At 38.8% G+C, this 144,179-nt stretch overlaps 1 protein-coding gene across 1 annotated transcript; it reads left to right on the plus strand.

Annotated features, from left to right (window-relative positions):
• The first annotated feature begins 14,994 nt into the window (after positions 1 to 14,994).
• On the plus strand, positions 14,995 to 78,275 carry SLC36A4 (solute carrier family 36 member 4). Its single transcript, XM_038568331.1, has 11 exons — positions 14,995 to 15,116; positions 31,150 to 31,273; positions 32,416 to 32,506; positions 33,965 to 34,053; positions 35,106 to 35,201; positions 37,528 to 37,612; positions 42,459 to 42,686; positions 44,856 to 44,954; positions 51,516 to 51,685; positions 61,219 to 61,388; positions 73,667 to 78,275. The coding sequence occupies exons 1-11, from the start codon at positions 15,065 to 15,067 to the stop codon at positions 73,972 to 73,974; spliced, it is 1,512 nt and encodes a 503-aa protein (XP_038424259.1). The 5' UTR covers positions 14,995 to 15,064; the 3' UTR covers positions 73,975 to 78,275.
• The last annotated feature ends 65,904 nt before the right edge of the window (positions 78,276 to 144,179 follow it).

Genomic DNA, 144,179 nt, shown 5'->3' on the forward strand with positions numbered 1-144,179 from the left:
TTCCATATCTTGGTGATTGTAAATAATGCTGCAATAAACATAAAGGTGTATATATATATATATATTTATATATGGTATGTATGGTATATATTTATATATGGTATATATATAAACACTAATTTGAAATATATATATATATACATATATATATTTCAAATTAGTGTTTTTGTTTTCTTTGGATAAATACCCAGAAATAGAATTACTGGATTATATGGTACTTTTATTTTCAGTTTTGTGAGCAACCTCCATACTGTTTTCCGGAGTGGCTGTACCAATTTACACTTCCACCAACAGTATACAAGGGTTTCTCTTTTTCCACATCCTTGTCAATTCTTGTCATTTCTTGTCTTTTTGATACAAGCCATTCTGACTGGTGTAAGGTGATATCTCATTATAGTTTTGATTTGCATTCTCTGATAATTAGTGATACTGAACATCTTTTCATGTGTCTGTTGGCCATCTATATGTCTTCTTTGGCAAAATATCTATTCAGGTCTTCTGTCCCTTTTTAAATCAGATTATTTGTTTTGTGTTTGTGCATGTGTTGAGTTGCATGAGTTCTTTATATATTTTGGATATTAACCCCCTATCAGATATATATCGCTTGTAAATATATTTTCCCATTAAGTAGGTTGACTTTTAGTTCTGTGGGTTGTTTCCTTTGCTGTTTGCAAAAGCTTTTTAATTTGTTGTAGTCCCAACTGTTTATTTTTTATATTGTTTCTCTTGCCTGGGGACATATCCAGAAAAATATTGCTAAGGCCATATTAGTGTGTGAGTTTACTATCTATGTTTTCTTTCAGGAGTTTGATAGTTTTGGGTCTCACATTTAGATCTTTAATCCATTTTGAGTTTTTTTGTGTGTGTAAGACAGCTGTCCAGTTTCATTCTTTCACATGTAGCTGTCTAGTTTCCCAGCACCCACTTGTTGAAGAGACTTTTTTTGCCCATTGCATATTCTTACCACCTTTGTCATAGATTAATTAACCATTTAAGCATGGGTTTATTTCTAGACTTTCAATATTGTTTCATTGATCTATGTGTCTATTTTTATGCCAATATTATGCTGTTTTGATTACTATAGCTCTGTAGTATAATTTGAAATCCGGTATTTCCAGCTTCGTTCTTTCTCAAGATTGCTTTGGCTATTTGAGGTCTTTGTAGTTCCATACAAATTTTAGGATCTTTTTTGTTTTAGTTATGTGAAAAATACTATTGGAATCTTAATACGGTTCGTATTGATTCTGTAGATTGCTTTGGGTAGTATAGACATTTTAACAATATTAATTCTTCTGATCCATGAGAACTGTATATCTTTCCATTTATTTGTGTCATCTTCTATTTCTTTCATCAGTGTCTTACCATTTTCAGAATACCTTCTTTCACTAAGTTCCACTTGGATAGATCTACTCTCAGGTAGTTTATTCTTTTTGATGCAATTGTAAATAAAATTGTTTTCTTTTTTTAAGATTTTATTTATTTATTAGAGAGAGAGTGAGCATGAGCAGGGGGAGAGGCAGAGGGAGAGAGAAAGGGAGAAGCAGACTGTCCACTGAGCAGGGAGCCTAATACAGGGCTTGATCCCAGGACCCTGAGCCAAAGGCAGATGCCTAGCCAGCTGAGCCACCCCAGCACCCCTAAAATTACTTTCTTAACTTCTTTCTCTGCTATTTCATTATTAGTGTGTAGAAGAAACACAACAGATTTCTCTATACTGATTTTGTATCCTGCAACTTTACTGAATTCATTTTTTAAAACCCAGTTTTATAGGTTTTTTTTTTGGTGGAGTCTTTAGGGTTTTCTATATATAGTATCATGTCTTCTTCAATAGTGACAGTTTTATTTCTTCCTCATCAAATTGGACACTATTATTTCTTTTTCTTGTCTGATTGCTATGGCTAGGACTTCCAGTACTACATTGAATAAAAGTGATAAGAACAGATATCCGGGATCCCTGGGTGGTGCAGCGGTTTAGCGCCTGCCTTTGGCCCAGGGCATGATCCTGGAGACCCGGGATCGAATCCCACGTCAGGCTCCCAGTGCATGGAGCCTGCTTCTCCCTCTGCCTGTGTCTCTGCCTCTCTCTCTCTCTGTGACTATCATAAATAAATAAAAAATTAAAAAAAAAAAAAAAGAACAGATATCCTTGTCTTGTTCCTGATACTAGAAGAAAATCTTTCAGCTTTTCACCATTGGCTATGACAAAATAGCTGGAGAAGAATTTGTATTTCTAACAAGTTTCCAACTAATGCTGCGGCTGGTGGTCTGAGGACCACACTTTGAGAACTACTGTTATAGAATATAGAAATTCCATCATGCTCTTTCATATTATCTTCTATAACAATGATTTTTGAACATTAATGTGCACACTAATTACCTGTGTTCTTTTTCTTAAAGATTTTATTTATTTATTTATTTATTTATTTATTTAGAGAGAATATGAGTAGGGGTGAGGGGGCAGAGGAGAGGGAGAGAATCTCCAGCAGACTCCATACTGAGCATGAAGCCCTGATATGGGGGTCAACCTCAAATAACCCCAAAATCATGATCTGAGGGCAGCCTGGGTGGCTCAGTGGTTTAGTGCCATCTTTGGCCCAGGGCCGGATCCTGGAGACCTGGGATCGAATCCCATGTTGGGCTCCCTGCATGGAGCCTGCTTCTCCCTCTGCCTGTGTCTCTGCCTCTCTCTCTCTCTCTCTCTCTCTGTGTGTGTGTGTGTATGTCTCTCATGAATAAATAAATAAAATCTTTAACAAAAAAAAATCATGATCTGAGCTGAAAACAAGAGTCAGACACTCAATGGACTGAGCCACCCAGGTGTCCTCCTGGTGTTCCTTTTAAAGTAAAATTCTGATTTATTAGATCTGGAGTCTGAGATCTGCAGTTTGAAAAGATAAGGATGCTCTTGGCCCATGGACCTGACTTTGAAAAGTCAATAGAAAGTGATACTGCCCAAGCTCTTTTACTGTCCAAGTAATGAGGCATCTGTCTAGGAAGAATTCTGGGAAGTGTTACTGTAAATTCAGAGTTTGCTAGCAAAGTAAACTGTTTTCCTTTGTAGGTCTGGATAAGCACATATAAAATTTCACACAGAATTCATGTGAAGGAAGGTTTCTGCTGACATTTTCTGTTAGGCTAACACAGACTTGAGTAAGAGTCTATAATCTTTTCTTCATATGATTTAGGCTAAACCTTGTAGTCATCCCAACAAAAGCTTATACTCATTAGCTGTGTGTGATAGAGATCCAAAATACAATGACTTAAGTAAGATTTCCTCTCTCATAAAAAGTCCAAGATGAAATAACCAGTTTTTTTTTTTTTAAAGATTTTATTTATTTATTCATGATAGTCACAGAGAGAGAGAGAGGCAGAGACACAGGCAGAGGGAGAAGCAGGCTCCATGCACTGGGAGCCCGATGTGGGATTCGATCCCGGGTCTCCAGGATCGCGCCCTGGGCCAAAGGCAGGCGCCAAACCGCTGCGCCACCCAGGGATCCCGAAATAACCAGTTTTAATCTAGGAAATGATCAAGGGCCCAGGTTCATTCTGTTCTGTTGACTCACCATCCCTAGAATGTCTCCAGGGCAAGACTTATATGTTGCACATATTCTTTGATCATATCTCATTGATCAGAGTCTAGTCATATAGCAGAGATGATGAGACTGTCATGTGTAGAGCTAAAAGTTGTATTTCAAGAAAAGAAGGAAAGAGACAATGAATAGTCTCTGTTATAGCAGAAATCCAAGCACTAGCCAGTAACACCAATTCCTGAAAGGCCAGGGAAAATTAGGGCAATTTGCTTGAGGAACTATCACTTAAGGCATAAAGATATGGTTATGCATTACTCTAGACATGGTGGAAAGATTCTGTTGCAAGGCACCCCATTTCCTGGTTTGTATTTCTTTCTCAACAGTAACAGAAAATAGCTACAAGGATGATAGATGTTTCAGCAACAAATTATTAAAAACACAGTTAAAGGGGTTTCAAGAGTCCTGCAAGGAAGGAGCCTATCCCTGTGAATAATAGCAGTTAACAATATGCTCTTCCATTGGTTTGGACCCAGTATATAGGAAAACAGCCTTTTTTTTTTTTTTTTAATTCTTTGATCACTTAGTTAAATAATCTGGAATTCAGCCCAATTTTGGCTAGAAGCTTCAGGGCACACCCAAAGAAATCAAGCTGTGAAACATGCATAGCAATTATATATTAATAGCAATTACTATTTAATGCAGCATGAGGCTGTTATTTATGGTCAACTCCAGGAAGTGCCCTCTTCTGTGTGGAAAACCTACACTCTTCCACCTCACCCCATGAATGGAAAGTCCACTCTGTCTTCATCTCTACTGTCCTCGTCCAAGTCCAGAAGGTATGAAGCCAGGTAAATTTTACCCAGAAAGCTCTGCATTGCAGAATCAAGTTTTGGCAATTCAGATTAAAAAAAATATAAATTAGAGCTTTATTTAAAATATCCTAAATATTATGATATAAATAACTTTGTTTTTTATTTCCTTAAAGAGCCACATTTGAATGATCTCTGGTGAAGATAAGGTCAAACTTGTTAGATGATAGGGATGCCTGAGTGGCTCAGCGTTGAGCATCTACCTTCTGCTCAGGTCGTGATCCTGGGGTCCTGGCGTCCAGTCCCGCATCGGGCTCCTTGCAGAGAGCCGCTTCTCCCTCTACCTGTGTCTCTGCCTCTTTCTGTGTCTCTCATGAATAGATAGATAAAATCTAAAAAACAAACTAACAAAAAAGCTTGTTAGATGATAGAGAGTCTCTTGACACAACTACTGGAGGAACAAAGGATAAATTAGGGACCATCTATATCTATCTATCTATATATATTTAAAGGATTTTTATTTATTCATGAGACACACACACACACACACACACACAGAGAGAGACAGAGAGAGAGAGAGGCAGAGACACAGGCAGAAGGAGAAGCAGGCTCCATGCAGGGAGCCTGATGGGGGACTCAATCCTGGGGCTCTAGGATCATGCCCTGAGCCGAAGGCAGACGCTTAACTGCTGAGCCACCCAGGCGTCCCAGGGACCATTTATATTATGCAAAGTGAATTCTTCCTTGGTCAATCTCTCACTTCTCTGACTTAATGTAATAGCCCATTTTTAAGTAGTCAACCAATGATCTAAATTATTATAAAAAGGATGCACTCTATTGACAAAATAAAGTCAACACGCTTAGATATTTTCTTGAAAGATCAATGAGCAATTATGTGTTATTATGACTGAAAAAACAAAATTGATAAGAACAGTACCATATAAACAGAGAATCATGTGACTGTCTCCCTGCCTGGCCTTAAATGAAACAGGTTGGTGACATTTTCTTTTTAAAATGGTACCTTTTTCCAAGAACTTGTTGTCTTAATAACTTCTGAGCACATGAGCTAGAGTGCAGTCCTCTAGCTGGAACTTCTGAGTAGAACATTCTAACTTCCACGTCACTCCTGTTTATTACCAGAGAGCAGGTTATATGGCTAGTGTTTATTTCCTCTAACAAAGCCCACTGGGGACTGACATCTCTTAGGCAAATTTCCTTAATGAGAAATGGTTCTATTCCTCCCCAACGTGGCTGGTATCACTCAACAGTGTCATTTAGTTGTGAGCAAGTTCCTCAAATCACCATGGAAAGTGTTCCAGGTAGTAGGAATTCTAAGATTTCTTATGTATGACATGTGTCTCAGGTGACCTACTAACCATAAGTAAGTCTTTCACACTCTCTTTCAACTGTGATGAAAAGTAGGCTATACAAAAGCTACCAGATACAGCCCGTCGGATTAAATCTCAAACCAACCTTGATGTTAAAAGCCTGAAACAAAGAGGACTTACCAAGTTAAACTTACATGTGAGGATCATGAATACTTAGTGTCCTGAGAAAACTAGGCTTTATACTCAGCGTGACAATAGTTTCATTAGAAGACAAATCAAGTTGAATAATTTCCATGTAGGTTAATGTATCACCAATACGTAGTACTTCAATGGAAAGAAGTGAATTTTTGGAAGGACTTTTTTCTTTTGAGATTGTAGAAGTACACTTGGGATTTATTTAAGCACAAGGTTTAAAACCTTTTCACCATTGAAGTTAAATAATAAGAGGAACAAATAACATGTGGGAAAATACTGTGTGCTTCTTAGCACTAGCCATAAGTCACTTTTTCTATCACCCTTCAAAGAGTAATATTTTCAAAGGACAGTGTTAAACTTGTTGGTAGTGACATTTATGTCAGAATTAAGGTCCAATAGAGAAGCTCAACTGCCTGATTTCATGATGATTTTCCTAATCTCTGATTAGCTATATAAGAATGGATAGGCAGACACGTGCAATGCTCTAATGACTAAATCACACCACCAACCAGTGGTCAGCAGTCTGCAATGGCACCCACAACCTGCTAGCTCAGGAGCTTAGGTCAAAAGATTGTGAGGTAGAGTGGTATAGAGCATATATCCAAGAGTCATAAGTGAAGTTAACTACCAGCTGTTGGATTTTGGGCAGGTTGCTTAGTCTATCTAAGTTTGTTTTCTCAACTAAAAATTGAAGTAGGTGCTCCTGGGTGGCTCAGTTGATTAAGCATCTGCCTTTGACTCAGGTCATGACCGTAGGCTCCCTGCTCAGCAAGGAGTAGGCTTCTCCCTCTCCCTCTTCCCCTCCCTACTGCTTGCTCTCTCTCTCTCAAATAAATAAATAAAATTTTAAAATCTTTTTTAAAAATAAAATAATATAACACCTACCTCACAGGGCTGTTGTGCAGGAGAAATAAGATAATTCTGAATCACACTTAGCATGGGGATTGACTCAATGAAAGTTGGCTTTCTTGCTATTATAGTCATTATACTCTTAGTACTTTTAACAAAATTAACTAGACCACTCTGATGTGAAAATTCTTATCTCCTTTCCTTTTCTGTATGACTAATAAGAAAAGGTGAAGAACAAGAATCTCATTAAGGGGACTAATCTGAACTAAACTAATTCTGCTCTTACCATTTTACTCTGTTTTTAACCCTCATCCCTGCCTCACTGCCAAATGGCAGAAAAATGGAGCCTCGATGGACAATTTTTCCCAGATAATTTATAGATATGATGGCACAGCCCTAGGACAGTATACCCTTAGTAGGGTTCTCCTGGGACTGGCCATGGAAGAGAAGATGAGGGGGAGAAGGATTATAGAAACTTCTGTTCCCAATTGGCCCTGAAGAAAGGGGAAGGGGCTGGAGATGATAGACGGCTATGGAAGGTGAGGTAACATATGACAGGGGCCTCTCTGTTGGCACCCTCATACCTCTTCATTTGGCATGCTTTATGTTTATGGTCAGAGGGCTTTGTGTTTGGCCAAAATCAGGGCAATAGCTGCTTCAGTAACTGCTGTTCTCCTATCAATTATTGGCCTGTATAAATAACCATCCATCACAAAAGTTATTGATGTGGTCATGAAAGCTCATAGGACTCTAAGATTGGAAAACTTTCTGGGATGGGAATGTGATTTCTCATTGCCTAAATAAATGTTTCTGGAGGCAGAGTAGTTGGATCTTTAGCAACCACTTAACTTCTCTCAATCTAGATTTCTTCATTTGTAAAATGAAAACACTACTTGAAATTGTTTTATTTTTTTAGAGAAATAAATGACATCACGTATGTGCATTTATAAGGGTCTATCTAGGAAATGGCACACACACTCACACAAATTGTTAATTGAGGGGGGCCAGGTGGGGGAACTATTTTCCAATGAGATGGGCAGGTTTTTAGGAAAATTAACAGGGATGAACGGGCAGTGGGGAGAAGTATTCCTGCCTCTAGGCATGTACAAGCAATTGGAAGGAGTGTTTGGAGGAACCCTAAGGAGGGCTGCCCCACGGAAACTGTGGCTTTCATAGAGGGATGAAGCCAACTTGTAGTGATGCAGTAAGGAGGGCACCACAGGAGTGAACTTCTCAGCAGCTTGACCTCTTCTGATCTCCTTCCACTACCTTCAACCAACACACCTACCTAGAGGCCAGAGCTCTAGAAGTCCATTGAAGCATTCTGTACAGAGTAGTTTTACAGAGCCCAGAGAAAAAAGGAAAAGAAAGGAAAGTAGATCTGGAGGGTAAAATGGGAGACAACTAGAAAACATTATCACGTAAATAGTATTTTGCCTGACAATAGATAGTAATTGTAATTACTGCAATAAAGGAATAAATATACAGAACACATTTTAAATTCTAGTTCCATCTTTGGGGGTTGGGTAGCAGATCATTCCAGAGCTTTTTAGAAATGTTCAAAGCTTTATAAGTATAAAATTTCTAAACATTTTATAAATATGTTTCAGTCTGCTTATCCTCTAGAGGATTTTTCCAATAATATTGTTTGTATGCTCAGTTGTACATGTTGCAAGTACAAGTTTAACAGTTGTGCTCCAAATTACTGAGGAAAAAGAAAACATTAAGTGTGTTAAGTCTGGGAATAAATGTAATTCTGTCAACCAGTTCTTCAATTTAACTTCCTTTTTCTCTGGAGTGTCACACTTCTCTAGAGAACCCTCCTCAGGTCAGTCAGTGAAACAAATTAGCATTTCAAGTCAATGCTTTTAATAAATGTCACATTGTGTGGAGAATTTAGCTTTTCCTAATTCAAATGAAAAAAAAAAGACAATTTATAATTGGTGATGAAATTTTGCACATAAATAATTTTAAAGAGGGATGGAGTAGTGTTTGGATAAATTAATATATTTTAAGCCTACTTCTTATAGGTCAGGAATCCATTAACAAGAAGGTTCCCTCTTATTTTGACTATAAAACTTCAAAGGACTTTTTAGAAAGTCTGCTTTATTCACAGTCTTTCTCAGTCATTAAAACTTTAAGTTCTGATACTGTTGTCTCTCTAGTCATAGGGCTGGTGGCATTAAAAACAACTACACAGAGGGGTGCCTGGGTGGCTCAGTTGGTTAAGCATCTGACTCTTGATTTCAGCTCAGGTCATGATCTTAGTGTCATGGGATCCAGCCCTGAGTTGGGCTCTGAGCTAAGCACAGAGTCTGCTTGTCTCTCTCCCTCTGCTTCTCCCCTTTGTTCTTTCTCTCTTTCTCAAATAAATGAATAAAATCTTAAAACAAAACAATCCAACTACACATGGGGAAAACATAGGCATATTGAATTAATAAACTTCACATTATATATGACTTTTGGGATACTTGACTTAATCAAAATTAGTAACTAGCAGGGACCATGGCTTTTTCTCTTTTCTTTCTTTCTTTCTTTCTTTCTTTCTTTCTTTCTTTCTTTCTTTCTTTCTTTCTTTCTTTCTTTCTTTCAAGATTTTATTTATTTCTTAATGAGACACACACACACACACACACACACACACACACACACACAGAGGCAGAGACACAGGCAGAAGGAGAAGCAGGCTCCATACTGGAAACCTGATGCAGGACTTGATCCCAGGTCTCCAGGATCAGGCCCTGGGCCAAAGGCAGACGCTAAACCGCTGAGCCACCCAGGGATCCTGGCTTTTTCTTTTTTTTTTAATTTAGTGTTTATTTTTATTGTGAACTTAAAGAATCAAATAAGACATAACAAAAAACAACTTCTGGCCCCTGTTTCAAGAGGCAATCAATCACTTTGAACCTTTTTTGGTAGTTTCATTTGGTACTTATCTCCATATTTTTAAATAATATACTTATAGAACTATTAATTTTTCAGTTTTAGAAACTATGTTCTCACAAATATGAAGGTGACAATTTAGTATTTTGCATCACTTCTTACAGAGCATTTCTCTCTGCTCCAACCACATCTTCAAACAGAACTGTAACACATTCTCTGTTATAGTTATATTTAATTTTTTTAGTATTATAGTTGCGTGTATTATTGATTGCCAAGGAAAATGGTGCATGGACTATACCTATATTTCTTTTAATAAATTTTTTCTTTTAATAATGTTCTGTTTATGGAGTATCCCTTCCTGGTACCTTCTGTCTTCCTGTTCCAATTTTAACTAATTGTTCTCCTTGGCCATCTGCACAAGTGTGATACTGGAACTTCTTTTTGGGATCCTCTTGGGACTTCTCTCTCCTATGTTAAATCCCTGGTTTTTGGATCCCAAGAATCCTTATTTCTAGGTTTACTCCTTAATTTTGATAGAGCATTTCTCTACTGCTTACTTTATTTTTTAAAAAGATATTATTTATTTGAGAGAGAGAGTGAGCAAGAGAGAGAGAACATGAGCACAAGTGGGGGGAGAGGGAAAAGCAGACTTTCTACTGAGCAGGGAACCCATTGAAGGACTTGATCCCAGGACCTTGGGATCATGACCTGAGCTGAAGGCAGATGCTTAACTGACTGAGCCACCTAGGTGCCACCTAGGTGCCCCAGCCTCTACCACTTTCTGAGAAAAGGAACATGAGAAGTAAACAAAACTTTTGTATAGAGCTTATATAAAGCTCTTTTGAGCTCCCATGTATCTTAAAATATGTTTATTTTACCCTTTTACTTGATTGACAATTTGGCTAGATACAGAATTCTAAGTTGGACATGTTTTCCTTCAGAAGTTGTAATGCAATGCTCCATTATCCTCTAGCCTCTGATGTTGCTACTGAATTTCAGTATCAAATTGAATGTGAGGGGATCCCTGGGTGGCGCAGCGGTTTGGCGCCTGCCTTTGGCCCAGGGCGCGATCCTGGAGACCCGGGATCGAATCCCACGTCGGGCTCCCGGTGCATGGAGCCTGCTTCTCCCTCTGCCTGTGTCTCTGCCTCTCTCTCTCTCTCTCTCTGTGACTATCATAAATAAATAAAAATTAAAAAAAAAAGAAATTTTATTAAAAAAAAAAAACAAATTGAATGTGAGCCCCCTCCCTTTTATTTTTTTTAATTTCAAGAAGATTTTAGGATATTCCTTTTATTCTCAGTGTTCTAAAATTTTATAATGGTATGTCCTGACACACAGAGAGACAGACACAGGTCTGTTTTCATGTTGTATTGGTCATTGGTCATTCAGTGGATCCTTCTATTCTGAAAACAAATGTCCTTCAACTCTGAGAATTTGTACTATTGTTGTACTATTGTTGTACTATTACTTTGTTTTACTATTACTTTGGTTTTTTCCCCTTCTCTCTCTTAGCCCTTAAATTTCTGAATTAAGATCTTAGATCTGCTGGATGGATCCTGTAATTTTCTTATTTCTTCTATTTTCCTTTCCTTTGCTTCTTTGTTCTGCTTTCTGTTCCCTAAACATTTTTCTATGGCATTCTATTCTTGTTTTATGTTTATTAATGTTTATGTCATGTTTCCTCAGTTCATTAACAGAATGGAGAAGTCACATTTAAGCAGATTTTTTAAAAAGATGGTGAGAGGCTTGTCTCCATATCCACTGAAAACATAACAAAGTAAAACAGCCTGAAGATACATGATGAGTAATAGTTTACATAAAGGGGAATCAAAGTAGGGTGGACACCTAGGGTTTGGTCTGCTCACCCTTCTCCTTTTGAAAACTATTCCCCTTTCTACAGTCATTCACATGGTTCCATCAGTACCTACCATGATATATGACTTTCTCCACCTCTTACTTTAAACTAGTCTGGGATAGGGACCTGAGCCAAGGTAATTCAATCACAGTTTTTCTCTGGGAAAGTTTTAAATTAAAACCAAGAAAAAGAGACCAGTATTTTTCTGGACACCTAAACCATAAGATATAGAAATTCACAGTTCTTAGGAACCATGCTTCCTGCCATGTGAACCTGAGAACCAGAGGGATTTTGTAGCAAAAACTAGCACAGATGCACAAGCAGATACACACAGAAAGGCAATTAGTGGAGAAGGAGTTAGAGTCTCAGAGGCATCAGGATCTGCTGTTCCTGAGCGAAGTCACATCTCTGTCCTGGGGATCTCAATATCCTCATTAAATTCTCCTTTGGCTTAAGCTAGTTTGAGTTGACCTCTCTTTCAATCATAGCAAAACCTTCCGAACTGATATGCCCTGTTTATTTGATGCTTTCTATGAACTAGACAATGTATTAATATTTCTATACTTTGTCTCATTGAATCTTCACAACAACCTGTGAAGTTGGTAAAGTTATTTTACACATGAAGAGGTTTACAAATCCAACTACTGTGTAAGAGACACCACTATCTAGATGTTCCCTGGTATAAATCAGCATGTCAAAAACATACCATTTCCCCATCTATAACATGGGGAAAACTGTTCTCACTGCCTGAACTGCTCTTCTCCCTACATACTCCCACCCAACTCCTTCTATCTTGAGGTGTCATCTTAAATATTCTCAGAGAAGACTGTCCTGCCTACCCAATCTAAAATAGATTCCTCAATAACACCTTATTTTCTTCACCAACAATGTAATTATGCCATTAGTATTTTGTTTAGTTCTTTTTGTTTACACTCTCCTGTGCTAGACTTTGAAGTCCATGATGGCAGAGACTATACTAACATTGTGTGCTACCATAGCCCCTGCATCTAGCATAGTCCCTGGCACATGGAAAGTGTTCCATAAATGTGTTTGGATACATTAAATATTTCTAAATATTTTCTTTTATGTACCTGTGAAGCAATAGTCAACAACTTTCAACATCTATTCTTGAGTGAGTAGAACATGCAGGGCACTCTGCCAGGGCCTACTGAAACAAAGATACAAACAGAGATATGGTTTCTGTCCTACAGGGGTTCACAGTATAGCGAGAGACTCAAGTAATTATAATACAAGGGGAGAAGATTTATAATAGAGATATGAACAGGAGGAAATAATTGGGATATAATCCAGGAAGTTAAAGTGAGGAAAAGAAAGAAAGGAATCTCCAGAGTTGCCATTCAAATGGTTACATTCTTTATGTTTCTATTCTGATACAGCTTTTCCCCATAACCCCTTCCAATTTATAATATCTGGAGCAGAAGTGACAGTAAGTATCTTCTCAAGTAGTGGTATATGAAAATCAATTTTTTTTTAAAAAAAGATTTTATTTATTTACTCATGAGAGACACACAGAGAGAGGCAGAGACATAGGCAGAGGGAGAAGCAGGCTCCCTGCGGGGAGCCTGATGCAGGACTTCCATCCCAGGGCCCTGGGATCACGACCTGAGCCAAAGGCAGCCGCTCAACCACTTAGGTGCCCCCAAAACCATAATTTTCTTGAATCTTATGATTATCCCTATCATTTGGCTTGTCTTCGTATCACTGTGCAAAGACACTGAGTCTAGCTGCCTGTGGTGGCTCAGGCTTCTCCAAAGAAGCCCGGGCCTGTATTATAGGTCAGGCTTTTTTTTTTCCCCTCCACACTACCAGATCCGCTTTCCTGATGCTGAGATTAGAGGACAATGGCTTTTGATCCCTTTTAGCACTCAAATAATAATGCTCTGTTACAACAGTGTCCCAAGTATTCTCATTACAATGTGTGGTTTCATGGACAATTACCTGTCTGATGCCTGTTTGCTTTCCCACTCATCTCTAACCCAGTATTCCAGAAATGCAGATTAGGGAATATCCCTTTAGCTATGATCTAGAATAGAATTCTTCTCTATCTCCCCTACATCTTTGTTACTTCTCAGGGACATTTCAAATCAAATCTTTCTTTGGGATTGGCATGTGTATGTGTGTGAGTGATCGGGGTTGATGTGAGGGAAAACAAATGGTTTTAGCAAATTATCATTATCACTAGTAAAAGCTACAAAAGATGCAACAGGAAGAAAAATGTAGATAATATGTAACTGTGACCTTTTTAATCTCAGAATTTTAAATATTTAATATCATCATCATGTAGTTTTATCACTGGTCCTAGAAATGAGACCCCCTCCTCAAAAAAAAAAAAAAAAAAAAAGACTTTCCTAAAAAGACCCCACTGCAATGGAACAGACCAATAGAAAAAGTGTTGTCTAGTGTCCCGACTTCAAAGCACTATGAAATGAAAAATAAATGAAAGCATTTTCAAAAATAAAATATTTTCCTTTCAACCCCAAAGCTTGCTTCATTTATTGATTCATCAAATCTTAATTGGTACACACTGAAGAGGTCAGCTTTGTATATTGGTTGAGAGCCCTAGCTCTGGCTGCAGATAGAATTCCATCTTTGCCATTTATTAGTTCAATGTCCTTGGGCAAGTTACTTAGCTTTGTGTGCCTTAGTTCCCTTACCTGTAAAATGGATATAAATATTAGAATTATCTCACAGGGGACGCCTGGGTGGCTGAGTGGTTGAGCATCTGCCTTCCGCTCAGGGCGTGATCCTAGGGCCCAGGGATTGAGTCCTACATCGGGGGGCCTGCTTTTCCCTCTGCCTGTATCTCTGCCTCTCTCTGTGTGTCTCTCATGAAAAAGTAAATAAAATCTTAAAAAAAAAAAAAAAGAATTATCTCACAGGATTTTCATCAGAATTATGTATAGTGCATAAGAATATTTGACACCACATCAGTATAATTATCCTTAACCTTAATTTTCTTTCAGCCCTGAGGTCAATATCCAGTATCTTTGGAGAGCACTGAAAAATCCTTGAAGTGAAGCTATTTGATTATATTAAATCCTGAACTCGAGTGCATCCTGTATCCCAGGAAGAGGCCGAGGAAGGTGGCCAGCGTAACCAAGGAGTCCGAACTCCAACACGGTCAGGGACGACCCTACTCCGCATTCTCCCGGAGCCCTGCCGAGGGCTGAGGTCTTGCAAGCAGACGCCGCCGCAAATTGCAGCTCGTGTGGCCTTTAAAGTCCTCCGGGGGAGCTGCGGGCCTGGGGCCCCGCCGGCTCTCAGCCCCTACCTACCCCGGGGATCTGCAACGCCCCTGGTCCGCGGTTATCCCGCCCTCTTCCGCTGGCCCGCGGGTCCTCCCGGGTCTCGTCCCGGCGCCGCCGCCCCCGCCCCAGCGCCCCGCGAGCCCCAGGGGAACGCCAGCCCCGGCGGCGAGGCGGCGCGGGCCGCGGCACTGCGCATGCTCCGGAGCGCGCGGGTGGGGTGCCCGGGGCGGGGGGCGGGCGCTGGGCGTGGGTCCCGCGCGGCCGGGAGGCCTCCGCCTGTCGCGGGCCACGCAGCGGCGGGGGAGCGCGCTCGGGGCGGCGGCGTCCTGGAGACCCCCGAGGGATGGAAGCGGCGGCGCCGGCGGCGGCCGAGGCGGCGGGGCGCGAGGAGCTCGGTGGGTGCGGCCGCCGCGCGGGGACTGGGCCGCGGGGTGCGGCGGGTCGGGGGCGGGCTCGGGCTCGGGCTCGGGCTCGGGCTCGGGCGCCGCGGCCGAGGCGGGGGAGGCGGGGGAGGCGGGCGCATCGGCTGCCGGGCCCGGGGGGGGGGTGGGCGCGGGGCTGTCGCGGTGCCCGCCGCGTCCCGGCCGGGGCCTCGGGGTGGCGGGGCGGGCACGGCTTTGAATGGAAGGCCCAGCGGAGCAGCCGTGCCGGGACGGGGCCGAGCCGGGCGGGGGCGGGGGCGCGGGCGCGGGGCCTACGGAGGGCGGCGGCGGGGGCGCGTGCGCGCGTGCCGGGCGGGGTGCGCGGGGTCCACGGCGGGAGGGAGGGAGCCGCGCCCCGCCCCGCCCCGCCCCGCCCCGCCCCGCCGCGTCCCGCCCCTCCCCGCCGCCCACCGCCCCTCCCCGCCGCCCACCGCGTCCTCCGCAGGGCTCGCCGCACGCCGCGGCCCCCGGGTCCCGTGCATCCCCGCCGGAGCCCGACCCCGGCCCCGACCCACCCGGGACTGCGGACCCGGCGAGACGGACCTGCGGCTGCCTCACGCGCGAACTTTGTCTTCCTGCTTCCTCCGCTTTCTGGTCTCCCGGGGACGGGGAACGCAAAACGTCGTCTAGGGCTTCGTGCTGTCGACAGGAAAACAAAAGCAAGGATGGGATCGGGGTAGTAATGTCATTGCGGGTCGCTCGCCCCGCCCGCTATACGCATTATATTCAGGAATATTTTTAATTCGATGCTGAAAGATTAAATGAAATTTTTTTTTTTAAGTTGAGCTTTAAAGCAGCACTTCATTATAGTGACTAATATGTTGGCGTTCCTCTAATGATGGGCAGGGCACCTTGCAGGTAGTTTCTCTCAAGTCGTAATAATGGTAGAAATAAACCTGGCATTTAATTATTTGTTTACTGTGTGTCAAGCAGCGCGCTAATTGCTTTACTTATGCATTGTTTCCTTTAATCCTTAAAACGATTGGGTAAGGTAGATTATTATTATTATCCTCATTTTATAGACTCAGTAATTCTAAGTTAATTAATGGCAGAACCCAGAAATGAAGTCAGGTGTATCTGACTGTTTCGAATTCCCTAATAACACATCTTAGGATGTGGGGAGCTGTGCATTCTTATGTGTTGCTGGTAAGAGCAATATAATGTACTTATTCTTAAAAATGCACATATCCTTTCACCCATCAATTTTACTTGTGGAAGATTTCCCAAGGAAATGAGTTATGTGACAAATACTTATCTCAAGAGGTGTTCACCATGTTATTTGTAGTTGAGAAAAATCTGGCAACTGAACATCCAGTTAAAAGAGATTGTTTAGGTGAATTGTGATATAGCCGTATAGTCTTGTACTTCATAGCCATTCAAAGTCGTATGGGAAGATGTTTGCCATATACATTTTTATTAACTGAAAAAAGATTCCAAATTATTTTTTAAAAGTTATGTCTGTTCATTCAACACATAAACATTAAGCTTCTCCTGTGTGCCAGACACTGTTTTAGGCACCTTGGAATACATCTGTGAACAACACAGATCAAGACTCCTGTTCTTGTGGGGCTTGTAAGAGGAGGCAGACAGTAAACAGGAAAGACAGCAATCTGTTATTTAGATAGCATGTTAAGCAAAAAATGCTATGGAAAAAAACCAGCAGAGTAAGAGAAATCAGAAGTCAGGGTGGGGGCTGGACAGTTATAGTATTTTATAAAATGGTCAGGATGGATCATATTGAAGAGATTTGTGTAAAGACTTGGAAGACACAAGAGATTTAGTGAAGTGGATATCTGGCGAAAGACCATTCCAGGTAGAAAGAACAGCCAGATTAAAGACAAATGGCAAGGAGGCTAAGGTGGCTGAAGCAGAATGATCAAGGTTGCAATGAGGCCAGGTCATAGAAGATCTTGGAGGTCATGTAAAGCTTTGGCTTTTATTCTGGGAGAATGGGGAGCCAGTTAGGGATTCAACACAGAAGTGACATGATCTGACTTACTTTCTAAAAGGATTACATGGGCTGCTGTGTGAAGAATAGACTGCAAGGGGCAGAAGTAGAAGCAGAAGGTATTTCTGAAATGCAGAAAAGAGACGTACATGTTCCTCACAGGAGTATGGTTGTAGCAATGTGAGTGGAGAGAAGTAGTTAGACTCTGGATATACTTGAAAGTTGAACCAGTATGATTTCCTAACAGAATGGATAAGGGTTGAGAGTAAACCAGGAAACAAAGATGTCTCCAAGGACCTGAGTATCTAGAAGGATGAAGTTGCCATCAATTTGGATGTTATGGTGGTTTTATAGAATGTCTACAGATGTTTTTGATGCTTGTCTCTTCAAGAAGAAGAGCTCGATTTTCTTCCTTTGGAGTGTGGATTGGATTTGATAACTTGCTTCTAATGGATAGAGTATGGTGGAAGTGATGGTGGGTGACTTCGAAGCCAGATCCTAAAAGATACTGTGCCTTGCTCTCTCTTTTTTTGATAACTCACTTTGGGAGAAGCCAGCTGCCACGTTGTGAGGATACTCAAAGAGATGTTGAGTAGGCAATTAGATTTATTTCCAGAGTTAGCAAGAGGCCTGTTCTAGAGATAGAAATTTGGAAGCCATCGGCATGTAGGTAGTATTTAAAGCCCTGGGACTGAACTCACACAGGAGTGAGTGTATTGTATATACTCTAAAGTATCACCAGTGTCTATTTTTGGGTGGTGAGGTAATTTTAATTTCAAAAATGTTGCTTAGTTATATATATTCTGATTTTCTAAAATGACCAAATATTATTTAACTTTAAGAAGACTTTTAAAAATTGGATGTCTATGAAAAAGGCACCAATAGAGATGTAAAGATACAGGTTTCCTTAAACTATATAAATAGCCATGTGTATAACTTAAGATCTACACTTCATTTCATAGGCAGTACAGACCTCTGGAAGGTTTCTTGTTGTGCATATCTTTACCACTTCAGAAATGAATAAATGAATAAGATAGTTACTGTTTCCATCTTACATAATCATTTGTAGATTTAGACAGCTACATTATGTTATATCAAAAAAAGAAATTATTTTTACTTAGTTTTAGTTTGTCCATTGTCAAAATATAAGTGATTTCCTTTACTTTGCTATTATAAAAATAATGCAAGCTTATTAGTTTCTTTTTCTTTTTTGCATTTTCCAGAGAAAGACAGTAAAAGGTATTTAAGATCCCATTGCACAACCCTATCTTTGTTAACTTATTCCCATTTTAAAAATATATATTTGTTTTAGAGAGAGAGAGAATGAGCAAGCAGGAGGAGGAGCAGAAGGAGAGGGAGAGAATCTCAAGAAGGCTCTGCACCAAGCGTGGAGTTGGACTCAGGGCTTACTCTCACCACCCTGAGATCATAACCTGAACTGAAATCAAGAATTAGGCACTTAACCAGCTGAGCCACCCAGGTGCCCCTTATTCCCATTTATGATGTATTTCCTTGCTTGCATTTTAAATTAACTTTTTAAAACATCATTGAATTCATACTTTGATTATCCAGCTTTTTCACACTCAGCATGATACACTTTTCCTTGTTTTACTCAAGACTTCAAAACTATAATTTAACGTCAGCATGTTTTATAAAGTGGAGGTCCAGTAGTTAATTTAGCAATTTCCTGATTGTTGCGCATTTAGGTTGTTTCCAAATTTTCAACATAAATAATGTTTTAGTCAACATCTTTGTGCAGAAATCCCTTTTTTTCTACATACTAACTTGTCAGAAGTGGAATTATGAGGTGAAAAAATAAATGTTTTTAAGATTTCAAGACCTATTGCTAAATTAATGTGATTTTCTTTCATTCTAACTACAACGAGAAATTTAGGTTGATTTTAGGTTGGGAGATTGAGGTTGAGACAATTGTCTGGGCAGGATAAGAGATGATACAAGTATTGCCTAGTTTAAGAATGTTATAGTTTTATTTACCATTAATGTGTATGTATGGTATATCATGCATGGTGTATAATACTGAACGAAGCCAGTGTTTCTTATTCATCTATAATCTTTCCATTTGTAAACAAATAACTGTGTTTAGGTAGTTTGATATCCATTGCTTAGTAGTGTAACTTTTAATTATGTTACATCAGTGTTCTGATTTTATTCCCTACCTTCTTAACTTTGTTAAAGCTTTTACCATGTTAGGTTTTTGGGTGTCTCTCCATCTAGTCTCCATTTCCTCCTGGCTGGCATAACACATTTTGCCTACTCAGTATTATAGCACAGTTTGTAGCTCATAAATGCTTAGAATTATTCATTGTTGGTAGTAAATTAACTAATTTCTTGTCAATGATTTATATTTAGAATCCTATGCAGCATAATTTGCTTCTAGTATGTCATTGTGGGGTGCCTGGATAGGCTCTGTTGGTTAAGCATCTGACTCTTGGTTTTGGCTCAGGTGGCAATCTCAGGGTGGTGGGATTGAGCCCATCAGCAGGCTCTGCACTGAGTGCATTCTGCTTGAGATTCTCTCTCCCTCTGCCCCTCCCCCACCACCTACCCTGTGCCTGCTCGCTGTTGCTCTCTCTGTCTCAAATAAAAAATAAATAAACAATAATCATTGTGTAGAAAGGGGCAGAATGAGAAATGAGAAGATAATAAATACTAAAAAATTGTATACTAGTATAAATACTATAAATATAAGTACTATAAATACTATATAATATAATACTATTTTATAAACTATAAAATAAGTACTATAAATACTAGAAAACTAGTATTTATTGATGACTTCCATGCCAAGGACTAGGCTCTGTGCTTCCTAAATGTTATCTCATTCCGTTATCATAACACTCTTATTAGGTAGAAGTCACTACTCTCATTTTACACTTGAGAAGGTAGGCCCACAGTAATCCTGGTTAAAATAGGAATCAGATCATAATCACTCCTCTGCAGAAAGCCCTCTATTGCTTTGTTGTCTTTAGCCATATGTGCTTTGGAAATGTGGTTTGTCCAAATGAAAATATGCTGTAAGTGTAAAATACACACTGGATTTCTAAGACTTAGTATGAAAAATAGAATGTAAAGTACTTTGTTAATTTTTTATGTTGATTGCATTTTGAAATGATAATATTTTGCATATATTGAGTTGCAGAAGATACTAAATTAGTTTTACCTGTTGCTTTTCTTTTTTTAAAAAAATTGTAACTATTAGAAAAATTCAAGTTATATTTGTGGCTCACGTTACATTTCTGTTGTTCAACAGTGTTGTAGGTGGGTCTCATATCACTCAGAATGGTCTGCAGAGCTGTATACCATCTGTCCTCTGTTACTTTCAATCTCTCCTACTACCTCCTCCTTCATCTCTCCTCTCTGGTTACTCTGGCCTCCTTCAGACTGAAGTACACCAGGCTATCTACATCCTCAGTCTTTGTCTTCGCCTTTGCTGTTCCTGCTGCCTCATTGCTGTTCCCCCAGATAGCCACGTTATTCACCACTCTCCTCCTTCAGGTCTTCTTTAAAATCCTTCTTTCTCAATGGGCCTAATTTTGTGCTAACTAAAACTACAGGCTGTCCCCTGCAATCCCTATTTTCCTTCTTAGCATTTACCAATAGCATACTCTCTATCTTACTTATTATGTTTTTCCTTTACTAGAATTCAACCTCCATGAGGGCAATAATTTTTTTTAGTTTTAGTAATTGCTTTATTCCCAGTATCTAACAATTCCTGACACATATTGGGTGTTATATTTGTGAAACTGAATGAAAAAAGATTGCAACCTCTTGTACGAGTACATTCAATCAGAAGGCCTTTCGTGATGGGGTCTCCTGTTGATAAATGTTGGTGAGAGGCCATAACAGTCTATTTTTTTTTTGTTTTGTATTTGTTTTCTTTTTGTTTTGTTTTTTTTCATAACAGTCTATTAACAGAGGCACTTGAGAAATCCATGGGAGACTCGGGCATCTGCATAGCTCCTGCCATGTGCTCTGCCTGTAGGGCTGCTGTGCACAAAGCTGTCTTAGCACTTGCCAGTCTCTCCTCTAGTAGATCCAAAGGCAGGCCATCAGAATTTATTGTGCAAAGAAACACAACTCCTGTGTCTTACTCAGCTCAGGCTTTTATAACAAAATACCTTAAGTTGGCTGACTTAAACCACAAACATGTATTTCTCATGGTTCTAACAGTGGGGAAGTCCGAGAACCAGTGCCAGCTGATTCACTTCCTGGTGAGAGCCCTCTCTGGTTTATAGATGGCCATCTTCTTGCTGTGTCCTCACATGGTAAAGAGTGTCCTCTCCTAATAAGGGCACTAATCCCATCATAGGGGTCTGCCCTCACAACTTTATCTAAACCTCATTGTATGCCAGAGGCCCTACTACCTCCCAGCACTATCCCATTGGAGGCTAGGCGTTTGTTTGTTTGTTTGTTTAGGCTAGGGGTTTAATGCAGGAATTTTAGGAGTACACAAGCATCAGTCCAGAACATCCTACTAACTGCATCCACGTACACATCTCTCTGGTTTCCTGCAAGGGAATGGTTGCAGGAGAGAGGAGAGAAGATGAACACTAATTTTCTCACTGCCTCCATCTCTCTGAGTGGGAGTGAACACTCAGAGTAAACAGTGGGAAGATTAGTAGGAGATGAGGTCACAGAGGAACCAGTGACACAACAGTGTGAAATAGCCCAGGGAAAAACACGGTCAGTGGTGCATCCTTGAACCTAAGCCAGGAACTGCTCACCAGGAAGGACTTGTAGTTCTTGACAACTTTAATCTTTTGTTTCCAATTTTAGATATCTGTTGTACCAAACTCAGGAGGCTTTGATCATTCCTTTTCGGTTTCTTTCACCAACTTTTTACGTGAATTTAAAATGTTAGTGGATCCCCATTATTCTGTCTTCGGCTCTGAGTGACCTCACATCCTACCTTTTGATCCCAATTATTAATTACTTACATTCTGATGTAATTCTCAAATCTTTATATTTAGCCCCAAATTTTCTCCTTACTTCCAGACCCTGTTTCTAACTGCTTATTCAGGGTATAATTTCAGGTTACATGACTTAAAAATTAAATTTACATTTCCTCCTTAACATTCTGCTATCTCTTTTACATATTTATTTGTTCATTTGTTGAGCATCTACCATGTTCCGAATATTGAGGCTATGCTGGCAGATGAGTTGGATATCACTGCTGTCACTTCATGGAGAATGCAGACAAATAGAATGGCCCATTACAATACAGTGTATTGCAGGAGGATTGTAGGGTGCTGTGGGAACACCCCGGAGGCAGACAAGCCAAACTTGGGGTAAAGGAAGCAACTGGGAAGAAGTGGTATCTAAGGGAGACTTGATGGATGAGCAGGTAGTAGATAGGGTTGCAGGGGAAGGATGGAATGGGTGAGTAGAGTATGATTCAGGAGGGAACAGCATATGTAAAGGCCAGGAGAAAGAGAAAAAAGGCCACTAGGGGAATAGAACTCATTCCCTATGTCAGAACTGAAGTCACAAGACTAGCTTAGATTCCCAGACCTAGTACTGGTAGGATTGGGATACTCTCCCAGGCTTTTAAGTTTGTGATCAAGGACTCTGGACCACACCCTGCTGTCTCCCTGTGTCTCCTTTCTCCAAGACAGTCACTTAGGAAGCATCCTCTGCTCCTTTACCTTCCACATCTCATTGGTCAATGAGTCTCACTGTTTCTGTCCTCTATATAGCCATTCTTTTCTCTGCAACAAAGTTAATTTAAGCTTTCACCAGTTTCTTGCCTGGACTGTGTTCTAATTGGTCTCTCTGACTCTAATGCCACTACTTTTCCAATTGATCCTTAACGCTGCTGCCGAGGGGATAGATTCAAATGCAGAACTGATCATTTCAACCTTAATTCTCTCTCTGGCTTTTCACAGCTTAGAAGATCAAGTCCAGATTCTTTAGCACAGTTGAGAAAATCCTTTCAAGCTTTACAGCTAATCTGCCATATACACATGCATTAAATAACTAAACATAACCAAGGAGGTGCATGTTCTCAAGCGTGGAACGTCCTACTCATTCTCATGGCTGATGCCAATGCTAAGAACTCTCCTGAAAAATTAGTTAAATATAAGAAAATAATATTACAATATTTCCTTGACTACATGACTGACTTTAGAACAAAAACGTAATTTCTCATTTTATATTTAAGTATTAACTGGAGGGCAGCCTGGATGGCTCAGTGGTTTAGCGCTGCCTTCAGCCCAGTGCCTGATCCTGGAGACCCTGGATCGAGTCCCACGTCAGGCTCCCTGCATGGAGCCTGTTTCTCCCTCTGCCTGTGTCTCTGCCTCTCTCTCTCTCTCCTCTCTGTGTATTCTCATGAATAAATAAATAAAATCATTAAAAAAAAGTATTAACTGGAGCTTCGAAAAGTTATAAACGACTGGTTGACTCTGTTTACTGATAAATCTCATCCTCAGAAATCCAGGCTTCAGTGGGCTCTTACCATTTAAAGATGCAACTTCTTGGATATGTATCAGTTTTTTAGATATTTGTAGTTAGGTGTCTTCAAATGTTTTCTTTAGATTCAATAACTATCTTGTATCCTTCAAGCTAAGTTATATATAATCAGCCCTAAAACCTGATTTCTTCACCTACTCTCAGTTTACTTATTTAACAAATACATATTTCTTAGTATGTAATGTTACCTAAATAATATAGGCTAAACCACAGAGAAAGTCTTAGTTATTTTTTTAAGTGCAGTTTTAAAAAATACATTTAAGCATGAGCTTAGAATTTAGCTAATAATGTGTCACATTGCTTCTTTTTTTTTTTTTTTTTTTAATTTTTATTTATTTATGATAGTCACACACAGAGCGAGAGAGGCAGAGACACAGGCAGAGGGAGAAGCAGGCTCCATACACCGGGAGCCTGACGTGGGATTCGATCCCAGGTCTCCAGGATCGCACCCCGGGCCAAAGGCAGGCGCTAAACCGCTGCGCCACCCAGGGATCCCTGTGTCACATTGCTTCAATGGCTGATTCGAAACCATTCATAAATGTGTACTTCTTAAGTTTCTAACGTTGTTAAGAATAATTTTTATTTCAAATAGTTTCAACTTTAAAAAAAATTAGCCCTTTAATCTCACTGTTAGAGTTCACGAAGCTTCCTAGAATTATTAAATTTTTATCAGGGTTTAATAGTGCGGGGTGAGACAAATGGATTTTGACCAAAGAAATATATGAAGTTATTTTTTCACAGTACATCATATTTAATGTTTCCTAGACCACATAAAATTGAGAAATAATGAATTTAAGAACTAGGGAAAAGTTTAAACCATGAGATATCACACTGTTTACTCAGTGTAAATTTGTTGAGTAACTTAGATCCCAGATAACTTTTAGTTGGGAATTTGAGTGCACCTTGTAAACCCATCTTAAAAACTTGATTCTGTGAATTATAGAACTAGTAGAATTAATACTTATAGATCACTTTGACACTTCTAGATATTCAGGTTTAACTAAAAGATTTTTAAAATAAATTATCTGATGATGCCATTAACAGTAAACTTATCCTTTAGAGTTCAAATTTTTTTAAGTTGTGAGAAAACTTTTTTTTTTGACTTTCCATTGCTGCTGTGATCTCTTGGGAGATATGCTTCAAATAATAGATTGTTCAGTTTTTGAAATATTGGTAGTGATAACTATCATTATGGAGAACCTAAATACTGTACTTAGTAATGCACAAAACATTCTGTACCTCCTCTGGCAGAAAGAAATTAGAGAGTTCAAATAATTGACAATTTGAATAGCTGAATGAATAGAAAAATGCAGGTGAACTCAAGAGTCAACAAGGGCAATGGAATAAATTTTGGAATGAAAATATTAACACGTTTCTGCTTAAAGGTGACATAACAAATAATGATGATTGTTATCGATTAAATTCATCAATTGAAGTCCTAACCTTTGGTCCCTATGTGACCTTACTTGGCAATAGGGTCATTGTAGATATAATCAGTTAAGAAAAGGCCAGACGGGGTAGGGTGGGCCGCTAATCCAGTAAAACTGGTGTCCTTATAATAAGAGAGAATGAAGACAGACTCACACAGGGAGAATACCCTATGAACTTGAAGACAGCCATCGATAAGCCAAGGAACAGATCCTTCTTTCCTAGCCCTCAGAAGGGACCAGGCATGACAACATCTTTATTTCGGACTTTAGCCTCCAGAACTGTTAGATAATAACTTCTATCGTTTGAGCCACCCACGTTGTTGGACCTTGTTAAGGCAGCCCTAGCAAACTAATACTATACTATACTATAAAATAAAGTATCAATTTTCTTTGTATAGAGTATAACAGAAAAGGATGTAGAATCTGTTCAAACAAGAGATGAACATAATTTATGATAGTAATAGGTACCAGAATAAATGTAATTTAGTAGATATCCCAGTATTAGCTCTCTAATACTGAGAAACACTTAATATTCACTGTGCACAGGTTTAGGGTGAGCCACTTTTGATACTGAAGAAAAAGAAACTAGGAAATCCTACAAAATAGTCTGTGGAGAATACCGTAAAGATCAAAGGGTTAGAAAAACTACCCAAAGGCAAAGTTAGGGAATTTGAGTTATAGAAAACCCTCATTAATTTAGACTCTAGGCATTTGGAACTTTTGATAAGTCACTAGATTTTACTCTACACATACTAGTAACATTATTAGAGAAAGAATATATTTTTAAAAGATTTATTTAGAGAGAGAGCGCATGAGTGAGTGGGAGGAGGGGCAGAAGGAGAGGAAGATAGAGAATCTCAAGTAGACTTACCACTGAGCACAGAGTCTGATATGAAGCTCAGTCCCACGTCCCTGAGCTCATGATCAGAGCCAAAATCAAGAGTCAGATGCTTAACCAACTGAGCCACCCAGCTACCCCTAGAGAAAGAATATTTAAATGACTTAAAAATAGACCATATTCATGCTTTTTTCCAATATCTTGCTTTTTAAATTGTAGTGAGCACTTGTCATGAGATCTATCCCCTTAACAGATATTAAGTGTGCAATACAGTATTGTCATCCATAGGTACAGTGTTGTGTGTCAGATCTCTAGAACTTACTCATCTTGCATAACTAAAATTTCATACATGTTGATTAGTGGCTCCCTGTTTTCCCTCCGCGCTGGCAACCACCATTCTAGTCTTTGCTTCTGTGAGTTTGATCATTTTAGATTCCTCGTATAGGTGGAATCATGTGGTATTTGAACTTCTGTGGCTAGCCTATTTCATTAGCCTAATGTCTTCAAGGTTCATCCATGTTGCATATTGCAGAATTTCTTTTTTTAAGGCTAAGTGATATTCCACTGTGTGTATATATCCTGTTTTATCCATTTATCTGTCAGTGCTTGCTGTTTACACAAGCTGGCTATTTGTGAATAGCACTAAAATGAGCATGGGATTACTAACATCTCTTTAAGTTCCTGATTTCAGTACTTTTGGGTAAATACTTAGAAGTGAGACTGTGGGGTCATATGGTACTTCTGTTTTTAATTTTTTGAGGAATCTCCAAACTTTTCCTTCACAGCTATAACATTTTTCATTCCCACCAATTGTATACAGGTTCCAGTTTTGCCACATCCTCACCAATACTTGTTGCCTTTTGTTTTTTTTGATAATGGCCACCCTAACAGGTATGGAGTGTTATTTTATTGTGGTTTTAATTTGCATTTCCCTCATGATTAGTGACATTGAACAGCTTTTCATAAACTTGGCCATTTGTATACCTTTTTGGAGAAGTGTGTGTTCAAATCTTTAGCCAATTTATTAACTGGATTACTAGGTTTTTTTGTTCTTGAGTTGTAGGAGTTTCTTACATATTTTGGAAACTAATCCTTTATCAAATATATAGTTTGCAAATATTCTCTCCCATTCTGTAGGTTGGCTTTTCACTATGGTGATTGTTTCTTTTGTTGTGCAGAAGCTTTTTAGTTGGTGTAGTCCCTTGCCTAGTTTTGCTTTTGTTGCCTGTGCTTTGGTGTCATATCCATGAAATAAATCATTGCCAAAACCAATGTCTGAAGCTTTTTCAAATATTTAAGTCTTTAATACATTTAGAGTTGATTTTTGTGTATGGTATGAGATAAACTTTCATTCTTGTGCATGTGGACATTCAGTTTTCCTAGGACTATTTGTTGAAGAGACTTTTCCCAATTGTGTATTCCTGGCACCATTGTCAAAGATAAGTTGCTCATATATACATAGATTGATTTCTGGGCTCTCTATTCTATTTCATTGGTCTCTGTATCTCTTTTTATGCCAATATCATACTGTTTTAATTTAAAAAGACCCCAAACACCCAAAACAATCTTGAAAAAGAAGCACAAAGCTAATCATACTTCCTGATTACAAAATTATGTATTATAAAGCTGAAGTATTTTTTAATATCTTAAAGCACAAATTTACTTTTATAAAAAATTGTTGTCATGAGTTCCAGTTAGCACTGGGACAGTGGAAGCTACCTAAATCCTAATCTCTCCACATGTCCTCACCCAAAAACCTGTTGATTTAAAAAAGGAGCACAAGTAAACTGAAGATATTCTTTTATCATTTGTAGGAGACCAAGATACCACAAACCTCAAATTATCTATAAGCAGAAGAATAAACAGTAAATTTCAGAGTGCAAGACCTCTCTAAAGAAGAGCCTTTAGGGGATCCCTGGGTGGCGCAGCGGTTTGGCGCCTGCCTTTGGCCCAGGGCGCGATCCTGGAGACCCGGGATCAAATCCCACATTGGGCTCCCGGTGCATGGAGCCTGCTTCTCCCTCTGCCTGTGTCTCTGCCTCGCTCTCTGTGTGACTATCACAAATAAATAAAAATTAAAAAAAAAAAAAAAAAAGAAGAGCCTTTAGAATCTCTGGAAAAGAGGAGGGGGGATTAGGAGGTATAGAAGCACAACAGCCTTGGCAAAACTTAGCTTCTGGAGGAAAAAGAGATAAAATGAGCAGTTGAGATGTCCCTATGATACCTGGAGGTTAAGAGAAAGAAGGAAGGTAGGGGGTGGGAGGTGGATAGGGAATTGAATATCCTGCAGAAATGAAAGAAAACCAAAGATATACCAATGTTTTCCCATAACCCCAGTAAGTCAGCATCATCTGTTACTTAAAGGGAACTTCAGTATGCCAAAAGAAGGCACTACGTTCAAATTGTGCATGAAATGCCTAGCAGTAGGAAAAATCATAAATTATAATAAATATAAAGTGTCCAAGGGAGAACATATTGAAATAAAAATTTAGTGGACTCATTTAATTTCAAAGAAGATTTAAATAAGGTAAAGACATCAAAAGGGTCAAAGAAAAAGTGGCTGAAGTGGAAGACAGGCAGAGGAGATCTGACATATAATTGGAATCTCTAAAGGAGAAAAACAAAATATTTGAACTAACTATTCAAAGCTATAATCCAAGAAAAATTTCCAGAAATAAGAGAAAACCTAAATCTACGTATCAAAAAGGCCCACTGTGTTCCTGGGAAAATTGACTCAGAATGCTTAAACCGAAGATAATAGTAAAACCATTAGATCTTAAAATCAAAGAGAAATTTCTCAGGATCTCAAGCAAAAAGGACAAAATATGTAATGGCTAAGAAAATTAGTTTGCCCTCAAACTTCTCAAGAGTAGCTTATAAAGCAAGGCAAGAGTGGAGCAGCATTTTCAAGAAACTCAAGGATAGAGAGTATGAGTCAAAGGTGTTATTATCTAGCTGTCCTTCATATCAACGCTATAGAAAAACAGTTTAAAGCATGTGAGAACTTAAGGAATCCTGTGCCCCATGAGTCCTTCCTAAAGAATCTACTAGAGCAGTGGTTCTTAAAGTGTGGTTCCCAGACCAGCAACATCAGAATTACGTGGAGACTTAGAAATGCATATTCTCAGGCCTACCCCAGGACTGCTGAATCAGAGGCTTCGGGGTGAGGTACATCAATTTGTATTTTATCAGGTCCTACAGGTCATTATGGTACATGGTCCTCAAGCGAATGAACTTCCTCCAGCCAAGAGATGACTGAGAACACTTTGGCAGAGGACTGATAGCAAACATTTAATATACTAATTATAGGTGTAAGTCTAAGACATGGGTGGAGACATGGTTGGAATAACAGTGGATAAAGCATCATATATATTGCCAAAATAGAAAGAACACAACTAAAAAGTGAGAGAATAGGGGCACCTGGCTGGCCCAATGGTTAAGCCTCTGCCTCTGGCTCAGGTCATGATCCCAAGGTCCTGGGATCAAGTCCCGTGTCAGGCTCCCCACAGAGAGCCTTCTTTTCTCTCTGCCTATGTCTCTGCCTCTCTCTGTGTGTCTCCCATGAAAAGATAAAATCTTTAAAAAAAAGAGAGAGAATAAAATAAAGGCATTTCTGGGGGGAAAAAGCAGTGTGGTTTTCTGGAAAATGAATGAATGAACGGTAAAAGTAGAATAAGACATTAATTGTTGTATAGGTATTAGGTGGAATTCAAAGGATACTATTTTTAAAAAAGATGTATTTATTTCATTTGAGGTAGAGAGGGGCTGAGGAAGAGGGAGAGAGAGAGAATCTCAAAGCAGATTCTCTGCTGAGTGGGGTACCCAGTGCAGGGCTGGATCTTATGGCCCTGAGATCGTGACTTGAGCCGAAATCAAGAGTTGAATGCTTAACCAACTGAACCACCCAGGTGCCCCAGAGAATATCTGAGAAACCTGACAAACAAGATTGTCAGAGATTAAGGAAGAAAAAAGGAAAGATTAAGGGCATCATAAAAGACATAATGACAAAGGTAACCAGAATAACTCAATTAAATGCAATACATGATCCTGTGCCAAAAACAATTGCTGAGAGAACGTTGTTGATACAATTGATGAAATTGGAATGTGGAACATAGATTAACATATTGCATCAATATTAAACTGAGTTTGATGACTGTGATGTAAATATTCAAGAGTCTCTTCTTGTTCTTAGAGAATACATGCTGACTATAGGGTAAAGTGATATGATACATGTAACCCATTCTCAGATAGTTTTGAAAAAGTGATACACATTTGAGAGAGGAAAGGCAAATATGGCAAAATGTTAAAACTTGGTAAGTCTATAAGGATACATAGTTTTTTTGTACTATACTTGCAAATTTAACGTAAATTTAAAATTATCCCAAAATAAAAAGTTTTTAAAAAGTATATGTCAGTCAGTCCTTCCTAACTGTTTAAGTTATCCCAGTTGTCTGTTTTGTAGGTTTATTGTATGTATTTGAATGGAACAACCTTTCATTTCTTTAAAATATCCTATGCTTCAGACCTTGCTAATATGTATCTGTCATCTCAATAAATTTGAATTGAGTGAATTTTAATAGAACAAGGTATACAGTGATGTCTAATGTTGTCATCATCAATCTTGCTAAAAATTTTTAGATATGAGTACATTTTGGGGGGTGCCCAGATGGCTCAGTAGGTTAAGCATCCAACTCTTGATTTTGGCCCAGTTTGTGATTTCAGGGTCATGAGTTGGAGTGCCATGTTGGGCTTCACGCTGGGCATAGAGCCTACTTAAGATTCTCTCTCTCTCCGTCTCTCTCTGCCCCTCCCCCTACTTCCACTTGCACATGCTATCTCTCTCTCAAAAAGTACATTTTGATACTAAAATTTTAAAGATTATAACAGCTTTATAATTTTCTTAAAGTATTTAAAAAATGATTACTATTTATGTATGTGGTATGCTTGAAGCTAAAAGAGATAAAAATTCATTTGATTATTCACATTTTTTATCATAACTCTGATCATTTGCTATAAACCTCATGTAGACAAAGCAGAAAAGTTTTGCATTGCATACTTAAGGTTTGTACTTTGCATTGCTTAGGCCAAGCAAAATATCCAGCAAATATGTCAAGTTATTTTTTTTTAGTTATTTTTTAAATACACAAAAACTCAGAGTATTAATGTGAATTACCTTAGGGTGGAAATAGTAAAGATAAGTACAAGTGGTATGTCCTTCTATTAAAAAATTCATTTATACCAGCTTTAACTCAGTGTTAAAAAAATCATAGTGAAGTGCTTTGTTTTTTCCTTTTGAAGATATGGACGTAATGAGGCCCTTAATAAATGAACAGAATTTTGATGGGACATCAGATGAAGAGCATGAGCAAGAGCTCCTTCCTGTTCAGAAGCATTACCAGCTTGACGATCAAGAGGGTATTTCGTAAGTGTTATGAGTTATCTGTCTCCTTTTCATTTAGAATATGTTTTGTGCTCTTCTATAGGTAAAACACTTTTCTAGATACTACAGAAGATCTGCAGATGAGTAAGATATTGTCCCTACCCTCAAGGTATTTATAGTCTATTTGGAAAAGAAGAAAAACATCTAAAATAAGGGTAGCATGTGGGAATTACTGCAATGATGGTACACATCCTAGGCTAGGGGCCTTGCAAGAAGGGAGATCTGATTGAAAGGAATAGAAATTTTAAGAGCAGAGGCTTCTGAAATGGTTAGGAATTAGATGGTGGGAGGTATTTAACGCTCCTTTATGCTGAGTGAATGTTGTAAAACAAAGTCACGGCAGTGGAAACTTGCAGGATGTTTTTTGTTACTTTATCGTCATTAATAGAGTTGAATAAGTTTTTACTGTAATAGTAACTTAGCCATTAAACAATGTTACATTTGTTTGATCAGAAAAGAATAATATACAGTAAAAAAAATTTAGGCAAGCATGTTCGTTTCATACGTTTAAAATTTGAGTTATTCTTCCTAGTTTAATTTACTTTTTCTTTGTCAAGAGACTTTCTTCAAATGCCTCTTGGAAACTTCGGTGAAATTCCTTAGGGAGTACACGATGTCTAAATGCTAATTAGTATTTACCTTACCCGATGATACACTTGTTTTAAAACTTGTGCGCTTTTTCTTTTAATTAACTTCCTGTTAGGTTGATAGTCATAGATCAAATGTGTTTTGTACCATGATTACATAGACAGTGTCAATAAATTGCTCTGTCTTATCAGCCTAGCTGTATGTAATCTTCAAAATAATTCTGAATGTTGTAATAGCAAAGAATCTTAAGAGACAATTACCTTTTCTGTGTTTCTTTAATATGTACAAAAATACTTTCCTTTAAGTATCTCATTTAATCTCTATAATAATCCTCTGTATTCTGCTTTTTAAATGACAAAGGTAGCACTTGAACCAAATCTGACTTCTGGCCTATTCAACTTCTGGTTGAGTGGAAATGTTATTTGATTCCTTGCCTAGATTGATTTTTAGTTCTCTTTTAATGCTAAATCCATGATCACATGATTTTATTAGCTTTTTTCCTATAATGTTTAAATCTAACAACTTTTACTTTTCAGATTTGTGCAAACTCTTATGCATCTTCTTAAAGGAAATATTGGAACTGGCCTTTTAGGGCTTCCACTGGCAATAAAAAATGCAGGCATAGTGGTAAGACTTATCTTTGTGTACTCTAGCTAAATTACAGTTATCAGTCTTAATTACAGCAAAAATTACAGGCTAACCTCTGGCCTAGTCATGTATAACCTGACCAGGTGACAATGAAATTGTTCTAGTAAGATTGTGTGAACAATGATAGTAATATTTAACAAAAAATGAGAATTAATTACTCTTTTCATTCTGTTTAATTACTTTTTTGTAGTATTTGAAAGAAAAATCCTAAAATAGTATTTGATTTTTCCAAGTGTGGTTATATCCTATTATTCTTTTGGATTTTCAGGGATGTAGGCAAAGTAGTCATATCAACAAATATGTTTATAGAGTAGATTATTTATATTGGTGAAATTTTACAGTTTTTTAGATTCATAATAAAATATGTGGTGTTCAGATTTAAAGCGTAATCATTAAGAAAAGGAATAACAATGTCTTTTGAAAACAAATGTACAAAGTGTTGTTAGAACTAATTATTGTCTTTACAAAGAATCTTGATAAGGGAGAATTTACTTATGAAGTAATAAAATTATATTTAATCATTTTTTAGAGGTTTAAAACCTTACTAGTTTTCTAAGAACAGTTTTAACTATCATCTTTCTCTGCATTTAACTTGTCTACCCAAATTAATTAGGGAAATTAAACATTTTGGTTATAAAAATACATTTTGGCAATATTTTGTTGGGGTCTCAATAACCCAGGCATTATTTTAGTTTTAGTAAACGAATACCTGAAATTTTTTATGTACCGCTTTTTAAAAAAATTTTATTTATTTATGAGAAACACACAGAGAGAGAGACAGAGACACAGGCAGAGGGAGAAGTAGGCTCCCTGTGGGGAGCCTGATGTGGGACTTGATCCAGGACCTCGGAATCACGACCAGAGCCAAAGGCAGATGCTTAACTACTGAGCCACCCAGGTGTCTCTATGTAGCACTTTTTATAATAATCTTTTCCTAGGCCTACTTCCTTATACATAGTAAGTACACAAGCACAATTCCAAATTAGTATAGTGCTTTTTAGTCATTCAGATAATGATTCATAGTTGCATTTAATTAATCATGGCTTCCACTGGCAATAAAAAAATGCAGATATAGTAGTAAGACTTACCTTTGTGTACTCTAGCTAAATTACAGTGATAGTCATAGACTTGCTGTCTGATGTTAAATGTGATGTTGTATTCTATCCTACCATATTGCATAGCTATACTCTATGTTCATAGGTTTGGCTAAGCAAACTGATGAGATGGAATCATATGTGTTTGTCTTAAGTATATTGTTGAAATTCTTTCAGTATCAAGTTTATGAATTTTCCTATATGCAACTGACTAATCATTTTGTCCAACCAAATTGATTCACACAAATGAGTAGTCCATTGTCTCATTGCTTATAAGGTAACTTAATTTTTGTTAAACTTAAATATTTAACCTTCTACATTTCCCCCCCCTCCCTCCCCACAGCTTGGACCAATCAGCCTTGTGTTTATAGGAATTATTTCTGTTCACTGTATGCACATTTTGGTACGGTGCAGTCACTTTCTGTGTCAGAGGTAAATGAGGATTTGTTAAGTGTATTTTATTTGTTTTAAAGCTATGTATTTATTTACGGCATCAAATAGTCTTAAACTGTGCTTTGCAACTAACAATCCTATTTCCTATAATCTGTAATGTAGACAAGTCTAAAATCATGAATATGGAAAATATGGAAAAAGATATTTCCTGTGATTGAAATCTGGTCTGGATATATTTACTTCTTTTAAAGTATAGCCCTGTCAGTGAAATGGAATGGTTTCTTTCCATATAAATTAAAAACTCAGGAAAGACATGGGGGGGAAATGGAGACCACAGCACTACTTTCAGTTATAGACTAATAGTCTTCAATTGTTAGGAATTCATTTTAGGGTATGGTGCCTTTGGTGTTCTTGCTGATAGGTGGGCTGATGAATAGTCAATAAAATAATATTCTTTTGTTTCTTTGTTTCTGTTTCATGAAATGTTTCTACAGCACAGTGGACTATTTAAAAAATAAATATCACCTATTCTAGTAAACTAATATTCTAATCCTAACACTTTTTGTTATTGTTAAATGTTCTTAAAACTTTGGGCAAGTCATTTATGATCTTTAAATAACAATGATACTTGAAAAAAATGTGGGAAAGAGAACAGGGAAATAATGCCTATCTCTTGGGGCTGAGTATTAAGTAAAATAGCTTATATGTAAATATGTTATAAAGCTGTGTGCAGATGTGTAAAATAATGTTCTTCCAAGAATGAATAATTTAGACATGAACAATGTAGGTAGTGTTTTTAGGGAATTTAAATATGTAAATCAATGAAACACAAATATTGCATTAGATGATTTCTATAAATATGTAAACTTTAATAGTAGATGGAAACTAATATATGGGTAAAAAGAACAGATTTAAAATTTCATGAGATATATCTTAGCCTATGCAGATCTTGAAATTTCAAAAACTCTTCTGTCAGTGCATAGACTGGCATTTATTAATTCCTATTTATTTGATGTTCTTTTCAAGCATTGGATTTATGAACCAACCTAAAATTTTCTTCTTTCATATGCATGTATGTCCTTAAATTACAGGTTTAAAAAGTCAACATTAGGTTACAGTGACACTGTGAGTTTTGCTATGGAAGTAAGTCCTTGGAGTTGTCTTCAGAGGCAAGCAGCATGGGGAAGGTAAGCTTTTGCTATGTTAATTAATATCTGCTTACAGAAATTATATTATTTTTTAAGAATTTTAATTTAATAAAATACATGAGATGAAGTATGATAAAGCTGGGGGAATAAACATAATCTTTAGAGAGATATATATAGACTGTATATACTTAAATATAAAATATTAAATATTTAAATTTTATATTTAAATATGTATATATATACACACACATATAGACTTGGATTCAAATCTCAACTCTACCATTTTTCAGTTTTATGACCTGAGTCAAATGATTTATCATTTTGTTTTAGTTTTCTCACCATCAAATGACTTCATGGTGATACTTATTTCACCAGATTACTATAGTAGTTTAAATAAATAAAATTATATTTATAAAGCATCTGGCTAACTTGTGATATAATTGTGTTAATATTTTTATAAGGAAAGTAGAAAAAAGCAAGAAAAATGTTGTAGTCTCATTATTTTAGATAAAATTGTGGTGTTTAGCTACACATAGGATGTATGAAGTGTGTATTTTAGCACAATTTCATTTTACTAACTTGTTTAAATGTAACTTTATCATTGGTAGACATGACTGATCAAAGTCAGATGAAACAGGACTGGAAAAATAAGCATAGGTTGTGTCAACGAATTGCTCACTATGGTACAAGTGATATGTGCAGTGGAAATTAAAAGAAGAAAAAGAACGATGCTAGTAGAGTTTATGGTTAAATATGGCCTTCCTGGGGATTTGTAAGAAGTTAGATTTGTTTATGAGCTGCTCAGAGTTCTTGATAAACCAAGGAGAAGAAGGAAAAAAAACAGCCTCATGCCCTGGGATGTGCTCCAGAACCCTGTCTTTTTCCTTCTGCTCCAGAATAGAGGTAGCTTTATCTGTTTTTCCCATCAAGAAGAATGACTTTCAGGTAGATGTGGCTGGAATGATTGTTGGTAGGATACTAAATTCTAAGGTGGATAAAAAGATCTTAAGGGAATACTTAAATGTAATTCTTCAGAGTGAAGAAACTTGAATTCATTTCAGGGTACCAAGATTATTTACAAAGGAGATCCCTGAAGAACTTTAAGAGCTATAGTTATGGCAAGAATGAAGATAGGCAAGGACCCTTCCAATTTCAAATGAGAGAAGGAAGGTCTGTAGGTTTGTAGACCAGATTGTTTGGCAGCTTGGCATTGATGGTAAAATAAAGACTGTAATGAATCAGTAGGTGCATGCTGTTGTAATCACTCATTGTCCTCTGAACAAAATAGAGTAATATGGGCTACAATTAATAACATGTAGGCAGATTTATAACTAACTACTATACCCAAACTATGCTAATCTGGTGACATCCCCTTCCCACTTGTTTTTTTTTTTATTTTTTTTATTTTATTATTATTTTTTTAAATTTTTATTTATTTATGATAGTCACAGAGAGAGAGAGAGAGAGAGAGAGAGGCAGAGACATAGGCAGAGAGAGAAGCAGGCTCCATGCACCGGGAGCCCTACGTGGGATTTGATCCCGGGTCTCCAGGATCGTGCCCTGGGCCAAAGGCAGGCGCTAAACCGCTGTGCCACCCAGGGATCCCTGTTTTTTTTTTTAATTAAAGATTTTATTTATTTATTCATGAGAAGACAGAGAGGGAGAGGCAGAGACACAGGCAGAGGGAGAAGCAGGCTCCCCTGGGGGAGCCTGATGAGGGACTCGATCCCAGGACCCCAGGATCATGACCTGAGCCAAAGGCAGATGCTCAACTGCTGAGCCACCCAGGTGCCTCTCCCTACCCACTTCTGTATGCTATTTCATGTAGCTAGAATTTTCTTAAGTATCACATTAAAAAATAAGAATAGAGCTAAGCTATTGGTGGGGTCTTTGGTCTTATGATTTAATCCTCTCTCATTTCATGTTCTTATTAGTGATTTGGATAGTGGAGAGCATGCTCACTCATCATATTTGCAAATGACAGGAAGCCAGGAGGGCTGGAAAATACACTGGGGTAATCAGAAAAAGATCTTGAGAAGTAGGAGAGATGGGCTTAATCTGAAAGATGAAATGTTTTCATTATATCATTTTATAAGCAGATACTCAAACTGTTGAATTTCAGAAATAAATGAGAGGGAAATCTTGGCCTTTTAACTTAACAGGACATCTTTTTGTTCAGTAATTGTAGGGACATACTGATCATAAATGTGTGATCTTTGTAGAAAATAAGTACATCATTTCTTATTTTAAGGAAGTAAAAAGAATATAAGCTATAATAAAATGTTTGAAAATAGTTTAAGAAGAAAAAATATATTGATATATCAGCAGCTCTTATTGATACTTATTTGTGGGTATCTCTTTTCAGGAATGTGGTTGACTTTTTTCTGGTGATAACACAACTGGGATTCTGTAGTGTTTATATTGTCTTCTTAGCTGAAAATGTAAAACAAGTAAGTATTTTGTCCAGTTATTGACATCAGTTTCTTCCAAGTCCATAGTTATGGCATCATATTTCCCCTGAGTAAGCCATGGTTGAATATGGAAATGTGCTCCTTTCTTAAAACATGATCCTTTGTAAATTTTCCTTTAGTCTCCTTTTTTGCAAGTTGGATTTTCCGCCACTAATATTGACTTTGCTTTTCTTGCCATTGTATACCAATAATGTTTGTTCTGTCAGATATGACTCTTAGATAATTAAAATTCAGGTCCCAAAATCAGATACACAAATGTCTTGGGAGCATGTTTTTATATTGATTTTTTTATGAATAAATATATAAGGCTTTAGCCAGCAGCCTAAAAAATGAAGTAACGAAGTGGACATTAGTAAAATCCAAATAGTTATTGCTATTGTCTAAAAAGATACTGTGTCCAAAAATGAGGAGTGTTCTGTAATTCTCTCCATATTATAAGAGTTTGCTTTAAAAGGAAGTGGTTTGCAGTCTTGGCAGAGACTGTCAATTTGAACAAACATGCAAAGCACTGAAATAAAAAAGCTCCCCTATCATAAACAATGCTGAAACACATTTCTTCATGCGCTTTAGCTTGTAACTAGTACATTACTCCCTGTTCTTCTTTAATCAATAACATTTAGTAGCTCTCCACATATGCACTGTGTAATAGTAGATATTTACATAACAACACATAGTACTTATAGGTGTTTTAATGCAAAATGATGATGTGACTATGCTTTCTAAAGAACCTAGTTGTAGATATCAGTATATCTTTGACTCTCTTTTTCAAGTATAAAGTATGCTTTGTTTTATATTTAGACCAAGAATGGCAAACTTTTTCTGAAAAGGGACAATAATAAGTATTTTCAGTTTCTCAAGCTATATGGTCTTTTTGACTTAGCTATATAAAATAATATATAAATAAATATATATGGCAGTATTTCAATAAAATTATATTTGCAAAATTAGGTGGTAGGCTAGATTTGGTGTATGGGCCATAATTTGCTACAGCCCCTAGCCTAGATTTTTAATGTTGGAAAGGCTCATTGAGTCAACCCTTCTATATAAATAAGAGAGTTGATGCTTTCATTAGCATTACTCATTATAGATGATGTACTTTTGATTTATAAGTATATAATTCCACAAGTTGCATGTTCTTTGGACTATTAACTCAATCAAGAGGCTATCTGTTGTCAAAACTGATAAGACACACCATTTACCAGTCATTTACATAGAATACAGTGGAAATGGTCCCTTTCTAGAATTATGCAACTTGGTAGTAATATATCTTTTCTAAGCTACCAATAAGCTTGATTTGAATTTATGGATAATATTAATAATGCCTTATAATATTATGTTAATAAGGTGTGACATTTTTCATTTAGTCTTTACAACTACTCTGTAATACATTACAATGCTTATTTTTTGAACATGTAAACTGACTCTCACAAAGCATGAGCAGTGTGCCCTAAGTCATGTGAATTAAGCTGAGATCTAGGTCTGTGATGTAGCTGCCACCCAGTATTTTATTGTTCATCAGTGGACAGGACCTTGTCTGATTTTAGTTGTGTGTATGCATATGACATGAGTGCATACAATAAATATCTGTATAAGCTTAGGATTGGTAACTTTCTCCTGCAAAATATTATCAGTTGCTTCCAAGGTTGATTGGAAGTATTTAACTCATTTGCACATATTCTAAGAAGACCAGGTAGGAAAAGTGACTCTCTGGGAGATAAGGAGAAGGCCTGCTGTAGGTAGAATGACACAAGTCCTTTTGACGCATGAAAAGCAACATGGAAAAAGACATTCAGACTTGGGAAAGTTGAAAGCAATGATGAACACACCTTGGGAGAACAGACAGATTGTCACTAAAACAGCAGCAGATGTTCATTCCCACATTTTATAGCAGTCTCCAATAGTAGACATACTGGTCGATTATACCTTTCCAATTACTACTACTGTTAAAGTTAAAAACTGTAAGTTTATTACTGCGTTAATCTACATAAAATCAAAGGTGTAATATTTTATCAAATCAAAGAAGGAAGAGTTTAGTTGCCATACAGATGTGTGAATCTCTTGCTCTGTAACTGCCACAGGTTTGTTTTTGGTCCCATTAAGTCATTGTGAACAATAGGCAGGGGGAAATGGATGGGTAGTGGCTCCAATGATTCTAGTCCACCGTGGTTTATAGTAGCTCCTATCTGTTCTCTAAGAAACTCTAGAAAATTTTAGATAGATAAAATAGTATATATGGGCATGAAGAGTGAGGAAGGGATATTACATTAACAGAAAAATATGTATAATGGTACATAAGACCATGGCTTTAGAGACAGAAGATCCAAATTCAAATTCCTACTCTCTCAGTTTTAAATCACACATTGGGCAAGATCTCCTTATCCCTGGTCAAGCCTTGGCTTCCTTACAAGTGAGAATAGCAACAAATCTCCCATTGTTCCTCCTTAGCTTATCCTGAGACTCAGCTGACAAAAGGTTTGTGAAAACCTTGCAAAATGTAAAGTAGTATACAAATACAGAGTGTTAAGGCTTTAATTCTGCATTTATTTTAGCTTTGCTGAAGAACAGTCTACCTTGGGATTTTAATCATTAGGTTACTGAATCATTGAAAACTAATAAGTAGTAGATTTTAGTAAATTTAAGCTTTAAATGGAAACAACTGAATTTAGTAATTTTATTTTATAATATTTATTTCAGTGTTTTGCATTTTGGTAAACATGTGAGATCATAGGAAGTCCTATTAGATAGCCAATATCTGTCTCTAGAGGGCACCAAAGGACTCAAATGTTTACCTGAATCTTGCTCTGGGTATGTATCTATACTTTATTTTATTTTTTAATCCTGACAATTTTAATAACCATCTTTCTGCCAAAGAATACTAAATTATTATAGTTGTGATAGAATTAATTTCATATTCTCAACCATCTCACCATTCAAACCACCCCTTTTTAAAATTGGTTGTGTAACTGATTTTCTCTTGCTGGGTATCCTTGTTAGAGCTTAGTTTTGATCATTACTTAATCTGATAATTGGTGGTACTTCTTGGATACAGAAGCAATTGGCTATAAATAATTTTGTAACTGGAAAAATGGAGTCAACAAAAAATATATTTTTTTACAAACCAAGTAATGTGAATTATCAATCTTGCTTCTACTTCAAGTTATAAAATATAAAATACGAAGTTTTGTTGGTCAGTTACAAGATAAACGTGAGGTATGCATTTCTTAAATGGTTCATGGTGTAAGCTGAGAGTTTGTCAGTGCAGTATGAATTACAAGTTGCCTATCTAGCTTAAAACTAGTAAATAAATTCCTTACAGTTTCAGATGATGTGTACATTTATAGTGACACTAAACATTGCTTATCATAAACTATAAAATTAAAAGAAATGCTTGAATTGTTAATCATACTATAATTCTGTTCTAAACTTCTGACTTGTAGACCTCTTAATATGTAACTATATCGAGAGAGATGTCAGAGTAGAGGCCAGGTGGCTACTTGGGCAGGGACCCCTTGTAGGATTGGGGTATTTTGGTCCAGTTAACATGCAGCTGTCACAGGCTAAATTCTAGTCTCACACCTGGGCTAGAATCCTAGCACTACCACTTACTGGCTTGATATTATATAAGTTTTTTTTTAAATCCTCCCTAAACCTTTCTCAACTATAATATAAAATGAATACTACCACCCACCTCAGAGGGTTGTTTTGAGGATTAGATGGGATGTTGTATATAATGTAGTTAGTTCAGTACTCAAAAAAATGCTTCCTATTATTACTAAGGATCTGATTCTTAAGAATTGATGTATCCAGAGACACAATCGTATCATCATGCTTGGGGTGGGGGGGGGTGGGGGTACAGTGCCTGGGGGCAAATAGATTTTCACTCTTATTTTAAATTATCTGCCTCTGCTGTGAGTTTTTTAGTATATGTGCTGCCAAAGCAAGTACTCTGCTATGAGTTTTTAAGAGTGTTTTAAAAATACTCTAAAATTTCATTTCTATTTTAGTAAGTTGGATTATCTTGTTAATTGAATAAGACAATTTTTAATAATATGGAACCTATAAATTATGTATTTCTCTTGAACACTGAATGTTGATTTATAAATGTGGCTGAATAAATTTTAAGGTAAAATTGATTTATTGAAGTTTTTTGCTCTAGCAAAAATGTATTTACTTCTAACACATGGCCATGAATGAATTTAGTGGATTCTTAATAAATATTTATTGATATTTATGATAGTTTATAAACAGTTGTCTTATAAAACAGTTTTATTTTATTTTATTTTTATTTTTTTTTTTAAACAGTTTTAAAGTTAGACTGTGACTTCTGAATTTTATTTTGGCAACTGTACATTTCTCAGAGGTGCTTAGAGGTGCTTAGAGCTTGTTTCCTCCTCTGAAGAAAGTAAGTTGGAGTAGGATATCTGGAGTAGAATATAGTCATTCTCAGCGAATATGCATCCACTTTTGATGATCTCCAAAACAGATTGAGCCTTTTAAGGGATCATGAGCACAAAGCTTCGAAATAAATTCATAAATTCATCCTCATAACTTTCTAGTGAACTTTATTTTTACAGCATATGGTAAGTTATTTTGCAAAGAAGATTATCCTAAAAAAAGATTATCCTATTTTAATTATCCTTCAATTTGATACATATATATGTTTCTAGGAAGCTAGAATATCTTGAAAAAATGTAAACATTCTTTATTGTAAAGGAATTTATCATAGAGTATATAGATAATAATTTTCTTTATTTTTTTTATTTATAAGTTGATGGAAGTTTTTTTTCTCCCCCTCTTTCTTATTCTCATGGTAATCCTATTATAGGTTCATGAAGGATTCCTGGAGAGTAAAGTGTTTCTTTTGAATAGTACCAATTCATCAAATCCATGTGAGAGAAGAAGTATTGATCTAAGGATATATATGCTTTGCTTTCTTCCATTTATAATTCTTTTGGTCTTCATTCGTGAACTAAAGAATCTATTTGTGCTGTCATTCCTTGCCAACATTTCCATGGCTGTCAGTCTTGTGATAATTTATCAGTATGTTGTTAGGGTAAGTATAACATGTTTTTAACTGAGTGTCATGTGTTTCTTAATAAGTAAATTCTTTACTTTGAAGGTAAAAGTAAAGATATGTAAAGATTCCTACTTCATTATGTGGCACACAGGAGATAATCAGTCAACTTGGGTCTCCTTTTGGGGGATACCGCTCAGCTGGAAAAGTATGTGACACAGCACAGGCTTTGTATTCAGGTCTGGTTTTGAATCTTGGTAAATATGCCTCTAGGCTTCATGACATCACTGCAGAAGAGAATACCTACCTTATTAAGCTGTGAGATTTAGGATCGTACCTCAGTACAATGTGATGTGAAACAGAGACCTTATTAGTGTTTTGTTTATTCTTTGAAGATTTGAATCAGTCTCCAGATGGGAGTATAGATGTAATTTTGTAATTTTCTTTTACTTCTGAACCACCGTTTGCTGCCACCACTTCAGTTCACTGCCAGTACCCTAGTCCATAACCTCTGTCTAAAGTATGCAACCTCAACTGATTTCATTGTCCATAGTCTGGGGATCCTAACCATAAAAGAAATATTCCTTGAAAAATTGTGGGTTTTTTTTTTAAAAAGGTTTTATTTATTTGAGAGAGGGAGAACATGTGAGAAAGAAAAAGAGAGAACACAAGCAGGGGGAGGGGCAGAAGGAGAATCATACACTCTGCTGAGCAGGGAGCCCAATGCAGGGCTCTATCCCAGGACCCCAGGATGGTGACCTGAACCAAAGGCAGACATTTAACTGAGCCACTCAGGCACCCCTAAAAAACTGATTGATGGGATTCAGAGGATCTACAACCATTCAAAATATTTGCAAGGCATATGTTTCTGTCTGTATATATGCATTCCCCTACTGAGCAGTATATAGCTTTCATTCCTCAAAGGAGCCAATGACTCAGAAAGGTCAAGCATCCTTGTTCTATTCTCTATTCTTTTCTGATCCAGTCCATTTTATATATTACTGCTGCAATTGTTCTAAAATCTCCACTGGCAACTTACTAAAAACTCTGTTATGATGGGTCTGTTTCATACCCCACCCCCCCGAATTCTAAAACCTGTAGACATTTTCTTATTGCAAATAACAGTGGAAGGGGACAGGCAGGAAGACCTCATAAGGCTTTCCGTATTTCATGACCCCTTAGCTGAACGTGTATGAGTTAGTAGGAGCAAAAAAGAAGGTTATTTAGGTAGAGGAAACAATGTGAATCTTAAGTAACAGTTTGGTGTTATCAGATGACTCAGACATTGACTGCCCTTTTCATTTTGACCAAGCTTATATTTTCCACCATGTATCACCATCCTATCACACAAGTCTCTCTGTGCTTCAGATGTTCTAGACCTATTTCCCAAATTATCCATGTGCTTTCACACTTGTTTCTTTTTTCATCTTCTTTCCTTGACCCTGATTTCCACTTCCAATTAGGTAAGGTAGAGAACACAGGATGGTGAGCAGAGTAGGAACCAGTCTTGGGGTAGCTGGAAGACATAGTCATTGTGGAACCAGAGAACTTGAAGAAGATGTGCAGTTTGAGTTTCCAGATAGTGAAAGTTGGAACAAGGCTACGAGTCAAGACCAAGAAATCAAAGCCAGAGACAAGGAATATGTACAAATAATAAGGGTAATGGCAACTGTCTAGGTAAAGAGTCAGACCCTGAAACCAGGAGGAGACCTGTACTAGGAAGCAGAGTTATGAGGTAAAAAGCCAAAGTCAGGAACCACGTACTGTGGAGACTGAAAGAGAAATGAAAACAGTAGAAAAGGGATTTCATTGGACCCCATGAACAGTGGCCGATACTGACTCTATGGCTCCAGCTCAGACTGAGTATGCTTATGTATTTCCTGTTGTGACAGGAGCCATACCCAGTGTGAACAGCCCAGGACTTGAAAGTGCAAGCAGGTAATCAGGAGCATTTAGCTCAGATGGAATGTGTGAGCATGAGGGAAACAATGGCTTTGGCAGTGAAATCCTAACTGCTTGGCCATATTTAACATAGGATGCTTAAAGTGTTTATTGAAAGAATTCACTTTTATAACATACATCTGCTGCTGTGAAACTCAGAAGTATATGATTTCGCTCTTTATTTTACATTTTAAAAGAAGTAAAGAAGTAACTTCTCTCTCTCTCTTTTTTTTTTTTTTTTTTTGTTTTCTTTTTTTGTTTCTCCAGAATATGCCAAATCCCCACAACCTTCCAATAGTGGCTGGTTGGAAAAAATACCCACTCTTTTTTGGTACTGCTGTGTTTGCTTTTGAAGGCATAGGAGTGGTAAGGATTTATTCTTTATTATTATTTTTAAAAATTTTAAGTCAACACAAAGACTTACGTAGTCAAACGATATTTAAAAATGCATTTTTCTTTTTTGTTTCCATTTTCTTCATTGCCAGAACATTATTTGCAGTTTGGTAGGTTACACTTGAATTATAGTTTAGTTTAGATGATTTTCAGCATTTTGTTATGGAAAATTTCAAGCCTAATACAAAATCTATAAAACAGTATGATGAGTTCTTGTGTAAGCGTCACCTAGCTTCAAAAATCAACTTATGGTCAATTTTGTTTTATCTCTCTTCCATCTACTTACCAAGCTCAGGTTACATTCAGACAGACCCCAAACATCATATTTTATAGACTAAATGATTTAAAGTGAATTTAAATTGTTACAAAGTTATAATTACATAGAAGAATAAAAAAAAAATCAAATATAAATTCTCCCTCTAGATTTATACATATTTGTTTTGAGAAATGATGTTATTATAAAGCTAATACCAAGAAATACAAGCACCCCGAGGATTCTAAGATCTTAAACATTTCCATTTAATATGCCTCCAGTTTATTTAAAGTCTGGAATGTGTAGATTTGGGGAAAACAAAATATCACTCTCTACTCTGCTCTATAACTTGTTTCATTGTCTGTTGGTTTGGTATGGGAGCGAAACCACTTATACATACCTATTTGAACCACAGATGAAATAGGCCTAGAAGATAATTTTATATCATTTTACTTGGGTTCTTGCTTTCTCTGAATTATCCATTACTCCATTAGAGAAATCTCACAAATTCCTATAGTTCCATTTATTACTGTTCCAGACATAACTGTAGATTTTCGTTTCTGTCTTTAACCTGTAAACTCTAGTAGTTAACTATTGGACATTTCCAGTTAAGTTGTTCCTCTAACATTTCAAGTTCAGCAGCTCCAAAGTCTAACATAATCTTAATCCAAAACCTGTTTCACTTTCTCATTTCCCTATTTCTTTTAGTTTTATTTTCAGTTGCTCAAGCTTGAAACATTAGAGCAATTTCTTTCACTTTGTCATTCATTCCCCCGTTCCATCAGTAATTAAGGCATGTTTATTTTTCTTTCATTTTCCCCCACAAATGAAATTACATTTAAAACACCCACAGTGCTGCTAATCACAGAGGGAGCCTACAAAAATGTGAATTTCCTTCCTCTCCCCCTTTTCTAGCTGCACTGGCACCATTTTTAATCATAGCCCCCTATTTCAGGTCTGGATTATCTCCAGGGCATCCAAATGGTTCTCTCTTCTATTAACCAGTTAATATTTCCATATGGACCTGACTTACCTAAAAAGTGGAGATATTACTGGAGTTATTATCTCATACGGTTATTGTGAGGACTACATGAAATGCTGCATGCAAAGCATCTAGAAAAGTACCTGGCAGGGGCGGTCTAAGATGGCAGTAGGGGAGGATCCTGAACTCACGTTCTCCCATGAACCCACTACCTCTACAGCTACCTATGGGATAATTGCCTCTGAGAAATAGCTGAAAACTATCCGGATAGCTCCTCCACGACAAAGAATAAAAGGGCCACATCAAGACGGATAAGGGATACAAGGGATGAGGTCTCACCAAAAACTGTACCTCTGGTGCAGCAACCCAATATAGGGAGGGATCTTACAAGTCTGGAGCTTTTCCCAGAGGAGCAAGGGGTTTGTGCCCCACATCAGGCATCCCTTCTGGCCCTTCATACATGCAATGGCATACCCCTGTAGGATCCAAAGGCTATAGGAATCTGAGAAACTCCTTTTAAAGGACTTGAATATGGACTCACTTGCCCCAGAATCTAGCATAAAAGCTTCAGTTTGAGAAATGCCTAGACTATATGTGAAGGGGATTCATGCACTGATCTTAAAACATCTACTGGAGGGGCAGGGACAAGCTGGGACTTTTTCCAGGGATGGAGGCACTGGTGAGCACCATACTTGTAGTCTCCCTCTATGATGCTAGCACAGATAGACAGTCACAAACACAGCAGTGTCCTGCTGCCTTGCTAACACTGGTGGGCATGCCCTGCCTTACTAAAGCTGTAGGCAAGTGTAGTCCACACAAGGAATGCCCCTTGATCACCTGGCTCTGGTGGCTGAGAGGGTTTGTGTTCCAGGGCCCCTTGGGACTTTATCAATGGGAAGGACAGTTCTTGACAGGCTGCCACACCGAGGCCCTGCACAGACAGCACACTGATAATGCACCCCAAGTATGCCAGTGAAAAAGCCCTGTTTATTGGTGCTGAAACTTTAACCTGAGGGACAGGCTTCAGGTTTGTCACACATCTCAAGGCTATAGAAGCACTCTCAGGGAACATAGAGAAATACCATCTTGTGCCCTCCTTTGATCTTGCTACAGCTTGCTGATACCTTCCAGAAAAGAGCTTATACAGTTATCTGAAACCTTGAATTTTAGAACTGTTCCCTAGGAGACCCATCCAGATCTCCTGGTCTAGAGGCCAGCAGGGTTTACAATTGTGGTTCCATAGGACTCTATATTTCCATACTTTAAAAGCTGCTGTCTGAGAAGCTGACTTCCAGTCATCCTGAAACTTGGTACTGACTGAGATCCCCACACTGGAGCACTGGTAGGTCTTGGCACACGCTCAATAGCTGAAGCTTATCAAGAATAAATCAGGCTACTTAGATAATCACAAAGGTCCAAGAGACAACCACAAACTAGGACAAGGTTGAATGATAAAGTTCATCTCCTTCACAGGGTCACTCCTTCAAGACTGGGAGATGTAGCTGTTTCAGCTAATACATAGAAACAAACATAGAGAGTCAAGAAAATTGAGGTGTGGGAATATGTTCCAAATGAAGGAACAAGACAAAGCTTCAGAAAACGACCTTAGCAAAGTGAAAATAAGTAAGCTACCTGATAAAGAGTTCAAAGTCATGGTTATAAAGATGCTTATGGAACTTCGGAGAAGAATGGATGTTCTTCAGCAAAGCAAAAGAAAAATATAAGTACCAAACAGAAGTCATAAAGCTGAGGAATACAATTACTGAACTGAAAAATATACTAGAGGGGTTCAGTAGACCAGATGAAGCAGAAGAACTAGCCAGTGACCTTAAAGACAGGGCAGTGGAACTCATTCAAACAGAGCAACAAAAAGGAAAAATAACGATAAAGTAAACAAAGCTTAAGGGACCTATGGGACAACACCAGGCAGAATTGGTATTCATTTGCATTATAGGGATCCTAGGATAAGAGAGAAAAAGAAGAATAAAAATAATAAATAACAGCTGGAAAATTCCCTAACCTGGGGAAGGAAACAGACATGCAGGTCCACAGATATTCCAAATAAGGTAAACCCAAAGAGATCCATGCAGGGATTTAATTTAATTAACTTTTGCATTTAAATGCAAAAGTTAGAGAGGGAATCTTAAAAGCAACAAGAGAAAAACAACTTGTTTTGTACAGAGGAATCCCAATGAAGCTGTTAGCTGATTTTTCACCAGAAACTTTGTAGAACAGAAGAGAGTGGCATGATGTATTCAACATACTGAAAGGAGAAAACTTCCAAACAGAAATACTCTATCTACCTGGCAAGGTTATCATTTGGAATTGAAGGAACACTTAACCTAATTAAAAGTGTGAGTATAAGCATCCTTGACTTGTTTCTGATCTTAAAGGGAAAGCTCTTAGCTTTTCACTGCTGGACACTAGCTGTGGGCCTATTATATATGGCCTTTATTATGTTGAGTAATGTTCCCTGTGTACACACTGCATTGAGTGTTTTTATCATGAACAGATACTGAATGTTGTAAGTGCTTGTTCTGCATCTACGGAGATGATCATCTGATTTTTATCCTCCATTTTGTTAATTTGGTGTATCCTGTTGATTCATTTGTGGATGCTGAACCATTCTTGCATCCCTGGAATAAATCACTTGATCATGATGTATGATCCTTTTAATGTATTGTTGAATATAGTTTGCTAATACTTTGTTGAGGATTTTTGCATCTATGTTCATCAGGGATGTTGCTTAAATTTCCTTCCTTCCCTTCTTCTCCTCCATCTCCTCCTTCTTCTTCAGTGCTCTACTCTAGGTTTGGTATTAGGGTAATGCTGGCCTTGTAAATGAGCTTGGAAATGTTCTCACCTCTTCTGTTTTTTGGAAGTATTTGAGAAGGATAGGTATTTAAAGCTTTTTTTGAATGTTTGGTAGAGTTTGCTTGTGAAATCATCTGGACCTGGACTTTTGTTTGTTAGGAGTTTTTTGATTCCTGATTCAATCTCCTCATTACTAATCTTTCCGTTCTGATTTTCTATTTCTATAAGAAATAGATTCAGATTCTGAATCATGAATCATTCATTGTATTGGAATATTCTATATTTTAAGGAATTTATCCATTTCTTCCAGGTTGTTCAGTTTTTTGGCATGTAATTTTCCATTGTAGTCTTTTATGACCATTTGTATTTCTATAGTATCAGTTGTAACTTCATTTCTGATTTTGTTTGAGCTCTCTTTCCTTTTTTAGTTGGTAAGTGTAGCTAAAGGCTTGTCAAATTTGCATGGCAACTATAGGCAATACTACTTTATTACATCTTTGAACATTGCCAAGAGAGTAAATCTTTAAAGTTCTCATTACAGAAAAAAAAAATTTTATTGTGATGGATGGTAACTAGACTTATTGTGGTGATCACTTTGGAATGCATGTAAATATCAAACTTATGTTTACACATGAAACTAATATAATGTTATATGCCAATTTTATCTCAATTACAAAAGAAAAATACCTGGCCCCTCATAAGTAAATACTTGCTGTTATTATTTCTTAATATCTTTTACGTATGGCCAAATCATATGGCCAAAACCTCTGAAGATTGGCCTAAAAACACTTACTCTTCAATTAGCCTTTTTTCCTTTTCTTTAAAGGTTTTTTCTTCCACATAATAATAATAACTTTTCATCTCACTAAATTGACAGACAATATATACAGATGGATAGATATAGAAGCAGTTATAGACATGGCTATACTTGGGTTATTATGCACACATGTATTTTCTAGTACTTCAGCTAAGAGATACACAGTAGCTACAGCCACATCCAGCACCCAGATCTTGACTTCTAAATACCATCTACAACAAAAGAATCAAAGTTCTTTGGAGAAATATCTGATTCTAGGACTGAAACAATGACATTTAAGATGAGTCTGGAGCATCTTATAGCACCAGAAAGTGTGGAAATGCTCAAAAAACGAAAGAACAGAGGCATACAAAGGAATACAGGAAGCAACCTGGTGGAATTCACAATGACCGAAGCCGGAACAATATGAGCAACAAAATCAATAAGTGTTTTTGGATTCATATTCACAATATAAAACAAATATACATGAATGCATACTAACATAAGTAAGTGATGCAATAAATATGTACATGGGAGGATTCCCAAATAATTTATGTAGGTACTTCCCCTCCAGGAGCTGTAGCTTAATCCCCAGTCCCTGGAATGTGGGCTGCATTTAGTGACTTGCCTTCCAATGAACAGAGTGTGGTAAGAAAGAAGAAAAGACCTTTATTAAGTAGAGAAACCTGGCAACATTGCCTTAACCAAATGATGAAAGTTAATTTCACCAGTGACAAATCATGTTGATAGCATGTGTGATGAGAAGGGGATTTTACCTCAGTGGTATCTTGTTCTAAAACCTATAATCCCAGTGTACAAACATCAGACAACATCAGACAAACCCTGGTAGAGCGACGTCATACCAAATACCTAACCAGTATTCCTCAAAACTGTCAAGGTAATGAACAATGAGAAAGGATTGTGAAGCCATCGCAGACCAGAGAAGACCAAGGAGATATGGTGACAAAATGCAGTGTGGCATCCTGGAAGGGACCCTGGAACAGAAAAAAAGGACATTAGTGGATTTAATGAAATCCAAAAAAATTTAGAGTTGAATAATAATATATCAATGTTGGTTCTTGGTTGTAACAAATGTAATTTGGTAGTTTAAAATGTTAACAAAAGAGCAAACTGGTCAGGCGTATATGGGAAATTTCTGTTTACCTTTGCAACTTTTCTGTAAATCTAAAATTATATAATAAAATAAAGTTTATTGGGGATCCCTGGGTGGCTCAGCGGTTTCGTGCCTGCCTTTGACCTAGGGCATGATCCCGGAGTCCCTGGATCGGGTCCCGCCTCAGGCTCCCAGCATGGAGTCTGCTTCTCCCTCTGCCTGTGTCTCTGCCTCTCTCTCTCTCTCTCTCTCTCTCTCTCTCTATCATAAATAAATAAAAATAAATCTTTAAAAAAAATAAAAGTTTATTTTTTTTGATCTGACAGGTTTGCCTGCTAAGATCTAATTTAAGATCTCTTTATTTTAAGGATTTGAACATCTATAGTGTAAAATATATATATATATATATATAACACCAAGAAAAATATTCAGCAATTTTAAGTTTTATTTTAAAGGAAATTTTAAAAAAGGAAATAAAATTTGCATATAAGCTATAGGAAGATTAATTTGTGTATATATAAGATGGAATACTAGATTGTTTTAAATTACTTCTATTATCTGCATTCTCTTCTTAGGTCCTTCCACTGGAAAATCAAATGAAAGAATCAAAACGCTTTCCCCAAGCATTGAATATTGGCATGGGAATTGTTACAACTTTGTATGTAACATTAGCTACCTTAGGATATATGTGTTTCCATGATGAAATAAAAGGCAGCATAACTTTAAATCTTCCCCAGGATGTATGGTAGGTATATATGAGTTTCTTAATCCTAGTTTGTATATTTCACACATATAGCTTACTGGTATTTGATATTAAAGGTGTATTTTTGGATTTATGGTTTAAACATTTAGAATTTTTATTGTGATTTCTTATTTGTGTAACCTAGAATATTTTTATACTTTTCAGAGGAGACCGTCTATGATTTTACAGTTTTTATACTTTTCAGAGGAGACCGTCTATGATTTTACAGATTCATTTGGGATCCTTTAAAATGATTAAAAGTTTTTAAAAAATTAAAAATTGTAGGATGTTCCAAATTTGAGTAACATATGAAAGTAAAACATGAATTTTTTTAATATAGACTCACTATAATAAAAAATGTAATACTTGCTGCCAAAAAATCCAACACTCTGGGTTCCTGATAAAATGATAAAACCCATCATTATTAAAAAGACAATATGGTGCATCAAATATTCACTTAAATTTGGAAACCATATTCTGCAAAATGAAGCAATATAGAGGGTTTTTCCTTTTTCCAGAGATTGGTCTCTGGAGATTTTAGAAAGGTATTGGCAGCAATTACCATGGAGATGTCCTCCCTTATTCGTTAAATTGAAGGTAACTCCTTAGCTTTGAAAATACAAAGAAGAAACGTTAAATTGCTGATTTAATTAATGTCACACTGCTCCTTTAGCTGCTTGGATAGAAGTCTGTGAAACTTGAAATGTTTTTGAATATTACATGTTCTGACTGGCTTCCTGTTGATAGTTTGAGAGTTTATCTTTGGGTTTTTCCTGGAGTTGAAAATGCTGCAAGAACAAATCCACAAAGGAAGGCATTTGTGATAGAGAGAATATACGTAGAATAGTTTTCGGGCTGCACATTTGTGGTAGAGAGAATATACCTAGAGTAGCTTCCAGATTGCACAATGGGCACACATGCAGTGGGTTCATTTTTTTTTTAATTATAGTTCTACTTTAGCTATGGCACGTTTTATAAATATAGTATTTCACGATGGGAAGGTGTCAGATATCATACATTTGTTTCAGACTAGAGACATGCCTACAAACAATTTTAAGCATTTATTTCATTAACTTACATTATGGTTGATTATATAATTTTGTTTCCTCCAAATATGCCCCTTTTTGTAGTAGTTTAATACAGGCTAGAAGCTTAAATGGCTTAAGAGAGTCAAGGTTAAAAATTATGGTAGCATGGCATAGTTCTTTTTCTCAAATATTGTATAATATCTAGAAAACAGAGTGGTATTTTTCCCCACTTAGAATAATGGTCAGAATAAATCTGAAGAATAATTTTATAAATAGAACTGACAAGTACTTTTAGTGTCAAATATAAAATGTAGATGGAGGGATCCCTGGGTGGCTCAGCAGTTTGGCACCTGCCTTTGGCCCAGGGCGCGATCCTGGAGTCCCAGGATCGAGTCCCACGTCAGGCTCCCAGTGTGGAGCCTGCTTCTCCCTCCTCCTGTGTCTCTGCCTCTCTTTCTCTCTCTCTCTCTATCATAAATAAATAATAAATAAATGAATAAATAAATAAATCCATCTTTTAAAAAAATGTAGATGGAAACAATCTCAGAATTCTTTTCCACAGAAATATTTGGAGAGAGAAAGGAGTGAAGAGGGGTACACATGCATGTCAAATTGAGATGTTCCTATCCCCAGAGTTAAGAGCATGGTGAAGGAACAGCGGGAGAGACAAGTAGGAAATGCTTTCTGTATTCACAGCTGAGCCTGGAGGGCACTCCACTACCCGTGCATTAACTCTGTTAAATCCTTGCCTTGTTTGGCATCCCCTTCGTGCCTCTCACCTTATCCCTCATTGCTGTGGCTTTACACTTTGAACAGAGCCAGTTGCAAGACTTGATTAAAAAGGGACCATCATCATCTCTAATCAAAGAAGTCACCTGCTTTTCATTTAGAGGAAAAGATAGTACACATATCCTAAAAAACACAAATCTGGAATAAAACAGAAAGCACGTCAAGATAGATCAAATTCCCTCAGAGAACTTGTGTTGGCTAATTCCTTTTCCTTTTGGAGATGAGGCTTCTGTGGCCTACTGTCCATTTATTTATGGCCTCTGCATCCGGGCTGCTTAAATAACAGCCATGATTGAGGAATACTGCAGAGGAGATGCTTGTCCTTTTATAGTGATAGTCTTCTGTAAGATGAGAAGTTTGAACCGGAATGATCACTGGATTATGTCTAAGATTTCTTTCTTGATGTACTATGTATGAGTCTCTTCTTCCCTTCCCTCTTTGTGCTTCAGGTGATAGGCCTAGGAAGTAAGAGAATGTGCAGTATACTCGTTACTCTTGATATAAAAGCCAATGGTGGTCACAAGAGCCGAGGGAGCTCCTAGCTGCTGGCAATGGGAAGCAGTAAAGGGATTTTGATGCCATGTGACTTACATTCTCAGAATTCGTAAGGGGTATTCCTACAAGAAAATACTGAATTAGAAAGTAGCCCCAAGATAAAGCAAGTATGGATTAGAGAGGCTCCAAATTATTAACTATTTATTGATTGAGGTGTCATCTTTTAAAACTAGTTATGAGTAGTAGTATTCAGTGTATCACATTTAGGTTTTGAAGCAAAGAATGTTTTAAAGATGATACTGAAGTAAATTTGCAGCTCTGAGCTAGGACATTAGCACCTTGATGGGGCAGGAATTGCTATTTCAGTTCCACCCACAACCCAAACAGCAGCAGAGAGGGGGGAAAAAGCATTCTCTTGGGAGTCTTGAGAATAGGCTTGACCAAATAGCCTGCCTCAAGCATAGCATCAGCTCATAAAAAGTACACCTTTTACATAATCATAATCTCGATGTTGCTTTTTATATAAAAATAATTCCTTCTCAGAAAAAACGTTTGAGAGAAATTGCTGCTCAGAGCCATCCACTGTGTTTAGCCTGTCCTCTGAGAGCCCCTAGCCCACCGTCACTCCCCAGGAGGGAGCAAGTACTGAGTAAAAAGCAAAGGCACAGTACACTTGCAAGCCAAATAACCAAGAAGAAATAGCCTTTTGAATACTGGACTTAAAAAAAAAATCTATGCAAATAAAGTCATGATAGTAACCTAACAAAGATCAAAGATAATGTTTCTTTCTGTCTGGATTGATATGAAGAATTCTTCATATCACTTTATGTAGATTCTGTTCTTTCACACAGTGCTCTCAGGCTTCGATGTAAGTTCCTATGTACTACTTTAATTTATAGAATCTCCTTACTATCAAGGAGGTCCTAAATAGGAAACGTTTGCATGAAGGGAGTCTGAAGGAAAAATAGGAATGTGGACTTAGGCAGACAGATGAATAGCACTTGTGTTTGAGCATGAATGCCACATCATTGTAAGATCTTCCAGGTGAGTGTATCTAGATTATGTCTTTAGTTTATACGTCTCTCCAGCTCCTCTAATAGCAATTTTGGGAATTTAAGCCAATAAGATGAAGGTTTCTAATTGTGTCATTGTCATAAGGGAAGATTGGAGGAATGGAGATTTGAGGGTAATTAGTATTAATGATGGTATAACAAGTTTACAAGAGGACTTAAAATAGCGAATAGTATTTATTTGGGTTCCATCTTACTGTCTTACTGAGTGGTGGTGTGTACATCATAGGAACAAACATCTTTCTTGTAGTTGTGGTTTCCTTTGTTCAGTTTTGTTGTGTTGCTTATTTTTCTGAAACGCAAGATCTGTTCCATATCCCTTTGTCTTTTCCCCATCACAGTTACCGTGCCTTCTTATTTGGTTCCAGTTAGTGGCTTTTTAACTTTTTAAAACTACAACCCGGGGACCCCTGGGTAGCGCAGCGGTTTAGCGCCTGCCTTTGGCCCAGGGCGCAATCCTGGAGACCTGGGATCGAATCCCACGTTGGGCTCCCGGTGCATGGAGCCTGCTTCTCCCTCTGCCTATGTCTCTGCCTCTCTCTCTCTCTGTGTGACTATCATAAATTAAAAAAAAAAAAAAAATTAAAACTACAACCCATAGTAAGAAAGGGAAACGTTTTATAGAAAAAACCCTTATAGAAATACATGTACACATGTCTGTATGTGTGTTTTCATGGTACACACCACCCACACAAAGTAATACAATAAGTATAAATAAAATGTTACATAAAAACCCATATTTTCTACTGCCCCCTGGTATACTGTATTCCAGTTCGTATATTAGGAAAAAAAAGTATTTCACACTCACTCAACTGATATCACCCACTAATGGGTCATGATTAGAGTTTGAACAATACTGGCCTAGAATGAATTCACATGTGACTCATTCAGTCTGCACACAAAACACGTCTACTCAGAAATATTGAGGGTATTAGATTTTCACACACAAATACTGAGAAGCAGTAAGGTGCTTCTGCTTTCACATGTGTTCTTTGTGAAGCATGTATTGGATAGGAAAAATTCATTAAAAAAAGAGAACCATAGAAGAACAGGGAAAGGATAAGATAAACTTTTTAATTTATTAAGATAAGTGAACTGCTCCTTCATTTTCCCCCCAAAACAGAACAAACCGCAAGTCTAAGTCCATGTTTGTAGCATACAGGAGCTAGGAGCCCAAATATTCTAGGAAATAAAGCTGATGAGTAACAGCAGGTAATCAAGCTATCTCTTAATTTATCCCAGTAGGCAATCAAGGGGTAGAACTCCAAGCGAGGAGCTTGTTACCTAAAATGAAAATATTCAGGCAAGAACGTGCCCACTGAGAGGCACAATAAAAAAGTAGTAAGAGAAATAAATTGAATAAAACTGGGAAAAGGGTCTGGGTGGCTCAGGGGTTGACAATCTGCCTTTGGCTCAGGGCGTGATCCCAGGTTCTGGGATCAAGTCCTACATCGGGCTCCCTGCAGGGAGCCTGCTTCTTCTTCTGCCTATATCTCTGCCTCTCTCTGTGTGTCTCTCATGAATAAACAAAATCTTAAAAAAAAAAATGGAAAAAGAAGGTTCCTGTCTCCTGGACTATTCCCTCTGTTCTCTCCCTCACAAATTCTGTGTGGTTGTTTTTATGTTTGTTTTTTTCTCATTAAGTTTTGTTTTAATGGATCTCAAAATGCTATGACAGACTTACCTCCTTCCAATATTAAAGTTACCTGTAACCGGGAATCTTGGCCCAAACTGCCCCTGACTTTCCTCATCAGAATGACTGTCCTTAATCATATTAAATTCAAAATGAAGGGCATCTAACATATTTATTATATGCCTTATGTCCCAGCTCCTGTTCCAGACAGTAGAGAAATAGCAGTGAGCAGATGGAAATCTTTTCCTCATGGTGCTTATAGTCTAGTGAACATGCTCCAGAGTGAGTGGTTCACAGCATTCAGTCTAGTTGTAAATACTAGATAACCCTCATTGTGTTATGTTTTGGCTTAGAATGAGGGAGGTTCCTGGTAAGGACCATAGCTAGGCCTCAAACAGACTTCTTGCTTCTTAACAAAACTAAGCTCAAGAATTTTAACGTATCATGAAGGGTGAGTTATCAGTAGCTTCTGTATTCAACCTAGAGAGAAACAGAGTCACTCAGCAGGTTGGCTTTAAAAAATTTAAGATATTCATATCTGTACATTTAGGTTAAATATTGTTTTATTAGGGGGCACCTGAGTGGCTCGGTCGGTTCAACATCTGATACTTGGTTTCAGCTCAGGTCATGATCTCAGGGTCGAGAGACTGAGCCCCATGTGTGGCTCTCCACTCAGCATGGAGTCTGCCATGAGATTCCCTCTCCTTCTCCCCCTGCCCCCTCCCACTGAGGTTCTATTTCTCAAATAAACCTTTTTTTTAAAAAAAAAAAAAGTATTAATTTGTTAGCCAATGTGGGGAAAAGAGTAGCAGCATTGCAAATTTTGAAATCCTGTGTTTTAAAACTAATGTTTTCATTGAACATTTAATTGTCCCCCCTCCTGCCCCATAATCTGATTTCATATATTGATGGCTAAATAATTATTTTAAAAATACACTTGTTTCTTTTTTTAAAAAGATTTATGTTTTTAAGTAATCTCTACACTCAATATGGGGGCTCAAACTCATGACCCCAAGATCAAGAGCCACATGCTCTACTGACTGAGCCCAGCAAGACATCCCTCACTTATGTTCTTTACTAAGATACTAGATGTCTTTGCTACCGGTATAATAAATTTTGTTTTCAAGCAAGAATTATTTTATTTTTGAAGTATATTTGTGGTCTTAAGTGGATATAGTTCTTACGAATTACCTACCCATACCCATTTCTTATTATTAATATTTACTTAATGAGTATTTCTCACCTTCTGTGTGCCTTAGGGAGTATACAGAGAGGAATAAAACACAGTCTCCAACTTTTAAGAACTTTGGCAGTGAGTTTTAAAATAGTTTTTCATGGGCCTTAAATATTATTTAAAAGTTGTTTATGTTCTTTTGTGTCTTCAAAACAAGTTCTTAGAACTTTAAGAAAGTTTTTTATCCCTTGGAGAGATAATTTACAGGGTAGATTCTTGTTTCAACTCTTCAGTTTTTAAACTGAGTACATAGCTGCCTGCTTAAAACCAAAATGAGGGGCAACCTGTGTGGCTCAGTGGGTTAAGCATCTGCCTTTCAGCTCAGGTCGTGATCCCACCATCCTGGGATAGAGCCCTGTGTGCTAGGCTCCCTGCTTGGCGGGGAGTCTGCTTCTCCCTCTATCCTTTTTCTCTGCTCATGATCTCTCTCTCACACATTCTGTCTCAAATAAATAAAATCTTTTTAAAAAATGTGCCAAATGCTGATAATATCTATAGAAAAGTTGATTAGAGAAAAATAGAATGATTGAAAATATAGATGTCAACCATAGAAACTAGTAGGTTCTTAAAACAGAAAAGTCAAAAATAGAACAATTGATCAGTGCTTTTCTTAAACACCTTTATTTCTATATTACTTTTCTTTGATAATTAGCATATATATTAGCTTTTAAAAGACTCATACCATTTTATTTCCCATTTGTACTCTGTAATACCTAATTAATATTATTGACTTGCTTTAGTAATAACCAGATTCTTAGCCTATATAACTTGTTTTAAATCGATAGAAAAGTAATTATCTTATATGCATAATGATGTATTTTTAAATATATTGTTAACTGTATTTAAAAACCTGTAAGTTAAAATACAACTAGAACAAAAGGAATGTACTAATAATAAACTGATATTCATTTGTCTACAATTACATATCAAATTATATGAGGCAGGAGTCTTGGAGTTATTCTGTGCATTGCAGTAACTTGACCATTTATATTTAGACTTTAAGCCTTAAAGCTGAGAAATCTATCCTGAAATCGTTTTAAAATTAGTATTTTATTGTTGCTAGCCCTAAGGGGTTCCTTCTTTCTTTAATTATGTTTGTGATATTTTCAAATCTATTTCAACTCAACTTTTTTCCTTTCTTTTACTCCTATGAGGCATATATTATAGGAGGAGACTTCAGGAATTCCTTCATGCAGGGCCATAGTTTAGAGAACTGTTGATAATCTTTGCTACGTTAGGTCTTAAGACACCAGAAATAAGCATAAAGTCCAATGTTGGCCTTTCTTTACCAAAAGTGGAATATTTCATGTCACTTTAAAATGATTTTTTCTTAAGAAAGAAACACCCTTCCTTTGCATAGGCCTTGCAGGTGGGAAAGCAAGACTCTTAAGGGAAATTAGGGCTCTTGAGGAAATTTCTGCCTCGAGAGGATGTGTGTGTTAACCACAGCCCCAGTACAGCGGAACATTCAATCCATGGTCTCTTGGCCAGTTGTTTCCTAAAAGGATACAAGAGAAATTTTTTTTTTCTTTTTAAGCTGTTGTAAATATTCCAAATTTCAAAAAAAACAACATAATTTATTATCTGTAACCCAAGAGAGTAGATTCTTTTTTTTTTTTTAATTTTTTATTTATTTATGATAGGCACACAGTGAGAGAGAAAGGCAGAGACACAGGCAGAGGGAGAAGCAGGCTCCATGCACCAGGAGTCCGACGTGGGATTCGATCCTGGGTCTCCAGGATCGCGCCCTGGGCCAAAGGCAGGCACTAAACCGCTGCGCCACCCAGGGATCCCTCAAGAGAGTAGATTCTATAATGTTCTGAGTCCTGTGATTCTACATTTTCTGTCATTATCAACATTTAAAACGTATTATTTTGCCAGACAAAAGGAAGTTAACCAAAGTCTCTATTCAGACGTGTATACTGATTGTGACAAGATGTCGTCTACAATGGAGAAATCTAAAGATATTTATAAAACTGAACGTTGCTGTACTGTTGTGAAATACTGGGCATCAACCCAACCTAATAAACTTTATTCCCCTATTAATGTAACTTTAGCATAGGTGGAATTCCTATAGAATCTGGAGAACTTTTTAAGTTAAAACCATTTAGATGCCCTCCTTTTGGACCTAAGAACAATGACATTTTTGGAACTAATGACATATATACCAAGATTTTTAAGCAAAGAGAACTGTAACTCCGAGTCCAATGTGAAGTTTTCTTCTATATATAGATCAATAAGTTTTCAAAGAGATACAGGATGATCAGTTATTGAAAGAAAGCTGATAAAACATTAACTCTTCATGGGACACAGCCTAGCCTTTAGAACACTGGTTTAGCCTAAAATAGAATCTTAGCAATAATATTCCCAAACCTTTGCATTGCCACATGCAAGCTCTCTAGGCTTGTCAAAATGAACTGTTCACCTGTCATCTAAAAATTGAGTAGTGATCCGCTGGATTTATTTATTTTTTAATAAATAAGCATATAATTGGTAAGATATTGGCCTAAGTTTCTTTTGGATGTCTTGCCTATCTAAATATTACAGATAAAAGAAGAAAGCCAGATTCATGTTAAGACAACAGTGTGGGTGAACATGGAAGGTATTATGTTAAGTGAAATAAGCCAGGCAGAGAAAGAAAGATACTGTGTGGTATTACTCATAGGTGGAATCTAAAATTATATATATATGCCTGGGTGGCTCAGTTGGTGAAATGGTCAGCTCTTGTTTTCAGCTCAGATCATGATCTCAGGGTCCTGGAACAGAACCCCAGGTCAGGCTACACACTCAGCAGGCAGTACTGCTTGAGGATTCTCTCCCTCTCTCTCTGCCCATCCTCCTGCTCACATGCACTTGCTCTCTCTAAAATAAGTTTTTAAAAAAATTTTAAAAATATGTAGAGCTCACAGAAGCAGAGTAGATTGACAGTTGCCAGGGGACTGGTGGATGGGGAAAAAGAAGAGAGTTTGATAGAAGGGTGCAAACTTTTAGTTATAAAATGAATATGTTCTAAGGATCTGATGTATAATGTAGTGACTATTGTTGATAAGAATGTAGTGTATAACTGAAATTTGCTGAGTAGAACCAGTGTTCTCACCAAAAAGAGAAAAAAAAAAAAGCAAATATGTGAGGTGATGGATGTGTTAACTCGGTAGTGGGAATCCTTTCCCAGTGTATACTTCTATCAAATCATGTTTTACACCTTACCTATATTACAGTTTTGTCAGTTATACCTCAATAAATCTGGGGAAAAAAGAATGACTGAATTCTGAAATATTTTTTAACAGGTTATATCAATCAGTGAAAATTCTATATTCCTTTGGCATCTTTGTGACATATTCAATTCAGTTCTATGTTCCAGCAGAGATCATCATTCCTATGATCACATCCAAATTTCATGCTAAATGGAAACAAATCTGTGAATTTGCAATAAGGTCCTTCTTGGTTAGTATTACATGTAAGTATGACTACATATTTATATCATAATTTTTTTCTTGTTGAATTTCATATAATGAAGCTATTTAAAGTATATTTTTTAATATTTTAAAAACAATTTTATTTATATAGCTGAGATACTTTCTGGGTTAAAATTTTGTTATTCTATTACTGTAAAAGAAAAATATAAACCAGATATTATCATGATTAAAGGAAATAATCAAATTATTATCTGGAAAACTACATCAGTGGTGATTAAAATATAAGTATATTTAAATTAGATGCATAAGGGACTCATTGTTGATACACATTTTACTTGGGTTTTAGTTTTCCTCAGGTTTTTTATTTCTGCTAACTTATATATTTAACAGTTTAACTCTCCATGACTACCTATAGAAATGGGTTTGGTTTTGTTTTCATCTTTAATAATTTCAGTGGCTAATTTTACTTATTATTTAAAGCAATGTGTGCAATCTTGTCTTAAGGTTTCACATTATAAAATGCTTCCACTGGAGAGCACTAATCACAGAGACCTATGGAAAAGCTTGGTTTTGGTTGGAAATAGTGGGAGTTTTGAGGTCACAGCAACCTGATGATTCAAACCTGCCACTCACCTGCTGGTGTCTTTAGACAGGTTACATACCATCCATAAGCCTCTCTTTCTCAACTGTGAAGTTCATGGCATTTTTATAGAGTTTAAGAATATTAACAAAGTAGCCAGAAGTTATCATTGTCACATTATTACTGTAACCAAAAGTATAAGATGACCATAATCCTGAACAAACGATTACCTTGAATGATACCAGAAACATTGGAAATTGGTCAGCTTTCTGTGCAAGATAGGAGTAACCATCGTGGCCCAGTCAAGGCAAGAGAATGAGAGAGCTGGGAATTCAGGCCAACTTATAAATACCAGTGAACATCTTAGAGTGGAGCTTATGGCCTAGATTTAAAGAAATGGCAAAGCTGAGAAAAGTAAATTAAACCTACTTTCCAAAGTAATCATTTAAATGAGTTATAACAACAATAAGGTAAATCATATTGAGGAGTGAAGACACAAGCCCCTCCTAGGGTGACTAATAAAACATTCAGTGGGAAAAAGTTATTTTAAGACTTTTTGAAATACTTCTTATGCATTGTTTTTGTTGATATTTTGACAATTGTACTAAATAAAAAGGCTAATTTCATGAGTCCTTTTATCATAGATGTAAGACCATTCTATTCTGAAAGTGTATCTCCTTTTAAAATTAGTTATGGAGGTTCACTTGAAGGAGCTTGAAGAATATTAAAGGGATTTAGTAACTTGGGATGTTTCAGTAACTTCTCCCACTTCCACGCTTTATTATGTCAAAGCTACCCGTGTGCTGAGGCACAGACCACACCACACATCTGCTACTGCCAGTTTATTCCCAGAAGCCTGGGCCTTTTCTCAAGAGCTGAGTTCATGGCACAGAGAATGGCCAGTTTTTCTTCACTTCTCTCTTTTAGTTAAAAATAGTTAAAGCTATTCAGCAGCATATGAGGGTTGTATTTACATCATGCTTTGGACAAAGAGAACACAAACCAGGTTGTCTTCCCTTCTACTTCACTGGGATACATCATTGGACACTGAGCCTCATTTGAGTCTTTGGCACATTCTTCCAAATTAAAGTAAAAGCCAGCTGATATGCATGACAGGACTGTTGTTTATCTGTTCATTAAAGCACTTGAGGAGAGGGCGGGGCAAGATGGTGGAGGAGTAGGGTCCCCAAGTCACCTGTCCCCACAAACTTACCTAGATAAATTTCAAAACATCCTGAACACCTACGAATTCGATATGAGATTTAAAGTGAGAACAGCTGGAACGCTACAGACAGAAAAGCTTTCATTTCTAACAAGGTAAGAAGGCAGAAAAAAAAATTTTTTTTTAAAGAATAAAGTGGGAGAGGGGAACCACAAGTAGCAGGGCTAGAGCGGAGTGGTAAAAGCCTCTAGGGCAGGAAAGCCCAGCCCTGGGGAAGCAGGAACTTTTAAAATCCACACCAGAGTTTTCCATGAAGGAAAAGTGCTCAGCAGGGAAATCCGGCACAATCACAGGAGGGGCAGTGAGGCCTAAAGATTCCCAGACTCACTATAAGAGGAGGGGTGCCCAGGGGGAAGCTTACCACAAACCGCAGCCCAGTAAACAGCTGGAGCCCCGCAGCCCTCAGGGCATTTGGGAGAAGCCCATCCGTTAGGCGGCCCTGGACAGAGGTGGCTGTACCCTATTACCTTCAGGACAGGCAGTCCACAGGAGTGTGGGTCCAGTGGCACAGAACCCCAGATTCCAGGGCGCCCAAATGGACAAAGCAAGCAATCCTGTGTTTCCCTCAGGACAGGCAGAAGTGGGGAGGGCACAGGAAAGCAAGAACTCTCCTGCTGCTGGGTGCCCTGCAAGCTGTGCAGATCAGGGCACCCACACCAGCCCCCAAAGCATCTAAGCCAGTGCAGACTGGGAGACTGCACACTCACGGGGAGCTCGACTCCAGAGCTGGAAATCTGGCCACCACCATTGTTGTTTTTCCTCTGTTTCACCTTGTGCCTGGGAGAGCCGGAGTCACCAGAGAACAGAGACCTCCTGGGGTCAACAGCTCCTACTGAGCCCAGCACCTGGGAGGGGGGCAGGGCAGCTCCCCCAGGTACACACACCTGAGACTCAGCACAGCTGACCCTCCCCCAGAAGACCAGGGGAAGAGCAAGTTTATTGACCAAGCAGCTCTGGAAAGTATATAGTTCTAGTATATAGAACTGGAGGGCCCATTTTCCCCCTTTTTACTTTTTATATTACAACTCCTTTTTATATCAGACTAAAAATTTCCAATATTTTTTCTCTTTTCCCACCTTAACTACAGTATTTTACCAGCTCTTCATTTTTAAGTTTTTTTCCTTTTTGACTTTCAAATTTCTACAATTACATGTCTTAGATATATTTTTCACTTCTGGATTCCCTTCAACGTATTCAGTTTAATTTTGGTAGATATACAAGATAGGGTTTTTGTATTTTGTTTTTTCTGCCTCGTTTTGTTTTACAATGGCGGAAGTTAGTACCTTCTAAAACATGACCAGCATGCACCCAGAACCAAGTCGAACACCATGTTGGTTCATTTTGTGAGATCATATTCTCTCTTCTTTCCAATTCTGCCCCCCTCTTTAGTCTTGTTTATGCTTTTGTGGTCAGTGTTGGGGCTTTATATAAATATTGCTGGTTTATATAAATTTGGGATTGAGCATCTTCTAACATACAGAACAAAATCTACTCAGAACCAAGAGGATCACCCTCTAGGACCCTCAGGTAGATTACATTTTCTCTCCACTACCACTCCCTCACCACCACCATCCCCCCTCTTTTTTCTTTTTTCCTCTTTACTTTTTTTTTCTTCATTTTTGGGTTTTTATTTTTACTACTTTGTTTTAAAATTTGTTTTTCACTTTAGTGCTCCTTTTGTTTTGTTCTTCTTTTTCTTTTATTTTCTGGTCTCTGAACCAGAAAATAGGATATATTTTACTTAGGTCGTGGTTGATATTTTTGATTCAGCCCACTCGTACAACCACTCTGCACTAGACAAAATGACTAGAAGGAAGAATTCACCACCAAAGAAAGAACCAAAAACAGTACTCTGTCACAGAGTTACAGGATTTGGATTTCAATATGATGTCAGAAATTCAGTTCAGGGCAGTCCTGGTGGCACAGCAGTTTGGCGCCGCCTGCAGCCCGGGGCATGATCCTGGAGACCCAGGATCAAGTCCCACGTCCGGCTCCCTGCATGGAGCCTGCTTCTCCCTCTGACTGTGTCTCTGCCTCTCTCTCTGTGTTGCTCATGAATATATAAATAAAATCTTTAAAAAAATTAAAAAAAATGGTTTAAAAAAATTCAATTCAGAAGTACAATTATAGGGATACTGGTGGCTCTGGACAAAAAGCATAAAGGACTCTAGAGACTTTGTTACTGCGGAATTGAGATCTAATCAAGCCAAAATTAACAATAGATTATTAAAAATTAAAATAGATTAGTCTAAAACTAGAGATGCAGTCCAAACTGGATGTTCTCTAAATGCTAGTGTTAATGAGGTGGAAGAAAGTGAGTGACATCTAAGACAAGTTGGTGGTAAGAAAGGAAGCTGAGGAAAAAAGAGAAAAACAATTAAGAGCCCATGAGGAAGGGCTTAGGGAAATAAATGATAGCTTGAGAAGGAAGACCAAGACATCCAATTGGGATTCCAGAAGAAACTGAAAGAGAGAGGACCACAAAGTATATTTGAACAAATCATAGCTGAGAACTTCCCAAATCTAGGGAAGGAAACAGGCATTCAGATCCAAGAGATAGAGAGGAACCCCCCCAAAATCAATAAAACCCATTCAACACTTCGACATTTAATAGTGAAACTTGCAAATTCCAAAGATGAAAAGAAAATCCTTAAAGCAGTAAGAGACAAGAGATCCCTAACTTATAGGGGGAGAAAGATTAACAGCAGACCTCTCCACAGAGACCTGGCAGGCTGACAGGATATATTCAGGGTCCTAAATGAGAAGAACATGCAGCCAAGAATACTTTATCCAGCAAGACTGTCATTTAGAATAGAAGGAGAGATAAAGAGCTTCCAAGATAGGCAGAAACTGAAAGAATATGTGGCCACCACCCCAGCTCTGCAAGAAATATTAAGGGGGACCCTGTAAAAGAAAGAGGAAGCCCAAAGAAATAATCCACAAAAACAGGGACTGAATAGGTATTACGATGACACTAAATTCACATCTTTCAATAGTAACTCTGAATGTGAATGGGCTAAATGATCCCAGCAAAAAACACAGGGTATTGGACTGGATAAAAAAGCAAGCCCCATCTATTTGCTGTCTACAAGACTCATTTAAACCGAAGGACGCCTCCAGCCTGAAAATGAAAGGTTGGAGAACCATTTACCATTCAAATGATCTTCAAAAGAAAGCGAGGGTAACCATCCTCATATCAGATAAATTAAAGTTTATCCCAAAGACTATAGTAAGAGATGAAGGGGGACACTATATAATACTTAAAGGGTCTATCCAACAAGAGGACCTAACAATCATGAATATTTATGCCCCTAATGTGGGAGCTGCCAAATATATCAATTAATAAAGTAAAGAGATGCTTAGGTAATAATACACTAATAATAGGAGACTTTAACACGGCACTTTCTGCAAATGACAGATATTCTAAGCACAACATCTCCAAAGAAACAGGAGCTTTAAATGACACAGTGGCTCAGATGGATTTCACAGATATATACAACACTTTGCATTCGACCACAGCTGAATACACATTCTTCTCAAGTGCACATGGAACTTTCTCCAAAATAGACCACATACTGAATCACAAGTCAGGTCTCAGTAGATACCAAAAGATTGGGATTGTCCCCTGTATATTTTCAGACAACAATGTTTTGAAACTAGAAATCAATCACAAGAAGAGATTTAGAAGAAATTCAAACATGTGGAGGGTAAAGCGCATCCTGCTAAAAGATGAATGGGTCAACCAGGAAATTAGAGAATAATTAAAAAGATTCATGGAAAAAAAATAAAAAGATTCATGGAAACTAATGAAAATGAAGATACAACTGTCCGGAATTTTTGGGATACAGCAAAAGCAGTCCTAAGAGGGAAATACATGGCAATACAAGCCTCCCTCAAAAAATTGGAAAAACCGCAAATACATAAACTAACCTTACATCTAAAGGAACTAGAGAAAGAACAGCAAGTAAAACCTACACCAAACAGAAGAAGAGAGATAATAAAGATTCAAGCAGAAATCAGTGAAGTAGAGACTAGAAGAACTGTAGAAAAGATGAACAAAACCAGGAGTTGGTTCGTGGAAAGAATTAATAAGATAGATAAACCACAAGCCATCCTTGTTAAAAAGAAAAAAGACTCAAATTAATAAAATCACGAATGAAAGAGGAGAGATCACAACTAATACCAAGGAAATACAAATTATTTTAAAAATATGAAAAAAAATAAAAAATATATTATGAGATGCTATATGCCAACAAATTAGGCAATCTAGAAGAAATGGATGCATTTCTAGAAAACCACAATTTACCAAAACTAGAACAGGAGGAAATAGAAAACCTGAACATGCCAATAACTAGCAAGGAAATTGAAGCAGTCATCAAAAACCTCCCAAGACAACAGTCTAGGGCCAGATGGCTTCCCAGGGGAATTCTATCAAACGTTTAAAGAAGGTATAATACCTATTCTACTAAAGTTGTTTCAATACTTCCAAACTCGTTTTATGAGGCCAGCATTACTTTGATTCCAAAACCAAAGACCCCACCAAAAAAGGAGGTTTATAGGTCAATATCCCTGATTAACACATATGCAAAAATTTTCAACAAGATACTACCCAATAAGGATCCAACAGTACATTAAGAGGATTACTCACCATGATCAAGTGGGATTTGTCCCTGGGATGCAAGGCTGGTTCCACTTAAAATAATCAATGTGATCACATCATCAAGAGAAAAAACAAGAACCATATAATCCTCTCAATGATGCAGAGAAAGCATTTGACAAAATACAGCATTTGACAAAATACAGCAGCCATTCCTGATTAAAACCCTTCAAACTGTAGGGATAGAACATTCCTCGATATCTTAAAAGCCATTTATGAGAAGCCCACAGCGAATATCATTCTCCATGGGGAAAAATTGAGAGCCTTTCCCCTAAGATCAGGAACACGACAGGGATGTCCACTCTCACCACTGCTATTCAACATAGTACTAGAGGCCCTAGCCTCAGCAGTCAGACAACAAAAAGAAATAAAAGACATTCAGATTGACAAAAAGTCAAACTCTTCCTCTTTGCAGATGACATGATACTGTGTATAGAAAACCCAAAAGACTCCACCCCAAGATTGCTAGAACTCATACAGCAAGCAATTCAGCAATGTGGCGAGATACAAAATCAATGCACAGAATTCAGTGACATTTCTATACACTAACAATGAGGCTGAAGAAAGAGAAATTAAGGAATCAATCCCATTTACAATTGCACCCAAAAGCATAAGATACCTAGGAATAAACCTAACCAAAGAGGTAAAGGATCTATACCCTAAAAACTATAGAACGCTTCTGTAAGAAACTGAGGAGGACACAAAGAGATGGAAAAACATTCCATGCTCATGTATTGGAGGAATAAATATTGTGAAAGTGTCTATGCTACCCAGGGCAATTTACACGTTCAATCCAAGGCCTATCCAAATATCATGGACTTTCTTCACAGAGTTGGAACAAATAAGATTTGTATGGAATCAGAAAAGACCCTGAATAGTCAGAGGAATATTGAAAAAGAAACCCAGAGCCAGGGGCATCACAATGCCAGATTTCAGGTTGTACTACAAAGCTGTGATCATCAAGACAGTGTGATACTGGCACAAAAACAGACACATAGATTAATGGGACAGAATAGAGAGCCCAGAAATGGGCCCTCAACTCTGTGGTCAACTAATATTCGACAAAGCAGGAAAGAATATCCACTGGGAAAAAGACAGTCTCTTCAATAAATGGTGCTGGGAAAATTGGACATCCACATGCAGAAGAATGAAACTGGACCATTCTCTTATACCACACACAAAGATAAAATGATTGAAAGATCTAAATGTGAGACAAAAATCCATCAAAATCCTAGAGAAGAACACAGGCAACACCCTTTTTGAACTTGGCCACAGCAACTTCTTGCAAGATACATCTATGAAGGCAAAGGAAACAAAAGCAATAATGAACTATTGGGACTTATTTTTTTAAGATTTTATTTATTTATTCATGAGAGAGAGAGAGAGACACAGGCAGAGGGAGAAGCAGGCTCCATGCAGGGATCCAGATGTGGGACTCCATCCCAGGGCTCTACGATCATACCCTGGGCCGAAGGCAGGCTCTAAACCACTGAGCCACCCAGGGATCCCCACTGTTGGGACTTAATCAGGATAAAAAGCTTCTGCACAGCAAAAGAAGCAGTCAACAAAACTAAAAGACAACCTACAGAATGGGAGAAGATATTTGCAAATGACATATCAGATAAAGGGCTAGTATCCAAGATCTATAAAGAACTTATTGAACTCAACACTCAAGAAACAAAAAACCCAATCATGAAATGGGCAGAAGACATGAACAGAAATTTCACCAAAAAAGACATACACATGGCCAACAAGCATATGAGAGACTGCTCCACATCGCTTGCCATCAGGGAAATACAAATCAAAACCACAATGCACAATGAGATACCACCTCACACCAGTGAGAATGGGGAAAATTAACAAGACAGGAAACAACAAATGTTGGAGAGGATGTGGAGAAAGGGGAACCCTTTTGCACTGTTGGTCGGAATGTGAACTGGTGCAGCCACTCTGGAAAACTCTGTGGAGGTTCCTCAAAGAGTTAAAAATAGAGCTACCCTAAGACCCAGCAGTTGCACTGCTGGGGATTTACCCGAAAGATACAGTGAAACACCGGGACACCTGCCCCCCAATGTTTCTAGCAGCAATGTCCACAATAGCCAAACTGGAAGGAGCCTTGCTGTCCATCGAAAGATGAATGGATAAAGAAGATGTGGTCTCTGTATACAATGGAATATTACTCAGCCATTAGAAACGATAAATACCCATCATTTGCTTCAACATGGATGGAACCAGAGGGTATTATGCTGAGTGAAGTAAGTCCGTCGGAGAAGGACAAACATCATATGGTTTCACTCATATGGGGAATATAAGAAATAGTGAAAGAGATTATAAGGGAAAGGAGGGGAACTGAGAGCAAAATTAGCAGGGAGACAAACCATGAGAGATTCCTAACTCTGGGAAATGAACAAAGGATTGTGGAAGAGGAGGTGGGTGGGGATAGGGTGACTGGGTGACGGGCACTGAGGGGTCACCTGATGGGATGAGCACTGGGTGTTACACTATATGTTGGCAAATCGAACTCCAATAAAAGCAAATGGAAAAAAAAAAAAAGATGAAATGGACAGTTACAGAAAATTTCCCAGAAAGGCTTAAGCTACCAAATTTGAGTTTTAAAAGAGATAAAAAAAATTAATAATGAAAAAATGTATTGAAAGCATAATCAGTACCTACCTTTCCCCCAAAAATTCACAAGATCCGGTTTTCCTGGTCAATTATACCAAATTTAGGAAAGAATAGATAACATCTAGGTTCTTTAAATTTATGCAGAACATAGGAATAGATCAAAAGCTTATCCACCATTGAACCAAAATCATTATTGGTTCACTACGGATACTCTAATTCATGAGTAGAAACTTTTATGACAAACAGATATCAGCAAATCAGGCCTAGGATTCTACCATGTTAGGGTTTATCACAAGAAAGAAAAGTTCTATACTAAAATATCTATTAATATAATTCAAATAATTAACAGATTGTCTTTAAAAAATGACTGTGTTGATCAATGCTAAAGCATTTCATGTCATTTCCCCACATGGTGGTTCTAGTCTGAGTCACTATCTGTAGCCACAGGGTTCAGGATGATTTCCACAGTGTTGCACAACATGGGTTAAAGAGTGCACTTCTTGGGAGAAAGGGGCAAATATATGCCAGTAGTTAGCAAGAGGAGAGAGGGCATAGACACCCCTAACCCTGCCGACATGTCACAGGGTGGCCAACCAAGCCAGGATACTGCGGGCCCAGAGGACCCTACCCCCTGCTCCCCCACCATCTCCCCGTCTTCATCTCTTATAATTCAAGCATGAGAGTCAAACTTGTGGGTGGAGAGAACACTCAGGCTACTTAGCATTGGATTCTCTGGATTTGGAGTGAAAGCAGTCCATGGGAATTACCTGGGAAGTTTAGCCATCTGTTGTATAGAAGACTTTGGGGCAGCAGGATGCTGCAGGTCCTCTTGTGCAGGTCGGGTGGCAAGGGGGTAGGAGCTGCATTTCAGTGAGTTTTCTCCCCCTGAAGTACAAGCATCCTTTTCCCAACTAGCCTGATGTCCAAGCCAGCCAGCTGGAACAACATCAGCTGAGGACGTCAGTGGACAATTCTGCCTGTTGCCTCACAAAAATTTAATTCCTATGTATGTCTCTTCAAATCTTCATAAACATGGAATAGAAATAAATCTGTTACTTCATTGGGGAGAATCTACCAAGAACCTGAAGCAAGCCTCGCATTAATAATAAAAGGTCAAAGGCGTTCCTTATTTAAAACAGGAAAAAGACAAGAGGTCCTTTTAACATTTCTGGATATACTTTTTAATATAGTAGGAGCAAAAAAAAAGTATTTTTGAAAGACATGGTTGTCAGATTTGAAGATATGATTGACTACCTAGAAAATAGAGGTTTCTGAAATAGTGATAATTTTATTTTTTGACCTAACTTATGGTTATATGGTGTAATCTTTATAAAAGTCATCAAGGGATACCTGGGTGGCTCAGTCAGTTAGGTGTCTGACTCTTCATTTCAGCTCAGGGCCAAGGGATGGATCTAGCCCAGCATTAGGTCCTGTGCTTATAGAGGAGTCTGCTGGAGATTCTCTCTCCTTCTCCTTCTGCCCCTCCTCCCTCCCCCATATGCACACATTCTCCCTCTATCTCAAATAAATAAATCTTTTTAAAAAATAACCAAAAAATAACTTGACAAGCTTTGGGGGCAGGCTCCTTGCTGATGAGGATGTGGGCAGCTGATGGGACTTTGTAATGTCCACAGAGCAGGCTGTACGACACTAGTGATGAGAGTGGAGGCTCAGCTGGATGTGCTTTGAAAACTGAGTATCTTTCAGTGTTCCGTAATCCTTTCCAAGTACCGAATCCAGGTTTGTAGTCTCGGTGTTCAAAGTAGTGAGTTTATCAGCTTAGATCATACTGGTTACATCCAAGTCTGTTTAACATTTGAATCGTCATTTCAAAGTATCTTCTTAGTGGAGCTCAAAAGCTTGGAAAGGTGGGTCAGACTCTTTCTACATGTTTCCTGTAAGGCATTTACTTGCTAGACAGGCATCTTACAGGTGAGGGAGAAGAGTGAATGGAAGCTGGCCAGCAGCCACCATCAACTATTAGTTTTTATAGACCCTCTGTCAATATCTTTGGTAAGACAAGGGTAAGTAGGATCAAGAAAGTACCAGATCAAAACTTGTCAGAAAGCTTGCCAGTAGTTTGGAAGATTTTGTCGAGAGTAGTGGTACATTTTTTTTTTAAGTTTTCATTCTGAAATAAATAGAAAAGTTATAAAAGGAAGTAGAGTTACCATAAACTCTTTACTGAGCTTCGCCTAATGTTAACAGCCTGCACCCCACATCAGGTGTCAAAATCAGGACATTAGCATTGATACAATGCTATTAACTAGTCTGTAGATCTTATTCTGATCTTGCCAGTCTTCTCACTACTATTCTTTTTCTGACCCAGGAACCCATCCAAGGTCCCACTCGTGTTTAGTTGTCATGTCTACTTTTGTTTCCCCCACTCTTGAAAGTTCTTGTCTTTCTCTTTGTTTACCTCGACATTCTTGAAGGGCTGGCAGTTTTGTTGAATTCCATTCAGTTTGGATTTGTGTGATGTTTTCTTAGGATTAGATTGAGGTTAAGCATTTTTAGATAGAATTCGGCAAGTGATACTTTGCATTTCTCAAACACACGGTGGCATCAGTATGACTTATTACTGGTGATGTTAACTTTGATCACCTGATTTGGGTGGCATCAGACAGACTGCTTCACTGTGCAAGTACTCTTCTTCCCTGTAGAGAATTAACAAGTTGCAGGACATATTCTGAGACCATGCAAACATCCTCTTCTCCTACAGTTTTTGTCCACGAATTTTAACATACTTCATTGACTTTCCTGCCACAGTTATTACTGGGGTGTTCACTTAATAATGATTTTCTATTTCCACTGCTCCTTCTGTTTTGGTTAATTGAAATTCCAGCGTAAGGAATAGCTATCTCTTCTCTCATTTATTTAATGAGGATTTCGTATCCTGCCACCTTGTGTTTTGCAAATTCTAGAATGAGCTGTATGGCAGAGTAATGGAACTGCTTTGGAAATAAACTGAACTTTTTCACCCAGAATTTCACAGCAAAAATTTAAGTCGTTGCTATAACAAACTCTGTTGAAAGTCATGATTCAAGAAGTGTCACTCACTGTTTTGGTTTCTCTGTGGGTTTGTTAGTTCAGAACAAAATATGACAGATTCTGTAACAGGCAGTAATTTAGTAGTACCTACTTGATTAATTTTTAAATATTGAAACATCTACATTTAGTACTCATTTAAGTATTAAGTATTTAAATAAGGACAATATGTATTTTCATTTTCCAGGTGCTGGAGCAATTCTGATTCCTCGTTTAGACATTGTGATTTCCTTCGTTGGAGCTGTGAGCAGCAGCACATTGGCCCTGATCCTACCACCTTTGGTTGAAATTCTTACGTTTTCTAAGGAACACTACAATATATGGATGATCCTGAAAAATATTTCTATAGCATTCACTGGAGTTATTGGTTTCTTCTTAGGTACATATGTAACTGTTGAAGAAATTATTTATCCTACTCCCAGGGTTATAGCTGGCCCTCCACAAAGCCCTTCTCTAAATTTGAATTCAACATGCTTTACATCTGGTTTGAAATAGTGGAAGCAGAATTATGAGTCTTTTCCTTTTGTCTTAATTCTGAAAATGATGAAAATAATAACTAGTAGATTACATTGCCATAAACTTAAAAATAGAACCAAATTTTCTTTTGGCACGTAATGGTATTTCAGTAGTAAGCTGTAATTCTTTACCAGTAGTGGTAAACTATGACAGATTTTTTATTTTGGGTATTAGCAATAATTTAAAAAAATTTAGTTTTGAAAATTTTTTAAATTAAAAAATTAAAATATAGAAAACTTAAAGAATAAAAAGAAAAAGATTTCCATTATGCTTCATTCAATCAGAAATACACCAAGATTCTCTTTTACACCCATGCTTCTCTTTCCCCACCCAGTTGAGAAGAGAACAGGGTTCTGACAGTAAAGGAATCAAAGAAGAACATAGTTAACAAAAATCTTCTCACTATCTAGGTGAATGTCAAAGTGTACTTTGTGTATAACGTTAAAATGTCTTAATCATGTTTTTATTAAAAAGCAAAATACCTATGATTTGTCCCTGGAAGGATAGAAAACTCATTAACCTGGATGCAAGCATCAGAAATCCCTACAACCAGAATTATTCTTCCCTAGTCTGTGATGGTAGTTGATCTGCACAGTGAAAACTCTGAGATACTGTGCAAGATCCTGACTTAGTGTCTCAGTCAAATTTGAAAGAGACTTTAAGGCTTATCTAACACAATTCCCTTATTTTTTACCTGAAGAAATTGAGCCTGAAAGGTTAAGTAACTTGGTCAAGACAACTTAGCTTTGAGATCAAGCAAGAGAACCCGATCTTTTGACTCCAAGTCCAGGATTTTTTATTTTTCACATCTTACCAAGGAAAAGAATAAGAATAAGTTATGTCCAGTTTAGACTTTAGCATTGCATCTATTTAATTATATTTTAATATTTGGAAAGCCACTGATCTTTGAATAGGACATGTGACCTGACTATAAAATCAGAGAACTCTAAAAAGCATTGCATTACAGCCATATCAACCCCAACAAGAGAAAGAAGTTTGTTCAGTTTTAAAGATTAGAAACCACTTGCTGGTTTAACTGCTGGCTAGTAGAAGGTACTCAGCTATTCTGTTTGTGGCTCCAACTCTTCTAATTAGGTCTTTTCTTTTCAGGTTTTGTAGTCACCGTCTTTCTCAATGGCAGAAAATAGGTGTCTGACAAAATACAGGATTTGTGTATTCCTTCCAGCCCTGTGGCTTTCTTATCATAGCCTCTTACTAATCTAAATGGGCAGAATTAAAAAAAAATAAATTTATGCAGAGGAAAAATTGAGACAATAATAGACTACTAAATCTTGAGACACTCCAGGTTTCTTCTAGAGAAATACCTTTTATTACTCCATATTTGGCAGGCTCAGTTATTAACCAAAACAATCTCAGTTGACATGGAAGATGAAAATTTTTAAGTTTAAAACATTAAGAATCTTGACTTTTTAAAAGATTTGTACTTTAACACACGTTGAACTTTTTAATCAGACTGGTTGTACTCTAATTTGTAATATATTAAGATATCATCGAGATCACTGTAGTATATGTATTGTGTATTTTTATATATAAATGTTAACTTAGTTCAAGTATTTTTTTGCTTTGCATCATTAATGAATCAAGTACAATTCTAACAAAGTATCAGAAGCTTTATTTTTGTACAAATTCATAAGACTCAAACTTTTTTTAAACACTTACATTAGATATCACCAATAATTGTGATACTTTTATATCAAAGCCATTATGTTAAACTTTTAGTCATACTGAGAGAATGTGGAAGAAGTTAGAGGAAAAGTGATTGTCATTGACTGTTAGATAATCGTGTTTCTAAGAATAAATTAGATTTTTTTAAATATATAACTTGGTATAAAATGACTTAAAAACCATTATAATAGAAAGCACTATTATTTTGTCAGCTGTCATCAGATATTTCTAGTCTATGCGTGAAATTTTATTTTTATACTTTGACCTGTTTATTTTCCTTATTAATTCATCAAATTCAGTGAATTTTGAATAGTTGATCATAGCAATAAATAAATTTTAGGTTCAGCATGAACAAAATGTTGAGTGCATTATCAGCCAGGCTTCCTTATGCAGCAATTGCTGATTCGACAGCCAATACTTAGTCCACTAAATTATTGATACTTTAAATACAAGAGAAAAGTTGAAATCATGAAAAAGGGAACTAAAAGGGGAGAGAGGTTAGTTTTCATTCTTAACAAAAAAACTAGGAAAAAAAACTATTTAGATGTAAAGTATAAATACACCTTTATCTAAAGATTGTTGATGATGTATTTTAGTTGCAAAAAAATCAGTGGCAATATTTTTCCTCTGAAAATTGAGTTTTAATGAGTCAGGCATTTCCTAAAGATTTTTGGAGAAGATATTTTGATGAGACCAGCTGTTGCTTTTATTTTGGGGCCTGGAGAAATGAAAGCAATTGCACCTGTCAAATTGTGTATCTGGTATCTTGGTCTATTACATTATGGCTAAGATGACTTCAGCATTTCATTTGCCACAATGAAGAACCCTGTTTTCTGAGAGCTAATCAGGTGCCTGAGAGCCTTTCTATCACTGAGGTAGGGGAGAGAAGGGAAAGCTGCTTTTAGCTCTGCTGACCTCTGTTTGAAGTCAGTCATCATTAGTCCCTTACATTTCAAAAGGGTTTTGCCAGTTTCAGAGTCAACCTGTCAAAACACTGGTTTTCAGATACTTTTTAATCAGAGGATCTTCTTTTTCCCACATGGTCAGATTTCTCCACATTTAAATAAGAACTAGTTTTTTTTTTTTTTTTTTCTTGGTTAAAGATCCAATTTGTATGATGTTATCAAATTAAAAAGTGTACTGGATTAGAAAATGCCACATTATGTTTTAATTCTGTCCCTGCTGGATTCTCCTTTCTTAAAACCATTTCTGCCTCTCATCTAGGCACTGCACTTAACGTTTTTATAAGTATTTTATGCAATGTGCATGTTGTAAATTTCCTAACAGGGCCTAATTTCATTCAGTATTTTCAGAATAGTTACAGGAAAGCTGTCTAACTGCAAAGTACTATACAAATATTAATAGAACTGTTAATTAAAGCTCCACATTAGTGCCATTTCTAGCTGTGGCAAAGCACAGGTCTTACTGTAGCTTACCTGTGGCACTTCTTCACTGTAAGTGTCAGCCAATACAGCATCTGAATAGTACATTTGTTTACTGATAGTATATACTCACATTAGGTTTTGACCTCAGTTCTCCCTTCTTCATTTAAAAAGGAGAAGATACAGAACTGAGATAATGGAAATGATAAATAAAAATTTAAAAATAATACCAGCAGCTCAATGAATATTTTCTGTTGAGGAACAAAAAAAAAATTGGTAAAAATACAGACCATTGATCATGTAAAATGAGTTTGTTTTTTTCTAATGAGTCTATTTTGTTCATTTTGGCTGAACTAGCTTCCCCCTTCATAAGAAAATTTGGGAACTTCAATCTAAAAGGTGTGACAAAACACTTCCTAACATTAAATGGCTGACTGCAATGGTTAATACTTTGGAAGTATTATGGATAATTTTGTTTATGCCCCTAGTGCTTACTTGGCTAACTGCTTTAATGAAAGTGGTTTGTTTTCACCTAGGAAATAAGAAAACATGCTTAAGAAACAACTAGAGGGCAGCCCTGGTGGCTCAGCGGTTTAGCGCCACCTTTAGTCCAGGGGCGTGATCCTGGAGACGTGGGATGGAGTCCCACATCGGGCTCCCTGCATGGAGCCTGCTTGCTTCTCCCTCTGCCTGTGTCTCTGCCTCTCTCTCTCTCTCTTTGTGTCTTTCATGAATAAATAAATAAAAATCTTTAAAAAATGGTTAAGATGGTAAATTTAAAAAAAAAAACTAGAAATGCTATTTATTACCCTATAATAAATGAAATCACAACTTACTCTCATTCTTAAAATGTCATATTAAAATAAGCTAGTTCTTATGTGTGTGAGTGTACACACACACCAGTAACGTATATTAACTTACCATTTAAATTGGGTCCAGAAAGATGATGTGTTGAAAGGTCACTCCAAAACTTATTCCATTAGAGTTTTCTTGATAACAAATAGGAAAGTAAATGCTTCTACCGTGAATAAATTAAGCTCTGGGTTTTTGTGTTTTTCAAAATGATTTTGTTAGTCTGGAAATGAAATATCATTGCACTTGAGTCAATTATTTTGCTTTTAACTTATTTTTCTTTACAGTATGAAAAAGTCTGTCTTAAAGTACTGTAGCTCTTCTGAATTTTCAATAAAATGTAATTAATTTGCTTGCAAATGCCTTTTTAAATGAATTGTCTTCTATAAGGTTAAATGATATTGACAAATGTCATAAGCTGAAAATGGCACTAGTATATCCTCATAATAGCATTTTAGTCACTCTCTGATTAATTCTTTGTCATGTGATCTTCAAACTTGGAAGGTGATATAATGTACCTCTAAGATGTAAGAGCAGATGTTGATTAAAATTGAAGGGACATACTCAGAACCGTGACCTGACCTTCTTACAAAGTAAATGCAGAATGAGCAGCCTGCAGATGCTGTATCTGTGATTTGATTTACCACTCTCTTCTGATTCTCACCAGGTCAAGAATATGTATCAGTTACACTTTAATATGTTTCACTTGCATTGTGCCAACTCCCCATATCAAAGATCATAAACATATTTATACTTTTATGTTAATCATCCTGCTCTTGTGAACCTAACCTAAGGGCATGCCACGGTTCACCAGAACTATGCCTGTGCCTAAAAGTGCATCAGCAACATTTCAGTAGTGGAAAATTGGAAACAACTTTAGTGTTCAACAAAAGGAAACCATAAATTGTGATGTATTAACCTAGAACACAATGAAGGTGGTATTAAGGTTAATAATTTGGGAAAGAATAAATACATATAATTAATTTTTAATCACAGCTTTGTAAAAAGAATTGCTTTTGAACCTACACAAGATACACAGAAAGTAGAACCATAGTGTTAGGAAAAATATAGGTTTGGCCCCCTGAGTGGCTCAGTCGGTTGAGCATCTGACTCTTGGTTTCATCTCCAGTCGTGATCTCATGAGTGGTGAGATTGAGCCCTGCATCAGGCTCTGTCCTCAATGGGGAGTCTGCTTGAGAACTCTCTCCCTCTGCTTCTTCCCCTACTTCTGAGTGCTCACTCAAATAAATCTTTTTTTTTTTAAGGTGGGTTTTACAGTTTTTGAATGAATAAGTGGAAGACTTCAAGAGAAAGAGGAATAAAGTTATAAAGCCTTAGTAGGAGAACATGCTCTTAGTAAGCAACAGAAGGAACAGAAAAGAACATAGAGTAAGAGTACAACTAGAGAAGAAATGTGATGAAAAATCCACAGAATACTTGCTGAAGGAAAACAAATACAGCCACTTTGTAAAATTAATTTTAGGGTTTTTATGCAAAAGATTTATTAGAGTGGTAGTTTTAACATACATACGTGGTCTCAAAATTTTGCACATAGTTCTTTGACATATCAAAGAACTGCCTTGATTCAAAGTTTCCTTTTAAGGGTAGATTTGTTTGAAGGCTTAAAATTGTGAAAGAGAATCAGGTCTTCTGGTCTTCAAAGTTTTCTGGTGCCGTGAAGCCCAGACACTAGGTACCAGATGATAGAATGCTTCTCAAACTAAAGCTAATACATGAATCTTGCCAAGGAATCAGGGAGTGATTTAATTCTTCCCCATCCTGGATCTTGATCTGGGCTGGAGGATGGGGACCAGACACAGGAACACCCCACCCTGCCTAACCTGCACTAAGCAGGAAAGTGGTGTTGAGCATGGATCAGTCTGTGCATGTCAAAACTGAACAAGAATAGACCAGGAACCTGGGCAGTACAGAAGGAACACTGTCACATCACAGACTACGTACCTTTGTAGCTCCAGCCCCTCAGTCTCCACAAGGCAAGAATAGGCACTAGGAAATCTGTTATCATCACTGTCCTGTCTTAAATCTTTTCTCCTTCTGCAATCTCAGCTGTACAAAGATCATGCTTCTTAACGTGGTTCACTGGCAGGCCTCACTCCCTTGCCTTCCCTACAAGGTACAGTAACACCAAAGTGTTGGTTGCCCCACAAACATACGGCACGTTGTCTGGTTTTCACCTGCGGGACTCCATCTCATCATGTTGATACAATCTCCTTCTACTTCTGCCCCTTGTGTTTTCCTGGCAAACCCTTAGCTATTGGTAAGATTCAGCCTACCCAGTGGCTCTTCTATCCTCTCTCTTACCCTGAGTGAGTTGTGTCTTCTTTCACGCTAGCAAATGACCTTGGATTTGTGATCACACTTTCCATATGGTTTAGTAATTCAGTTTCTGTGTCTGTCTCCACTACCTTGGAGTTCCACAAGTATGCTATATGTATTCATTGTTTGGTTTCTTCTCTGTCAACCCTTAGAGACTATAAACTCCACAGAGGAAGTGATTTTGTCAAAGGTCTCCACAACTGAAAATCCAGTGTCTAGAGGAAGGCTGGGCACATAGTAGATGCCCCCAAAATATTTGTTGAATGAATGTATGAATTGAAAAAAATAACAAGGAAAGACCCATATTAGAGCTCCAGTACATGATAAAATCTTTAGGCACAGGGGCAGTCATGCATTTTCTGCAGTCCTCTGTACCCCATGCCTATTTGTTTAGTCACTGTAGCCAGCTCTCTCCCATTTGGTAACCCACCAGGCTGCGATACTGTAAAGCAAAGACTACCAAGTCTGAGCGTCTTTTAAAAAATCCTATGAATCAGTCAAACCTTAAGAACATATTCAGGAGCTCCTGGTAGTACAGGTGAAGTCTCATAAAAAGGAAAAAACTGGGGAGGAGCAAGATGGCGGAAGAGTAGGGTCCCCAAATCACCTGTCTCCACCAAACTACCTAGAAAACCTTCAAATTATCCTGAAAATCTATGAATTCGGCCTGAGATTTAAAGAGAGACTAGCTGGAATGCTACAGTGAGAAGAGTTCGCGCATCAAGGTAGGAAGACGGGGAAAAAGAAATAAAGAAACAAAGGCCTCCAAGGGGGAGGGGCCCCGCGAGGAGCCGGGCTGAGGCCGGGGCGAGTGTCCCCAGGACAGGAGAGCCCCGTCCCGGAGACGCAGGAGCTGCACCGACCTTCCCGGGGGAAAGGGGCTCCAGGGAGGTGGAGCAGGACCCAGGAGGGCGGGGATGCCCTCGGGCTCCCGGGGACAGTAACAGCAACTGCGCGCCCAGGAGAGTGCGCCGAGCTCCCTAAGGGCTGCAGCGCGCATGGGGGACCCGGAGCAGCTCGGGGGGCTCGGGGGCGGCTCCGCGGAGGGGGCTGCGTCCCGGGAGCGCGAATCCAACAGCGCAGGCCCCAGAGCACAGGGCGCCGGGACACAGCCCAGGATCTGGCCTCCCCCGGGACAGGCAGAGGCCGGAAGGGCCCAGGACAGCGAGGACGCTCCTGCCCCAGCTGAGCAGATCAGCGGCCCCGCCCCGGAGCCTCCAGGCCCTGCAGACGGAGTTCCTGCCGGAGCTGAATCCAGGTTTCCAGAGCTGCCCCGCCACTGGGGCTGTTCCTCCTGCGGCCTCACGGGGTAAACAACCCCCACTGAGCCCTGCACCAGGCAGGGGCACAGCAGCTCCCCCAACTGCTAACACCTGAAAATCAGCACAACAGGCCCCTCCCCCAGAACACCAGCGAGACGGACAGGTTCCAGGGGAAGTCAAGGGACTTAAAGAACACAGAATCAGAAGATACTCCCCGGTGGTTCTTTTTTTGTTTGTTTGTTTTTGTTTTTGTTTTGTTTTGCTTTTTGATTTGTTTCCTTCCCCCACCCCCTTTTTTTCCCCTTTCTTTTTCTTTCTCTCTTTTTTTTTCTTTTTTTTCGTTTTTTTTTTTCTTTTTCTTCCCTTTTTTTTTCTCTTTCTCTTTTCTTTCCTTCTTTCTCTCCTCTCTTTTTCTCTTTTTCCCAATACAACTTGCTTTTGGCCACTCTGCACTGAGCAAAATGACTAGAAGGAAAACCTCACCTCAAAAGAAAGAATCAGAAACAGTCCTCTCTCCCACAGAGTTACAAAATCTGGATTACAATTCAATGTCAGAAAGCCAATTCAGAAGCACTATTATACAGCTACTGGTGGCTCTAGAAAAAAGTATAAAGGACTCAAGAGACTTCATGACTGCAGAATTTAGAGCTAATCAGGCAGAAATTAAAAATCAATTGAATGAGATGCAATCCAAACTAGAAGTCCTAACGACGAGGGTTAACGAGGTGGAAGAACGAGTGAGTGACCTAGAAGACAAGTTGATAGCAAAGAGGGAAACTGAGGAAAAAAGAGACAAACAATTAAAAGACCATGAAGATAGATTAAGGGAAATAAACGACAGCCTGAGGAAGAAAAACCTACGTTTAATTGGGGTTCCCGAGGGCGCCGAAAGGGACAGAGGGCCAGAATATGTATTTGAACAAATTCTAGCTGAAAACTTTCCTAATCTGGGAAGGGAAACAGGCATTCAGATCCAGGAAATAGAGAGATCCCCCCCTAAAATCAATAAAAACCGTTCAACACCTCGACATTTAATTGTGAAGCTTGCAAATTCCAAAGATAAAGAGAAGATCCTTAAAGCAGCTAGAGACAAGAAATCCCTGACTTTTATGGGGAGGAGTATTAGGGTAACAGCAGACCTCTCCACAGAGACCTGGCAGGCCAGAAAGGGCTGGCAGGATATATTCAGGGTCCTAAATGAGAAGAACATGCAACCAAGAATACTTTATCCAGCAAGGCTCTCATTCAAAATGGAAGGAGAGATAAAGAGCTTCCAAAACAGGCAGCAACTAAAAGAATATGTGACCTCCAAACCAGCTCTGCAAGAAATTTTAAGGGGGCCTCTTAAAATTCCCCTTTAAGAAGAAGTTCAGTGGAACAGTCCACAAAAACAAAGACTGAATAGATATCATGATGACACTAAACTCATATCTCTCAATAGTAACTCTGAATGTGAACGGGCTTAATGACCCCATCAAAAGGCGCAGGGTTTCAGACTGGATAAAAAAGCAGGACCCATCTATTTGCTGTCTACAAGAGACTCATTTTAGACAGAAGGACACCTACAGCCTGAAAATAAAAGGTTGTAGAACCATTTACCATTCGAATGGTCCTCAAAAGAAAGCAGGGGTAGCCATCCTTATATCAGATAAACTAAAATTTACCCCAAAGACTGTAGTGAGAGATGAAGAGGGACACTATATCATACTTAAAGGATCTATTCAACAAGAGGACTTAACAATCCTCAATATATATGCTCCGAATGTGGGAGCTGCCAAATATATAAATCAATTATTAACCAAAGTGAAGAAATACTTAGATAATAATACACTTATACTTGGTGACTTCAATCTAGCTCTTTCTATACTCGATAGGTCTTCTAAGCAAAACATCTCCAAAGAAACGAGAGCTTTAAATGATACACTGGACCAGATGGATTTCACAGATATCTACAGAACTTTACATCCAAACTCAACTGAATACACATTCTTCTCAAGCGCACATGGAACTTTCTCCAGAATAGACCACATATTGGGTCACAAATCGGGTCTGAACCGATACCAAAAGATTGGGATTGTCCCCTGCATATTCTCGGACCATAATGCCTTGAAATTAGAACTAAATCACAACAAGAAGTTTGGAAGGACCTCAAACACATGGAGGTTAAGGACCATCCTGCTAAAAGATAAAAGGGTCAACCAGGAAATTAAGGAAGAATTAAAAAGATTCATGGAAACTAATGAGAATGAAGATACAACCGTTCAAAATCTTTGGGATGCAGCAAAAGCAGTCCTAAGGGGGAAATACATCGCAATACAAGCATCCATTCAAAAACTGGAAAGAACTCAAATACAAAAGCTAACCTTACACATAAAGGAGCTAGAGAAAAAACAGCAAATAGATCCTACACCCAAGAGAAGAAGGGAGTTAATAAAGATTCGAGCAGAACTCAACGAAATCGAGACCAGAAGAACTGTGGAACAGATCAACAGAACCAGGAGTTGGTTCTTTGAAAGAATTAATAAGATAGATAAACCATTAGCCAGCCTTATTAAAAAGAAGAGAGAGAAGACTCAAATTAATAAAATCATGAATGAGAAAGGAGAGATCACTACCAACACCAAGGAAATACAAACGATTTTAAAAACATATTATGAACAGCTATACGCCAATAAATTAGGCAATCTAGAAGAAATGGACGCATTCCTGGAAAGCCACAAACTACCAAAACTGGAACAGGAAGAAATAGAAAACCTGAACAGGCCAATAACCAGGGAGGAAATTGAAGCAGTCATCAAAAACCTCCCAAGACACAAGAGTCCAGGGCCAGATGGCTTCCCAGGAGAATTTTATCAAACATTTAAAGAAGAAATCATACCTATTCTCCTAAAGCTGTTTGGAAAGATAGAAAGAGATGGAGTACTTCCAAATTCGTTCTATGAGGCCAGCATCACCTTAATTCCAAAGCCAGACAAAGACCCCGCCAAAAAGGAGAATTACAGACCAATATCCCTGATGAACATGGATGCAAAAATTCTCAACAAGATACTGGCCAATAGGATCCAACAGTACATTAAGAAAATTATTCACCATAACCAAGTAGGATTTATCCCTGGGACACAAGGCTGGTTCAACACCCATAAAACAATCAATGTGATTCATCATATCAGCAAGAGAAAAACCAAGAACCATATGATCCTCTCATTGGATGCAGAGAAAGCATTTGACAAAATACAGCATCCATTCCTGATCAAAACTCTTCAGAGTGTAGGGATAGAGGGAACATTCCTCGACATCTTAAAAGCCATCTATGAAAAGCCCACAGCAAATATCATTCTCAATGGGGAAGCACTGGGAGCCTTTCCCCTAAGATCAGGAACAAGACAGGGATGTCCACTCTCACCACTGCTATTCAGCATAGTACTGGAAGTCCTAGCCTCAGCAATCAGACAACAAAAAGACATTAAAGGCATTCAGATTGGCAAAGAAGAAGTCAAACTCTCCCTCTTCGCCGATGACATGATACTCTACATAGAAAACCCAAAAGTCTCCACCCCAAGATTGCTAGAACTCATACAGCAATTCGGTAGCGTGGCAGGATACAAAATCAATGCCCAGAAGTCAGTGGCATTTCTATACACTAACAATGAGACTGAAGAAAGAGAAATTAAGGAGTCAATCCCATTTACAATTGCACCCAAAAGCATAAGATACCTAGGAATAAACCTCACCAAAGATGTAAAGGATCTATACCCTCAAAACTATAGAACACTTCTGAAAGAAATTGAGGAAGACACAAAGAGATGGAAAAATATTCCATGCTCATGGATTGGCAGAATTAATATTGTGAAAATGTCAATGTTACCCAGGGCAATGTACACGTTTAATGCAATCCCTATCAAAATACCATGGACTTTCTTCAGAGAGTTAGAACAAATTATTTTAAGATTTGTGTGGAATCAGAAAAGACCCCGAATAGCCAGGGGAATTTTAAAAAAGAAAACCATATCTGGGGGCATCACAATGCCAGATTTCAGGTTGTACTACAAAGCTGTGGTCATCAAGACAGTGTGGTACTGGCACAAAAACAGACACATAGATCAGTGGAACAGAATAGAGAATCCAGAAGTGGACCCTGAACTTTATGGGCAACTAATATTCGATAAAGGAGGAAAGACTATCCATTGGAAGAAAGACAGTCTCTTCAATAAATGGTGCTGGGAAAATTGGACATCCACATGCAGAAGAATGAAACTAGACCACACTCTTTCACCATACACAAAGATAAACTCAAAATGGATGAAAGATCTAAATGTGAGACAAGATTCCATCAAAATCCTAGAGAAGAACACAGGCAACACCCTTTTTGAACTCGGCCATGGTAACTTCTTGCAAGATACATCCACGAAGGCAAAAGAAACAAAAGCAAAAATGAACTATTGGGACTTCATCAAGATAAGAAGCTTTTGCACAGCAAAAGATACAGTCAACAAAACTCAAAGACAACCTACAGAATGGGAGAAGATATTTGCAAATGACATATCAGATAAAGGGCTAGTTTCCAAGATCTATAAAGAACTTATTAAACTCAACACCAAAGAAACAAACAATCCAATCATGAAATGGGCAAAAGACATGAACAGAAATCTCACGGAGGAAGACATAGACATGGCCAACATGCATATGAGAAAATGCTCTGCATCACTTGCCATCAGGGAAATACAAATCAAAACTACAATGAGATACCACCTCACACCAGTGAGAATGGGGAAAATTAACAAGGCAGGAAACAACAAATGTTGGAGAGGATGCGGAGAAAAGGGAACCCTCTTACACTGTTGGTGGGAATGTGAACTGGTGCAGCCACTCTGGAAAACTGTGTGGAGGTTCCTCAAAGAGTTAAAAATAGACCTGCCCTACGACCCAGCAACTGCACTGTTGGGGATTTACCCCAAAGATACAAATGCAATGAAACGCCGGGACACCTGCACCCCGATGTTTCTAGCAGCAATGGCCACGATAGCCAAACTGTGGAAGGAGCCTCGGTGTCCAACGAAAGATGAATGGATAAAGAAGATGTGGTTTATGTATACAATGGAATATTACTCAGCTATTAGAAATGACAAATACCCACCATTTGCTTCAACGTGGATGGAACTGGAGGGTATTATGCTGAGTGAAGTAAGTCAGTCGGAGAAGGACAAACAGTATTGTTCTCGTTCATTTGGGGAATATAAATAATAGTGAAAGGGAAAATAAGGGAAGGGAGAAGAAATGTGTAGGAAATATCAGAAAGGGAGACAGAACGTAAAGACTGCTAACTCTGGGAAACGAACTAGGGGTGGTGGGAGGGGAGGAGGGCGGGGGGTGGGAGTGAATGGGTGACGGGCACTGGGTGTTATTCTGTATGTTAGTAAATTGAACACCAATAAAAAATAAAAAAAATAAAATAAATAAAAAAAAAAAGGAAAAAACTGAAAACCCTTTCTCACAAGCCCTGATGTCTTCATGTTTGTATATGAACAGATTTTTGTAGGAAAAAAAATCAGAGGTTATACTCTCTACCCATTGTTAGAAAAAATTACATATGATCTAGAATGCAAGTCGTCCATTTCTGTCTTAAAAGTATAAAGAGAAGTAACTATCTAAAGTATGACATTGGGGCACCTGGGTAGCTCAGTTGGTTAAGCATCTGCCTTTGGGCTCAGGTTGTGATCCCAAAGTCCTGGGATTGAGCCCCACGTCAGTCCCCCTGCTCAGTGGGGAGTCTGCATCTCTCTCCCTCTACCCCCTCCCTGCTGTGTGCTCTCTCTTTCAAATAAATAAAAATAAAAATATAAAGAATGACATCTAGTCCTGATGTCTGAGAATACTTTCCTGAATTTGTCAGGCCTAAAGGTTCCCTGCTTGTAAAAGAGTAATACATTCAGTAATTGGGGGAACCATCTCACAAAGGAGAGTATTCTCTTGCTGTTCTGAGAAGCTACCTATTGTTAAAGTGCGTTATGGTATATAAGTGGACCCCAGTAGAAATCAAGAATGGGAATTACAGTGTTGGGAAAAGTGACTGCCAAGACGATCATGTTGCAGAACTAGCTAGGAATGAAAAGTGAAAATAAGAATAGCAATGGATATCTAGAAATTGGAATTAATTTGATTGAAGATCCATGGCTCTATACATTGTCTTTTATGAGACATCATCCATGTTTTATTTGCAGAGTTTGCTCTAGGACCACAGTCATAACTTTCACTGTAAAATAGATGATTTTTTTCCCTGGGTGAAGACAAGAGGCCTCAAGATTAAGTTCTTCATGTTGTCCAGGTCACCTTCTTAGGATGTGCTTGTAAAAAAAAAAAAAAAAAAAAAAGCTGTGCTTGTACTAGTAGTCACCCAATGTTAATGACTGCTCAATATCTATATTAAAAGACAGTGGTGTCAGAAATCACATAGTACCAGTGGTGTGTGATGTGGAAGATATTCATCAAATATTGCATGCCGGGAACGGTTTTATCTTTCAGCTAATGCTGTATAGTACATATATGATGAAAGTGCTTGGTGACTTTTGGTTATTGTAATACAGAAAACCCATAACACAGAAGATATTTTTAAATGATTTTGGAACCATTATATAGACTGGAGATGTGTTGTGCTCAATTCTGACAGAGGCCCAGATTGTTACAAGATTAGAAGAATAGGGGCAACCACCATGGCTCAGCGGTTTAGCGCTGCCTTCGGCCCAGGGCGTGATCCTGGAGACCAAGGATTGAGTCCCACATCAGGCTCCCTGCATGGAGCCTGCTTCTCCCTCTGCCTGTGTCTCTGCCTCTCTCTGTGTGTCTCTCATGAATAAATAAATTAAATATATTTTTTAAAAAGATTAGAAGAATAGATTCCCTAAATGCAAATCCACACACTGGCTTGGTTTTCAGAGATGCATTAGCCATCTACCATAATGCCTTTTGATTACAGTTTTATGTCTAATGCGATAGTGAAAATTATACTATGATCATCTCGCAGTTCTTGAGTCGTATACATTGTTAGCATGTTCTGCCAAGAAGTGTACGGTGAATATAAAACCCTGCTTTCCTGGCTGGTAAATGCTGGTTGGCAGAGGAAAATGTGCTCTCAGGAGCTATGAAATAGGGAGGGGAAATCCCTCCATGACATCGATAATACCAATAAAGACCATTTCTTTCTATCATTTCAAATTTGTGCGGCATCTTAGCAATATCCTCAATTATCTTGACAAGCCTGAATTTATCACTACAGGGATGCATTATTGCCAGTTTTCAATGTGAAGATAAGGTGTGAGGATCAAAACAAAGCAAAACAAGCTGTGGTACCAAGACATTTGTACCCTGGTCACTGATGATTTTCCTTCTCAGTGGAGAAAAGACGGCAAAGAAATCGTGGGTATGTTTAAAAGCCACATCAGGATGCTGCAATAAGACATGAAGAACTGTTCAACAGAATGCAATGCAATCAAAGAGTAGATTAGGAATTTATCTGTCACTACTCCTAACCAGACCCAAACCCAGGTTTCATTTGGACTTAAGAGTTTTCAAGGTACTATACTCATTAAATCTCTCCATTAAATTCTGGGTCCATGCAAACATGGACAGAATTATCCGACAGAGCCATCAAACATCTGCTGAAATTCCCAAACATCTATAATTTTAAATTTAATCTTCCAATTTAGCAGCAAAAAAAAAAAAAGAGAGAGAGAGAGGCAGGGAAGAAACATATTGCATGTAGAAGCTAATGCTTGAATTATTGAGCCAAAGCTTAGTGAAAGGTTAGCAATGAGATCACCTCTCTTCCACTGACATGAAAGAATTATTTTTTACCATTAATATTATGTTCCACTTTTATAATTTAAATACTTATCATATTTCTTCCTAGTCACTTAAAATTAATGGTCCAAGAGTACACTGAGCAAACCATTAAGTAGTTTGGGGATAACAAAAATCTGAGAATGGTAATGAGAGATTGTTGGTGGAATGAGTGACTGAGGGAATTGTCTAGGATACACAAAGCCTACAAATGGCAAAAGAGAGCCCTCAAGGGTTTCTTTCTTGTCATGGCCATGGAAAATTGGGAATAAATATTGAGAACTGGTATAAGAGAGAGAGTATGACAAATCCTAGGATTTGCATTTGATGAATACAATAAATACGGGGATGATTGAATCTTTTAAGACTCTTAAAACACAGTAGCTCTGCTACCCCCGCTTGCTTCACCTTGGAGGCTATGTTCCAAGACCCTCAGGGGATGCCTAAAACTATGGAAAGTGGTGAATCCTATATATACTATGGTTTTTTTCCTATACATGCATATATATGATGAACTTTAATTTAGAAGTTAGGCACAATAAGAAATTAACAAAAACTCATGATAAAATGGAACAATATACTGCAATAAAAGTTATGTGAATGTAATTTCTTTCCCTCGAAATACCTTATTGTACTGTACTCACCCTTCTTGTAATGATGTGGGATAATAACAGGCTTTGGTGATGAGATGAAGTGAGGTGGATGATGTAGGCACCGTGACATAGCGTGAGAATACTCTGACCTTCTAAAAATATGTCAGAAGGAAAATGACCTGCTTCCAGGCCATGGTAGATTGCAAGTGTCTAAAACACTGGAAAGTAAATCCCTGGACATGAAGTACAGCTACATAAAGGATGGAAATTATGATATTGGCATAAAATGTTGCATCATGAGTCATTATCTTTCAATAAAAAATGAGACACTGAAAGGGTGACAACAGGTCAGAAACCCTTTAACTCTGCTAAATGAAGGATGGAGCATTTCCTCTTGGCTGAAATCTCAACCCAAACCATTGCAATTTTGCATGGTGTTCTGGGCATCTTCTCTATGATTACCCTAATAGAACTCATTGAACTTTGCGGGGGAAAGAAAGAAATAAAAGAACAACTGGTTTTGATATCTACTCATTTTTTGTGAGCTTGGGGTCTAGATGTATTATAACAGCAAGAAAGAAGAGAGAGATGGCCTAGATACTAAATCTGATAGTGTCATTCTTCGATTCAAAATTGAATCCATGAAACTGTACCTTGTTGAGTATAGCTGGCAAGGAAATATTGTTCTCATGGTATATTAGTCAAGTAGTATAGCTGCTATAACATACCACCCCTAATGTCTTAGTGACTTCACATAATAAAAGTTTCTTTCTTTCTTGTCCAAGTCACAAAGTGCTATATGGACATACCAGGATTCTGGCTCTTTACATCTTGTGTCACTATCATACTAAATACATAACTTCCATGGTCACCCTGGAAAGGAAAGAAAAAGCATGGGCAACTGTGTATGGAGTTTTATGGCCAGGCCTAGAAGAGGGGTACATCACTGCCACCCACACCCCATTGCCTAGAACCTGATCAATTGGCCCTATGTTGCTAATTGCAAGAAAGGCTTGGAAATCAGGAATTTCTACATGGCCAGGAAAAGGAAATGGGATTGGTAAATATCTAGCAAGTCTCAGCAGGAGATGTTAACTGAAAATACTATTACACACACACACACACACACACACACACACACACACACACACACGGCCTCTGGGAATTCATCTGAGTGTAAAACAAGCCCTTCCTCTGGGGGGGCACTCAAACCCCAACACGGAATAGGAAGCTCAGAGATTAACTGAGAAAGAGAGTGAAAGGATTGCACCTCAGACCCCAGCAGGGGGAAAGCACGTGCCCTCCATGACCCTGCAGTCACAAAGGCCCCATATAAATATTGACTTCCTTTTCCCATGTCCCTGCTCTTCCTGACTTCCTATAGAGCCTTCCCTCCCTCCTACCGGAGGCACTTGGTTCCTTGATGGTTCCTTGCCCGATCAACCTTCTTTCCTCCCCCTCTCACCTTCCCATGCAAGGAGTGAAGAGGGGAGGGAGGTTGCAGGTGGGACAGCATATATGCTTATATGCTTATATGCTATAAGATCCAAAGAAGGATGTGAATTTTTAAAATATAGCACAATGCCTTCAGGAAATTTTTAGTGTAAGGATTTCAAATTGGGTTAAACTACAGACACCTGAGAAAACACAGTCACATGCTGCCGTCCTAACAGGTGTCCTAGTAAAGAAGTCGGAGAAGTTGGTAGCCATGTTTTCAGACCGAGCTATCCATACATTGTCATTTTCAGCTTGGTCATCGACATCAGAGTGATACTGATACATAACCTGCACACTTCAGACAAAATTTCTTCTCATACATTCCTCCCCATCCCCTTAAGGGAGATACTTGGCTCCCGTGAGAGACCCAAGGGCTGAGCTGCTGATATGATTAGCATTGTGCTCAGAACCAAGGGACCCCAACATGGGCACGTAAAGAGAGACAATTGATGATTAACTGCAATTATAAAAAAGGTAAAAAAAAAAAAAATAAAAATAAAATATTTTTTATTTTTATGAAAAGGAAAGGAAAGGAATCCAGTCTATTCAGCTGTTAACATTAAACATCAGCAATGGAACAATATGAAATGGTATTTCACTTCTGAAATTTGCATGCACTTTTTCTCTTCAGACCTTAATGGTCAAAACTGGGCAAGCATCTTGCATGGAAGCAGCCAGTGAACTATATTTAAAAGTCCCTTCTGAACACAGCAAGGTATCAAACATTTGATGGATTGAAGAACAGAGGTAAAGAATGATATTGCTGTACTGACAACTCCTGAATACAGCACCCTATCATTTTTCATTAAAAAGAAAAGTCGATAATTAAACTTGTATAAGGAGAATTTCATGAAATGATGATAGTACTAAATATGTAATTATGATTTGACTATAAGTAAATAGTTACCAAAAGCTTCATTTTTTAAGTAAAAAGCATAGCTTAGCACAATGTGGGAATAAAAACCTCTGGACATAATAGATAAAAACAAAAAGCTACCAAACCTTTATAATAGAGTGCAGACTTCATCAAATCACAGATTAACCCTTTGTGGTTTGCAAGGACTTTCCCCCCAGACTGTACACTGCTTTCTCTCCCTTTCACGGGATATTTTGCAGAGCAAAGTTTTTGAATTGAAGCCCAATTTATAAACTTTTCATTTTATGCGTCATACTTCTGGTTTCTAGTCTAAGACCTAAATCCTAAGGACTTTCTCCTACCGTTTAAAAAAGTTTTAAAAAGATTAAAAAGTTTTATATTTTTATGTCTTACATTTAAGTCCATGATCCATTTTGAGTTAATTTTTTTTTAAGATTTTATTTATTTATTCATGAGAGATACAGAGAGAGAGGCAGAGACACTGGCAGAGGGAGAAGCAGGCTCCAAGCAGGGAGCCCGACGTGGGACTCCATCTCGGGTCTCCAGGATCAGGCCCTGGGCTGAAGGCAACGTTAAACCACTGAGCCACCCGGGCTGCCCAGAGTTAATTTTTATTTAAGGTGTGACACATAGGTCAAGATTTATTTCTCCCCCTTGGATGTTCAATTTAGCAAAAATTCCATCTTTCCTCCATTGAATTGCTTTTGCACCTTTTTTCAAAAGCATTTGGGGTTATCTGTGGGTCTATTTCTGGGTTCTGTATTCTGTTTCACTAATTTATGAGTCTATTCCTCCACCAATACTCACACTGCCCTGATTATTGTAGCTATGGAATATGTCTTAAAATTTGACATACAATAATTTCTACAACTTAATTTTTCTTGTACAAAATTGTTTTTGCTATTTTGTACCTTTACTTTTCCACACAAATTTTAGAATAATGCTGTCTGCGTCTACTAAAAGTCTTTTAGTAGATTTTTTAGCTCAGTCGTCTGCTCACAATTTTATTTTTTATTTTTTAAAAGATTTTATCTCTTTGTTCATGAGAGACACAGAGAGAGAGGCAGAGACACAGGCAGAGGGAGAAGCAGGCTCCCTGCAGAGAGCCTGACGTGGGACTCCATCCAGGGTCTCCAGGATCATCAGGCTGAAAGCGGCACTAAACCGCTGAGCTAACTGGGCTGCCCTGCTCACAGTTTTAGAAACAACAAATGTGAGAGGTCATTGTGCGATCATTTTGTTTCCATAGATTATTCTCCCTTATATCTGGAGGGTTCCAGTTTCATCCTCTGGTTTCCAAGCTGGGTAGCTATTATTATTAGAACATATGCAACCCAACTATGTGAGAGCACAGAGTGATGCTAGCAGAAAGAGATGGAGGTCCTCATTCTTAATGCTTCCAACGGCCTCTCACCCCGGAGAAGTTGCCTCCTTCGGCAGCCTGACTGTAGTGCTCTCTCATCCCTTGGATTGTGTCTTGCCTGCTACTCTATACTGCCACATTGCCTCTCTACCAGGCTCCATTAATGGACATCCAAAGCAGAGAAAAAATATTCTAAGAATTATTCCAATTACTTCTGATAGCCACTTTGCCAGTGGTAGCTGACAGTTGCCACCCAACAAACATCATTGTCTGAAGATCTTTCACAGTGAAGCTTAGCAGGACTTAAGGTCACTTGACTTCTGTGAAATGAGCAAAGCCAGAAGTAATTGAGAATAAAAATTGTTTAGTTTATAAAGACATTCAATGTATTCTCTCTTCTTCTGGACTTAAAGAAATATTTTTAAAAATAAATAAAATCCCCATCATTGCTTTCAAATTTGGCCACATAGAGTAATGAGAATATACAGATTTTCTCTTAAATAATTCATAAGGATAATTATCTATTACATAACATCTCATTGCTCAGCTTTAACAAAATTGGCCTATTGTAGTTAATAAACTATAAAAACAAAAATAAATAAATAAATAAATAAACTATAAAAACAAATAGTTATGAGGCACCTATTATGTGTGGAGCCCTTTTTATAGGAAGTATCTGTTTAAATCTCACAGCCATACAAGGAGGCAGCATTATTATCCCAATTCACAAAAGAGGAAACTGAGGTTTAAGAAAGTTAAGCATTGTACCTCAGGAGACATAGCTAGCAAGTGGTAAAGCCAGGATGGAGACTCAGTTCTGACCAACATGAAACCCCATGCTCCCAACCAATACACTACATATTATATATTTGATTACTTCTTTGTGGAGGTAAATGACACTGAACAGTTAAGAATCAAATTAATTATCACCCTATGACATTATTCAACTTTAATGATAATAACTCTTGGCATTTTTCAAAAGTCAGACAATGAAGTAGTAACTTCTTTAGGCAATTATGTGAATGCTTCCAGGCTGTTTTACTCTCCTTAAAAATGTCAGGAGACAAAAGAAAGGAGACAAGCTCAAAGTGGAGCAGGTCAGATGTAAAAAAGAAATTCCCAATAGCGTAATAGGTATGGAAATGTTTTACTGAGAGAGGAAGTGCAAAATCTTAAGATGTCCACAAAAGGTCTAAAGATTTCAGCCTAGAGCAAGAGGAATTGAGTTAATTATTTCTGAAAATCTTAATGGGTTTTCATTATTAAGGACATTCTGAACCTTGAAAACATATGCCATTATTAGGGACATTTCAGAGCCTTGAAAACATATGCCTAAAATATATATTTTTTTAAGATTCATTTTATTTATTTATTTTGGAGAGAGAGAAAGAGAGAGTAATTGAGCACGGGGTGGGCAGAAGGAAAGAGAGAGAATTTTCAAACAGACCCTTGCTGAACACAGAGCCTGATATGGGGCTAATCCCAGGACCCTGAGATCATAATCTGAGCTGAAATCAGGAGTTGGATGCTCAACCAACTGAGCCACCAGGTACCCCTCTTTTTTATTATAATAAGGGAAGACCAATAATCTCAAATATCTGAATTTGAGCACTATTTAGACAATTAAGATTTTGAAACATTCTATTACTAATTAAGACCTCCAAAGAAGAGCAAAAAGTCAAAGTCAGTTTTGCAAAGACAATGTCCCCCCCCCCCTTCTTTTGAACACTCATCTTAATGAGAGAAGATATTAGTCAAAAGAAGCTTTCTATACAGGGTAGTTTCAAAGATTTAGGCATGCAGTCCTTTATGCAATGGGATTTTTCAATGTTAATTCAATATGGACAACATCTTGGACACACACACACATGGAAACAAAGGCAGAGAAAGAATTTCCTTAAATAAGTAGAAGGAACTTCCTGGAAAGAATACTGTCACTTTGATGTAGCCCTCTTTACCCTGGTACTTATTAAGCAAGCCAAATAGCCAATTCCTTGCCCAAGAACCCAAAAGTCAATCTTCTCAGGTAACCTCTCAGATTACTGCCCTTCTTGGATGGTCTGCCCACATACACAGAGCTCCCAGATAGCCTTTTCATTCAAGGGAGACATTTTTTTTTAAGATTTTATGTATTTATTCAAGAGACACACATAGAGAGAGAGGCAGAAACACAGGCAGAGGGAGAAGCAGGCTCCATGCAGGGAGCCTGATGCAGGACTCGATCCTGGGACTCCAGGATCACACCCTGGGCTGAAGGCAGACGCTCAACTGCTAAGCCACCCAGGTGTCCCCAAGATTCATTTATTAGAAAAATGGATCTCCTATACAATGGCAAAGAAGCTTTCACCATCTACCTCCAACAATCATTCTTAAATATGTGTGAACAACCAAGAGTCATCAAACAAAGAAAACATCAAGATGGAAGAGGAAGGCCAACATAAACAAACGGGGGAAAAAACTGAACCTCGAAGAAATAGACATAATTCTGAGATCTGAATACAGATCATACTTTAAAAAAATCTAGTTGGTGTTCTTTAGAAAGATTTGATAAAATACCGCTGCCACAAATGGAGAATGGGATGTTATGAAAAATGATAAAGAATAAAATAAATGAAAAATGACTCCCAAAATAAAATAATTCATCAGAAGGACTGCTGAAATCCAGTAAATCTCACAGATCATGAAACAAAAAAGGATAAGGAAACAAGAGATACAAGAGAAAAAGTAAAAGATATAAAAGAATTTACCCAAGGGCACTTGGCTTTCCCCACCAGGCAGCCTGAGACTGAATAACACAGGTGACACAGTTAGTTGGCATTCTCCATCCCTCTGTCCCCACCCCCATCAGAGAAGCCCAAAGGGGAAGAGAACTTCCACCCTCCCCCAAAGGCAATGAGACAGTGAGAGTCAAGGCTTCAGTTGCACCAGGAAGTATCAGTGGGGACAAATAGGGAGCTGAACTTCCAGCCCCATCTAGGCCCCTACGCTACATCTGAATGAGATGATTTCCTGCAAAAAGAGATCCAGGATCTCAAAACATAATATCCAAACTGTTTAGGGTACAATAAAATCACTTGTCAAACGAAGAACCGTTTCAACTTGAACTGGAAAAGACAAATCAAGAAATGCAACACAGGGCAGCCCGGTGGCACAGTGGTTTTGCGCTGCCTTCGGCCCAGGGCGCGATCCTGGAGACCCGGGATCGAGTCCCACGTCGGGCTCCCGGTGCATGGAGCCTGCTTCTCCCTCCCCCTGTGTCGCTGCCTCTCTCTCTCTTTTATTTTTTATTTTTTTTTTATTTATTTATGATAGTCACAGAGAGAGAGAGAGAGAGAGAGGCAGAGACACAGGCAGAGGAGGATCCTGGAGACCCGCGCCCTGGGCCGAAGGCAGCGCAAAACCGCTGCGCCACCCAAGAATCCCCTCTCTCTCTTTTCTGTGTATTCTCATGAATAAATAAATAAAATCTTAAAAAAAAAAAAAAGAAAAAGAAGAAGTTCCGGTCGCCTGGGTGGCTCAGTGGTTGAGCGTCTGCCTTTGGCCTAGGGTGTGATCCTGAGTCATGGGATCGAGTTCCACATCAGGTTCCCTGCTTCTCCCTCTGCCTATGCCTCTGCCTTTCTCTCTGTCTGTGTCTCTCACTAATAAATAAATAAAATCTTAAAAAAAAATTAAAATTAAAAAAAAATTCAAAAAAAAAAAAAAAAGAACTGCAACACTGAGATAATACAGATGTTGGCATTAGCTATGAAGGATCATTGAGTAGTGACCATAAAATGAGTAATTACAGCTATGTTTGAAACAAAAGACAAAACAGCCTCAGCGAAGAAATAGAAGGTGTAAGGAGAACAAAATAAAAGTTTTAGAACAGAAAAATATAACTGACATTTGAAAACTCACTAGGTAGACTCAATGGCAGAATGAATATAACAGGAAAGAATCAGTGAACTTGAGGATAGAACAGGAAAAAGATGGAAAAAAAGTGAATGGAACCTCAGAACCCCATGGAACAATGGATCTAACATTTGTATAACAGACACGCAGAAGGAGGGACAGAAGAGTGGGGCTCAGAAGAGTTGAAGAAATAATAATAATTCAGACTTTTTTTGAGCAAGATATATATTTTTAGAACATCAAAAATTTCCAGAAGCCACCTCTTTATAGTTGCCATACTTCTGACTTTTATCTAGGAAAAATGCAAATAGCAAAAAACTAAAATAAATTCAGCCATTTTAAGTAAATTCACTCTGTGTTATCACTACCACCCTAGAAATTCGCAGACATGGGTCAATGAGTGAAATACTTAGCCCTCCAAATCCTAGTCGATGCACACCATGGCTTGCAGGTCTGATGACATAACTGACTTCTGGGGATGGTCACGGGTTTGTTCATTTGTTCTTCATTCAGCAAATACTTCCTGTTCCCTTATTCTGGCCCACATAGTGGGAAGTGCTGTGCTACAGCAAGATTTCTGTGTTGAGTTTTGCTCTTTAGCAACCTACCCAGTGTATTGTGCTGTTCTAGAAAATGTCTTCTCGTGGCTCTGACCAGAGTATAGCTTGTTGTACATCTGGTGAGAATCTACTTAGCTTTTTGGGTTTTTGTTTTTTGAAATGCTATAAATCTTTTTGTATGGTAGGAGCCATTTTGCTGTCTGCCATGAAATGTTTTATAACCAAGCCTACCTTATAGTTCGTATTCGTCTTTGTTTTTGCTTTTGCAAAGTCTTGTATTTATTCAACTACTCACCAAGATCTCAGTCTCATTCTGAATGGCTTTCTATCTCCCTGTGACAACAGAGGTCTACTTAGCTATTACCATCACTGTTGTAACCACTCTCAACAGGCTTAACATAGGAGCCCATGAATTACTATCAGATAAATTAGAAATTTGGGTGAAAGGAACTTGTCACTACTTGGATTGGATTTTAGGACAGCATTTCCCAGCATTCAAGTTCTAAATATCTTGTGCCTATCTTGCTATGCCAACCAAAATGACGAAAGGCCACATTTCTATCCCACATCTTACTGATTACTGAATTCACAATTCAGTACAATTACCAGTTAATTTAAAATCTGTGCAAATTAAATGTGAAGTCAAAGGGTAATTTTCAAAAACTGATAAGAATCATGGCTTTCAGACGTCAGACGAATATATGTCAAAAATTTTAATTCATTGTATACACAAATTGTAATGCAGTTAATAAATGCTGAACTGACCTTGCAAAACTTGTTCTGTGCATTAGAGCAATAGTCATTTTTATTCCAATGGGGGCACATCTAATTTATGTTCTTGCAGACAAGAATTGTTTTCACTGCTGTCAGTTTGCTACTAAGTTAAATCCTACCTCTCCAGGTTTACAAAATAGCCTAGTCAGAGTCACCTCCATATGGAATTAAATAATTCTGGAGGCTTCAGCCTTTCATTGAAAAGATATTCAGTAGTCTCTTGCTCATTCCCAAATCTTGAGTTTTTCTCTAGTGACAAAAACTATAATGCTGCCTTAGCACAGTTATGGAAGGCAGACCAAAGAACACAGTTGCCTGTGTACAAAGTACATAGAAAGTAATCACGGGATCCCTGGGTGGTGCAGCGGTTTAGCGCCTGCCTTTGGCCCAGGGCGCGATCCTGGAGACCCGGGATTAAGTCCCACGTCGGGCTCCCGGTGCATGGAGCCTGCTTCTCCCTCTGCCTATGTCTCTGCCTCTCTCTCTCTCTCTCTCTGTGTGTGTGTGTGTGTGTGACTATCATAAATAAATAAAAATTAAAAAAAAAAGAAAGAAATCACATCTCTTTTTTCATTTTAATTCCAGTATAGTTAACATTCAATGTTATGTTAGTTTCAGTTATACAATATAGTGAGTCAACAATTTCATACAGGACCCATGCTCACCACAAGTGCGCCCCTTAATCCCTATCACCTCTTTCATCCGTACCCTCACCCATCTCCCCTCTGGGAAATAGCATCTCTTTTATAGCTTGTGCTTAGTTTTTTTCTTAAACACATAAACAGGATAAAACAAATAAATGTTAACGATCTTGAGCAAGATATTGTAAATGTCACTTCACTTTGGTTTTATCTAAGATAACAAATAGAAATGCAATAACTATTAACTAAATGCAAAATAGAAATGTGGTTAATTTGTTTTGCTTACATACAAAGGGCATCCATCTAGCAAAGGAAAATAGGGATTTTTTAAAAGATGTGAATTATTCTCATCAATTATTTCCCCCTATAATGAAAAAACATGCTCTCCCATGTCAGTGAGTCAAGCCACAGAAGTGGAGGAAGATGGTCTGAGAAGGTGGGCTATTCCAATTTGATTTAAGTAGCCTAAAGAGGACATTCAAAGGCATCTGAGAAGGAATTTCCTTAAACTACTGGCATGCAATTGACTTACTTGCTTTTGGATGAATTTATTCCTTTGTCTGCAATACAAGTCCAATGCATCTTAATTTTCAAACAGTAGTTTGTTCAGCACACATTTATTTATGTCCTTACCATGTGCCCAGAACCATGCTAACCACTATTATCTTCTATCACTCAGTACTCTAAAAAATCCTACTAGTGAATCTGATTGTGAGCAGAACTTCCTTAGACTTCAAACATGAGTGGACAGGCTGGGCTGCAGAACTAAGATCAAGGCACAGTGTTTTAGCTCAGCTGGTGGGAGAGCCAAGTGGGGAAGGCAGGGCTGGAAAATGCTTACTTCTTGGACTCAGATTTCCAAAAAGCATTGATATCTAAGCAGCTCTGCCTCTCCTGCTATGCTGACTTACAAGGTCACAAGCTACCTAAAGTTCTTTGTATAGTTTACACAAATGTTTATTCATTTTTCCACAATTGTACCAAAACAGAATCCCAAACCTTGTTGTATTAATTTCCATTGCCTGAATCCCACCACACCTCCTCTAACTAACATCCTTCCCTCCTAGGCTGAGTTGTTTTGAGGGCAAGATTTGCACCTTGAACCTATGTAAGCCTCTCTGTATGTTCTTAGCACCTAGGGACTTCAGCATATGGCAGGTGCTTATAGTGCTTGTTGACAGAAAGAAGATAGAATAAATTGAAAAAAAAAAATCAGAGATTTTTCTGGATTCTTAAATATCCTCCATAAAAACTCAAATTTCTTGGAAAGAATTAGAACTTCATCAGTTAGACTGATGCCTAACTGATTCTTTTCTAATACCTGGGTAAAATCAAGAAGACAGTGGACGTCTTGAGGGAGGAGCATAGGGAGAAGGAGGGAAATGTGATTTCTGAGCTGGGGTCAGGAAGGAAAGGATATGCTGAGAAGTGAGGGGGCGGTGGTGGAGGGGGATGCCTTTGAGAAACAATCTATTTTCCTTTAAAGCCCTGCCACTCACCTACTTGCCAGGGAACTGGTGAAGAGCCATTTCTACTTTGGACACCTGTGCCCAGCAGTAATGAAAAAAAAAAAAACCTGCACTGTTACTCATCAGCCCATCATCCAACCTAGGAGGGCCAAGGAGGCCAGTGCAAAGACCAGGTTCTTGAAGCCTGTATGAAAAACTGCTTCTCTGGACCCCTCTCTTCCCCTGATTTCTGTCACCTACAGCGGGGCAGGGGGTGCGGTGGGGTGGGATGTCATCCAGGAGGAAGAGCAAGGATCAGATATGCTGGAAGAGGAGCCCCCGGAACTGTCAGCTTGTGGCTTGCAGGCAGACTTGCCTCTGACTCCACAGAGATGCCATGTGGGAACTCCCTCAGATTCCTTCTCCTCCCTTGTTAACACTCCTCACAGCAGCACCCAGCTGCATTTTTTCTTTCCGGGGTGCGCAGCTACAGTTGTAGACATGACAAATGCTGAATCTTGCAACCAAGATGGCCTTCGGTAGGCGAATAGATAGATCAACTGTGGTAATTCAGACAATGGGCTGTTATTCGGCACTAAAAAGAAATGAGCTATCAAGCTAGGAAAAGACATGGAGAAAGTTTAAATGCATGTTCCTAGGTGAAAGGAGCTGGTCTGAAAAGGCTACGTACTGTGTGATTCCAGCCATGGAGCAGTCTGAGTGAAGTCAAGGTAAATGTGGACTTTGAGTGATGGTGACACATCACTGCAGGTTCAGCAATTGTTGATGATGGGGAGGCTATGCCTGTGTGGGGCTCTCTGCACAGAGGGCACCCACCCTGGCAGGACAGCTGATGCCAAAGTGAGTGCAGGTCAGGACGCCCCAGGGTGCTTGGTACAAGGGGTGGCCTGGCGGGGTGGCTAGATCTGAGACACACACGAACCAGGGTTTCCCACAGTACTTTGTGCAGAGGCACCCTGTGGAGGGCAGCTGGAGCCTGAGTGGTGCGGGCCTGGAATGTTCCAAGGACTCTGCACCTGTCGCCTCGGTGCAACTCCTGGAGCTGTATGTGGTGAGTACTGACCAGGGGTGTCCCGCGTGCACTGTGCTGACGCCAGCTTGGTGGGATGGCTTGAGCTGGTGTGGGCTGGGGGCCCTGGGGCCCACTGAGGCAGCAGGCAGGCTGTGATGCCCGGAACCCTGCTCCTATCCACGCTATCAAGGCGGAGGGGCATCCTAAATCACGGTGCTTGCCGCCTCTTCCGCCCTCCACAGAGTTCTGGCCGCTCCCCAGCCTTTGGCAGGGCCCCAGGGCTGGTTCCTCTATGTTCTGGTTGCTCTCTTGGGTGCCCCCGGGCATCGGGGCCCGTGTGGGCGAGGGGCCCTGGAACCCCGCTCCCATTCATGTTATGAAGGTGAGGGAAGCAGAAACCACAGGGCTTGCCAGCCCCTCCAGGCCCGGAGAGAGTTCTAGCAAGCCCTCCCCTGTTTAGTGGAGGGCAAGTTCCCTTATATTCTATTTGTGTTTTTAAACCTCAGCTTTTTTCTGTGCCCCAGGGCAGAGGACTCTACTCCCAGGCCCTCAGTACCACCCCTCTCCAGTGCAGTTGGCGGGGTAGGGCTGGGGCTTTTCCTCCTCACCTGGCATGGCTCTTTTCGCCTTCTCAATCCGGCCTCTATGTTTCTTTGCGCAGAACCTATCTGGTCAGCCCTCAGTTCTCCATAAAGACCTGTCTGTAGAGGGGTGGATTCAGGGCCTTCCGGGGCCACCGTCTTGGACCGGAACCCCTCTGGATCCTCGCCTCCCAAACTGGTCCCAGGACCAGCCCCTATAGCAGCATTCCCCGAGGGCCTCAGAAATGCAGAATCGCAGGTTCCCCGGCCTACCTGCTGACCTGCAATCTTCACTTTGACCAGATTTCCAGGGAAGGAGGTGGACATCAAAGATGACTCAAGTTTTCAGCCAGCTTTGGAAAAATGGGATTCAAAGTAAAAATTAATGTCAGTTTTATTTATTTTTTTAAAGATGTTATTCATTTGTTCATGAGAATACACAGAAAGGAGAGAGAGAGAGAGAGAGAGGCAGGACACAGGCAGAGGGAGAAGCAGGCTCCATGCACCGGGAGCCCGACGTGGGATTCGATCCCGGGACTCCAGGATCGCGCCCCCGGCCAAAGGCAGGCGCCAAACCGCCGAGCCACCCAGGGATCCCCTAATGTCAGTTTTAAACATTAAGGACATCATGTTCCTCAGTACCTTGGTAACTTCTGTTACTATTTTTTATTATTTTATTATCCATTTGTTATTATTTCATAGGTATTAACCTGATTAAATCCTTATAATGACCTATTAAGTAGGCTTTTATGGGTGAGAAAAAGAAGACCCAGAGAGGCACAGTCCTGACATTGATCCCAGAGAAGCTGTTCTTTGTCTTCCATTTGCTCACTTATGACATGAGCATATTTTAACATTGTTGGCTTTTGAACCAGCTGAAACTAATTTTGGTTTAAGAAAGAAAACAGGGATCCCTGGGTGGCTCAGCGGTTTAGCGCCTGCCTTTGGCCCAGGGGGGTGATCCTGGTGACCCGGAATCGAGTCCCGCGTGGGGCTCACAGCATGGAGCCTGCTTCTCCCTCCTCCTGTGTCTCTGCCTCTCTCTCTCTCTCATAAATAAATAAATCTTAAAAAAAAGAAAGAAAGAAAGACAGAAAGAAAATAAACACACACCTGACATTAGCCCCCTGTATCAGGAGCCTGTGACCAGGTCTGGCTGGCTGGGTCAGAGGCACAGCCTGGCAGTCTGTCACCCTCCAGTCACCACGTCTCCACTTGGGTCCTTGTTTCCCTACGCCAGCCACTGGGAATAGGTACCGTCTCTGCTGGTCAAGGACAGTGTCAACCAGGAGGTAACTTAGAGCCAGGCAGCCCTGGGTCAGGATTCCTCTCTCAGTAGGGCAACAGGACACACTCTGGTCCACACTTTGGTGAGCACGAGAGGCAGAGAGGCGTGGACACCATAGCTCACTCTTCACTCTGCACAGCACTGAAGTTTAAGTTCAAATGTCTATCTTTAACATTACCTCGGAGACCTGTGAAAAATGTCAACAGGAAAGGAAAACTTGGGATCCCTGGGTGGCGCAGCGGTTTAGCGCCTGCCTTTGGCCCAGGGCACGATCCTGGAGACCCGGGATCGAATCCCACATCAGGCTCCCGGTGCATGGAGCCTGCTTCTCCCTCTGCCTGTGTCTCTGCCTCTCTCTCCTCTCTCTCTCTCTCTCTCTCTGTGACTATCATAAAAAAAATAAAATTAAAAAAAAAAAAAAAAAAAAAGGAAAGGAAAACTTACACATGAGTGTTTTTTCATAGCAGCATTATTTAAAGGATGCCCAAAGCGGAAACAATCTATGCATTGCTCAACTGATGAATGGGTAGTGGTTCAGCCTCACAGTGGGATATTATTCGGCAACAAAAAGAAGTGAAGCATCTATGCATGGTCCCTGTAAGGATGAACCTTGAACACATTATGTTAATTGAAAGAAGTGAGTCACAAAAAGTCTCATATTGTAGAAGTCCAGTTGCATGAAGTGTCCAGAACATGCAAACTCACAGAAAATAAAGTAAATTAAACAATTGCCTCGATCTGTGAGGTTGGATGAGCTGGAAGATGATGATGAAGGTATGACAGGTTTCTTTTTGGGAAAATGCAGCTGTTCTAAAATTCACTGAAGGGATGGCTGCACAAGTCTGTGAATATCATAAAAGCCTTGCAATCCTATGCCATACAGGGGTGAAGGTAGAGATATAGTAATATCTCAACAAAGCTGTTGGGGAAACTGCCTGTGGGGAGTCCTCCTTAGCACCTTCATTCTGGCCTGCAGTGGCCGAGAGGTCCCAGGATGTGAGCCCTTTGAGGGAACCCTGCTGACCATCTCAGTTCAGATCCGAATGCTTGTAAGACCTTGGACAAGTTACTTCACTTCTCTGGCTGTGTTTCCTCCTCTGTGATATGGGGATGGTGTTATACATTCCCTGTAGTGTGACCACACGTGACCTTTGCCCAGTGCCTGGCAGATGAGAAGATTTGGATAAATGTGGGCTTGCATTACCCTCTGGGAAATGAGGATAATGCTACCTACCTCACAAAGTTGCTATGATGACAAAACGAGTTAATGTAAGGAAATTGCTTAACTGTGCTGGGCACATGGACAGTCACCAATAATGGTGGGTAGTAGGAATAGCTATCATCAGAGTTGACCAGATTATTATTTTAGTGTGATTTAGGAACAGGAAGTGTATGAGGAGAAGGAGCTTCTAAATTTCAGTTCCCACACACATACACAAAATCTGTTTTAACAGTCCCAACAAAGACCCCTGGTTGTCTTTAGCTTTAAATTAGGACCCAGCATCATCAAGCCCCCAGAGTCATGACCTATGATGAGTCCTGCTGGCTGCCCTGAGGCAAGGAGGCAGGAAAAGTCACAGTGTTGAGGATGATTCCTTCTTTAATAGTTGTTGAGTGGAAGCAGGGAGGTGGAAGCCTGGCCCTCAGAGGCAGGGTGCCCTCAGAAAGCCCTAGAGTGGCTTTGACTTTGACCAAGCAGTTCCCCAAGGTGAGCCAGCCCTGACTCCTCCTTGGGAGAGATTCTTTTTCTGCCTCTTGTTCCTAAATCTTCATTTTCTCTTCTGTTTCCTCTCCAGTGGCATGGAATCAGGGCGGAATCCCCCACAGGGAGCAGGCTCAAGCTGCCCCAACGCACTAGAGGCAGGGTACTGAGATGATTTGTGGAGCTGGGGCCCAGAGAAGCCTGGGCTTCTTTTCCAGGCCCTGGTACACATGTTCTCTGTGAGACCCTTTACAACCACAGGGACCAGCCTGGCAGGGTTGGAAGGGTCTGGAAAGATGAGCCTCCCCTGCCTCCCAAGCCACCATGCTTCTGTCTGAGCCTGACCCCATCTCTAGGTTTTTTTTTGTTTGTTTTTGTTTTGTTTTGTTTTGTTTTTGGTCCCTATACTCAGTGCATATGCCATTCCTATAAGCTCCATCTAACCCCGGTGGCGCAGTGGTTTAGCGCCGCCTGCAGCCCAGGGCGTGATCCTGGAGACCCTGGATCAAGTCCCACGTCAGGCTCTCTGTATGATGCCTGCTTCTCCCTCCGCCTGTGTCTCTGCCTCTCTCTCTCTCTGTCTCTATGAATAAATAAATAAAATATTTAAAAAAACAAAAAAACATGGCCCACATGTGGTCCCCTTTCAGCCACTGCTGCCACAGCAACCCACACCACCATCTCCACTCACTTGGATTTAAAAAATAGACTCATGAGGGGCACCTGGGTGACTCAGACGGTCAAGCCTCCAACTCGATTTGGGGTCAGGTTTTGATCAAAGGATCATGAGATGGAGCCCCGTATCAGCATGGAGCTTGCTTAAGATTCTCTCTCTCTCTCTCCCTCTGCCCCTCCTCATGTTCATGTGTGCTTCTCTTTCTCTCAAAAGCAAACAAACAAATAAATAAAATAAAAATAGACTCATGACTTTCCCAGGATCAATCTGGTCTTCCAACAGTCGATCATTGAGTTACCAGACTATTTTTTTTTAATTTGTATTTTGTTATGGGGAGTCTAGGTGACTCAGTGAGTTAAGCATCTACCTTCAGCTCAGGTCATGATCCTAGAGTCCTGGAATCAAGCAGCCACTGGCTCTGCTTCTCCCTCTGCCTCCCCCAACTTGTTTCCTTTCTCTTGCTCACTTGCTCTTGCTCTCTCAAATAAAAAAAAACTTTTTTTAAAAATGTGTATTATATTTTTTAAAATTTGTATTATTGGGCACCAGGGTGGTTCCATCTTAAGCAGCCAGCTCTTGATTTCGGCTCAGGCCAGATCTCAGAGATTGGGATCAAGCCTTGCATTGGGTTCTGTACTCAGTGAGAGTTTGCTTGAGGATTCTCAATCTCTCTCTCTCCCATCTTGCACATTTATTTATTTATTTATTTATTTATTTATTTATTTATTTATAATTTATTTATTTATGAGAGACACACAGAGAGGCAGAGACACAGGCAGAGGGAGAAGCAGGCTCCCTGCAAGGAGCCTGATGCTGGACTGGATCCCAGGACTCCAGGATCATGCCCTGATGTTCAAAAGGGCATGATGCTCAACCACTGAGCAGATGCTCAACCACTGAGCCAAAGGCAGATGCTCAACCATTGAGCCACCCAGGTGTCTCACACGGTCTCTCTTTAAAGTGAATAAATAGGGATCCCTGGGTGGCGCAGCGGTTTGGTGCCTGCCTTTGGCCCAGGGCGTGATCCTGAGGACCCGGGATCGAATCCCACATCGGGCTCCCGGTGCATGGAGCCTGCTTTTCCCTCTGCCTGTGTCTCTGCCTCTCTCTCTCTGTGTGACTATCATAAAAATTTAAAAAAATAAAATAAAATCTTTAAAGTGAATAAATAAATCTTTAAAAATTATATTATAAAATCTGTAACATCTATGAGAGTATGATTTAAAGAATAAAAATAAACTGAATATCTCATAGATGCCACCAGCTTAAAAAATAGAACAGCCGACACTGTAAAAGGCCCCTGTCTTCCCTTCCAAATTACCTTCCTCCCCTCCCCTTAGAGGTAACCCGCATCCTGAATTTTGTGTTAATCATTATTTTGCTTTTTATTTTATTATTTTATTTTTAAAAGATTTTATTTATTTGAGACAGAGAGAGAGAGTACAAGTGGGGAGGAGGGTCAGAGAGGGAGAGGGATAAGTAGACTCCCCACTGAGAAGGGAGCCCAACGACACAGGGTTAAGTCCCAGGACCCTGAGATAATGACCTGAGCTAAAAGCAGTTGCTTAAATGACTGAGCCACCCACACACCCCTATTTTATTTTTAAAGATAAAATTGCATCTCTATATAATAGATCCATCAGTATTGTTTGTGTTGGACTCATTTGTTCTTCCCTGATTTGCTTCTTTTTCATCATTATGTTTTTGAGATTCATCCATATTGATGATTTTAAAATTTAAATCAGAGTGTGTTATTCACCTACTCAAAACCCATCAGTGGTTGCCCACCCACTTAGGAATTAAGTCCAATCTCCTTTCTTGTGCTAGAAGTTCTGTACATGATTGGCCATTACTTGTTTCTCTTGTTTTATTTCCTATACTTGCCTCCTCACTTTTTCTGTTCCACCTCCCCTGACTTCCTTGTTTCTCAAACATGCCAACATTGTTTGTGCCTCAGGATCTTTGCACTGGCTGTTCCCTTTGCCTGGAATTCCCTCCCCTATTTCATATGACTTGCTCACCTACTTTGTTCAGTTGTCTTCTCAAATGTCACTTCTCAGAGGGCCCCTATTTAATTTATGCTACTTACATGTTTCCTGCCACTCTCTATACTATCTCCTTACCTTGATTTATTTTTATTTATAATATGTCACCATTTGTCCTTATGTTATATATTAATTTGTTTATGTTCAATTTCCCCCATTAAAAGTTGTAGGGCAATTATCTTGTTGTTTATCAGAGAATAGGATATATTAGCATTCAATAATAATTTTGTGTTAAATGATTAAATGAATGAATTAAAGAGGGAACATAATTTCTATTAGTCCACAACCAAATCACCCAAATATAAGCAATCTAAGTGTAAATATTGTGTTTGTTTTGTAAATGCAGCTTTAACATAGACACCTGCTCCCACCCGAAGACCCACCCAGTATAGTTGTGCAGATTGCACACTGCACAATGTTAGAGATCACCAAGCATATACACTAGCAATTTTGGAATAGCCATTGTCTCATTATTCACTAGCTTATACGCCAATTGTTTCACATTCATACTTCACATTCATGTGTCTTTGCTTGCACATAATAGAAAATGCAATCCAAACTATGATAAATAAGAAGGGGAATTTGTTGGTTGGTGTGCCTGAAAAGTCCAGCAGAAAAGCAGGCAGCAGGGTGACTTACCCAACAGCTCAATAGTGTTATTGCATTTTCTATGGTTGCACTTTCTTTGCACTTCTTTCTGCTCTGCCAATAGGAGGGCTAGCTCCATGTACGAGTGTACCACAAATGATTAGAAGTTGCCCGATTTCTAATTCAAGACTTAAAGGAGGAAAGGCAGAGCTTCTGCCCTAGCATTCCAGCAGGAATCCCGATTGGATTAGAGTAGATCATGTGCAGAGTCTCAAGAAAATGAACACAGTGAACACAGTCTCATGGTTGCACGTGCTGCTCAGCCCTTGTTATCCAGGGTCACTGTGTCCTGGAGGCTGGTCTCCCCAAGCATCGTGTCTGTACAAGGCAGGAGTAGAACCAGGGTTCTGTAAGTGTGAAGGCAGGTATAGAGGGAGAGTCTACAACAGATGCTGGGTGGACCCCTGTAAATATCCACTAAGTCACCTATATGGAAACTGTGAGGTTAAGGGAGATCATAGATCTATGATCTGGGAGTGATTGAATGAAGCCATGGGTATAAATACAATAATGCTCACTGTGAATTTTGTGAGCATTTCTTCCTAGAGCTAAGGGCAGTCACTAATGTGAGAGCCTGTTTATTTTCAGTTAGAGAGCAAAATCTTCATTTTTAGGTGTCAGATCTGAAACTGTGCCCTAGCTGAGTATGAACTTATGCCCTGGAGGGGTAGTTTCCTCCAGGGCTTTACACACCTTGGATGAGAGTGAGGAGGAAAAGAACATTGTGCTCTTGAGACTTCGATGCTCTCTGTGTTGGCTGATTTGCATTCCTGGGACAGATCCTGCCTCTTTGAAGTGAAGAACCACAAGATGTCAGTGGTCAGCGAAGTGCATATGCTAAGTGTCTGGCAATATCCTGACCTGGGAAAAGAAGCCTCGACCTTCCCCAACGTTGAGCATTTTTTCAAGAAGCTTGGGGCTCCTCCACCAGGTACCACCTATCTGCTTTGGGCCACTTAATGCTGTGAGAAGCATTTCACCTCATCATGACTCCTGGGTTTCCTCATTGTCCTTTACTAATACATGAAGACGAGCTGCAGGGGAGGGATGTTAATAAACGTGAAGGAAAGAAGAGAACAGAATGGTTGGAGCATGTACTGGCATGCACTCCTGTGTTTGTGTATGTGTGTGAGTGCCAGTGTGCACGTGTGAGCGCATTACCTTTGTGTGGGGGTTGTGTGTGCATGCATGCATGTGTCTATGCATGCATGTGTGACTGTATGGGTGTGCTTGGACCAATAGAGGTAGAGTGATAAATGACTTCTCAGGTTCTAACTCTTTTTTTTTTATTATTATTTTATTTATTTATTCATGAGAGACACACAGAGAGAGGCAGAGACACAGGCAGAGGGAGAAGCAGGCTCCATGCAGGGAGCCCAATGCAGGACTCCATCCCAGGACCCCAGGATCACACCCTGAGCTGAAGGCAGGAGCTCAACGACTGAGCCACCCAGGCACCCTCTACTTAAAGGCATATTCCAAAATCTTCCTTGTCCTTTTGTGTTTCCTTGGTCCTCTTCTCTCTGTCTGAAGAATCTGGTCTGGATATCTGAGTCCTCTGGACTTTATGTTTCTAGAAGGGTGAACAGGAGGGAAGCAGATGGAGTACACCATGTGGCGTCCACATGCACACAGTGCCTACCACACACTACCCACGGAGGCTCCTGCCTTTCAGACCCAGCCAGAAAGCTGCACTGTGCTGCTACTCATGAACTCCCATCATGCAGGGAGGAGGTTTAGTCAGGATTCAACTTACAAGGAACAGGAACTCTCTCAAGTTACTGCAAATAAAGAAGAATCTTCTAGACCCTAGTGTGACATACACAGCGATGCCTTGTGGGGTCTGGAAGTTTCTGGACAGCTTCCCTCTCCACCTTGCTCTCCATGACCTCAGGACCTCTTGAGTTCTCTCTGCACTTCTGCTCCTCCCTGCAGACAGCATTTTCTCCCTCCCATAAATTCAGCTTGGATACGGCTTGGTGAACCATGGTGTTACTTCTGATCCCAGCTCTTAAGACCATCTTAAGACTTAAGACCCTCTGCCCACACTTCCCACACCATTAGTTAGTTAGTTCTAGAAAGCAAGAGTATATGTATGGCCATGGTGGAGTCTCCTGGCACAAATGTGGCAACTTTGGTTCATCTTTTCAGTATGGGCTATGGGGACAAGGTTGTCATGCAATATTTGGAGACATGCTTGTACTAAAAACTAACTCCTTGTTTCCCTGAAATCCAAATTTGACTGAGTGCTCAATGTTTTTCTTTGCTAAATCTGACAGCGCTCTTTGGGGCACTCTGAAACAGTCTATTCTGAGGGCCAAGGAAATGATAATGATTACCTAGCACTGTTTTTGTCTTCCGGCACAGGTCTCAAATACCAGCTTTACCATTCATAACAAGTATGAAACATGTAGTCTTCTGAAGGTAAATTTCTAGACAGGAATCATTATCTTATTAATTAAAAACAATACGATAAGATTACTATTTACATCCTGCTTTGTTCCAAAATAAAATATGAAATGGAGTGGAAAATAAAGCTAGTATGAGTGCACCACAGATTTGTGTTCCAGGGGCCAGACTGAAGATTCCACCAGATAAAGTAAGTCAGGCTCTTGAAGGATGGTGGAGACTTGGTGATTTTTGGTTCCCTTGCAGGCTTCATTCCCCCTTTGTTAATCCTCCCTGTGGAAAGAACAATTCTCACAGCTCTCAGAGAAGTATCATCACTCTTTTGGAGTGGGGGGCTTCTAATCAGTAACTTGAGAAATACTAATTCATCGTAAAGTGCAGTTAATGCATCTATGGAATTCCATGGCTATCATGTTTTTAAAAAATACTTACAGGAATTACAAAGAAGATACAAGGATTGTTAAGGTGATGAGATGATGAGAGATTTCTTTATAATTTCATTTATGGTTAGTATACTGTCATTCACTAATGTGAATAATAATATGTCTTTCTGGAGGCATTGTATAAGACAGGACAATTTATTCAAAACAAACAAACAAAAACAACAAAATCTCCGTGTGTTCTTGGGAAAGGTTTCCAGCAGCTTCTGCCAGTCAGTAGCAGCTAGTTTGACAGATAAAAATGAAGAAATTGGCAAGCAATGCCATTATTTACAAAGATGACAGACTCCACAGTCGTAAGACCCAGAGCTGGAACAAAGGACATGAGGTTATTCCTGAGGCAACTTATAACATCTGAGCAAACACAAGTCTACAAGATGAGGAACCTGGCCTTTCAATCTCTCTGATTTTTACAGGAAGGGTAGGGATCTGGCTGGGCATTAGGAGTATCTGGAGTCTGAGACTCAAATAACAGCAGGAGCTGCTGTCTTTTTCTCAAGGTTGTAGTAAAATAAATGAGTTGATGTAAAATAGTGCTTTAACCAGACAAGTGTGTAGTAAGCTTTGTATGAGTATTAGCTATTCTTATGATTATATGTTGTGGATTTCCTGCCAACCTCACTTTCTGGTGAGAACTGTGTTTTCTACATAGTGTTTTGGTTTTATATCTTAGTATTTCACTGGAAGGGATTTTTGTCAAGTTCTAAATCCAGTTAGGAAAGTTCCACAGGTATAAGCAAAGAAAAAAGTAAACCAACCCTTGCAGGAATTGAACACCAGATCTGGGCAGCCCCCATGGTGCAGCGGTTTAGCGCCACCTGCAGTCCAGGGTGTGATTCTGGATACCCGGGGTCGAGTCCCATGTCAGGCTCCCTGCATGGAGCCTGCTTCTCCCTCTGCCTGTTGTCTCTGCCTCTCACTTTCTCTCATAAATAAATAAAATCTTTAAAAAAAAATTTTAAAAAAGGAATTGAACATCAAATCCTAGTCAACTGGATGACAAAGATGTATTAATCTATGGAAATGGGTTAAGATTATCCTGATTACTAACATCACTTGGCACCTGGCAGAAGCAAACAAAATTCCTCTCTGGAGGAAGATGACATAATTCTAGGCTTTAAAATATTACTCAAAAAAAGTTTGTTTTCAAATACCATGTCTAACACATCATCAATGCTAACCAGGCTTTCAAGAACATGAGATGATGAGAACAAATACCAGTTTAACAGCAGCCAATAGAGACAGACAAGCAGTGACTCCAGACACTAGAGTGACTTGATGTAAATGTCAAACTATGCTTACTATATTCATGAAGATAAAAGACAAGTTTGAAACTTTCAGCCAAGAACTGGGAGCTACAAAAAATGACAATCATTTTAAAAGGACCTTTGAGGGGTGCCTGGGTAGCTCAGTAAGTTGAGTATCCAGTTCTTGATTTCAACTCAGGTCATGATTTCAGGGTCCTGGGATTGAGCCCCATGTTGGGCTCCCTGCTCAGTGGGGAGTCTGCTTCTCTCTCACCCTCTGCCCCTCCCTCTCCCTCTGCTTGTGTGTACTCTCTCTTTCTCTCAAGTAAATAAATAAAATATTTTTAAAAATAAAATATAAAAAGGACCTATGGGGTGCTTGGGTAACTCAGTTGGTTGAAAATCCAACTCTTAGTTTTGGCTCAAGTCATAATCTCAGGGTCATGGGATCAAGTTCCAAGTAGGGCTCCATGTTCAGTGGGGAGTCTGTTGAAGATTCTCTCCCTCTCCCTATCCCTGTCCCTTTTCCTCTCCCTCTACCCCACCCCCACTCTTTCTCTCTCTCTCAAATAAATAAATCTTAAAATAAAAATAAAAATAAAAATAAAAATAAAAAAGAACTCTATGTTTGGGTGGGATGAAATAAATAGCAGTAGACTAGCAGCCCCACCCAGAAATGGGAAATAAAGATACAATTCAAGTCATCTCCTGAAAGCAATGGGGAGCTTTGGAAGCAGAGAATTAGTGGGCCTAAGATTGAGAGTTGAGTTCTGAAAAAAACATTGAAAGTCAAAATAGGGAATTGGCAGAAAGAAAAGCTGCCAGCCTAGCATTCTATACCTAACACATTTGCTTCAAGAATGAAAGTGAAATCAAGGCATTTCAGATATACAAAATGGAGAGAAGACTCTAAAGGCAGAAAGAATATCATCCCTACAGAAGTTTTCAAATACTAGAATAAAAATGAGCAATGGGAAAAGGCAAATATATCAGTAAACCTAAATGAATATTGTTTTTATAAAATAATAATAATAGTAATATATTGTGACATATACCCATGTGTTAGAGAGTAGAAAGGAAGACTAAAAGGGAAGGAAGAGAAGAAAGAGAGGAAGGAGGAGAAAAAGAATAGATAGAAAAAATGTAAACATACAATAGCATATACACCAGCAAAAGCACAAAGTTGGGAGAAGGTAAAAAAGTTAAATTATTTTAAGTTCCTAGCTTTAGTGGGGAGAAAGATAACTGTAAATTAACATTTGATTTTGATAATTCAAGGATTCACAGTATAGTTTCTAAAAGACTAGTAAGTAAACATAGAAACATAAAAAATTATTTAAAAATAAAGAATTCCCAAAAAAAAGAAAAAAAGAGAGAAAAAAGGAAGTAACATTGAATAGGCAGGACCAATAGAAAATACATGCATATGTCTGTACCAATGTATATGGAGTAGATATAAATTTGAATGTATCAGTAAGTACATGTAAGTAGCCTAACCTCTATAAAAAGGCAAAAAATGTTCAAATATTAAAGAAAAAAATCAAACACATGCTGCTTACCAGCAGCATATCTCAATACATGGATACAGAAGGTTGAATATAAAACAAACAAACAAACAAAAAACAAAAAAAATATGTAGCTATACTATTATCAGACAAAATTGATTTTAAAGCTGTAGGCATTACTAGAGATGAAAGAGAGACATTTCATGATAATAGAAGGTTCAATTCACCAGGATAATATAGCAATTCTAAATTTGTATGGATGAAATAACATGGCCTCAAAAAATATATATAGCAAATATAGAACTGATGAACTGATAGAACTGATAGAACTACAAGCAGAAATCAGTAAATTAACAATTACAATGGAAGATTTAGAATACTTCTCTCAGTAACAGAAGAAATAGACACTAATTATTAAGGCTATCAAAAATTTGAACATGATAAACGCCTTAATGGACCTGTCTAGAACATTGCACATGACAGCTGCAGATAGACCTAATGGGTAGTATAGCAAGTTGCAACACACTTTAGAGTTGAAATCATCTCCCTGCAGTTCTCCCTCCATGGTTCCTAGGAAGCGGTTTCCAAAGCCCTGTGAATTTCTGAAGTGTTGAGAGAGATAAGGGGTGTCTTGTTATGTTAACAAAGTGACTTTTGGAAAGCTTAAGGATGAGGACTGCTTGCCAGTGGAGCCAACCATAGGATTAAAGGATTAGATTTTTCAGTTTTACCCCTGATCTCCTGGAGGAGAGAGAGAGGCTGGAGATTGAGTTCAGGCACCGGTGGTCTATGATTTAATCATCATGCCTATATAAAAAATCCTCCATAAAAGCCCAAAAAGACAGAGTTCAGAGAGCTTCTGGGTTGGCAAACATGTGGAGATTCGGGGAGAGTGATGTGGCTGGAGAGGGCATGAAAGCTCTGCACCATTCCCTAGACCTTGCTCTATGCATCTCTTCATCTGGCCATCCCTGAGTTATATTTTTTATAACAAACTAGTGATCCAGAAAGTAAAAAGTTTCTCTGAGTTCTGTGAGCCGTTCTTTCTAGCAAATTAATCAAACCCAACAAGGAGGTTTTGGCAACCTCTGATTTATAGCCAGTTTGTCAGAAGTATAGCTAACAGGGGCACCTGGGAGGCTCAGTCACTTGAGCCTTTGGCTCAAGTCATGATCCCAGGCTCCTGGGATCAAGCTCCATATCAGGCTTCCTGCTCAACGGGGAGCCTGCTTCTTCTTCTCTCTCTCCCTCCGCAGAACCCCCTGATTGTGCTCTCTCTCTCTCAAATAAATACATGAAATATTTTTTTAAAAAGTACAGCTAACAAGCTGTACTTGTAGGAGTGAACCATAACCTGATGCCATCTCCAGGCAATAGTGTCAGAATGGAGTTGAATTATAAGACTCTCAACTGGTATCCAGAGTATTGCTTTGTGATGTAGAGGGAACTGCACCACCACACACATGTACAGGTCAGAAATAATCTCAGAATCAAGAGATATATACTCTATTTTCTGATCACAATGCAATCGAGCTAAAAAGCAATAACAAAATATAACTAGAAAAATTTTTATGTTCTGAAAGGAATAAACATATTTCTAAATATTTAAGATGTCAAATGGTAAATTAGGAATATTTTGAACTGCATAATAAAAATTGTGCATATTGAATCATGGGACTATAGCTAAAGCAATGCTTGAAGAGAAGTATTTCCTAAATGCATATATTTGCAAAGAAGAAATGCTGAAAATCAATGAACTCAAGATTCATCTAAAAAAGTTGGGGAAAGAACTGCAAATTAAAACGAAAGAAGTAGAAGAAAAGAAATAATGATGAGAACAGAAATTAATGAAATAGAAAAACAGTACTCTAGATCGACAAAACCAGCATGGTTTATGACAGCCCAGGGGAAAGAAACTGAAATATGCTGCATGCTTGTTATGTGTTTTACAATCTGAAGGGTCTTTAAAAATGTAATTTAATTTTATTCTTTTTAAATAGCCTTATTAAGATATAATTCACAAACCATAAAATTTCTCTACTTAAAGGATACAATTCAATGATTTTAGTACATTCATAGGATTGCACAACCCTACATCTAATTTTAGAACATTTTGGTCCCTATGTAAAGAAACTTCATCCTCTTGAGCAGTCACTCCCCATTCTTTTTCATGTTCCCCTCTCCCACCCAAGCTTGGCTGCTGCTAAAATAAATTTTTTTCTTTATAAATTTCCCTTCCTGACATTTCATAGAAATGAAATCTTACAACATGTGGTCCTTTGTGTCTTCTTTTGCTTAGCATAACATTTCTGAGTTTCATCCATGTTGTCACATGGATCAGTACTTCATTCTATAATATGGATGTGCCACATTTGTGTATCTTTTCATCAGTTGAATGACATTTGGCTTGTTTTCACTTTCTGGCTTTTAGAAATAATGCTGCTGTGGACACTCACATATAACTTTTTGTGGATGCATGTTTTCATTTCTTGAGCTGAAATGTTCTTTATTTATCCTGGGTGCATGTACTTTGTTAGATATATGATTTGCAGATATTTTTTCCCATTCTGTGGGTTGTTTTTTTGCTTTCTTGATGTTATTATTTATATAACAAAAGTTTTTTTTTAATTTTGACTTAGTCCTGAGGATTGTTTAGTTCATCTTGTGTATAGTGTAATGTTTATATCAGTTGTGTAAGATGAGTGTTGTTATAATCATTTTATATGAAAAATAACTGTGACTGAGTCTAAATGAATTCCCCAAGACCAAACCAATATGCATGGAAACTGGGATTTATTTTTTTTATTATTTTTTTTAAAAGATTTATTTATTTATTTATGATAACATAGAGAGAGAGAGAGGCAGAGACACAGGAGGAGGGAGAAGCAGGCTCTATGCCGGGAGCCCGACGCGGGACTCGATCCTGGAATTCCAGGATCACACCCTGGGCCAAAGGCAGGCGCTAAACCGCTGAGCCGCTGAGCCACCCAGGGATCCCTGGAAACTGGGATTTAGATATAAACTTCAGACCAAGTCCAGACACAAATTTTACTTTATCACAAAGTCCATCTAGCATTTATACGATATGAAATCTCAGTGACATTTTAAGTTGGAATTTTATTTAAGGATATACTCATTTAATGAAATACTGTTTCATTAGCTATTTAGATCTGGGGAAAAAAAATCTTCTGGGGCTGGAGTTCATTAAAAAGACATGTATTATGAGATGAAAATACATATCAGAAAGCCAACTAGACTCTCTAGAGCAGGTTTAATGAGTCTCATAAACCACATTCCATTACATTTTATCTCTTAATTAAATGCTACATTAGCTATTAAAATACAGCATTTCTGCTGTATAGCTAGCAATATCACTAATATCAAAAGATAGTAAATAGATATCTTAAGCCAGCTACATCATGGCATCAAGTAGCTGATGTTTTCTGTGGGTGAAGAAAACTGAAATGGAGCATGAATGAATAATCGTTACCAGAAGGAAAAAGAAAAATAAGTGGGGAAGAAAAAAGTAATCATTCACTTTTGAAGGCAAATGATCTAAACAATACTTGTTTATGAAACTGTTGATCTGAAATGAAAGTCAAATGATCTGGCCATTTGGGAATACATTTTGTTGGAAAGTTTCAAAGTTCAGTACAAAGTATAGGAAATTGTTAGTGTGTGACTTCTGGGGAAGATGGCAGAGTAGGAGGATCCTAGGTTCACTTCGTCCTGTGGATATAGCTAGATAAAACTCAGAACAGTGTAAATAATCCAAGAAATGACCCAAAGGCTAGCAGAATAAACTCCACAACTAAATGTAGAGAAGAGGACACAATGAAGAAGGTAGGGAAGGCAGAGACACAGTTAGGAGCTATAGGGACTCATGGGACTATCCAAAGGAGGGAGGACCACCATCGCCATGGAGAGGGGAGAGAAATAAACCCCACACTGGGGAGCCTGCACAGGAAAGATCAATCTCCATAACATTTGGCTTTGAAAATCAAATTTTGTGAGTTCTTACAACCAGTGGGACTTAAAACCTAGAATTCTTAAAAATCAGTACCTTGGCTCTGGGAGGCCTGCTGAGCCGGGGAAAACTGAGTCCCTACCCTTAAAGAGACACAAAAAACAGCCCACAGAGATACAGCATCAAAGCAGCAGTTTGAAAGGTGTTTGGGGCATACCAGGAGAAAAGTTGTTTACTGATCTTGGAGCATGTCCTGGAGGGATAGAAATCACTGGGGAGCTCCTCCAGAAACAAAGGAACTGGCAGGAACTCTCCCTCCCACACCCCCCAGCATAAACATACAGCCACTCATAGGACTCAGAACATAATTTGCTAGAATTACCACCCTGCCCCCCACACTTTCACTGATCCACACCTCTGGGTACCTTGCCTCAGTCCCAGTGTTCAGGACCCCCTTATGCAGAGGAAGAACAGTGTTCAAAGCTTCTGAGCACCACTGCCCTGATGCCCCAACCCAATGCTTCAAAAAAATTTCTTCCCCCTTTTCTTTTTCTCCTTTTGGGATTCCTATATGACAAATATTATTACATTTGATAGTGTTGCTGAGTTCTTAAAGTATGTTCTCATTTTGCATAATTTTTTTCTCTCACCTGCTCAGTTGAGTTACTTTCCTTACTCTGTCCTCCAAGTCACTGATTTGGCTAGTCCACTATTTGTTCCATTTAGTGATTTTTAAAATTTCATTTATTGTTTTTTGTCTCTGATTGGTTCTTTTCTATCACATTCTTAAGGGTCCTACTGATGTCCTCTACACTTTTCTTAAGTTCAGAGAGTTTCTTCATGATTGTTATTTTAAATTCTCTATTGGCTATATTACTTATTTCCATTTCCCTTAGGTCTCTTGCTATGATTTGGTCCTATTCTTCCATTTGGGACATATTCCTCTGTCTCCTCATTTTGCCTAATTCTCTGTGTCTGTTTCTGTGTGTTAGGAAAGACAATTATGTCTCCTACACTTGAAAGCAATGGCCTTATTGAAGAAGTCTTGTCATGCTGTGCCATGCAGTGTTCTCTGTTCACCAGAATCTGGCACTTCAGAGGTGTCTCCTATGTTTGATGCATGTGCCCTACCATTGTAGTTGAGCTACTTTTTCTTTCAGTCCAGTAATTTGCAATGGCTCTATTTGCCTGTTGTGAGCCACATTGGGTCCCTACGGTGTTAGTGGCCCAGTTTGGGTCTACCTTGGGCTTGAGTTGAGTCAGACCAGGCATTTGCCAGAGACACAGTAATCCTACACCATAGGGCACTTAACCTGTGTTATCCCCCGAGAAGCTTTCATTATTGAGAAGGGCCTATAGTCAGACCAGTTCTCTTCTTCCAGCCTTCCTGATGGGGCTTCCATCTGACTGGTGTGTGTAAGGTTATTTTTTTCCTTTCTTCAAGACAGGAGTCAATTTAGAGAGGGGATGGCCACTATAGGGGATGCTGGCACACTGCCAGGCCTGTGGTACCACCGTCTATGTACTCTGGCTAAGAGAGTATTGGAGAGGGTGGGCCTCCTGAAATATAGTAGAAATAATAGCAGTAAACTTCCCAAATCGGGGCGGGGGGGGGGGGGAGAGAAAACAGAAATCCAGATCCAGGAGGCGTAAAGATTCTCCAACAAAATCAACCAAGGAGGGCCACACTAAGACATATAGTATTAAAGATGGCAAAAAAGTAGTTACAGAGAATTTTAAAAGAAAGCAGTCACATACAAGGGAAACTCCATAAGACTATAAGTGGATTTTTCATCAGAAACTTTGCAGGCTAGAAGGGAGTATCATGATAAATTCAAAGTGCTAAGAGGAAAAAAATCTTCAGCCAAGAATACTCTATCCAGCAAGGCTATCATTCAGAATAGAAGGAGAGTTAAATAGCTTCCCAAGCAAACAAAAGTTAAAAGAATTAGTGATCACTAAATCATCCCTACAAAAAAATGTTAAAGCAGTCTTTGAGTGGAAAGGAAAGACCATAAGCAAGAGTAGGGAAAGTGGGAAGCACAAAAGCAGTAAAAATAAGTATATCTGTAAAAATCAGTGAAGGAATTCACAAAATAAAAGGATGTAAAGTACACCATATACCTAAAACATAGGGAGGAGAGGAGTAAAGAATGGGTTCAAATTTAAGTGACCATCAACTTTAGATACACTGCTATATACAGAAGATATTATATCCAGACTGAATGGAAACCACAAAGCAAAAACCAGTAATAGACATGCAAAGAATAATGAGAAGAGATCCAAATATATCACTAAATAAAGCCAGCTACTCATGATAGAAGAGAGCAATAGAAGAAAGGAATGGAGAATAACTACAAAAACAATCATAAAACAAGTAACAAAATGTCAATAAATGCCTCTCATCTTAATTACTTTGAATATAAATGGCCTAAATGCTCCACTCAAAAGACTCATCTATATGCTGCCTATAAGAGATGAGACCCATCTCAGACCTAAAGATGCTTGCAGATTGAAAGTGAGGAAATGGAGAAACATTTATCACACACAAAGGATCTGAAAAGAAAGCCCGGGGATCCCTGGGTGGCGCAGCGGTTTGGCGCCTGCCTTTGGCCCAGGGCATGATCCTGGAGACCCGGGATCGAGTCCCGCATTGGGCTCCCGGTACATGGAGCCTGCTTCTCCCTCTGCCTGTGTCTCTGACTCTCTCTCGTCTCTCTCTGTGTGACTATCATAAATAAATAAATTAAAAAAAAAAAAAAAAAAGAAAGCCGGGAGAGCAATGCTTATCTCAGACAAGATAATTTTTAAAACAAAGACTGTAAGAAGAGGCAAAGAAGAACACTATGTAATAATTCAAGGAACAATCCAACAAGAAGATATAAGAATGCAAATATTTATATACCCAACATCAGAGCACCCAAATACTTAAAGTAGTTGATAACAAATATAAAGGATGCAATCAATAACAATACAATAACAATAGGGGACATGAACACTCCATTTATATCAATGGATAGGCCATCCAAACCAAAAATCAACAAGGAAACCGTGCCTTTGAATATTGGTATGACATATTGGACCAGATGGATTTAACAGACATATTCAGAGTATTCCATCCTAAAAAATCAGAAACACATCTTTGTAATGTGCTCCTGGAACATTCTCCTAAATAGATAACATTTTAGGCCATAAAACTAGTCTCAACAAACTCAAAAATATCAAAGTCATACCACGCATCTTTTCTGACCACATGACTAGAAATCAACCACAAGAAAAAAATCTGTAAGGAGCACAAATACTTGGAGGTTAAATAACATACTACTAAACAATGAATGAATTAACCAAGAAATCAAAAGGAAAATTTAAAAGACACATGGAGACAAATGAAAATTAAAACACAACGATTCAAAATCTTTGGGATGCAGCAAATGCTGTTCTAAGAGCAAAGTTTATAACCATACAGGCCTACCACAAGAAGCAAGAAAAATCTTAAATAACCAACCTAAATTTCTACCTAAAGGTGCTAGAAAAAGAAGAATAAAAAAGCCCAAACCCAGCAGAAGGAAGGAAATAATAAATATCAGAACAGAAATAAATAATATAGAAAATTAAAAAACCAATAGAACAGATCAATGAAACTAGGAGCTGGTTCTTTGAGAAGATCAACATTGGTAAAACTTTAGCCAGACACATTTAAAAAAGAGAGAGAGGGCTCAAATAAATAAAATAAGAAATGAAAGAGGAATAATAACTGACACCATAGAGAGACAAAGGATTATGAGAGTATTATGAAAAATTATATGCTAACAAATTGGAAAACGTAGAAGAAATGAATAAATTCCTAGAAACATATAACCTAAAATTAAATCAGAAAGAAACAGAAAATTTGGGATCCCTGGGTGGCGCAGCGGTTTGGCGCCTGCCTTTGGCCCAGGGCGCGATCCTGGAGACCCGGGATCGAATCCCACATCGGGCTCCCGGTGCATGGAGCCTGCTTCTCCCTCTGCCTGTGTCTCTGCCTCTCTCTCTCTCTGTGACTATCATAAATAAATAAAAAATTAAAAAAAAAAAAGAAAGAAACAGAAAATTTGAACAGATCAATTACCAGCAATGAAATTGAATCAGTAATCAAAAAACTCCCAACAAGCTAAAGTTCAGGAACAGATGGCTTCATAGATTAATCCTACCAAATATTCAAGAAGAGCTAGTACCTATTCTTCTCAAACTGTTCCAAAACAGAAGAGGCAGAAAATCTTCCAAATTCATTCTATGAAGCCTGCATTACCCTGCTACTGAAACCAGAAAAAGACACTAAAAGAATAAAAGAAAGAGAGAGAACTACAGGTCAATATCTTTGATGAACTCTGATGCAAAGCTCTTCAACAAAATGCTAGCAAACTGAATCCAGCAATCTATTTTTAAAAATCATACACCATAATCAAGTAGATTTAGTCCCTGGATGCAGGAGTGGTTCAATTTTCATAAATCAATCAATGTGATACATCACATCAACAAGATAATATTGAAATCTGTATAATTATCTCAATAGATGCAGAAAAAAGCATTTAACAAAATATAACATCCATTTATGATTTAAAAAAAAATCCACAAGTGGGTTTAGAGGGAACATATTTCAATGTAATAAAGGTCATTTGTGAAAAACCCACAGTTAGCATCATACTCAATGATAAAAAACAGAGCTTTCCCCCCACTAATATCAGAAATAAGACAAGGATGTCTGCTCTCACCACTTTTATTCAACATAATACTGAAAGTCCTAGCTATAGCAATAGAACAAGAAAAATAAAGCCATCCAAATTGGTAAGGAAGAAAAAAAATGAAAGTAAAACATTCACTATTTGCAGATGACATAATATTATACAGAGAAAATTCTAAAGACATCACCAAAATCTACTAGAACTGATCAATGAAATAGGTAAGATCAAAGGATACAAGATCAATGTATAGAAATCTGTTGCATTTCTTTTTTTATTATTTTTTTAAAAAAGATTTTATTTATTTATTCATGAGACACACACACACACACACACACAGAGAGAGAGAGAGAGGCAGAGACACAGGCAGAGGGAGAAGCAGGCTCCATGCAGGGAGCCTGATGTGGGACTGGATCCTGGGTCTCCAGGATCACGCCCTGGGCTGAAGGCGGCCGGGCTGCCCTCTGTTGCATTTCTATACATTGATAATGAAGCAACAGAAAAAGAAATTTAAAAAGCAATCCCATTTGTAATTGCACCCAAAATAATAAAATACCTAGAAATAAGTTTAACCAAGTAGGTGAAAGATCTATACTCTGCAAACTATAAGACAGTGATGGAAGAAATTAAAGACAACACAAACAATGAAGAGATAATCTGTGCTCATGAATTGGAAGAACAAATATTGTTAAAATGTCTTTACTATCTAAAGCAATCTACGGATTTAAAGCAATCTCTATTAAATACCAAAGCATTTTTCATAGAAATGGGACAAACAATCCTAAAATTTGTGTGGTACTACAAAAGACTCCAAATAGCCCAAATAATCTTGAAAGAGAAAAATAAAGCTGGAGGTATCCAGATTTCAAGTAATACTATAAATCTGTAGTAGACAAAACAATATGGTTCTGGCACAAAAATAGACACATAGATCAATGTAATAGGGTAGAAAGCCCAGAAACAAACCCATGCTTCTATGGTCAATCATAGAATTCTTTGACAAAAGAAGCAAGAATATGCAATGGGAAAAAGATAGTCTCTTTAACAAATGGTATTGGGAACACTGGGAACATGCAAAAGAATGAAACTGAACCCCTTTCTTATACCATACACAAAAATAAACTCAAAATGGATTAAAGACCTAAATGTGAGTCCTGAAACCACAAAAATCCTAGAAGAGAGCACAGGCAGTAATTTCTCTGACATCAGCCATAGCAACATTTTCCTAGATATATCTCCTGAGCCAAGGGAAACAAAAGCAAACATAAGATATTGAGACTACATCAAAATAAAGTGCTTCAGCACAGCAAAGGAAACAGTCAACAAAACTAAAAGACAACCTACCGAATGGAAGAAAGTATTTACAAATGACATATCTGATAAATATATAAAGAACTTATACACTTAACATCAAAAAAGCATAATCCAATTAAAAAATGGGCAGAAGACATGAACAGAAATTTCTCCAAAGAAGACATACAGATGGCCATTAACACATAAAAAGAAACTCAACATCACTCATCATCAGAGAATTGCAAATTAAAACTACAATGAGTTATCACTTCACACTATTGAGAATGACTAAATTAAAAAAAAAAACACACAAGAAACAGCAGATGTGTTCAAAGATATGGAGAAAAAGGAACTGTCTCACTGTTGGTGAGAATGCAAAGTGGTGCAGCCATTGTGGAAAACAGTATGGAAGGTTCTTCAAAAATTACATCTAGAACTATGCTATGATCCAGCAATCACACCACTGGATACTTACCCAAAAATACAAAAACACGGATTCAAAGAGATATGTGAACCCCGATGTTTATAGAAGCATTGTTTACAATAGCCAAACTATGGAAGCAGCCCAAGTGTCCATCGATTGATGAATAAAGAAGAGGTGGTATACTATGGAATATTATTGAGCTCTAAGAATGAAATCTTGCTGTTTGTAACAACATGGATGGAAGGTATTATGCTAAGTGAATTAAGTCAGTCAGAAAAAGACAAATACCATCTGATTCCAGTCATATGTGGAATTTAAGAAACACAACAAAGAAGCAAAATACCCAAACAAATCAACAAAGGGGAAAAATAGAGAGGTAAACTAAGAAATAGACTCTTAACTATAGGGAACAAGCCAGTGGTTACCAGGGGGTAGGTAGGGGGATGGGTGAAGTATGTGATGGGGATTAATGAATGCACTGGGTGATGTATGGAAGTGCTGAATCACTTTAGTGTACTCCTGAAGCATAAGAGTATTTGTTAACTATATTGGAATTAAAATAAACATAATATAATTTTTAAAAGATTTTATTTCTTTATTTGAAAGAGAGAGAATGTGCAAGAGAGCACAAGCAGGGGGAAGGGCAGAAGGAGAGGGAGAAGCAGGCTACCTGCTGACCAGGGAGCCCAAGGTGGGGCTCCATCTCTGGACCTGAGCCAAAGGCAGACACTTAATGACTGAACCACCCAGGTGCCCCCATAATAAATTTTTTTCAAAAGTTCAGTGCAAAGTACTGAGAAAAAATAAAAGAGAGACAGAGGAGTTCATAAGTGATAACTTTTCTTTGTTAGAGAAAATTCAACCACTAAACCCTTGTTTCCTGAATTAGAGGTGGACTGTAACTCAGCCTTCTTATGACTCATCCAAGAGATTAACTAGAATGAGAAATTGGCAAGGATGGAAGAAATGCACCAGGCAGGGTGTATTGACATTACAAATGTCTTAGCAAGGACGCTAAAGGAGAACTCTGCTTTGGGATTACTGTTTTAGTTCCGGCTATTTTAACCAAATACCAAAAACTGGGTGGCTTAAACAATAAGCATTTCTTTCTCACTGTTCTGAAAGCTGCAGTCCCCAAAAAAGATAACAGCAGGTTCAGTTCCTGATCAGGGCTCTTTTCCTGGTTTGCAGAACAGATGTCCTCTTGCTGTGTCTTCACCTCTTTTCTTTTCAGGACACAAATTCGATTCACCTACAGGACCTAATTGCCTCCCAAAGGCCTCATCTCCAAATTCTATCGCTCAAGGGATTAGGGCTTTAATTTATAAATCTGGAGGAGAGGCTAACATTCAGTTTACAGCACTTACTAGTACATGAATTGCATAATATAAGGACAGAGGACAAATTGATGTCTGCTGTCCCAGGACTGTGAGGAGCAACCTTGGGGTCGAGGGGGCTAGTAAAGATAAGGGCGGTTCCAAAAGGACTTTCATATGCTAAAGAAGACTTCTAGGATCCTGGAGGCTTTGCTATTGTCAAGCTAAAGTTGTTTTCCCTCCCTCTAGTAAAGCAATTAGCATTGACAGTTGGGGGCCACAGGTTATAAAGACATTTAATTTCATCTACATTTCCTTCTGCCTTTCTTTCCCATATCCAAATTACTAAAGAGGAATCTAGTGAGTTTCATGCAAGTATCCCAGAGCAGAGATGGACAAAAGATGTTTTGTTGTTGCTGTTTTAGTAGCAAACATCCAGATTTCCTAATAAACTCAGTCTCTCCCAGAATTACCACCCTGTATGTGGAATAAATGCTTAGGTCTTCACCTCTAGGACCTCAGAATATGACCTTATTTGGAAATAGGGCCATTAGGGAGCTAATCAAATTGAAATGAGATTATTAGGGTGGGTACTAATTCTATATGACTGTCTTTATAAAAAGGTCATCAGCAAGCAAGGAATGTCGAGGCAAGGAGAGTAGAATGTACCAGATTTCCCACCAAGTCCTCCGAAGAACCAGTCAATGCCTTAATTGCAGATTTCTTGGTCCAGAACTGTGAGACAAGGGATACCAGATATGTCACACACAGTTTGTGGCATTTTGCTATGGCAACCTTGGGAAACTAATACACAAACCAAGAAGAAACTATTGATTGATGCCTGAAAGTTCAAGGTCCAGAGAACACTGGATAAGCAGATTCAGAAGAAAAATTAGACACTGTATATTCCCAGAGAAGGAAGACAATCAACTTCAGTGGAGTCCCTGCCACCTACCAGGCACTTGGGTAAGTATGGCTTGACATGTTAGCTCATCTAATTCTCATTGCAGTACTAAAACATTGGTTTTGATCCATGTATGGGTGAAGAAATTAAAGTTCAGAGAGAACATCTGACCTTGTCCAAGGTCATACTAAGTTTTTTTAATTCCAAAAAATTATAATAGCTAATATTGAGCACTTCCTATGTCCAGGAGCTGCTATAAAGGCTTCACACGTATTAACTCATTCAATCTTCACAACAATCCTGTTGTGTAGCACCCATGAACATGAATTATTTCTCATTTTAGTCATTTTTAAGGTTTTTATTTTTATTTTATTTTTTTTAAGATTTTATTTATTTATTCATAATAGACATAGAGAGAGAGAGAAAGGCAGAGACACAGGCAGAGAGAGAAGCAGGCTCCTTGCTGGGAACCTACGTGGGACTCGATCCCGGGACTCTAGGATCACGCCCTGGGCCAAAGGCAGGCGCTAAACCACTGAACCACCCAGGGATCCCGCATTTTTAAGGTTTTTAAAAAACAATTATCTTCAAGGACTTGCCTCCATAGTTATCTTATAATTCTTTCTTGGATTAATTTATCTAAATGATACCTATGCTACTGTTACATTTTCCAGTTGGTTATTACAGGTAGAAATGAATTGTTGTAAATTATATAATACTGTGGTTAGAGTGTATGCTCTAAATCTATACTATCTGCAGTTCACCCCTTGCTCTGTGACCTTGGGCAAGATATTTAAATAAATAAATAAATAAATAAATAAATAAAATCTTTTTTCTTTTTTTTTAAGATTCTACTCATCCATTCATGAAAGACACACAAACACACACACACACACACACACAGAGGGAGAGACACAGGCAGAGGGAGAAGCAGGCTCCATGCAGGGAGCCTGACGTGGGACTCGATCCCCGGTCTCCAGGATCATGCCCTGGGCTGAAAGCAGGTGCTAAACTGCTGAACCACACATAAAATCAATCTTAAAAAAAAAGGAGGGGGGAATAAGCAAAATTTTGTGCTGCTTTAGATTTTTGCAGATTGCCGTAGCATATCTGCTTTGAACCAGTACAGACCAGAGATGACAAAATGGCTGTTCTCTAAAACACCAGATTTGACTTCTTTATGGTGTTAAAGAACACTGAGTTCAGCTTTAGGCAGGAAATGGAAGGGAGACACAGATAGAGAAATAAAGAGACATAAAAATGAAAGCCTAATAAATTCAATTTGAGTTCAGTAGCATCTAAAGTGATTGATAATATATACAACTTAATGACTTCTTACAACTATTAAAAGTGTTCCACAATCTGCATCTAGCAGTGTAGTGTTCTACATCTAGTCAAACATAGATAAGGGCAGGCTTTTTAATAAAACCATTTCAAGTTTTGCATTGACCAGGAGAAGAGCAGGAGGGCCAAATGTCCCATTGACGGAGGGAATGGTGTAGACAGTTCAGTCTTACTTGGAATCAGCAAATGAGATCTGGATTTCCAGCATTGATGCAGCTGCTTGTCAGCACTTGGTAAGACCACTAGAGCATGTGTAGAATCTGCATGAGCTAAGTACTTTCAGGAATATTTTCCTTTGTAGTTTTCCTTTATTTAAAGCTGATTCCTTTCATAAAGGAATACTGCTGAGACTGCACATTGTCCTTCCTCAAAAGGAGGCCTTATTTTACTCTTACACTTTATGGACCTGTTATAAGGATTAAATGAGGTAACTGTTTGCAAAGTTCTTAGCACAGTGGCTGGCAATGAAAAAAACAATAAATCTCATAATCATTCTATTTCTCTGGAAACCGAACCAAAACTTTTTTTTTTTTAATTTTTATTTATGATAGTCACACAGAGAGAGAGAGAGGCAGAGACACAGGCAGAGGGAGAAGCAGGCTCCATGCACCGGGAGCCCGACGTGGGATTCGATCCCGGGTCTCCAGGATCGCGCCCTGGGCCAAAGGCAGGCGCCAAACCGCTGCGCCACCCAGGGATCCCGAACCAAAACTTTCTATGAGAAGGAACTCAAAGATGATTCTGTATTTGCAGCCAGTACCTTGTAGCTTCTTGGAGAAATGTGTCCTATTTCCCTGCCTTTCTAACTATGAGCTTTAAACCTTTTTTTTTTTTTTTTAAGACATTTATTTGGCTATGTCAAGGCCCTTAGGGATTTTCAAAGCTTGAATTTTCATACCTTATTTTCAAATATAAAACAGGGAATAATAAAAAAAAAAACATAGGAGACGGAAAGATATTTGAAACAGTATTTGACAGTTTGATCATCAAAAACAGCAATGTATTTGATTCATTCCTGACTTGGGAAAATAAATGCCATTTATTGATGTTAGTATAGACTTGTTCTCTAGAAAAATCACATAAAAATCTCAGAGCTCAACTCTGCAGGGAGCCACCCCACCATCTCAGTTCATCATTTCTGGAGAAGTTTGCAGTGCTGTCTCCTGAATGACAAATGTGAAAGAACAGATGGCATAAAAAGGAAGTTTCACAGAGTCATAAGAATAGTTCCTATTATTTTGAAACAGCCCTTCAAAAAGGACTGCAGCTACCTCAAATTATTATGTAATTGTAACCAAACTCTCTATGAAAAAAATGCGGTTATACTCCAACCAATTTTTTCATAGGATTTTAAAATAGCTCATACTAGAGGAATTTCAAAAAGAACAATAAAATGAGAATAGGAAAAATTTAATTGATATAGGAAAAAAAATTATTACCTATTCTTAGGCAACAGCATCGTTAATGTTATTAGTATAAAATTTTGTTCTAAATTTCCTGGAAGCAAGGGCAAAAAGGGAGCTTCATTTCAGGAAAAAAAAAAAAAAAAGATCCTTTGCAAGGCTGTTAGAACCAAAGAATGGAAGAATGAACAGAAGCCGCTGCTGATTGCACGGTTCTCTGGGCTGGACCTTCTCACCTGCTCACTCCTGGAAGGTCAAACCCAATCCCTGGGCACCCACTCACAACCAACCCCATACAACATGGCCAAAGACTAAAATAAAAAGGTGCATATAGCTGCTCAATGCAGTGTTCACCAACCAATTTGTTTTGTCTATTTAGTTGACAGGGTTTTTTTTGTTTATTTGGGGGGCTTAAGTGAATTGACCAACTCATTGATATGATCAGAACCATATAGTAATTTTGGCTGATACATCCGGTTGCATGTAACAGGGTCACAGCTTAACCAGCTAGTCTTATCCCCTCTCCATTAAAAAAAAAAGAAAAAGTTTTCACATGAAAAAGAACTTGGGGAGTGTGAGTTTGGCAGCCTCATGACAATGGAAATCAGCTCTTTCTACCTTTCCATTCCACCATCCTTCATATGTGGCTTGTTTCCTCATCTTTGAAAGATGGACACTTCACCCCTAGGTATGTGTCAATGTTCCAGGCAGGAAAAAGTGGAGAGAACAGAGTTAGGATAAAAGGCAAAAGATGCATTAATTTTGTAACAAGCTTTTCAAGAACCTTACATTCACCTGTGTCTCATCAGCCAGAACTTAGTCACATGCCCACTCCTAGAGGCAAGGAAGCCTGGAGAAATATTTCTGACTGGGCATCCTGACATCCCAAACAAAATGGAGTGTTTGTTGATAAGGAAGAAAAGAAAGGATATTGGGTGCATAATTAACGACAATTGTTACTTAAAGCCATACAGCTTTGACCTCAATACAAAAAGAAAAAAGAAAAAGGCACATCCATTTCCTTACTCTGAACACTTTCACTGAATTTCAGAAGGGTAGGATTTGTGTGTGTGTGCAGGAGATTTCTGAATCATACTATTTTAAATTTTAAAAGATTTTATTTATTTATTTGAGAGAAAGAAGGAGAGAGCATGAGCAGGGGGAGGGGTACAGAGAGAGGGAGAAGCAGACTCCCCACTGAGCAGGGAGCCTGACAGGAGGCTTGATCCTAAGACACTGGCATCATGACCTGAGCTGAAGGCAGATGCTTAATTGACTAAGCCACCTAGGAACTCCTAAATCTTTCATATTATTTTTAATAGGCTTTTTTTCTCCCTTAAGCACAGTTTTAGATTTATGGAAAAATTGAGATGAGAGCACAGAGTTTTTATATACTCCCTTATCCAATTTCCCCTTATGGCACACTTGTTACAATTAATGAAATAATGTTGATACTGTGTTACTAACTAAAGCGCATAGTTTATTCATATTTCTTTACTTTTACTTAATGTCTTTTCTGTTCTAGGATCCCACCCAGGACATTTAGGTGTCATGTCCCCTTAGGTTCCTCTTGGCTGTGAGTTTGTCAGACTTTGTTTTTGATTGACCTTCACAGTTTGGGGGAGTACTGCTACTCAAGTACTTCTTAGAATGCCCTGTGGGAATTTGCCTGGTATTTTCCTCATGGTTAAATTGTTACTCATTCTTGGAAGAAAAATGATAGAGGAAAATTGCCATTTTCATCACATAATATCAAGGGTGCATACTATCAACATGATTTATCACTGTTGATATTGACCTTGACAATGACTGAGGTAGTTTGTCAGGTTTTCCACGATGTTACTCTTTTTTTTTTTTTCCTCCCTTTTCTGATGGGGCTCGGTGCAACCCACACTTAAGGAGGGAGTTATGCCATCTTGAGGGTGGAGTATCTACATACATTATTTGAAATTCTTATGCAATTCTTATTTCTTTAATCATTTATTTATATCATTATGGATTAATGGATATTTATGCTGTACTTTGGATTTATAATCCAATATCACTTTATTATGTTGCCCAAACTCATTGAGAATTCTTTTGGTTGGCCCCTACGTCCCTTTGACACATCCCAACAACATAGTTGTTTGTTGCTTTGTTTGTCTATTTTGAGTACTTTCCTATTTTCTGATACTATAAAATGTTACAAGCTCATCTTATTTCCTGCTCGGAGTCTAGAGTCAGGCATTTCTCCAAGAAGGAAGGCAAGACTTTTAAGATAATTTCTCCCACTTTACAGCTGAGGTAATTGAGGCAGATTAGGTAGCTCACTGAAGTCTCCAGAGCTAACTGGTAATAGTATTAGTAAAAGAACCCCAGGCATTTTCTTCTAGACCGTGATTTTTATCTTTTTGTTTAAAAAATCTTATGAATCTCCATAGAAATTTCAAGTAAGCATAGATTTCTACAGACCTTTGTCTTTATCGTAGAACAAAACCCCAGATATATCCCTGAGAATTGTTAAGTTAACATTGAAACCTAGTGAATGGCACACTCTAAAAGAAAAGAAGAAATATTGTGGGAATATTGAAGACATGGGGGGAAATCCTTGCCTAATCCAGCGAGAAGTTGTCCTTTTTCAGTCCCTGCCCAAACAGGGTCTCTGTGGGCATCTGAGTAGTTCTGCCGTCCCTGATGGGAATGCAATCTCCACCGGCCTGCAGGGATCCTGAGACTCAAGTCAGAGGGGCTGGGGTCACCCTTCAGGAAGCTGACTCTCCATGTCAGCCTCGGGTCCTCCTATACTGGATTCTTAATCCTACAGGGAGCTTATGGAAACCCTTGAGTAGCTAACAAAAAAAAAAGTCTCAAGATAATTTAGGATGTTTGGGGCATAAATTTAGCATTTTGAATCAAGTTGGGGATTATTACAACAACAGTGTGAGACTGAAGCCCTCAGACATTTTGGAGGCACAGCACAGTGCCTGGAAAAGATATTAAAACTGCCACACTGGGGATATAAGCGTGAAGTGTGCTCTTTCCATGACGAAAACCCATTAATGTTCACATAGTATCACTTAGGGGAGAAAGCTTTTGTTAATCAAAATGGACTGGTGGGATTTATCATCCTAGACTCTTCTCCATTGATTTCTTTACTTAAAGAAATTCCCTAGTGTGCTGATCCAAAGTTCCCTCAAGGAACTCCCACTCTCCTATTTCAATTTAATTTCCTACCAGTAGTTTATTGCTGTACTAAATGTACCTTTTTTTTAAAAAAAGTTCATTTCATACAGATTTGGTTGCCCTCCTCAGTGTGCCGTTGGCCTGTTGCCTGCATCTTCAGAGACCCCACATGAAAAGTAGGATCAAATTACATGATAAATCACATCCATCATTGCTTGTACCAGGGTCTCTATTTTGCTTCCCTCCATAATTTCATCATACACAAAAAATCAGATATGTTAACATTCTTGACAAATGTTACAATTCCAGGAGGCGTATTCAAAGCTCGGAATATATGTAATAATTATCTGAGTCGTGTAGAATAAATATGCTCCGTTATGCCTTTTCCTCTGGGGGCATTCTGCGATGAACTTTGTTAAGTACTGGGGAGCATCTGTATTGATCAGAGTCCAGTCAAGACATAGAAACCATACCAGTTACATCTTATAGAATTTTATATAAAAGATGGTTAGCTAGGCATCAAGAATTGTTAACTAGGTAACGAAAAAGCCTGAAAGAGAACAATAAGGTATCACAGAGGTAGCATATACAGGAAGCAACCACCATCTTGGCTGGGGGATCAAAGGGAAGAGGTTGGAATTGATTATTAAAATTCAGAAGCTTGAGGAAGAGCTTCTGCAAAACTGTAACTTTGATCTCTGAGGGGAGGGCATCACTCTGCTGACCCTGGCATATCTGAACTTAGCACTTCTGAGAAGCGGGCACCGACTGACTGGTGCTAGAATCTGAGGTGGTATAATAAGCTGGCTCTGAGAGTGTTAGAAGAGCTGCTGCTTCTTTTTTTTTTTTTTTTTTTTTTTAAAGATTTTATTTATTTATTCATGAGAGACACAGAGAGAGAGAGGCAGAGACACAGGCAGAGGGAGAAGCAGGCTCCATGCACTGGGAACCCGACGTGGGATTTGATCCCGGGTCTCCAGGATCACGCCCTGGGCCAAAGGCAGGCGCTAAACCGCTGCGCCACCCAGGGATCCCAGAAGAGCTGCTGCTTCTGGAAAAAACTGCCACTGCCAGGGACAAGAAGACATGTGGCCAGGAGATCCTGGCAGGAAGGGAAACCAGGCTGTGTAGAGTAGCAGTTACAAGTAATTGCCCTAAAGTCAGAATGATGGCTTGTGCATCCCCGCTCTGCCACTACTTAGCTCTGTGCAAGCTAGCATCAATGTTCCCATACATAAAAGGGGGCTAGCATATTAATAAATGTATAAAGTAATACATTATTTTATTTATTTTTAAAGATTTTGTTTTAAGGAACTTCTACACACAACATGGGGCTCAAACTCACAACCCTGAGATCAAGAGTCACACACACACTCTAGACTGAACCAGCCAAGCAACCCAATGTATGAGAGTTTAAATCAATGCTTCTCAATCCAGGGTGATTTTGTTTCCCAAGGAACACTCAGCAATGCCTGGAAATATTTTTGATTGTCATGACTTGGAAACGGTGCTCTGGCCTCTAGCAAATAGAGGCCAAGGATGCTGCTGGATATCCTACAATGCACAGGACAACAAAGAGTTATGTGACCTAAATAGTGAACAGTACTGAGGTTAGGACATCTTATTCTGATAAAAACAAAAAAACAGATATGTTCTAAGAACATGTGAAGAAACAGTAATTCAGAGGAGGAATGCTCAGTAAAGACTAGAGTAGTCTGAACACACTGTAGAGGAGGCCCTGGAAGGATAAAGACATTTGGCTCAATTAGTAGAGGAAGGAGGGCATTCCAAGCAGAGGAAGGACACAAGAGAATGTTTAATAGTGAGACTTTGTCTTATTTCAAAAAAAAATTTTTTTAAAGTAATCTCTACATCCAATGGAGGGCTCAAACTCACAATCCCGAGATCAAGAGCTGCATGCTCCACCGACTGAGCCAGCCAGGTGCCCCAAGACCTTGTCTCTTCTCTACCTTTATTACTAAGCTGTACATCCAAACCCTCACAGAGATGGTGTAAATCAGTGACTCAGAAAGAGAATGCCAAGTATGAGTCTCCATTCAGGTTGCTTTTCTACCAGAAATCTGACACAACCACCTGTCACATTTAGGAGGAAGAAGATATCCTGGCAGGATATATCCCAGACTTATCTGTCATGTCAATCAGCATTTCACACAACCAACACTGTAGTCAGAAAAAGCTCAGATGATGATGCTGATGAGCTACACAGCAAATGCAACTACCTTTTCAGAGTGCTACCTTCTAGATCAATTTCTCTTCCAGACACTTCCTCAGTGGCCCTAACAGGAAGCCAGTCATTCTACCTAAACCATAGCTTGGCAAATTGGCTGGGCTTTGGACTCCATACTTGAACTCATGCAAATATGCAGTCAGTATTTAAAAATTGTAGTCTTTTGTTTATTTTTGCTTTTGTTGCCTTTGCTTTTGGTGTCATGTCAAAAAAACGCATTGCCAAGACCAATGTCAAAGAGTTTATTCCCTATGTTTTCTTCTAGGAATTCTGTGTTTCAGGTCTTATTATGTTCAAGTCTTTAATCCACTTTGAGTTGATTTTATCTGCACCCCCATGTTCAGTGCAGCATTATTCACAATAGCCAAGATATGGTGTCCATCACTGAACAAATGGATAAAGATGATGCAACACACACACACACACACACACACACACACACACAATGGAATATTATCCGGCCATGAGAAGTCAATCCTGCCATTTGCAATAGCATGGATAGAATTTAAGGACATTATGCTAACTGAAACAGGTCAGACAGAGAAAGACAAATACCATGATATCAATTATATGAGGAATCTAAAAAAAGCTGAATTCAAAGAAATAGAGATTAGAATGGTGGTTACCAAAGGCTGGGGAGTGACGGAGAATAGGGAGAGTTTTGTCAAAGGCTTCCTGCTCTATAATGAATAAGTTCTGGTGATCTGACGTATAGAGTGGGGTCATTGTAGTTTATAATCCTGTATCATATACTTGAAAGTTCCTATAAGAGAAGATAGGCAATGTTAATATGTTGTCAGGCAGGTTTTTATAGAAGTCTATGTGAACACTTGCTTTGAAATTTGAACTGAAAAAAAAAAAAAGAAATTTGAACTGATGGGGTAATTTTCTGTACTACTCTCCTTTCCAGAAAAGCAATATTTGTAATATAAATCACTTTTTACCAGGCAATATCGATATTACCTAATGGGCTCAAGTGAAAAATAATGAACAGTTTCTTAGTTTCTTGTTATTCTGAGATTGAACATGTCCTTCTGGACAAAAGCATGCATGATGCTTATTAAAACTTTGTTTTCTTTTTCCTTTCACAAATACACCCATGTCATTTTCAAGGTCTCTGTGTTCTCCTGTGACCATTTAACTTTTTGTTGTCTTTCCATATATGCCTGTCTTCATATCAAAAAGGGAAGACTGGCCATTAGGGCCCAGATACCACTCCCATTGTCAGATTTATTCACTTCATGGAAAGGGAGAGGCCACAAATTTACCTCCTTCCAACATTTTCTTTCTGGGTACATAATTGTGATGTTTTTATAAAAAAAAATGGCAGAACTCCTTTGTATTTAATAGAGTACATGCTCTTCCCTAATCAGCAAAGAGAACCATTGAGTGGGTGACAATGTACCATACCATTTGCGCTCAGTTACCTCATTACTCTGTTTTAATTAGCCCTCTAATTACTTTCAGCTGTTGCTAATGAGCTTCAACTGTGGAAAGAAGCACACACACCTCCCCACCACCACCCCACCTCCGTAAGCATACTGAAAACTACAATTGCTAACCTCTTCAGGTCAATGGAGAGGGTGTATTAGCAGGTTTATTAGCAGTAAAATTCATGGTGACTTTTCTCTTGTGGACACAGTTAATCATGTGGAACTTTTTTTTTTAAAGATTTTATTTATTCATTTATGAGAGACACAGAGAGAGAGACACACAGGCAGAGGGAGAAGTAGGCTCCATGCAGGGAGCATCACGTTGGACTCAATCCCAGGTCTCCAGGATCACGCCCTGGGCTGAAGGCGGCGCTAAACCGCTGAGCCACCTGGGCTGCCCTCATGTGGAACTTTTATCAAACTGATCACTCCACTCCCGAGTTTTAGCTTGGGTTTTCCATGAGTTTTCTCTATTTGTGGAATGGGAGGTCTCAGTCTCTAGCCTAAATGCAGGCTTAGTTTAATTTCATTCAGTTCACAAAGATCTGGAGAAGTTTCAGCTGAAAGATTAATTTTCCTCCCTGCTGAGCACCTCCAGGTCACACACTCAGAATGACTGTGTAGATTCTTTACAGACTTGGTAAAGCATAAAAGGAGCCATGAATAGTGTTTTCTGGAGTCAAAGTACCCCCTTTCCTTCCAATCTTTGGTTATTCACTTGGCATTTACTATCTGCTTTATCACATCACATAAAAATTTCTTGGTGTTTTATGGTTTATAGAATCCAAATCCAAACCCCTGGAATCTAGTATTACAGGCCCTACCAGGGTGGTTCCATTCCTCATCTTCCCTCAATTCCTACCAATGATGTAGGAATGAGTTAGGCAGGGAAAGATAAGGGAAAGGCCCCACAGTCAGGCTGCTACCCATCCTAAGAAAACAGAGATAAGACAGTAAAAACAGAAAAAATAAACCGGGCTCCCTAGCTCCAAAATTTAGGGAGTATCCCCCTTTAATGGCTACTACTAAGTAATCACAGAAACATGTCATTAAGGTGTTATCAATAGTCCCTGCTCAAACCGAGATGGCACAAGAATCTCAAGGCCATGGGCTCCATGACTAGGCTCACAGAAATCCCAGATGTAGAGAAATATTATGGAGGAGATATTAACCAGAGAAGGGAACACCTTGTTTGGGCTCATGATATTTACAAAAACATCTTGTTATTAGGATAGTTACAAGTCTGCCAAGTGTGTTCTAAATATCCACCCTGATAGTGACAAATTCACCAAGTTCCCTGGTCAGTTTCCTATAAAAGACCCTGCACTCCCTCAGTGCCCACCCTGCAGGACCCCCTCTTAATTCTGTGAGCTTTCTCTGTTTGTCTGCTTAATACACTTATATCACTTTGCTCACTTGTCTGTGACATTCGTTCTTTGACTCCGTGAGACAAGAACCAAGCTCTCCCCGTATCACTAACAGACACACACACACACACACACACACACTCCAAACATGAATACTATTGCTTCTTTTGGATCTTTGCTCCTGCTCGGGCTACTGCCTAGAGTTCCCCTTGCATTGCTGTATATGTGGATCTTTATCATCCTTCAGGGACACCTGCCACAAGGAAGCTGTAATGTGCCAGTAAATATTTCACAACCAGTTCCCCAGGAACACACACACACACACACACACACACAAGCAAGTAGGCAGGCAACCTGAATTGTGGCATTTACTTATTTCCATAGAGTAAATATTCCCACTATGGCCAGCTTCATTCTGTCAGTGTGATGTCATCGAAGAAGAGTTGGAAGAGAGGAGTAGAAGCACACAGTTCTAAATTATTCCTATCATCAGATACAATCAAGCAATCTCAAGAGTGTAGATAATGGTAAAAGAAAGTGAAATAATTAAGAAATGATAAGTCAAGTGTTTATTACCTTTATTTTCAGTATAGTGTAGCTGTAATTTTCTTTAACTTAATTTTTAATAAAGGCTGTATTTAACAACTGTAAAGTAAACAGTTGTCTCTTGTGGGCTGTTTTAAGCCCATACAGCACATCCCTGCATGGACACTACCATTACTTCCCTAGCCCACAGAAATCTCCCTCTCTCTGCACCTACCAGCTATAGAAATATTTTGACAATTCATTCAAGCAAACCTGTGTTGAGTACCTACTATGCATCAGGCATTCAAGTTCAGGGATTCAGGCAAGAAAGCGCCTAAGAAAATAACACAGTTTCAGGTATAATCAGTTCCACCAAGAGGATAGTGACTGGAGCTGAGTGGTACCATTTACAAGAAAGAGAGAGCCTAAAAGATAAGAAATCAGGAGGTGGGGCAGAGGAGCAGGGACTCAGGTTTAGATAAGTTGGGTTCAGATGCCCTGTCAGATATCCAATGAAGAGAGGCAATGAGACCATTTATAGAGTCTGTAATATTTAGAAGTCAGGTATTATAGGATGAATCATCTACTGCCCCCAGAAGTTTTATGTTGAAGTTTCCACCTCTAGCACCCAGAATGTGACTGTTTTTGGAGCTAGGGTCTTGAAAGACATGATTCCTTTAAAATGAGGTCATAAAATGAGTCATGAGAAAGTAAATTTCTCTTGTTTAAATCCCTGGGTCTGTGGTACTTTGTCATGGCAGCAAACTCATACACCAGGCAAAGACATTAGCCAGATTCCACCTGCCATGAACTTTTCACATATGTATATCTTCATTCCTCGCTCAACTCAAAGGTCTTTGAATGCAGAAACCATGTCCTCCCAGCATCTGTCACACAGTGGTGGATTCCCATGGTTGCCCTTGCAGGGCTTTCATTGGACCCAGTGGCAGCCAGAGGAGGCCCAGGACCCTTTATGTAAAGCCCAAAAGGAGCCAGAGCACCTTATCTTTGTTTTATACAAAGCAGAATCCGGTATTCACATCATCCCTGGGCAGTGAGCTGGTACTGTGGGAGCACCAGAGTACCTTTCATCTGCATTGCATTCCACACTCACCACCCTTTCCTCCAGTGAACAGGCTTGGCAGGCCCAAGAAGGATGATCACTACCATTCTGCAGCACAGCAAGCAAGCCCAGAGAGGGGCAGAGACCCTCTGAAGGCCAGGTTCTGAGCAGGGCCAGCGATTGAACTTGGGTTTCCTTGTCCCCTTGTCTGTTCAGGCTCCTAGGGAGTTCTTGGTACAAAGGCCAATTGCTCAAGGGAGCCATGGGACCCAAGAAAGTATCGAATTAAAAGTATCTTCAGGAGTGCAGGGCAAAGACTTCCCCAGAGAATGTACAGCACTTGAACCCAGAAAGAAAGAAAAAAAAAATCTTGGTACCAGAGTCAGGAGTAAACAAGCTTGTGTTATGCATTATTCAGAAAAGACATTCCTTATCATGACCCAGGGTGTCATTTTACTTTACATGGCTGGGAATTTATCATTTTAATAATAGCCTCTGGGATTCCAGAGGCAAGAACACTTTCCTCATTTGTAAATACAGCAACATTTCCTTTCTTCTAAAAAGGACCGAACTACAGACTTCGGGTACCAACAAGGAAATTCATATAATTTGCTCATACAGTCTTTTTCTCCAAGGACAAGCCTAGAAGATGTATTCTGACTTCCTTGTGACCTGCCACCACTCCTGGCACTCTGAGGGCTAGAGGCAGACTGACCTGTAGTGTGGGTTTTTTGGCACAAATTCCTTTTTCATCTTTCTCTTCCCACAGAATTGAATTCCTGCTCGGCTGGTGAACCTGCCGGTGCCCATGTGTGGTTCGGAGCAAGCCCTCCGAGCCTCTGTATTCCATTCTGCAGGGAGGACAGCCCGGCCTCCTAGAAGCCACAGTTGGAAGCGGCACACAAAACATTTGAAGAAAGGACTGAATGGCGCATTTGCTTTTCTTGTTTAGTTTTTACTTTCCTTTGTTTTTTAAAGCCACCGGAAGTTTGGTTTTATTTACTTGTGGTCAAAAACTTCCTAAAAACAAACAATTTGTAAACATTTTCTCTCTTCCCATCTATTACATGCTTCTGTGACATGCCATTTCTTTTTTTTCCGATTTTTTTATTGTTGCAAAATACACATAATATAAAATTTACCCTTAACCATTTTAAGTGGACAGTTCAGAGATATCACGTACATTCATATCGCCCGCTACCATCACCACCATCTACTACATATATGTATTTGTATACATCTTTGCATATATTTTTTTAAAGATTTTTAAAGAATTTTTATTCATTCATGAAAGACACAGAGAGAGAGGCAGAGACTCAGGCAGAGGGAGAAGCAGGCTCCCTGCGGGGAGCCCGATGTGGAGCTTGACCCCAGGATCCCAGAATCATGCCCTGAGCCAAAGGCAGATGCTCAACCACTGAGCCACCCAGGTGTCCCTACATCTCTAACTTTTTTTTAAGTAGCAAATGAGTCAATCAACAAGTCACATGGCTGCAGTCCACATGATGATTCACTTACTTCACAGGCAGAAGAGGAGGTGAAGGAGAAGGCTGTACTGTCACAGGGGAGCTGTCAGATAAGGGGAAGATGGGTCATTTCTCTGGGAGGCCTCTGGAAGTTCTTGGAGGAAGAGAGCATGAGTATGGGCAGGTCAGAAGTTGCGTTTGATTAAGAAGGGAATGCAGTTTGAGATACTAGAGAGGAACACCTTCAGAAGAAAATGTTGCTGTGGCCTGAGAGGAGGTAGCTAGAGAACAGAAGTGAAAGTCATAGAATGGAGGAAGTCATGTAGCAAGCCGAAAAGACAAAAATGCTGTCCTGCCTGTTTCAGGGGGGCTCATGGAGCTGTCCTACCCGGGCAGAGGAGTCCCTCCAGGGGGTCCAGACTCAAGGCTCTGTCAAAGTGCTAGTTCCATCCATTGGCTTATGGCTTGTCATCAGCAAACCATGCTCAGGTTGCTGATCCGGCTGAGTGGTGCTCAGCCGTCCTTGTGGCAGAGGTCTGGCGTGAGGCTTCAGGAAGATGCATGAATCTGAGCACTCTTGCTACAAGGGCTCAAGGCTGTAAAGAAGTCATGTTCACATGTAGTCAAAACACGTGCTCCACCATATCGTGATTCCTGTGACAGTATCAAGTGCACTCGAGGTGATTGGCTTAGTGTCTGTGAGGCCTCTGGCCAAATTTATCTCAGCCCTTGAGTAATACTTGGAACAATTTTAGGGTGAGGAAACAGGTCGAATACAAAGAGTATGTTGCTAGACACCTCCTGATTCACCCATAGAACACAGTCCTGTATATGCACAACTATAGCCTGAACAAGGCTCATGTGTTTTGAAATGCAATCTCTGATCTCAAAATTTAGGCCATGATAAAGGGTATGAAGGATTTATACAGAGTGGGAAGAAAGAGGCTAAGAGGAAACCTGACCTAGTCTGAGGAATCAGGGCTCTTTCTCAAAGGAAATGACACTTCAGCTGATATCTGAAGGATGATTAGGTGCTGAGTAGTAAAAGGGAGGGTGGAAAATATTCCAAAAAAAGGCCAAAGCACACACAAAGGTCCTGAGGTGAAAGAGAGAATAAAAATAAATTTGGGGCACTTAAAATGGCTAGTCTGGCTGGAATCTAATGATGCATATCTAAAGTGAATAATCTAGAAAGGCAGAGAGCTCTCAGAGCCCACTAGGGCATCTTCAGCTGTAAGTAACAACAGACCCTCAATCACTTTAGCAGAAGTCTTCAGGTAGAACAGAGGGTGTGACACAAACTTTAAGGTCGTAACAGGCCCAGAGACCTTTCATCCACATCATCCATATCAGCTTTCTTTCAGGACTGGTTCTCACCAAGTTTGCTACTGACAGCTCTGAGCTGTACTTACTCCTAGAAACAGTATCCAGAGGCAGAAATGAACTTCCCTTCTGGAGTCTCCTTCTTAGGAACAAGAAATCTTTCCCAGAAGCAGTTCTCCAACACACGCTCACATGCACGCAGGCATGCACGTACCCATGCACAGAGCAAATCTCTCCTTGCAAATGCTGAAACCTAATGGGGTCACATGATCACCCCTACACCAGACCCTGCCAAGGGAATGGGAATTGCCATATTTTACAGAATCACGATTTACCTTGGAGCTAGGAATGGGATCCCCTTCCCAGAAGTCAGGTCGAGAACTGGTAGACACAAGCAAAATTGAGGTTCTGCTAGCAAGAAATGAAGGTAAAATAAAGGAAAAATACCAGAAAGCCATTGGCAATATTTGCCATAGCTTTTAGGCCACAACAAAAACATGATTTTTAAGACAGAAGCTGTTTGTGTAAACAATCTCCAATCTCCTTCTCTTGGGGAAATACCCCAACCAGATGGCCCTAGGGCTCCAGTTTGTTTTAAAAACAAATGAGTTTGTTCTGGCTTAGGAGAATTGTATTTCTGGAAAATTATGGCAAAATGAAGGCAATCTTTAAAATGTTTCTACATTTGCAAAAATTTCCTTGAGTAGGCACCAACCCTACTATGTAGAATTTTTTTTTTTTTTTAGAGATTTTATTTATTCATGAGAGACACAGAGAGAGGCAGAGACAGGCAGAGGGAGAAGCAGGCTCCCTGTGGGGAACCTGAAGCAGGACTCTCACAGGACTCTGGGATCATGACCTGAGCCAAAGGCAGATGCTCAACCACTGAGCCCCCCAGGTGCCCCTACTATGTAGATTTTTATTGCTGTTTTAAAAAACTATTTTGTATAAGAGGTACAAATACTACAGTAAAATGCACTAATTTTAAGCATATAGCTTATTAAATTATTTCACATGTCAATGCCCATGTAACTACCATCTAGATCAAGATATAAACATTTTCAACACTATAAAATTCCATTGTCTGTCTCCTAGTTAATGCCCCGATTCTTGTAAGCAGTATCATTCTGACTGCTATAAGCTTTTTATTAATTTCATCTGTTTTTGAACTTCATATAAGTGGAATCCTATTGTATGCTCTTTTTTGTTTGGCTTGTTTCATTCAACATAGTGTTTGTGGGATTCATCCAACTTGCATGCAGTATCTCTGGTTTTTTCCTCACTATGCAGTATTCCATACAATAAATATACACAATTATCCTTTTTTCCTGATAATAGATGTTTGTATTATTTCCAGTTTGGGGAAAAAAACGAATGTCCTGGTTGCTCTACATCTTCATCAACAATGGAAACTCTCAGGTTTTTTGTTTTTGGTGTTTTATTTTTTTGATGTTATGTTTTGTTTCGTTTTAGTTTTAGTTATTGTGATAGATGTGTAGTTCTATCTTGTTGTGATTTTAATTTGCATTTCTCTGACAAGTCATGAAGCTGAGTTTCTTCTTTTCATGTTTATTAGCCATTTGGATACCCCTTCTATGAAGAGCTTAAGTCTTTGCCCATTTTTTATATTGAGGTGTTTGTCTTTTCCTTATTGA

Source organism: Canis lupus, chromosome 21 (genome assembly GCF_011100685.1).
Source record: "Canis lupus familiaris isolate Mischka breed German Shepherd chromosome 21, alternate assembly UU_Cfam_GSD_1.0, whole genome shotgun sequence".
NCBI lineage: Eukaryota > Metazoa > Chordata > Mammalia > Carnivora > Canidae > Canis > Canis lupus.

Bases quoted from the DNA above. Each gene is read 5' to 3' on its own strand.
- SLC36A4 (XM_038568331.1), top strand. From the start codon at position 15,065: ATGGAAGCGGCGGCGCCGGCGGCGGCCGAGGCGGCGGGGCGCGAGGAG. The intron at 15,117-31,149 runs GTGGGTGCGGCC...TTCCTTTTGAAG, and splicing joins GGCGGGGCGCGAGGAGCTCG to ATATGGACGTAATGAGGCCC. The intron at 61,389-73,666 runs GTAAGTATGACT...TTCATTTTCCAG, and splicing joins CTTCTTGGTTAGTATTACAT to GTGCTGGAGCAATTCTGATT.